This window comes from Diadema antillarum, unplaced genomic scaffold (genome assembly GCF_040938485.1).
Source record: "Diadema antillarum isolate AM-2024a unplaced genomic scaffold, OU_Dant_1.0 scf00000131, whole genome shotgun sequence".
NCBI lineage: Eukaryota > Metazoa > Echinodermata > Echinoidea > Diadematoida > Diadematidae > Diadema > Diadema antillarum.
In genome coordinates this window covers 2,162,813-2,298,043 of record NW_027271020.1, presented here as the reverse complement: position 1 = coordinate 2,298,043, position 135,231 = coordinate 2,162,813, and the positions used below count along the sequence as shown (strand labels likewise).

The following is a 135,231-nucleotide window of genomic DNA, read 5'->3' as shown; positions in this document are numbered from 1 at the left end:
ATCTCAGATATTATGATTTTTTTTTAATAAATTGAATGGTCTAAAGATTTGCGAGTACGATTCAAGATAATCGTGTAGACTTTAAAATTGTTCAGTTTCGTCTATGGCGCGTCTCACATGATGTTTTAAGATGGCGTATGTATAGAGATTGTGGCTTACTTCTGCCACAACGTATTTATGTCAATAAAACCGAATTATTATTTCCCCTGTTATCTTGGTAACTCCAATTATCGCAGCTCACAATAATTGATAAACTTCTTGATGAAACAGGACTCCAGCCTAGACGACACTCTTTATGTGTGCTTAATTCTCTACACTATTTTCTGACCATGATGTATTATAATCTCCCGCGCAATGTTGTCTGACGATGTTAGATTTTCCAGTTCTTCTCAAATTTTGCTGTCTCCGCCTTATCAACATACTTGATCCTTGACCTTTCATCAAACCGTTGAAGGATGGTACAGGATGGGATGCATAATGAATATGACGTATTATGCAAAAGACTTGCGGTGATAATAATGCCCATGTTGTCATTCATCAATAAGTCGGGGTGAAGTAATTTATCTTATAAAAAATATATATATATGATCTACATTGCTTACAAATTGTTAAAAATATAATGACTTTTTAATGTACACTTTGTTGTATTACTTTTCTGTTGGATGAAAAATAAAAGCTCAATTGAATTGAATTGAATTGAATTGAATTGAATTGAACTGAATTGAATTGTACCTTTTCCGTCTACTGAGTATTAACCCAGTTCTTTTCCCCGCTTGTAACTGCCATCACGTTATGACGAATTGTGATTTTAGGCACGATGAAAGTAATGTTTGTCAGCAGAAGTCATTATTTAGCACGCCTCCCTGTGATGCAGACCTATCATAGTCTCACCCATTTTTAGGCGAGAAGTTCAGGGGTCTTTCACATGACACTAATCCGCCTAACAAACAAAAAACAAAACAAAACAAAACCAACGAACAACAACAACAACAACAGCAACAACAACAACAGAAACCCGCTACGGGTGGATTTCCAACTATCAAAATGCCACCAAAAAAAGTTACATGATTGTGGGACCAAGGACCATGGTGGGACAATTTTTTTTTTCTAAATTCTATATTCAGTGTGAACCAGATCTTATTAAAGGCTGAAGCTCCTTATTTTGAAAGGAGGGACAATCCCTCCCCAACTCCGGTACCCCTGCACCGGGTCCCCTTCGCTCCAATACTGAGTCCAGCGGCGCCTATAGCTCACATTCGCACACAGCAGCTCTTCGATCTCTGACCTTGGTATTTCTGATGACATGCATGGATGATGCGTTAGTGCTGGAGATTTGTAATTACCATTAACATAGATAACATAGATAATTCATCATCATGACGTCATGAATCTCCACAGTCAAAGAGATTAGTGCACAATCAATACCTAATTTAGATGCTTTCATTTTTTTCATCATTTGATTTTCATAGTGTCGGGTTTCTCATGCATGCCTATATTCATGCGATTCAACTGCGCGAAAATGGCCATAGTGATACCAAATTGGTAAATTTAATTGACTTTAAAAAAAAGGTGAATACTACCATGCTAAACGAACGTTGCATTTCTAAAAAACAGCAGCAACAACAACAACTAAGCTAATAATACTTGGCCCTATACTAGTACTCTCTTCTATATGAAAAGTTTGTTTGCAAAAACCGATAAGTCCATACTTGTCAAATGGAGATATTTGCGATTAAAGGTCAAGAAAAATAAAGAGAATAATAAGAAAATTTTTGCTTCTTTTGACCATAACTTCAAAAATATACCTTTATATGTAGTGAACAATATATCATTTAAAAGGTATTATTTTGTACTTTATGACAGAGACCGTACTTCAAAATCTTCAAAAATGGACTTATCGGTTTTTGCAAACAAACTCTTCATATACTGTCGTATACAATATTGAAATTATGACACCCTGATATCGAGGAGTCCGACAAGAAGAAGCGCTCCCTCTGCGACGAAATTTGAGACTCTATTCTTGGTGGCACAAGGGCTGAAGGCATGCAGCAGTCTTGTTTGGAAATGGAATTCAGCGGGATATTCATAGCTGGTACAATCTCTTTGAAACGTAAACTTGGCACTGTGATAAAGTTGAAGAGGCAAATGACAAATTTCCTGAATAAAGATTAACGATAATTAGCTTTTCGTAGAAATTGACATCGTCTGTTATATCGGTCAAATTGAAAAGTAATTGTACGATTACCCTGTCGAGACGCGGCGTCTCTATAGTCTTCAATCTGTAAAACCCTTCTTTCAGGCAACGCTTCAAGAGTCTTCTTTTGCACAATCGCATGCTGTACCAATATAATTTTTGGTTCGAATATCATCACAAGGAGATTCGTCATGACCTCAAAAACAGCAAAACAAATTTAAGCATAACAAGAGAATGTTAAAACAAAGAAACAAAAATCGCACATTATCATTCATGTTGACACGCATGCACTCACAGACGCAACACGTTGATAAAAGAGAAAGATCTGAGACACATCCATGTTTATGAATGATTAGTCGATGTCTTATGTGTCATATCACCCTAGAGTGGTCTTGATTCTTTTTCCTGATTTCTAACAATCTCGTTTCTTTTCACGGCCGCAACGATCGTTCTTACGTCACAATGCAGTGTTAAACCCGTCAAGTTCCAGAATTCACTGCATTTCTGTGTTTTGATGCTGTCATCTTTGGCATTCAGTATTTCACGCATTAGATTTTTATGATCCTGATAAAGGTAATAGCATTTCATAATGACACATCGTATATTAATGAAAGCTTCTCTTTCTCTTGTATAAAGAATGATGGAAAACGTCTTAAACTGCTGTATATTGCGGATTCTTAGATTGCTAACATTATCTCAATATATTAATGTTTAGATTTTTCTTTCTTAATTTGTCTCTTTTTCTCTCAATGAAGAAATCCACTCCCAAACTGCATCAATTAAATAAGAAAGCGAAAAAAATCCCTGCATAATGATGCAAAATGATCGGACAAGAAATAAGGAAGTTTTTGAAATTTCAAAATTTTGCGGAAAACATTCATTTTTTTACAAGTCGTTATGAATATTCAAATCAGCAAATTGATGACGTCATGCTCTCACAATTTCTTATTCATTAATTGCATATACAATCTATGACCCCAAAAAATCTTATATTTCAGCGGTATGAATATAAACATTGCCTTATAACAACATAAAATAAAAAACAAAACAAAACAAATGTTATGTAACTCTGATACTATTATTTTGGTATGGGAATATGCTTGTACATATTATAAGCTGAAAATAGCAAATTTTCCGAATTTCATATGTTTACATACAATTGTTAGGGCATGCTATCATCAACTCGCTCGTTTCATAAAGACTGGTCAAGATTAATGTTTCCGCAGAAATGTGAAATTTGAAAATGTCTTACTTAACATTTATCCGATTTTTGTCATTTTTTGAACATTCTGCAGGAACATTTTTTGGAACGTTTTTTTTTTCTTCTCTTTCTGTGTTATAGACTATTTATTTTTTGGGTGGATTTCATCTTTAATAAGTTTCCCCTATTATACCAGTGCCGGCGGAGCGTTTTCAAAAGTGATGGGGGGGGGGGGGCACTTCCTGGTTTCATGAGCTAACAAGCAAAAAACAAAACAAAACAAAACAAATAAAAAAGGCCTTCAGTGCAACTCTTGGTGCCACTTCCGGGTTTCTTCAGCTGTCAAGCAAAAAAAAAAAAAAAAAAGAAGGTCTTCAGCGCAAAAACATAACCTTACCGCGCTCAAACTTCAAAGTCTCTATCTATTTCTTTCTAGTGCCACTTTACATACGCACTTCCGGGGTAAAAAAAAAAAAAAAAGTGGGGGTGGGGGCGAGCCCCCTCCGGTTCCGCCAGCCATGTATACAATCATGTGGATTGAATGAATGCAGCAATATCAGTATAGAACGCATCAGTGGCAATTTGAGGAAAATCGGACAATTCGTTCAAAAGTTATGAAGTTTCATTTTTCTAACATAATGAGCAATTATCAGCTTACCTCTTTTAGAAGAAACCGTTGATATATCTTAACAACAGTTCAAAGGAATGCACGGTAGTTTTCTTTTTTTTTTAAATCAAATTTTGTAAAACTCTCTTTATATCTTCTTTTTATCATTGTTCTGCAGTGATGTCACAAACTGTAGCCATCTCATCCAACGGTAGCGCCACTCAAAATTAAAAAAAAAAAGATCGAACTTTGAACGGGTTATCCAGTTTCCCTTAAACTTTCTCTGCTGCATGAGATCTACTATGTATACATTGCTGCACGATTCACTCAATCCGCATTTATATTTGGGGAAACTTCCCTTTTAAATTTCGTGATTGAATGAATGCACATAGTAGCTCTATCTAATCTTTCTCAGTACAGAAGGCCAAGACGAAATGATAATTTCTGCAACGAAATTCCCTCCTTTTTTTTTTGTTACAAGGATGAGTTCATCGTATCAGATGAGTCGTGTAAAATGAAAACACCGAAACCAATATGGTGTGAGAGGTAAGATATGGCGTCAGTGTTGCTCACGTAAAGTGGCAAAGTGGATGGCTATAATCACAGTTCCATGCTGATACATGTACTTCCACATGGAATACGATATACTACATGCAGAAAAAGAAAGTAATTATGTTATTATTGACACATGAGATGACTCTATTTCCTATCATATGACTCAGATAACATTGTTTTTTATCACGTGTACTTATGATAATGTATTGGTGATGGCAAGGAGTCTACATTTCATTGATAGGCTCATCAGGGCGATGAAATAAAGAAAACGGTACAGGCATACCACCTCTGACGTTATCTTTTTTCTTCCCTTCTCATTCCCCTTTTTAATTGTGCTTCCTCCTCCTCCTCCTCCTCCTCCTCCTCCTCTTCCTCCTCCTCCTCCAGTTCTCCATGGCTTCCTATCTGGTTCTCCCCTCTGTTTTCTCCTCTTCCACCAAGTGATCCCCTTCCCTTCGTCTCCCCTCTTTAATTTCACGTCGTCTTCTTCATTCTTTGCCTGCCATTAAAATTTCTGCCTATCCTTTCATTCATTATATGCTCATCCTTTTATCCTTTTCATTCCTTGATTCACTTCCTTTTTTTTTCTTCTGTTGGCAGGTCACGATTAAAAAATTACATTGCGTTCTTATCAAATCATAAGGGTTTTTGTCAGCCTGATGTTCAAAGAAAATTATAGTGAAAAGATTTTCATTTTTTTAATTGATTTGGTTGAGGTCTGCATTCTTAATATACAAACTCAGGATATTAATTTCTTGATATATCATGCTTTGGAATCAAAGTACGATTCTGTTTATAAAGGCCTAATGACTTAAAAATTCCGAGTCATATAACATGGCCTAATCTAAAACAACAAACAAATAAAGATTAAGTTCTTATCTTGGCCCATTATAAACTTACGTGTGAGCATGGTTTCATCCCTAAAACCGTTAGGTATTAATCTGAATTTCTTTGCATATAAAGTCAATGGATTGGACAATAATTGTGGTTCATTGTCTGAAGTAATATTTAATTTTCGTACTATTATTAGCAAAATAATGTTTACAAAATCACCAGGTATTGCTATCCTTGGTGAAAATAGAAAATCAACTTTAGTAAGTGACAAAGTCCACATTTTTATTTTGCCGAGAGTTATCTATATAGTGAAAGTGGAGCATGTAAATCATTTCACAAATTTAATGGCTATGCGTTTCACATAACCAACTCGTCTACGATTCTGAGGCAATTTTGCCCTGCCTTTAAAGCTATCTCTATAGGTCCAGAGGTGAAAACTTCTGTAGTATATGATATGCGGTCTGTAACATGAGACTATTGATGAGGGGAATAGAGAGAAAAAGGAGTGTCAAGACAAGTGTGAGTGTTGCTCAGCAACAGCCGCGCAACAGCCGTGACTGCTCAGACGACTTGTGCGAAAAGTTTATTCATCACCTTATCTCCACAGGAAGGTATAATTACAGGAAAGTCAGGCCCCACACCTTGTTCACAGCAAACTCTCTTATTGATTTCATGCTTACAAAAAACAAACAAACAAAGAAAGAGATACAACCACATTATTTAAAAAACACAAACAAACAAAGACCACAAAAACCGTGTCAGCTGTGTGCTTCTGATAACCATCATTGCGCCTGAATTTGTAAAATGCACCGGCATAGATCTCATTTTGCTAGACATCCAGTAAAAATAGGCTAGCTGTTGGACCAAAATGGCAACCGGTACCAAAAATACACAGCGACATCATCATGTACATTCACAACATGGCATTTTGGCTCGGTAAATACACAGTCACTATTAGCTGTTGTTCTGCAATTTGTATCAGGTGACTGAAGAAGGAGGGGAAGGTTCACGAGTAATGAACACAGAAGTGCTCCGTTTTCTTCATTTTGACTCCATGCATGCTATTCCAAAACCTTCTCAAGATAAACTTGAATGACAACAGCGTGGTAGAAAAGGACTTTAACCTTTCGCATGAGAAAAGGCGCAGAAACCTATATGATCGATTATGATATTGGCTATGCATGCCTATAGAGCTGCTATATGGAAACATGAAATTGTCTCTTTCTTGAAGAGTTACGCGGCTTCTCGCTGTCGGGAATTTAACTGACCTAGCAATCAGGGGCGTCGTCGATCGGGGGGGGGGGGGGGGATAAACATATGATTTGCTTTCCCCTCCCTTTTTGCTATGTTAGCTTCCCCTCCATACAATATATTCATTATGGTTATACACTTTGGGGATTGACAATTTTCCCAATATTCCACCAAAAGTGTCCACCAGATCGTTGAATTGCAGTCATAAAAAATGCAAAAGTCCCCTCATAATATGGGAGGGGGATACCTCCTCTCCCATCCCTCCCGCTTGGTCTCCCTCCTTAGCTAGATGACAGACTTACTACATGCACTTCTCTGATACAATTTCTCCACCAAAACTGTGCGCCAGATCGTTGAATTTCAATTCTAAAAATGCAAAAGCTCCGTCGAACGGGAGGGGATGCCCACCTCCCATCAGACCCTCCCGCTCCCCACTTATGGGTTCCTCATCTCCTAGCTTCGCACATTATATATCTTCCAAATTTCGCCCCCCCCCCTTTCCCATCGTGAAAACGGATTGACGTCTGCCAATAATTTTTGCACATTTACTCAATACCTACTACATGCAGTAACAATGACATTTGATTTGAACAATCCGCCGTTAAAACGATAGCCTCGATCAATGTCTTTATGTACAATGTATTATGCATGAAGACATTATGCACTCGTCATGCGCCTTCTTGAGAAGCGTGCAATGACTATTCAGTGACGTCATCAGCCAGTTTCCGCGTAGTTCGGTCTTTTTGATGCACGGCGTGGGGAATACCCCTGGGAATAGCAGTGACGTGTAAGCAAGAATAGTGAATGTTTTGAGCAATGGAGAAATGTGATTTGTTGTATAGTCTGGTAGCGAAGAAGAAATCAATAGGCCCTAATGGCCAAATCACTAATGTCGCATTGTGGAAGTTACAAAATGGTTTAGGGGCACACATAAACACACGCACACAAACACACACACATCACTTGTATACATACATTATACTTGGGCATCTGTGCAAGTGGGGGGGGGGGGGGGGGGGGGAGTGTAGGCCTATCATATCATAATGTAACCTACTTTGAACTCTACTCCCAAATGGCAGTGGGCAATTTGCTGCTTACTTCAGTAAAGAGAGGTTGACATTTTAACAAAGTTAATGTACCTCTTCATCACAAACATCAACAAGTTAGTAATAATTACACGTGTATATAAACTGTACAACTCATACTGTAGCCTAGGTAAAGTTCAAACTTGTGAAAATCTCTAGCCTGCAAAATTCTGGAGCTTAATTTATTTATAAAGGCCATTTTGATGTCCCTCTCCTGTGGAGCCAATTTTTATTTTGTTTTATTTTTCAATTTTTTGACAATGACACTTGACATGACACAGCTTCACCCCCACTCCCCCCCCCCCCCTCTAAAAGTCTTTATTCACTGTATGGCATACCACACATGACTGCCCGCATTGTTGCAATGTGTTCATAGCATGAGTCATAATTTTACGCCACAATGGCCACCTGCACAGGTCTGCGCAGACCACATCCGATTGCCTTTTGTGAATGCACGCTATACAAATCTTAACCCATTCACAGCCAACTGTGAGACTGTCGTGCATAATATTGGTCACGGTGTTGAGAGAGAATGGGACTTGGAAGCTTAATTGAGCTTCATAGCTTCACTGCATTGATGTCTGCGTGACCGTAGAAATTATTACAAAATCACGTCTGATGCTTATAGCACACGTATTCTGGAGACTAAGCACCCAGACAACCAAGCTTTGCATCTTTTACAACAGAGCAGGTTATCCCTTATTTGAAAGAAAATTTAACCCATATGTAATGTGGATTCACATTCAGTGACTGCAGGAATAGTACAGTAGAACACATCAGCAAAGTTTGTGAAAAACTGGACGATCCATTTATCTTGGGGAAGTTTCAAACTTTTGATTCAATCTACGTGCCATCATCGCTGGAAGAGGGCTAAAACTCCTGATGTTATATATTTGTGGAGTGATATAAAGAAAATATGAAAAGAATGAACAAACTAGAAATGTCGCTATGGCGACTCATGCCTCCGCCATAATGCATGATTCTCCCAATAGGCCTATAGTACAATGTCTTTACAATGTGTGATCCATGACAGTTTCACATAAAACTGGCAAAATATTGATATGACAGGTTTGTCAGAAATGACTTGAATGTTCACTTTCCTTGAACTGGGTTTGCTATAATTGTCGAAGAGTGCAGGTACACATATTTGGGGAATTGAGAATTTTTACTTGAATTCTGACGGACCCTTTTATAAGTTTATGCATTGAGTAATTTCCAAGGTATGAAAAAAGAGTGTAATCACAGTACAAAATAGATTTTTTTTTTTTTTATTTTTTATTTTTTTTTTGGGGGGGGGGGCATTGAAACCTGGCCTTTGACCCTTAACCTTTGACCTTTGACATTCTGGCTGGAAATTTCCTGGAGAATCTCCATTAGGTAATGCATGTATATATCAAGTTTGAAAACTAATAATGCAAGCATTTCATATACTAGTGTATGAGGGAAATAGTAAAATATTGAGGAGTTGACCTTGACCTTTGACCCCATGACTGTCGACCTATGACCCCTAAATTCCCAAGATAATCTCTGCTAGTCAGTACATGCATATGTACCAAGTTCCATGAAGATACATTGAACCATTTGAGAAAAGTGATATTACATTTCCACCTAACCTTTAACCTTTTGACCTTTGACCTTATGACATGAGACTCTCTCTGGAGAATCTTTATGCAGTAGTTCATGTCTACACCAAGTTTCAAGAAAATACCTTAGGGCATTGCATAGATATTGAGGAAATAGCAACATCTTTAGCATTTGACCTTGACCTTTTGACCTTTGACCTCTTGCCAATGTCACTAAAATCTACTCAACTAATTGTCCCATCATACATCATTCTTGGACCAAGTTTGGTGAAAGCTGCTTCATCCAGTTTTGAGTTATCACGTAAACAGATAAATTTCAGGATTTGACCTTGATCTTTGACCTTTGACCTCAGTCCGATTTCATTAAAAAACTATTCAAGTAATTATCCCATCATACATCATCCTCCGACAAAGTTTGGTGAAATTTGCTCTATCCAGTCTTGAGTTATCGCGTAAACGGATACAATTTCATGATTTGACCTTGACCTTTGACCTTTGACCTTTGGCAGATTTCACCCAAAATCTAATCAACTAATTGCCCCATCATAATTTATACTTGGACCAAGTTTGGTAGAATTGAAGTCAATATTACTCAAGTTATCGCGTAAACGAAAGCGGACGGACGGACGGACGGACAGACAACCCGAAAACATAATGCCTCCGGCACCACTTCGTGGCGGAGGCATAAAAATAGTCTGTAATGAAAAGTATACATATTACTGTTACTGTATATGTTAGAATGTACATTGGCTCCACATCATAAATACAATGATTATTGACTTTATGGTGGAATATTACAAACCTTCTCTTGAAAAGAGATATGAAGAATACAAAATCTATGATCAGCAATTGCCTCCTGCCCCCTACCCCCCCCCCCCACAAAAAAAAAAAACCCCACCAGATATAAATATACACTTATGTATACAAAAAAAGGACAATCGATCAAACTTAAACAGCTGTACATGGTGATCCCTCAATTTTGTCACGGCAAGTTACTTTTGATTTCACTCTTAGCATCTTCCGGATTTATTTGCCTGATCGGGCATTTACAGACTATGATTTTTGATAGATACATTTTCAATCAAGTAGAATCCATTAAAAACAAAACATGACTCATTCACACGGTTAACAGCAGAAAACAAAAGACTGATGAGCAAATTTACACAAGTCAATATCAATATGTTCATTATTTATTCAGATCAGTGCAAGGTCCAGTGATAGGATCTGGTATTAAACATACACTCACAAGTTTGCCAACGTCGAGTTCATTAAATATATAATATTCATGCAATCAAATTAAGCAAGCTGGCAATATTGATAAAATGGCAGATCGCTCTAAAAAAAAGTACATTGTACAAGGAGCTTCACCATTAAAGTTCCTTGGTAAGTAGAACTACAAACATATCATGAGCGACACCAAGTTGCAAGTACTCTGAACAAAGATAAGAGGCCTTGTTCTACAGCTTGCAAAAGAGAAATTCAGCCTGGATATTAAACTTTACATGTCCGACACACATCTTGCACATATATCTTTGTTGTTATACATACACCACCCTTTTGAAAGGCTCATCAGCAGATGTGAACAAGAACAGCTACTTGTACTGATTAGAAAAAAAAGGGAGGTTAGACCACAATAATGGATACTACAGTGGACTCCCATTATAACGAAGTCCTTGGGGCCAGCAGATTTCTTTTCTTATATCGAAATTTCGTTATAGCTAAAAAAAAGTAAAAAATAAAAGAACATAGAGCCGATAATTTTGCGACCTGGATTTTAATTTCATTGTAACCGTGTTTATTATAACGGGAGTGCACTGTGTACAAAATATACTGTAAGTATTGAACTGTTCAACTAGTAATTCTTTAATAATTTGACAGAAGAATTGCACAATCATGTGTGTTCAGATAAGTACCAAAAAACAGTAAATAAGTCAGAAAAAGAAGTCCCAATTACCAGAGGCTCAACATTCTGACAGTACTCTCAAATCACACATTCAAAGCTGGCTTTCACTGACTACAATTCTGTCGGGGTGGGGGTGGGGGGGTGGGGATGGTAACTTTTTTTAAAGTTCCCTGCTGGATCTGGCAACTTCACCTTCTGTTTAACAGTGTAAACTGGCCTTCAAAGTAGTCTGAAGCATGTTCTTTCTTACGTACATTTCTATTACCGACACTCTGAATGCTTTGAAGCACTTCTTTGGCTTGAGAAAGATGTACTGGAAATGTTTGCAGATGTCGATAAAGACTCAACGGAAACAGCCAGGATGTGGGGACTTTGTAAACGTGCAATCAAAATATGATTTCAAAACGGTTGCGTTCCAGACAGACCCTTCCACTGTCGTCAACACATTCCTTCTCTCCCCTCAGTAATAAAAAGGAACAAATAAAAAAGCTTCTAGAACATACATGCATGTACGCAATTCTACTGCAGCTTGAAATGTCACCTACGGTTAACAAAGGGTTATTTCAGTCACAATGCAGCCAAATCAACGCGACAAAGGTCGTGCATTTTTTAAAGTCACAGAGTACCGTGGACGTTTTCACTGACTGGATGCTGGAGAGGGTTAGGGAATGATACTACCAGTGAAACAAGTCCCTCAAACTGTAAACAAACCTACTGTACAGCCTGTAGTTTCATACCTGTTTTTAAATAGTGCTATGAACAAATGCCACACAGTGTGAACAACTTTGCACTGTATGAGTTCTTTCCTACAGTGATTTTCCTCAATTAATGTTATGCCCCCCCCAAAAAAAGAATATACATGTATATGTATAATTGTCAACTGAACTGGATGGCTACCATGGTATACATTACATATGAGAAATTAAAGGCCACCTAAATCTGATAAAAGGCATCTTGCATGTGAACTTTTGCAGCTTATGTGTCTATCTTCTACAGATTTCATATTAAAAAGAGTCTTTGCGTCATGAACTATGACTGAACTTTTCCTTTCACACATTAGTTCCATGGTTTATTTTCAATTCGTACCTGTTATTACAGCATATTTAATACCATTCATGGAGTTTGGGTTATTATCAAGTTAAAAAAACTAAAGATGGCATCTGTGGTGTCATAAAAAGCACGTGTCAGTATACACCACAAGAACTCCAGAAACAATCCTTTCGTTTTGTTGTTGTTTTGAAGAGTGTCACACCAGCCGTTTATCGGCAAAAATCTGCAACTCTTGACATAAGGTGCTTGACTAAAAATCTTTCATGTGCCTGTCCGGTTGTGAAAACATTACACACAGAAGTGATCCACATATGGGTAGCTACTTACATTTGAAAATGAATTAGGGTACACAATAAATCGATTCAGCCGACGAGATTCCTTTTTAACTGGCTGTGCATGCTCTCAACACATGATGACTAGCATGCATTAAGCCAATATAATGTATGAATGAATTAGTAGTAAAACAGAACCTGGGTCTTAATTCACCAGAACTTACGTCTATTACCAGGGGCAGATCCAGGAATTCTGTAAGGGGGGGGGGGGGGGGGGGGGGCAAAACTAATATTTCTGAAGCCACTTCCAGGTTTCATTTCATTTTTTTTTTAATTTCTTTTGTTCTTACCAAAAAATAAAGGGGGGCGTGCGCCGGGTGTGCCCCCCTCTGGATCCGGCACTGATTACTGGCACTGATTACCATCACTGTGGACCCATCATACACAATGTCACCAACATTATGAAATGATGGTCTTGAAAGGGTTACAGGGACTTAAAGGGACTGTACTAATCCATCTAAATTTCATTTAATTCCACAGAGTACCAAAGTGATGATGTCACAGTCCCTATCGACAAATCACTGCTGGTCCAAAACGAGATATCCTTGCACAAGGCTTCAGGCAGTGGGTTGGAACTGGCTACGAGCATTGTCAGCAACAGCTGTGCCCACAGATATCTGGGCCACTACTGTACGCGAGGTTGTTTAGAACCAAGCTCCATGGTGTTGAATGACCATGACATCACACGATGGCACCCTATGTCATTCATGTACAATAGTATTTGCATTCACATTCTCTTATTTTCCTACAATGTGATTCTGAAATGAAAACAAAGTGACAACAACATACCATCCCTATTGCCATTTTGATATTACATTGATTTACACTGTACTTCATCTAATTTCCATACATGACTGCAACCAATATCGTGGCTCTGTGAACACCAGGGAAACTTGAGAATGCCATAACAATCAATTGCATTTACCTCGGATGCCACTGAAACTGGCACCATCTCCTTCCTGTGAGTTCACTGTAAGGATCTATAAAGTCAATTTCATTATGGCATTGACTTTCATTTCCTTCGGACATGTGCTGCACAAAACACTCCTCTGCACTCGGAACAATCTCTGCTACAAATTCATTCCTGGTGTACTAAGCAGTGTTGCTATACAAGATAAGGGACAAAAGAATAATTTCAATCACCATTACATGTACTTTGTTTGTTAGGTTTTACTATTCCCACTGTGTTCTTTATCAACGAATAATTTTCTTGCAGTTGCTTGCACTTTGTTCACAAGGACTTAAAAATTGTGAATGGTACTTCTTCTTTTTTATGTGTGGTAAAAGTACAAACAAACAAACAAGCAATTACGAGTTTTATGTATGCTGACAAACAATATGTGAAATAAATTATATGTCAGGGACAAAGTCAAACAAAAATAGCTGGCAACGTAAAATTCAGATATGAAAACCTGCTGTCTGTAGATACACTGATCCTCAAAATTACTTTTCTAAAGCTTGCAGAGTGAAGACATCTGAATGCAGACTTTAAATCCAGAAATAAATTGTAATCAGTACAAACTTTGACAGCAGTAACAGCACATCAATGATAACTATGAATGCGCTACAGTATTTTGACTTGAAACACATTGAAAATTAAAGGAGACTATGCTGTATATATGGATTTATATCAAGTGACCAATTAGTCGTACATGTCTCCAGCAAAAGGGCTGCAGGGAGGTACCTTCAAGGTGTATCAAAGACTTGTGAATCACGCGAGTCTTTTCGTTGTTTTCTTTCATTTTTTTGATGACTGCATGCAGTACATAACCTTCCATAGCAATACAGGAAACAACTTCCACAGGCTGACATTATGCTACATGGATGTACTGATCTACAGATTTCTCAGTAACACGACACATGCGAATAGCAGAATCAAGATACTGGTTTGTAGAACATCTTCTAAAAACTAAGATCACTATCAAACTCCTCTCTAGTATATTTCACGCACATGAAAGTCGATGAGAATGCATGACTGGACCCGTCTTTATCTCAAGAAAATTGCAGAATTTCTTTCAGGTGAAATGTTAATAGTGGACTCATATTGACAATGTACACTAATATAACGGACCATCATTATAGCAAAGCATTTTTTCAAACTTTCTTCAAATTTCATAGTTTTTTCAAGTCTTGACGAACAGCTTTTGATACCATAACAAAGTGATTTCACTGGTCGAAAGGTTTTCTCGTTCTCTTTCAAATCTATTTTTGCAAGTCTAGTATATCGATGAATCTGCTTCTGAAATATTATGCGTCAAAGTAGCCAATGGAGAGTGTGGTGTAATATTACATCGTTGCTCTATATTCAAATCAGGATTTCATAAACTAGCATGACACACCACAGTGCATACATGGATAAAACACCTGTGTGCATGCATGGGACTGTAGCATGTTGTATAGACACATTAACTTTAATATCCAATCACAATACCCTATTGCAGGGATACCAACCTTGTACACAGCTTTGTACAATTTTATAGTACAATGTACTGAGGGTCCACTGAAATGTATATTTTTGGTGAAAAACAGTTTTGTTTACCTTTCTTGCAATATTTGTAGCAATACATTTTGGGAAAAATAGTATTTTTCATGAAACCTGCAATATTTCTGCCACCCCCTCCCCCAATAAAATACTGAAAAAAAAACACCTTAAAAAAACCAAACAAACCAAACAAAACTATCAGTTGGCATCTGTGCTGTTGGAACCGATTAAGAGATGTGACCTCAGTCACGATCAGCAAAAATTCTTTCGGGCGAATCACTGCTCATCTGCATGAATTTTTGAGTATTCTTCCTAAGAGACTGTCAGTGGTTATAAAAAGCAACTAAGACAACACATCAGCATCATGTGCATGTAAGACATCATTATTGATATTATTATACGACTCATTCTAGATGGATGGATGGATGGATGGATGGATGGATGGATGAAACAAAGGAGGAAGAAACAAGATGCTAGATGTTGTATGCACCACAATTTCATATCAACATCATACCGGTACTTTTCTCCAAAAATCAGTTGAATTCTTTGTTCCCTTCTCTGGAAGCCCACACAAGCTCCATACAATGGAGGGCAAGGGGGTAAGTGGAGGGAAAATAATGATCAGTTAAATGACATTTCACGAAATATTCATTTTAAGATCTAACTAGAAGCGCATTTAGAGAGCACAGACATCCACCAAGTAGCTCATTTCCACCCATACAAACATGCTTAAAATCGCCCAATTCCCAAGATTTGTACCTCATCAGCTGCCTGCTGCGCGGTGCCTTGAGCAGAGCACGCACCTTAGTGCAAACCTCAAATATGCGCAGCTTAAACTCCCAAGTACTTTGACCCCATTCGCCAAAAGATTAAAAAATTCTTCAAAAATTCATACAATTCCCAGATCACTACCAAAATTGATTTGTCTGTTCCTTGTGTCATTATCAACTTTTCCTGGAAGTTTCATTCAAATCTGTTCACAACTTTCTGAGTTATTTTGCAAACAGACAAACAAACAAACAAACCAACGCTGATAAAAACTTATCCGCCTTGGCGGAGGTAATAACTAGCATGCTTGGCAGTGAGAGCGTGAAGCACAGGGTGACATATCTCCATAAGCCCTGTATGTATTACGTTACCATAAGTAGAAATGCCGCTCATCTGTGAATAAGACATAAGACTGTAGGCAGAAGGGGGACAACAGTTTTTCAGCTACAATTGTGTACAACACCATGAAGTTCTACCAGTGTCTCTTATGTATTCTCCAAGTGCCCTTTATCGCTTGTAGGCTTGCCGTCAGGAGCGAGAGAACATCAAATTTCACTGTAAGAGATCTACAGCTGCAGTATCAAGCAGGCGCTGGAATGCTGTTGTGGACTTTCTACACAAGCCTTTATACCAAGCTAAAATGGCCCATTCCTGTTTGAGATTCCTTCCATAGGCAGTGGTCCACGTCCATACATCAAGGGGGGGGGGGGGGGGGGGGGCTTTCTAGAAGCTATATATAATACCATTTTATAATACATTCAACCCAACAAGGATAAGTGCATTCCATTGAAAATGTGCCTCATTTCAAGAGAAAGTTGAATTTCACTGCTTTTGCGGTGCTGTTATGTATACCTTCACTTCCAGTATTCCAAGTAATTGTATTCAGTTATCCCAGAGGTATTACTTCATTTCTAGCCATGTCTCTGGGTGGTAACTGGATCCCACTTTCATGAGTCACGCACCATCTCTCCTTGGAAATTTATGAATAGTTAAGAGAGTCTAAAAAAAGATGCATCACCTAAAATGAAAGTACCTGCAGGTTTTCCTTATAATGTGTAACACAGTAATTATTCATTGTTCATATGAGGTTCTAAGTCAGATCAACACGGGCTAACTTTACAATCTGTGAGCACCTTCTCATCATTCTTTCTGGAAAGGGTAGTCTGCGATTTCAGAATTTGTTATTTCATTGCACTTTCAAAACAAAACCTATGACAAGTATGAAAAAAAGGTCAAAATTTCTTGTCAATATGCCACTGCCAAAAGAGTGAAAACAAAGACTGCTAGAAGATATAATCAGAACTTTTGATCCTCCATATCAGTCAAAAAGTACTTATAATGTTATATCTGACTCAATTTGCAATTATTTTGGAGTGCAGTAAACTCTGTCACTACTTTGAGAATACTAAATGTGCATTCAGTTAGAAACCTTTGTGCATGATTCAATAATGCCTCTGGCATCTTTCAGGGCAATGTATGTATTATTATAATTCATTTCACTCACAAATATTACTGAGGAAATACAAAATACAAATTCCATTTATGCTGTTAAAAATTCCAACATCATTTAAACAGCTCAACATTGCACAGGCGCATACAAGACAAAACAAAAATAAAATAGATTCAATATCTCTTTGAAATCCTGTTCAAAGCTAAACCATGGTAGTAGCTGCTTGCAGTTGTAAGACACTTCTGTTTTAAGTATCACAAATATTTGGTTTGGAGTCTAGGACGCATCTGCTTCTGAATACCAATATCCATTCAACCCGTTTAGCGTGCAACTTTGGAAGATGACATATTAGCGTGTACCGTACCCAACACTGATGCCAGACACTGACACCTGAATAACACAAACATTTTTTTCAAAAAGACAATTCACAGATCCAGTTTTAAGTTCTTTCTTTGGGTTTGCAGCCGACTCTTCAAGAAACCTGCAAGTTGCTGATGAGCTTTGACGCTAACTCAACGTCACTGCGATGCCTGCTGAGTCCGTCATCGATTCGTAGCCTGTCCAAGTGGAGGTCATCAAGTGACTTGGAGCGGGGTAGAGAGATGGTCGGCACACTTAGTGAGGGAGCCTTCTCGGCTGCCTCCGTACTGGGACTTCGGTATTTCCGCCCGTTCCCATTGTAATCTGTCTGTGGATCGTCAAAAAAGACGTCATCCTCTAAACTGGTTGAAAGGTACGACTTCATCTTGCGTGAATGGGAGACCTTCGGTCTGTAGGGGACCGAGTAGGGCTTCCTCTGGTATCGACACCGCGGCCGATGAGTCCTCACAACGCGGTGTTCACTTACAAGGGCCGACGACGAAGGATAACCGTGGGAGGCACTCAAGCTCTTTTCTGCTTCCATGACGCCGTTCATCTGGCTGCCACCCTTGCTGCTCCGTCGGGTGATCGGGTGACTGCTACTGGAGAGGACGGAGCCCACACACGTCACAAACTGCGGGTTCATCTTCACAACGTGAAAGCTTGATGACGGGGACGCCGAGGCAGCTGCAGCGCTGGCAGTGGCAGACTTCTCACGAAGGAAATCCCTCCTACTCTCAGTCACAATGCTGAGCATTCCCAGTTCATTCAAGGCCGAGTCCAACTCCATTCTCACTTCTTGTCAAATGTCCTAAAAACAAAAATATCAAACATTACTTTGGCACTGGCTAATGATAGTAACTCTTACACCATGCATGTACAAGAACCCACTTTACTTCTCTTGTAAAGTAGAATCTATAGTAGAGGGTGAAATTCCATAATATGATGAAACCCACCAGTGAAGTGGCCACACATGAAAACCGGCTGATAATCTGCACGAATCTTCAGGACCAAAGATTCAGGACTGAAGATTACCTGGATGCATGGCCCCAGAAAGAAAAACTCCCATTCAATGTGCTTATCTCAATCACAACTGTGGAGACACAAGTTGACATAATTAAATTTATGCATGTATTTTAATGGTTATGTTAGAATTGTCTACAAAGTTCATGATAACAATCTCAACCCTATAAACAGTAGGGGGTCTATTTATAAAATCTTTTGTACGATGACAATGTACCAAGTTTCTGACGCTACCTACATTGGTTTTTGTTTCATTGACGATTGTGTTGAGTGTTTCTTCATGCAATATGCAATTTAGATGTGTGCTTATATGCCTTCGATAGTCATTGAAAATGTTGTGATTACCCGAGAGTCCAATCGATTCAACTATTACATAGTAAATGGGTGTGTTCATGTGGATGGTCGGGTACATTTTTTTTTTTTTTTTTTTTTTTTTTTTTTGGTACTCAACTGTATCTGTGGGTAGTTAGCTAACCACTGCTGAACCAGTGCAGCACAGCAGCAGTATCAAAGTGGCAGTATGACCAGCAACAGCGCAAAGAACAATGCGATTGCATGATTTGATGAACAGACTCACAGTAAATTATATCATATATTTCAACCAAAATAAAATTGATCATAACTTCTTACCTCGATGGAAGAAAACGAACACGAATTTCTTGACAAATATCGCTCTTCCAACACCATCTCAGTTGTCCCTCAGCCACACAAGGTCCAATCGGTTTCACATGATGACTTGCCTTGCCTTGCTTGCTCACTGTAGATATATACCCTTGCTGATGAAACACGCTGCGGCTAGCTCCTATCACATGTGCACTTTCTACCGCACCTGTATGCACAGGGCAAGATTGTCATAGCTGTGTTGATATTCGACAGTCAAAGCCACAAGGCACTGGTTTGATTACTTAGTACGTGCATATCGCGGTATTCCCACGGAGAATCGCGCACCAACGCGAAAACATAAACAACAGTGCACCCTCTACGCCCCAACCCATAGCTTTCGCGGGCAATTGGATTGTACCAAAATATGTAGGGGGTGATGCACAAAAAGCTATATATATTTCTTTCAAGTACCCTTTTTAAAATCAACATGAATATGAAAACTGACTTAAATAAATAAGATATTTTTGATAAAAATCTCTTGTCTTTAACTCTTATGATATCGATTCCAACGTATTGCAAAATAATGACAATTTTTTAGCCACAAAATATTGAGGTATTCCAATCCATTGCATAGCACGCAATCCTACTACACAGACTGCACAGTACACTGCGCGGCTGCCCGTGCAAGAACTCGGCGACATATGCCGCGTTGTTTGTGTTGACGCTCCGAAACTGAACGCTGGAGCACTACGATCAATCTACGTGTAACTTGATTGCGTGCTATGCATGCATCCGTGTGTTACCCATGCTGTATGCAGAAGTGCAGTCACATGTGTATCATCAGCAAATGCGCAAACAGGTCCATGACCCATTCTTTGTATACATGCAGTAGTGGCAGTGTTACGGCTTGATCTAAACAAATCTATGCGATATGGAACTTGAACTTTCCCAAATCAAAGAACGATGCATTTCCCGTGAGAAGATATGAGTCCTGTGAAGTCTTACGAAATTTGTAAGGTAAGACTCATGATCGTGCAGTTCTTCGTAACATGTTCAGGGTTTCAGTCTTCAGAGAATGAGCTTTCGTTCGCTGGACCGCTGGACGCTGCGCGCTGATTGTGATATTGCGTCAGCATCATCAACATGGCATGGTCCATGGTATGGACCATGGATAGACCTAGTCGCCAGTCGGTGTTGAACTTAAAAATGGTGCTAATTATTCAGTTCGAGATCATTTATTGTTCTATGGTCTACTACCATGTAGAATCTACAGTACTGTAGTAAAACAAAATGGATACGGAAATACATTTTTTTATTTCAGTCCGGGAAACCCGCTCATGAGGACCGCTCCCCCGTAAGAGGACTGCCCTCGCCTCATGTGATGATATGAGGACCCCGGGGCTCCTCATACTGACCCCGGGGGGAAGTCCTCACGAGGACCCCTATTCACTTCTTTTTCATCTCACATCTGACGTATAAATTGTTGCAACTTTGCACGGTGATTTTTTGTTACACACACATGTCCACTATCCATGATGAAAAGAAGAAAAAAATCCTGTCTGTTTTTGTCTTCAAAAATTGAGTTTTAATCAACCGATGCAGAGCGCCCATCAAAACACGAGCGCCAACGTGTTCGCACAATGCCAGACTGCCGCACCTAGCGGCCTGATCCGTCTAAATATTTTCGGTGCTTTTTCTGCGGCTCGCACATCTCCGCGCGTGAATCAGCTTCGTGAAGCTGAAGTCTGACATCTTTTCACACAAATTCGTAATGAGAAAAATTAAATCAGTACTAACCTGATCTTGTACATATATTCCAAATTACTATTCCACACTGATAGAGTAGGTGGGTACTCCAGTTTGTTAGCAAACTAATCACTTTGTAGTTATGACGAGTTCACTTCCTTTGTCAATTCTGCGCCGTCCGCTAATTTTTGCCAGTTTTGGCGTTTTCTTGGAATCATCCCGCGGTGCGACGTCACATCACATCACACATCCAGCACATCCAGACAGCGCGCAAGCTGAGAGATTTTCAGAGCGAACTTGCGCGCTGTCTGTATGTGCTAATGGGGATGCGTGATGTGATGTGACGTCTCGTCGCGGGATTCCAGAAAAAGCGCCCAAAGTTTAGCGGACGGCGGAATTGACAAAGAAAGTGAACCCATCATACCTACAAAGTGATTAGTTTGCTAACAAACTGGAGTACTCGCCTACCTTATCAGTGTGGAATAGTAATTTGGAATATATGCACAAGATCAGGTTAGTACTGATTTCATTTTTCTCGTTACGAATTTGTGTAAAAAGTTGTCAGACTTCAGCTTCACGAGGCTGATTCACGCGTGGAGATGTGCGAGCCGCAGAAAAAAGCACCAAAAATATTTAGATGGATCAGGCCGCTAGGTGCGGCAGTCTGGCATTGTGCGAACACGCCGGCGCCCGTGTTTTGATGGGCGCTCTGCATTGGTTGATTAAAACTCAATTTTTGAAGAAAAAAACAGACAGGATTTTTCTTCTTTTCATCATGGATAGTGGACATGTGTGTGTAACAAAAAATCACCGTGCAAAGTTGCGACAATTTATACGTCAGATGTGAGATGAAAAAGAAGTGAATAGGGGTCCTCGTGAGGACTTCCCCCCGGGGTCAGTATGAGGAGCCCTGGGGTCCTCATGAGGCGGGGGCAGTCCTCTTACGGGGGAGCGGTCCTCATGAGCGGGTTTCCCGGACTGATTTACGCTTCAAGTAGCTAGTAGGGGCTGTATAGTCTAGGCCAAGGGTGTGTAAATGTACAATATAAATTATTAGTCTATTACTATTTATTGCATATTGCTGATGCTGGTCTTGCAAATAAACATTAGTTTGCAAAGATATGTAACAATTACATGGTCATGCATTATTACTCAACTTTATTTACATATTACAGGATACACAACTTGTAACGTGTTAGTACATGTATACACGATGTACCATCATGACCATATTTTAAAGAAGACTCGTGATATACATTTATTTTGTACAATCAGTGCTGAAATGAAAGTTTACCACGAGATATGATGTCAACATTATTAGTGAGTAACTTTGTCATGTTGAGCGCGTGTGGTTGTATACATTTCCTTGATATGAATATATAATGCATCACAAGTCACAAACTTTGTTTGTTTTTTCAGTGATCTGATTGAGGGCACATGCCCTTCCCCCCCCCCCCCCATTTTTATGCCACTTTTGTCCCATTTTTAAAATATTTTTATTTTTTTTCTAAATGCAATTCAATCCGGGACACACTCCTCCCCCTTCTTCAAACATTACCAACAATTTCCCTAAAAGTAGAACATCAGGGAAAAACACAAACAGTAACAAGAAGGTAGGTCTGCAATTATTTTATAAATATACTTTTGTATCAGTTGAATTGTTCACTGAAATCTAGATAAAGTTAATCCTACAGTGGCTATACACTTGATCGTTACAGTAACCAAAATGATGGCTGTGATATTCCTTTAAAAAAAGTTAATTCATAAATAATTTAAAATCTACAACATTTTGTAGTTTAAAATTCAAAAAGATGGATGATTCATTATTGCATTTCAAGAACTAAATAAACCAGGAAAAGATAAATAGTACCCCTCTTCAATCAGTTCATACACTCTCGCGACCATCTCACATATTTCCCATTGACTAATGGACACTTTCCTCCCATATCGCTGGTTCAGGCAGTGGACATGCTCCAGGATTTCCCGTCGGCGGTTTTTTGCGATACGATGATAGGTAGCAAGTTTGATATCATTGGAAAGCAGACATTTCAGTCAGTCAGAATATGTATGAAAACTGCTGAAAACTTAAGTGTAGGGTTATGAAAACAACCTTCAAAGTTGTTGTTTTTTAACACCCAACTCAGAAAAGCTCGAAAAAATCCTGTTAAATTTGATATACATACTCAAAATTATTCGGATTTTTTTCATAAATTCGTAGCAGTAGTGTTCACCGATCGATCCACGCAAGTGAGCTCACGAACAGATACCGAAATTTCGTATATCACGATACCGGTACTTTCTAATATGATGCTTACCTCAGTTTGCAGTGACGCGATTCAAAATGGTGGCCTCCATGACTCGTTCGGACTGTTTTCACGGTGCATTTCAAGTGCAAAATCCGTAAACAATTTATTGTTCAGTGCTATCGCAGCATATATTTTAACCATTTACAAACATCAGATCGTAAATATACAATGTATGAAGTTTCGAGTGAGATTGAAGGTAAATTGATAGCAAAAATCAACGAAATTTGTAACCTTGTTTAACACGTAAACAGATATTCATACATGGGAAAACGCGCGCCCGATTTGGCATCGCTACCAGTAAATCTATTTTAGATCTAAGCCTAACTACCCAACACTAACAGTGTTAGGCCCTAATATTAGAACTCTATAGAGTCTAGTGTTTTTACGAGTAGTAGATCTAGTCTAGACACGGTCTAGGCCAAGACCATGTAACGTCCACTAACGATAGCGTTAGTAGAATGCCTTCTCGAACCCTACTGTAGTACCTTAGTAGGCAAGATGTCTAATCTATTGACTAATGTTCAATCATGTATTAGGGTGTCTGGAGCATTTTTGTAACTTTTGAAATTCTTTGAAAAATAAATTATGAACTATTTTATATGAAAGAGAATTACATCATTAAGACATATTTCAAATTTCATGGTGAAATGATGTTTCTATCTCGAGAAATTTAACTTTCAAATCACAGCAATATTACCCCCTTTTTTGACGAGCACGCATGAAAATGTGTCCAAATCATTACGCCAAAAAGTTGCATTCGCGTGTGGATCTCCAGAGATCGGATAATGAGCGTACAGCAGTCAGAAAATACGCGTAACAAGCGCAGAAGCCATTCCCCCAGTGTCGTCACACCGCATGTGCTGTGTGTGTGTGTAGTGTGTGTACGTGCTCGCTCGGTACCCCTTACATACCACACGGCAGTTGTTTGCATTGCAGACCCACGCAACCCCATAGAATCATCGCAAGCTAGCGAGCACGAAAGCGTGCGTGCTGAAACTTGTCAGTTCTGCCAGCATACGAGCGAGGATGATATGCACTAGCCGACCATGTGCGCCCATGCCTTTACCAGCGCAGTGGTGACAGTCTGCGTCTTCTTAATGTCCCTCAACTAATTTAACCATAGATACAACCCTACTCTAACCCTAACCCTAAACCTGACCTAACCTTGCTTGCTAATGCACGGATGCATGCATATTTTACAATTTTGTCAGGATAATTTCTCTAGTAGATTTAGAGTTGTTCTGGTCAGATTCAACTGAGGTCACACCTGCCAAGACACTTCCTAGAGCTAACTTACCCATACAAGGCCATTGTTGTGGGTACTGTCACTTGTGACTGCCACTTTTGACTATGGACATGTTTTTAGAAAGCGTGTTAAGGGCAATATTTGGGCTAATCTAGAATCTGAATTCTATTGGTCAGTATCCATATCCTATCTTTATTCTTGTTAAAAGTCAGTCAAAATGTGATGTTTGTGTGGGAAATGCTACCATTGATGTATAAAGATGCTAGTTCTGGTTCATCCATCCTCCATTCACCATCCAAATTAAGGCACAAGATTAAACTAGTGCTACATCTGGATTGGATGAGCTGACGAAACGCCCAGGATTGGACAAGAAGCCGTTCTCACAATTCAACAGTAGTCCAGATGCAGTGATTCAATTCTGTGCCTTAAACGCTAACATTCTTCAGATATTGGATATTTTGTTCTGTATTTACTATTTTAACATTCTCTGGTCATACTTGTATTTTTACATGCCCCAGAATGGCCGATCAGCAGCAACCAGTGCAGGATAAAACTGACTCGGACACGCAAGAAACGATCGATAAAGTGGAAAATGATGGTGAAGTCAGTGAGAAAGATAATGGACTCGACCACAAACAAAAGGAAGCAACACAGGAAAATTACATGCAGGGGTCCTCAGAAGGCGAGACTAAGTCAGCACAGCCAGAACCAGGTGGAGGCTCCGATGTGGAGATGCTAGAAGGAGATGATGATGCGGACTCGAGTGACGACGATGACATCTACCACATGCTGATCGCTCAGGATTCCGACTCTGAAGACGATGAGGCAGAGGATGTAACGGAAATGGCTGAGAGTGTTGATGCGCCCCAACAGGCCCCACAGGCACAAGATAACAGCGAAAGCACCACTGCTGATGCTGCTGCTAATGCCAATAAGGGGTCAAAGGCCAGGGAGGACAGGGGTGATGAGTTTGAAGTGAAGGTGACTCAGTTTGTAGAAGAGCACTCCACGGGGCTGGAAATCACTCACGAACCAGTCACTGAGCCCTCACTTGGTGAAGAGAAAATTTCGTGTGCGGAGGGCAGAGATGCAGTTGGAAAAGCAGGAGACAAAAGCGATGTTACCGAGGAGGATGGCTGTAACACCACTGAGGGCGCTTTGTCACGAGATGCCCTCACATCTGGGACAGACCACAAGGAAGCAATATCGGGCAGTACTGGCCAGGCAATGCCTCCAACCTCAGAGGAGAGAGAGACCCTGGCATCACCGTCTGTTACAGAGTCGAGCGACTCCAGCACAAAGCTTTCACCCTCCCTGCCCTCCTCCGGCGGTCAGAAACTCGGAGGGCTTCCGTCCTCGCCCAGCTCGAGCGACCTGAAGCCGTCGACACCCAGCACCCTCTCCAGCCGAAGCAGTACAGCGGAGAGCAACGACGAGAGCAGCGGAAGGACAGACAAGGAGCCCGGGTCCAGCATCATCATTCGCTTCATGAGGACCTCCACCCGCGAGAGGCGGGAGAGTCGAGAGCAACGGGAGAGGCAGGAAAAACTACTGAAGAGCGAGCAGAGCCGTCAGCAGAGCAGAAATAAGGCAAGAGAATTGTTTTGTTGTAGTACCTTTAGTTTCAAAATAGTGATGATTGTCCTTGGCAACCAGCAGTTAGTGCCAGGCTAGGAATATTCAGTTTTGAACTTCTCAAGTGGCGGAGTTTGGTTGCCCAACCTTGTAGCTTCTGTAAAAGTGAGTATTTCACATGTGGCGTTATTAGATAATGTTCATAATTCTTAATTCATTGACTGTCAGCGTGCTAACTATTGATAGAAATCAAACACAAGCTAACGATCTACAGTAAATAAACTATTTGCGCATTTCCATGTTAAGACTGACATCACATGGTGTAACATGTGTATTTTTTTTTCTATTTGTCATTTTAATATTTATGAAGTAGATCCCATTCAATTGGAGTAGAGTGATTCAGTGTAAGATAAACCGTGCCCTCTGTTGACAACTCGAGCACAAAGAGTATACATTTCCTCTTGACTTCAATTTGTTTATTTGCTCTACAGTCCCAACAAGATATAGCTCAGAAGCGTCGAGGGAGCCAGCGCACGCCACACACCGAAGAGAAGGTGACACCGCCCAAAACTCGGGGCAAGATGGTCCGAGCTGGCTTCGAGTTTGTACCGGGGTTCAAGCTAGAGGCCATGGACTATCTTAACAAATGGTAAACCATCCCGTGTTAGAAACGCCATTGACACTGCTATGATTTTGAGTCGATATTGCAGTCCCATTGCTTTCTTTATATTTTCATATGCATCCTTCAATATGCAGCAGATTGTGTGAAAATTGGAGTGAGTATTTACTTTTTTTCATTTTCATTTCATTTTACTGTTTCTGCATGGTACAAGTAATCAACTGTAATCACTTTAGAAAATATATACATGGTTCATCATTATTCATGGCTGAATTTGCACATGAAAGGTAAGCAAATCATTGTGATAGAGAACTGAGATTCATTATATATCTCTGTTCTCTGTACCGGGAAAGGAAAAAATAATCAAAGCACCATACGGGAGGATCCCCAGTAAGCCGAGCTTAATATTGGGGCCTCATTAAATGCACAAAGAAAGAAATAAACCGTTTTAACACACTATTGACTTACTTAAACTACAACAAAAACTATTTCACACAACAAAACATACATGGTCATGTACACAGGTGATTCTGCATTTATAGGCTGAGAAATAAATGTTTTGTCTCATATTGGCAACTACAATGTACCGTATGTATTTTGATTGTTTTAACTCTGAATTGCTCTTAGAATCGTATGCTCTTTAATATTGCATTTGGTTTCTGATTATCTCACAAAAAGTTAAAATCCGAATCCCCATCTCAAACAAAACCATACCATTCCTTTAATAATGGACACCTGTGCTGCTTCCTTGCATGTCTGTGTCCAGGTATCTGGCCAAGATAGTCCAGGTAAACGAGGAGACCAGCCAGATCCTGATCCACTTTGAGGGCTGGAATTCGAGATACGACGAGTGGGTCCACTACAGCACCCCCAAGATTCGCTCCGTGGTCCGGACGTCCCACAGAAAGGATGGCTTCAAAGAGGAGCCAGCAGGGGTAAGGCCTTATCCATCCAATTTTTAAAAAGTGGGGGGGGGGGGGGGGGGGGGGGGGAGAGGAGCTAGCTGGGATAGGACCTAATCCATCCAATAAAAAGAGAAAAAAAGATGATTCATATCAGAGATTTACTGTATAAGCTGTTATTTTCGCGAGGGTTTAATTTTCTCGAATTTTGCGAATCACTGTTGGACCGCAAATTTAACAGCACGCGAAAATGTCGCCCATGCGCTGGTATAATGGTGCACTTACGACAGCTTCATGTCATTTCGTGAAAACAACATCTTGCAAAAATGTCCATGACCTCCTCATTCGCGAAAATAACAGCATATGCAGTACAACAATTCTCGTGATTGTTTTCATGCCTCCGCCAACGAAGTGGCCGGAGGCATTATGTTTTCGGGTCGTCCGTCTGTCCGTACGTACGTACGTCTGTCCTGTTTTGTTTTTGTCGATATCTCAAGAATCGTGTGGTGGTTTTACATCAAACTTGGTATGAGGGTATATCCTGGGGGGATAATACTTTGTTTGGATTTTAGGGTCACGGGGTCAAAGTTCAAAGGTCACAGGTTATTTTTGAAAAAAAGGTTGAAAATTCATGTTTTTCTCCATATCTCGCAAATGGTTCAAGGTATCTTCATGGAACTTAGTGTATATGCTTGTTCCAATGGGCAGTGATAATCTAGGAAAGTTGGGGGTCATGGTTCAAAGGTCAAGGTCAACTCCTCAAAATATCACTACTTTCCTTATATTTATGCAATGCCTGAAGGTTTTTTTTTTTCAACTTGATGTATGCATGTAATACCCGATATTTATTCTGTGGGAAGTTTCTTGCCAAAAGGTCAAAAGGTCAAAGGTCAAGTGAAAGTGTTGAATTGCACTTTTTCCTCCATATCTCAAAAGTAACTTGAGGTATCATCATGAAGCTTACATATTTATGCATGTTTAACCTAACAGTGATTCTCTTTGGAACTGTTAGGTCAAAGGTCAAAGGCCAGGTTTAGATAATGCTATTTTCCCATTTGATACTGAAATTATACTTTTTCTCAATACCTTGAAAATTACTCAATGCATAAACTTATAAAAGGGTCAAAAGTCAAGTAAAAATCATCAGTTCCCCAAATACCTGCACTCTTGACATTTTAATCATTCATCCAATTGAACCTAGTTCTAGGAAAGTGAACATTCAGCACATTTGTGACAAACCTGCTATTTTGATATTTTGCCAATTGTGTGAAACTGTCATCACACATTGTCAAGACATTGTACTATAGACCTATTAGGAGAACCATGCATTATGGCTGAGGCATATCAGTCGCCGTAGCGATATATCTAGTTTTCTCAATGTATTTTCACTTTAGTTCCAAAGTGTTACACTAGCAGTACCAGCAGTAATCCTTCACATTGCTTGACCTTGCTTCTTGTAGACCCCCCTATAAACTAATTCGCATTGTGAATACATTATTCCTTTTTGTCACCCACCTCCTGTATGTGAATGAATACATACCTTGGAAATTTGCAACAGTTTAGACACCATGCTGTGATTTCCTATCAGTGCAGTGTGTGACTTTACTGGTAGTTACTGAACACACTTTAGGGGATAGTCCTGTGCTCGATGGTGCAGAATCTACACTACATGTGATGTACATTTAAAATCCATTGATGACTAATCCTGAGCATATTTGGGCAGGTATCTATGGGAAGTGCATGTTATGATAAAGTCTGCTCGTCCTCAATGGGTTAAGAACGATGACTCTGGCTTGACCAAGACTATTGCATCGGCTCCACACCTGTGTAGTAGCTGTTATGGTGGTTTGAAAACTGAGATGTACAACAATATTGGCACAAAACGTCTTTGTTGCTGTAATAATAATTTTTATAGCAACAGATTGACAAATTGCCCTACATTGACATAAATAAGCATTGAAATGATCAGTGTTTATACAATAGTAGTAGCCATGATAAAAGAAATCATGGGCAAACATACTTGAGCAGGATGCGAACCGACGACCTCCTGATTACCGGACAGGTGTTTTGTCCACCAGACCACCAAGCTTCCGCCCGACCGCCAGTGCTGGCTCTAATCCCTATAGCATGCAGTGGGTACAGGATAATTATTCCACTTGCTTGGTAGTCTAGTGGATAAGACGCCTGTCCAGTGATCAGGAGTTCGTAGGTTCAAATCCTGCTTGAGTATGTATGCCCATGATTTCTTTTGTCATGGCTGCTAATAATGTAGCGTGGCACATTGTCCTCACAGATTATCTCAAAGATATGTGTGCTTTTGCATCACAACTCAAGATATGTATTGTTCTTGATCCCTATTCCTGCTATACATCAGAGGGAAGCTGTGTCACCGGCTTGCGCAGAAAGTAGCGATGCAGAGATTCCTTTGATATTAGGTTCTAGAATCCATGTCATCTGTCCCTTTGTGTCAAAGGAAATTGAGGATCTGCACAAAACTCTGTATACCCCTTCATCAGCAAAGTAGTAATTTGCCACAAATACCTTAATCCTTAAACATCATCATCCAGAAAAGATGGACAATAAACAAATCAACAGCAAACGAAATTTGGAATATTTTCTTAAAAATCATAGTACAAAATCATATACAAAATCACAATAAACAAAACAATAAACAAAATTTGAAACATTTTCTTTAAAAATTGTTGAATACAGAATTACAAGTCTGGAGACGAGGTGCTGGCGAGATGGTCTGACTGCCGCTACTATCCGGGCAAGATCGTGGGCATCAACCAGAACGGGTCGTACCGCATCATCTTCTACGACGGTATCGAGAAGAACGTCCAGGGGATGAACGTCAGAGAGATGCCGGAGCAGCTAAAGCAGCAGGTGAGAAGGATGATCCACAGCTTGACATTCTAGCACGGGTGTTTGAAGTCTTATGCATGCAGCACACAGTCCCTTGTGGCCAGGGATCTGGCTTTAGGGCATATTAAAGATGCTCTCTGATTCTATTGTAGCCTTGTTTTTTGAACATTTGATCAAACACACCGAATTGTTAGCCAAGAGTATCAGTCTTCAGCAAGATTTTCAGTAAGTTTGTGGAAACATTTTATTTACATGCAAGCTACTACATAGATTTCTGTTATATGTCATCAGTTTATGACATGGTGTGCAGAATGCCTCCCAGTTTATGGGATGTTATGCAAAATTTCAGCATGTCGCCTCAACCTCCTATAATCCCTGGGAGACCGTCTTTGGTATGCTTTGTTTCAGAATACACTGTACTCAGAAACTGACATCAACGAGTTTGCCAGATTGAAGTTGTATGTGGTGTCAACATTTCTGTGAAATGATAGTGCGGAAGGGTGTGTGTGTGAGGGTGGGGGGGGGGGGGGGGAGGAGGGCAAGGGAAGAGACCATAATTACCCTCTTCATCGATGGAGGAGGCGTTAGTCAAACTTGTGTTTTATCGTTTGACCCCCCTCTGAAGGATTTCTTCAGCAACCTGCAAGCGCAGATTGAGCGAGCCCAACAGAATGCAGCCAGGCGGAGCCAGAACCGGCAGCGGTTGGCTGAGAGAAATGCAGCTCAAAAACAGGGTGAGTGATTGGCATTCCCTGGGTAGGGGTGGTGAAGGAAAGTAGGGAATCAAGTGAATAACAAATGCCAGAGTTTTCGAACTCGGTGCAAACAAAGTGCTCCATTTGCGCTGTTGTTCATGCACATGGAAGTGGATGGCTTCTGTGGAGAGTGGCCAAACCTTCTTATGCAGGAGTCTATGAATTGATTAGTGTTGGAATTGTAAAACTTCTTACTAGCTTTATGATCTTTCTGTACGGAGGAATTGTGCAGTATCAAGGATTTGAAATTTTAGGCAGATTTCTGTGTGTATGTTTCAATTTCTGGGAATTCTCCGGAGAGGAAAAAAACAAGGAATAGCTACTGACTCCTATCCGCACATTCCTATAGTTTTTGTGACACACTGTTTTCCTATGTTTGCATGTAGGAGTGTTGATTTATGTCTTTCAGTAGTGCAGTATGTCTTGAGAGGTCCTTCCTCATAACCTTTTTCTTTGACCTCTGACACTTGACCTTTGACTGGACTCTCAACAGCTGCTGGTAGTGCCAACACCAGTCCACCAGAAGACCGAAAACGCCGTCTCTCATCGACATCCTCATCCCCAGCCCCAGGGGATAGGCCAAAGCGAGCCAGGGGGAGCACAGAGGAGGTCAAACCTGGTCACGAAGGGGTCAAGAGGTCACGTGGCAGCAGCACCGGCAGCCGCGACGACGTCAAGAAGTCGCAGGGGCAGGAGGAGAGCAAGCAGCCGGTGACGAGCGCAGAAGTGGTCTCGCAGTGGCAAGACGGTGCCGGCAAGGAGAAGAAGCCCCACGTGAGTCTTCGTGGGGGGGTTGCCAAGCCGACGGAGGTCAGGCGGGGTCACTTTCTCATGGGAGGCGGAGGAGGAATAAAGAAGAAGGAGGAAAGGACCAGTGTGCGGGTGAGCTGCTCCTCCAGCTAGCTCTTCTTTGGTCAATTTCCCCTCCCCCATCCCCAAACACACAAACAGACAACAAAAATACAGATCAAAGCAAACAAAAATGAGAAAGCCCCCTACCCCCCCCCCCCAAAAAAAAAAAAAAAAAAAAATGAGAAAGCCAAAAAATGACTAACAACTTGCAGCAAATATCACAAAAAGATAACTTTGATGCAGCTAACCCATGAGCCCGAGTTGGTTTTGTAATGTACAGAATTATTGGTGTGTTTCTGATTTTAAATGTCTTTAAATTTGATTTCCAGCATGAATTGCTTTGCTGGCTTGAGTGAACCCCATGTCGAACTTAGAATTGGTCTGAATGAACAGTAATGTCGCAAGAAATTAAACAAAAAAAAAACCCTCAAAATTTGCTGTTTGCAAGGGAAAATAATGTATGTCTACTGATTGAAACCACTACTCTTATAACATAAAACCATTTATGTATTTGATGCCAATTTGCTCTTGTAATGACACATGTCTGAAATTATAGGGCAAAGTATTCTGCATACCATGTATCTCCATTTTAAGACCCCCCCCCCAAAAAAAAAAAAAAAAAAAAAAAAAAAAAAAAAAAAAACGTCGCACATAAGCCAGCTTATCGCTGAAATTGTAGCTCAGTGCTTGAACTTGGATTGTAAATGGACATTTATTGACCAAAATGAGATCCACTCGGGACAAGGGGACAGTGCCGATGACAACTTAACTGAACCCAGGTTTAGATACAGAATACATAGAAGATGGTGAATTCTAGAACATAATGATATGCTACTGAAGCAACTTCTTCAAACTTGTAGTCTTTATAACATTTTCTATCCTCTTGAAATAAAGGTTTAGTGAATAGCAATGCTGTGTGTGATGTTGGTAGACATGCAATATGCCAAACTTCACAGGGAAGTCTTTAGTCACATGTGTGCTGAGCAGATGGTCAGTACTTAAATTTTGGTAAATCCCGATGTCATGACATGGACCAATTTTGCCCCTACCCTCCCTCCCCCCTCCTTCCCTCACGGCAGATTGGGGTGAGCAAACCAACGCCTCCAGCACCCACTGCACCACCTATTCAGCCAAAGGAAACCAGATCAGCTACAGCAGCAGCTGCTGCCACAACAAAACCAGGTATATATAGCAGAGAGTATGTTTTTCTTTCTTTCTTTTTTTTTTGAATATTTTCCCCATCTTCTTTTTCTCTCTACTTGATTATTATGCAGCAAAAATTTACGGATGCCAGCAGCCATGCACTGAATGGTCTTTGTTAGCGTTATTTTATTTTTTATTTTTTTATTTGTGTACAGTAAGCACAGCACTCTGTATGGGCATCCATGATGCAGAACACTTTCATTCATTTGTGTACATGTGTGTATTATATCTCTGTACTTTGTTATTGCATGTACTCGATATTGTTGCATTACATTCCTTCCTATATAAGAGTGCATCTTGCAAATTTTGAAGCTTTGTAAATGACAGGTGCTGAAGTCAAAGTAAGAAAAAAAAAAGAACAGTAAAAAGAACAAATATTGTTTGTAGGAGCAATTGTCTAGATTCTGTTGTGCTTTATGTAGCTTTACAAAACATGAATGACATAAGTATTGGCTGTGACTGGTAGGCTAAAAATTTTTACAGAAGGCTTTTGCACTTGCTTTCCTGTACTGATAATTCTAGATTTTACGAGACCACACATTCACTGACATTATTTATTTCCCCTTCAAACAAATATTTCCTGTATTCAATATGACTGCAGAAGTATTGAAAGTAGTGTTTCTTTATCTTTAATTGTTTAAAAAATTGTGTACATATGTTGCCCTGAAATATTGATGTTTAATTATTAGCGACTGAATGGGTAACTAACAGGGATTATGATGAGATAGTTTTGCTGTATGTAATTCATTCGGGGAAAGCACTACTGTGGCTGAATGGTATGGAAAAGGGATATCGTACACAGATTTCAATCATTTTCACTCTGAAACAAACGAAAGAAAAATAGTTAAAGACATTTGAAATGTTAACTTGGTTTGAGTGGCAACCCAGGCAAACAGTTAAAGAGAGAAATTAGCATGAGCTTTATCATTTTCATTTTTGTTGTAATTATATAAAGACAGGGTTTGTGCTGAATTATGAGTGCACTACTTCCATTGGAAACCTCACATGTAATGGAATTCAGAAAGGACAAGGATGTACTGTCTTCAAGAATTGTTCTTTTATCATGTGCTTTTACATTCCTTTTGCTTTTCTTATTTTTGGGTATGTTCAGTCAAGAGCACTTTTGGATATATATGTGAATTCATCATTCATGGAACATTTGTTTTCACACATCATTTGGTATTCCTTGACACCAAAATTGTACCATATTCCCACAGTATTTAAAGTGGCATCAGATTCATCCCCCGATACAAACAAACATCCTATGTCTACATACACTCCTCTCTCTGTATCCCTAGCGCCCACGGTACCAGAGAGAACGGACATTACCCCTCCAGCTGCCAAAGAGGGCAGTGTTGACACATCAGACCCAAGTACGTTTCCCTACAAGGAACAGCGCCCCTCCCTCCTGCCCTCGTGTGATGGTTTTTGTTTTTGTTTTTATTCTGGTTCAGTTTCCAATTTGCGAATCAGATTGTATGAACCTTTTTCAGTTCACAAACTCATAATGCATCACTGGTCATACCCCATTGTTTTTGTTTGTTGTTTTTTTTTGTGCGTAGTTTGCTAGTGTCCGGAAGGTTTTACATTTTAGTCGATACTTCAGTTTGCTTCATTTTATTTGTTTGTTTATTTGCACCTTTGATCCATATCACATCACATCCAAATTGTAACATTTTGTTTTACTAAGACCACAGAATTATTTACAAGCATTTCTCTTTGTGTGTATCCCAGAAGGATGGAGTCAGATCATTGGCCAGCCACCCTTCTCATATCTATGAACAGTTTCTCACTCCGTTTCAAATTTCCGTATACTACTTTTCGCCATTCCATACCATCCTGTATATCTGGGCACTTGCGTTGTGTCATAATTAGATGCGCTTCCATCATCACTGGCTTTCTATGTATAAAAAAAAGTCACATCATCAAAGGTTTTATAAACCACAAATACTTGTTGCAGGAGAGTAGGCTGTGTTACTCAATAGGTGTTATACCCAGATAAAAACACTCAATGGACACATAAAGGCAAACCTGTCCTTGTGGCCACCTGTCTATAACAGTCAACTGTCTTCCACCCCTCCCCCACCTTTTATTTGACTGTGTTGGGGGGGGGGGGGGGGGGGGGTCCTGAAGTGTAAGACGTCACTTTACCTCACTCAAGCATGTTTGCCCCTTGGATTTGTTTCTTCAGTTCATATCCTAATATGACATTTTTAGATGTTTTATCTAACTTGATTCCCAGTTTCTGATAACACTGTTTTACAAGTACAGTATATCTTGAGTCACTTAATTTTGCATTGGCAAAGGGTGGGGTGTGATAGAAAATGTCACCGGTGTCTGTAAATGCAAATCACACATCTAGTAGAAGTCGGCTGCATGCATCATATGGCACTAAAATCAGAGGGAGTAGCAAAGCAGTCGTGGAATCATCAATTTTTCTCTCACAAGTTTCTGCTAACCATTAAGCACTACTAATGACTGCAACTAATAGCTTTGATGTCAGCCCATGGATTGGATGTTCTATGTCCATATGTTGTTTTCTGCTGATGGTAAACTTTGTTACCATATAAGAAGCAGGAGACGCATTGTCCCCTCGCCATGACTTGATTGAAGACTAATCTGTCGTAATAATCGACTGCCCAATCTTAAAGTTGGAATGATAAACCGATTTGTACAGCATCCAATCTAAGTTTTGATTAAATGGAAACCCTAGACATCATATCAAGTATGTGGGACTAGGTATAATTCTATAGACAGAGTTGCAGTGTACTCTGTGAAATTGTACATGGTTGTGATGCCAATAGATAATTGACAATTTGTGACAGATGTATTCCACTGATACTTATGAACATGAAATTCCCTCTCTCCATTTGTAAGTGTCTATCAAGAGGTTGAATGTGTTTGTGTGTGTGTGTATGGGTTTGTTTGTTTTTTTGTGAGGGTTGTTCTTTTTGGGGATAGGGATGGGGTATGGGAGGAGAATGGGATGGGGTTGTGAGATTGTTGTTTTCTTTCAGTGTTTATGTGGTCTTTATTTGCGTACTTCACTAACCACATCATACCCACATTAGTTCCCTTTGAAGCTAGTTGTCATACAAGTTAGGACAAGATGGTGAGGAGCAACTGATGAGCTGTGCCATTGCTCCATCCAGAAGTTGCATGCCATGTTTGGAAGTGCTAGACCTAAATAGTCGTTGTTGGGTTGATGTTTGTCTCTCTAGAGCCTGTTCTTGTGTCAATATAGTGAAGTCATGGATGTGAAGAAAAACAAGAAAACTAAACACAAAACTAGAAATTTGTTGTTAACCATTTTCTAAGTGTGTTTTATAGGAGTGTTGACTCTTTTGGATCTACCCTGCACTTTTGTAGTTCTTCAAGAGTATTCCTCTGTGTATTGTTCAGTGCACTAAGTTGTTGTCCTGTGATAGTGTTACATAAATAGATTGTAATTTCATTTGCTCTAGAATAATTGAAGTAATTTTGGACATGCAGTTTAGTGCCGTATAGATGTGGACGATTTCTGCTGTTTTCATTCCACATTTTTCTTTAATTTCGAGTATATACCAATGCACCAGCTACATTCACAATAGAGGATCACCCCCCTTCAAAAAAAAAAAAGTAATTAGACAGACAGAAATAGAAATTTATGTATTGAAATTCAGTGATCATATTTCTACCCCACCATTTTAACCTGTACACATACATTGTACTATTGACTGTGAAATGTATTCAGGCCGGATTGTGTTCATAGTACAGATTATGGAATGATGTGGTGTTCAACTCCTTGCAAGAAAGGGTTTAGGAATTGTGCGTTTCCTGCACTTCATTTGTGATTGACATCAGTGGTTATAATTTGGTTTCCATTTGGTGCCCTTTCAGGTAAGACGACCACACCTACGGCATCTACAGCTCCACAGGCCCCTCCCCAGCAGCCAAAAGCAAGACCAGGTTAGTTGATCTCTGAACTTGGGACATCAGGAGTGTACAAGTCGAGATAGAACAATGATTATTAATATTACCTCCACCACAGAGGTTATGCTTTTGCTGGCATTTGGTTGGGGTTTTTTGTGTGTGTGTGTGTGCAAAATAACTCAAAAGGTTGTGAATGGATTAGGATAAAACTTGCACGAAAAGTGGATAATGACACAAGGAACAGATGATTAATTTTTGTTAGTGAGCCAGGAATTTTTATGAATTTTTGAAGGATTTTTTTTTTTTCTTTTGGCAGGTAGGTTCAATGAACGTTGGCGTTCAAGCTGCGCGTATTTGAGGTTTGCATGAGCGCACTTAAGTGTGTGCTCTGCTTGGGCACGGTGCTGCGCAGCTGGAAGTTAATGACATAAACAAAAAGCTTCTATATGAGGAATTTAGGCGTTTTTTTGCATGCATATACGTATGAGTGAAAATCACTGATCTCTATGGAAAAATAAGATCAATGTTGGAAATGAGCTGCTTGGCGGAGGTCTGCGCTTTCAGAGTGCTTTTCTAGTTGTTATATCATCATAAATATTTTCATTATTGTCATCACCACCACCACCGTCATCATCATCAGTGATCATACTACTACCCCACCATCTTAACATGTACACATACACTTGTGCATTTAATATTGATTGTGAATTGTATTCAGGCGTGAGTGTATTCATAGTACAGATTATGGAATGATGTGATGTTCAACCCTATGCAAGAAAGCATTTTAACATTGTATGTTTCCTACACTGCTTTTCTGAATGACATCATTGGTTAAATTTTGGTCTCCATTTGATACCGTTTCAGGCAAGACGGCCACACCTACAGCATCTACAGCTCCACAGGCCCCTCCCCAGCAGTCAAAAGCAAGACCAGGTTAGTCGACCTCTGAACTTAGGATCTTGGGAGTTTACAAGTAGAGATAGAACAGTGATTATTATTACTGTAAAAGTGGAAATTTTGCGCGACTAATGTTCTGCGCTTGGCCACGTAAGAAGAGTTACGCGTGTTTTTAATTTCGCAGAATCAAGACATCAACAACTGGAACATATGGCACGCAAAAATATTCGTGTGCTTTTATTTTCGTGCTAGCTTGCGGTTACGCGAAATGCGCGAAAATTTCCACTTTTATAGTATTATTATTATCGTTATATCATCATCAACAAAACAGTCATTGAATCATCAGTTTTCTCTCACAAGTTTCTGCTAAACACCGAACACCACTAATGAACTTCAACTAACAGCTTTGGTGTTAGTCCAGGGATTGGTTTGTATGTGTGTGCATTTCTGCTGGTAGATGTTCTATGTCCATACATTGTTTCGTGCTGATGGTAAAATTTGTTACCATAGTAGAAGCAGGAGATGCATTTCCCCCTCGCCATGACTTGATTGAAGACTAATCTGCTAGAAACAGTCAACTGCCCAATCTTACTTCAAGTTCAATTGACATACCGATTTGTTCATCATCCAATCTGAGATATGATAATGGAAACCCAAAACATCACATCAGGTATGTGGGACTGAGTATAGTTATGCTTTTCTGAGTGACATTAAGTAGTTAAATTTTGATCTCCGTTTGGTGCTGTTTCAGGTAAGACGGCCACACCCACAGCATCTACAGCTCCACAGGCCCCTACCCAGCAGCCAAGAGCAAGACCAGGTTAGTTGACCTCTAAACTTTAGGACCTTGGGAGTGTACAAGTCGAGATTGAACATTATCATCATTGTTGTTATCATCATCAGTCGTGTCATCATCGTCGGTATCATCAATATCATCATCATCATCATCACCATCATCATGATAATGATTGTGATTATCATTAGCAGCATTAAAAGAATCGCATAATCCAATGTGGCTGCACCATACCAGATATTTGCAGGCATGACAGATTCTCTAAAAGAGAAAAATAAAACTGAGGAACAAATGTAAACGCAGTATCAATTTTTGAGATTGTAGTGTATCTTGTATGTTCCAAAAGACAACTCGATGAATGCTGTTAAAATAAGGTGGGCATTGCCATTCAACATAGGAGTTAATGCTTCAATTGATTTTAACTTCAAGATGTTAATTAATCTTTAGCTGCATTCACACACAGTAATTAACCCATATCGAGCCAACACACTTGTCTAAACAAACACCGCAGTGGCCCAGCACCGTTTGCGCACACATGCCGACAGGCAGACAACTCTTTAAACAATCGCTCTTCATTAGCAAGCAATGAACAAAACATAGTCAAGTTATATGTCATTTGACAGTAAACCTGCGAGGGTGTTGAATTAGTATTAATTAAAAATAAGAAAACGTAATCGTCTATTAAGGTAGCGTAAGGGATTCGGAAAAAAATTAGATGCATCCATGAAAACAGCTATTGTATTTCACGAAAAAATGTACTGTTTGGAGGAGAATAACACAAGCCACAAATTGAGGTGAATCCCTGCGATATAAAACGTTTTAATCAGTAGCATTACATCATAGTTACAGAGAAAATTACAAATAGATCTTACTACAAAACTTCAAAGCGGGTGGGTAGAATATCTAAAATAGAATAAGTAACTAGTGAATCGGGAAAGAGAAGCGGTAAAAATTATATCATGTCCATCTCCTAGCTAAATTGGTAAAACTGGGAAAGCCTATTAAAATAGCTCGATGGCATTATCAAAGCTCTAAAATTAATCCATACATCGTTCTTGCCCTCTTTTTAATTCATTTGTGGGTTCTTTGTCTCTTAAGTTAGGGGGGGGGTGAAGAATACTAATTCTTCTATTCTTTTTTTTTTTGGGGGGGCATGAAGAATACAATTCTATTTTTCTACTTGATAATAATGTCGCTCCCTGACACACTTGCCCCCCCCCATGTAGAAATACATGTTTGATGTCGTTCATAATTATGTAGATGATCGCCAACTTTCAATTGATAGCGTGGTGAAATTACAACCGCCAGTATGTTATTTCTCCGTTCATGGAACACCCTGTACAGGTGATTGACATGTAGATGGCGCTGTTTATCCTGTCAGTCTCGTGGGCCTTCTTTGCCTACTGTCGGTCTCGTGGGCTTTCTTTGCTTAGTGTCGGTCTCGTGAGCCTTTTCAGCTTAGTGTTGGTCTCGTGGGTCTTCTTTGCCTACTGTCGGTCTCGTGGGCTTTCTTTGATAGTGTCAGTCTCATGAGCCTTTATTGCTTTGTGTCGGTCTCGTGGGCTATGTTTGCTTAGTGTCGGTCTCATGAGCCTTTTGTGCGCAGTGTCGAACACATGGGCTGTATGACTCCTGAGCCGTAAAACTCGTGGACTGTATGACTCATGGACCTATTATTGATGTCGGTCTCGTGGACCGTATGACTCGTGGGTGTAGGTCTCGTGGGATGCCGCAGGAATATGATTTCACTCCACTTTGCCGTGCAGGTCCAGTCTGCACTGGCAGTGGTAACTGTACTGTTGTCCAACCCCCGGCCGGCTGCAGGCCGCCCCACCGTAAATGAAACATAGCTAGCCACTTTCCTTAGCAGCAAAGAAAGCCCACGAGACCGACACTATACTCAATTAAGACTCACGAGACCGAGAGTATGCAAAAGAGGCTCACTAGACCGACACTGGGCAAAGAAAGCCCACGAGACCGACACTAGGCAAAGAAGGCTCACGAGACCGCCATTTAAATATCAATTCAAATATGTAACTGTACAGGGTGTTCCAATAAGGGGAAATTACATACTGGCGGGTGCAATTTTGTTACGGTGTCGAGCGACATATTGTAACTAATAACAGCACCATCGTGTTTGTACATGTGTGGCTTTGAGGGGGCAGTTCTGTCATGCTACGGGGAGCGACATTGTTACCATTTTTTTTAAACAATATTGCCCTCTCCATGGGACCACCCCCCCCCCCCAAAAAAAAAGAAATGTTCGACAAAGTGATAGAGGCCAAGAACGATGAATGGTCTAATTTCAAATGCCATCTTGCTGTATTTAATCGGCTTTCCTAATTTCTAATTAGACGGCGGACAGGATCTAAGGTTTTTTCACCCTTTTCTTTCTCGCTTCACAAGTTGAGTAGGCCTTATTAGACATCCTATCTGCTTACTTATACCCCCTACTTAGAGTTTAATTTGTAATTTTCTCTTTAAGTATGATGTATCAAATTCAACAGATGAAAACATTTTTTATAGCAGCGATACACCTCGATTTCAGTGGCTTGTATTTGTAAAATTATTTTTTTCAAAGCGGTACCTTTTCCATGAAATAGAGAAGTTGTTTTCATGGATGCCTCTTTTTTCCAAATTGTTAATGCAGCCTTAATAGACGATTACATTATTTTCTGTGAATTTATACCATTTCAACGCCTTTGCAGATGACTACCCCCCCCCCCCCATATCATGTAAAGTAGATGTGCACTATAACGCTGACAATTTTGTGAATAATTTTCTTGCAGTGAACTTCATTTCATACCCGGGTATATTTCTAGTTGGTTGATCTGAATGTCCACACGATTTTGTTATTTTTAATTATTTCTAAGTAGGTGTATACCGGTATGGGCTTTTCAGATAGGGAAACCAAGGTGTTTTGGCATTTTCGAAAGTAAGGTTGAAACATCTCATGCACTTTAACTGACCTTTGTTTATTTTTTTCCACAAACACTCACATACGCAAACACAATTAAAGATCTCGAACCGTTCAGGGGGTGAGGGAAGGCAATTGACGGGGTAATACCCTAGCAACTCTCCTTTTCCATCTCTTACACCTTCTTTATGGCATTATCTGGACATCCTATTAAAACAGTTAATTGGTCTATAGATGGCGCTGTTCATTTTGTCGGCCTTCTGGGCCTTCTTTGCCTAGTGTCGGTCTCGTGAGCCTCTTTTGCCTAGTGTCGGTCTCGTGGGCCTCTTTTGCCTAGAGTCGGTCTCGTGAGCCTTTTTAAGCGTAATGTCGGTCTCGTGGGCTTTCTTTGCTGTGTCGGTCTAGTGAGCTTTTTGTGCATAGTGTCGAATTCGTGGGCTGTATAACTAGTGGGCTGTATGACTTGTGAGCTGTATGACTCGTGGGCTGCATGACTTGTGAGCTGTATGACTTGTGGGCTGTATGACTCGTGGGTATCGTGGTCGGTCTCATGACGTGCACCCTTGCCAGATGGTGATTTCGGTAACCAAAAAGGGCGAATTTTGGTGATTTTTTTTTAACACGTTCATTTCTTTTTAGCACGAGATTTCACACGCCAAGTGTCATGCATGGTCTGCGGTGCTCGTTTCAGATTCATTTGTACGTGAAATCTCTCGCGAAGCAAAGACTCCGCAATACCCATTCCTTTGCACGTGAAAACCCAGCCAATCTGTATAGTTCTCGCACGTCGATGGAAACCCGCACTGTATTCGTTTTTAAAGCAAGTCAAGGCGCAGGGACCCAGAAAAAATAACTTCGTTCAACCCACCCCGCAGAAAAGTTTTGACTGCATGGGGTGGTCGGTTGGACCATCTGGAACACCCCTGGGTAGTATGTGATTCCAAATTGTGGTATCAATAAAATTTTACAGGCAACTTTATTTGCGACAAGACCATATTTTTCGAAAAAAAAAGAGTCTGCGCACGCTAAGACTACTACACGCAGCACTTGCACTGGTACAGGCGCCAGTGCCAGTGGTGCGTGTAGTAGTCTTAGCATACGCAGACTTTTTCTTCTACGAACAAGGGTTTTTGCCTGCAAACTAACTATTCATGCCAAGCTGGGGTCGGTGTAATGTAGTAACTAGCCGTTTTTATTTTGTCTTTATATCTCCGAGTTGAAGCGAGCTGAGTGAGAGCGCATACCCAGTGATTGCGACGCCCGAACCGTTTTTTGTCGCAATCACTGGGTATTCGCCCTCATTTGGTTTAGCGCAATACAGCGGGCTTCTGCACAATACACCAGCTGCAACTCAGAGAAATAAAGACGAAATAAAAACGGCTAGAAATTAGATTAGGGTTGGTAACGCTTGTCGCTATCGGGGCACTGAAAATGACAAAATTATCGCGGTTTTTGCATTTACTTCATGAAGAATTCATCAAAACTCCATAAAACTATTATGTACATGTTGCTAGAGATGTCAGCAATACAGTGGGATACATTGTAAGGTATAATATTGTGCATGGTTGCCATGGTAACCGGATGCCTACAGGTGATTGGTACCCCCCAAAAAAAATAATAAAAATAATAATAATATCTGGAATCTAGACAGGTTTGTTTCTTTTGCCTTTCGTGCACATCACACATTGTAGATCGGATCTTAAAGTACCCGTTTACCTGAACACTATAAAGTTAGCCTGGATAAAAGGGAAAGGACGCCCAAGATTTTTCCCTCGTTCTCTCCTTAGCGTTATCATTACTGCACGTTTTGATACAAGTTTACATATCATGTTTTTTTTTTCATTTTATTCTATTATTTTTTTCCTACAATAATTAACGAACACAAAAGTACGCTTAATTCTTTGATGGATAATACAACGTACGTGTATATGCCTTCTTTAGAAAGGAATTTATCTGCATTTTGAATATCCTTCCTTAGTATGAACATGAACAATCAATTGCTTTCCTCTGCTCTTTTCCAGGATTGCTTCGAATAGCCATCGTTCTGTAAATAGTCAAAAGAGCTAACATTAGAATATGATTGGCTTTGCTCTCTGTATTCACCTATATTTTTAAGGGAAATTTGTGTCCATACATTACTAAAAGCTACATTTGCCTATGAAGTCAAATTTGTGTTGAAAGTACGACGGATGCAACTTTTTCATGCATTTTACTATTCGAAAATGATATCTTTCTTTCAATGGCCGTTTATTGTGCCTTTGTTGACAAATTTTGCTGTAACTTGAGAATGCTTCAATATATTCTTCACATATGTGGTACACTTATGTAGAAGGAAGGGCATCCTTATTGAGCTTTTTGAAATTTTGGGCTTTAGTTTTTAAGTTATTGACAGCTGAATCCTGATTGGATAATACCGGTTGCCATGGCAGCAGGAGAAAACTTTTTTAACGATAGTCAATAAAAATGTTTTTTTTTTAATTGCAGCTTCAAAATTAAAGAAATTATCGAAGTTTGCAGCAGTAGAATGCATTTTAGGGGTAACCAATCACATGTAGGCATCCGGTCACCATGGTAACCATGCACAATATTATACCTTACAATGTATCCCACTGTATTGCTGACATCTCTAGCAACATACTTAGTACATACGATTTTATGGAGTTTTGATGAATTCTTCATGAAATAAATGTAAAACTGTGAAAATTTTGTCATTTTCAGTGCCCCATTAGCGAAAAGCGTCACCGATCCTTGTCTAATTTCCAGCCGTTTTTAGGTCGTCTTTATTCCTCTGAGTTGCAGCTTGTGTATTGTGCAGAAGCCCGATGTATTGCGCTAAGCCGAGTGAGGACACATACCCGGTGATTGCGACAAAAAAACGGTTCGGGCGTCGCAATCACTGGGTATGCGCTCTCACTCAGCTTGCTTCAACTAGGAGAAATAAAGACGAAATAAAAACGGTTAGAAACTACACTACACCGACCCCAGCTTGGCGTGAAAAGTTAGTTTGCAGGCAAAAACCCTTGTTAGTCTAAGAAAAAGTCTGTGTGCGCTAAGACTACTATATGCACCACTGGCACTGGCGCCTGTAGCAGCGCTTATGGTGCGTGTAGTAGTCTAAGCTTGGGCAGACTCTTTTACGTTTGTTCCAACAAATAATGATGAAAAGTGGCCTGTAAAATTCTACTGATACCACAATTAGGAATCACATACTACCTGGGGATGTTCATGGAGGTCCAATCTACCACCCTGTCTGGTCAAACCATTTCTGCGGGGTGGGTTGAACGAACTCCTTAATTAAGCCCCTTACAGGAATTAGCGCCTTGACTAAAAGGGCAACTGGATCACATAATCAACATCGAGTGTTGTGTATGTTGCGACACAAATTGTCGGCCCGTAAAAAGTTAAACAAAAAAAAAAAATGCCCCCTGAAACAGGTGACAATTTATGATGAAGTCTGGCGGCAAAAATTGTCGCCCGCCCTCGAAGCACATTTTGCTGGATACTATCATTCTTGACATAGTCGTTGAAGTATCAAAACAATTTACATGGCTGCATCCATGCAAACAAGCTATGTAAAAAGTCACGGTGAGGTTTCAAGGAAGTGTGTATGTGCGCGCGCACATGATAATTGTGTGTCCGTTTGTGTGTGTGTGTGTGTGTGTGTGCGTGTGATGGAGCGCTGTGCGTGTTGTGGGAATTGTGTAAAAGTTTCGTTCCTTTTATCTCCTGCGTGCATACGTAGACACACGAACGCTAGCACACAACACACATACGTACGTACTACTGTGGTAGCCCACACGTGTACACCAAACCCCTCAGATATACACTCATGCGGGCACAAAAGTGCGCCCACAAACACGCATGACCACACACTCTATACACATACGCCACGTATACACACGTACGCATACAGGCTCACGAATACATACAGACAAAGACCCCGTTTAATACAGTGCGGGGCTGGGCCGAGCCGCGGCCGACCCCAGCCTCAATTGCGAGGCCGGGCCCAGCAATTTTGTCCGTTTACACTGCCGGGCTCGGCCGCGCTTTTGATTCAAACCTGTCAATATTTTGTCGTAGTGGCGCTCTGCTTGTAAACAAACGCAATTTGGTATTGCCTGGTTTCCAGACCCTTTGCCAAATGAATTCCATGGCGACGAAGTCGCCGTTCGGGCAAAGGCCTTTGCTGAAGGAAAAAAAAATCCTTCGCAGGACAAAACCACCTTAAACTATATTAGTTTTCGACGTTGAGGGGGTTAATATCCTGAAAAGCGAAATAGTACATGTAGAGGGTTTGGAAGCCAGACTAAAGTTGGCTGCGCATTTGGCCCAGTTTGCGTTTACACTGAGAAAAGGCTGGCCGGAGACCACCTCCAGAGCGTGGCCAAATGCGAGGCCAATTTTGGCCTCGCATTTGGCCTTTTGTGCGTTTACACCAACATGAAGGTGGGCTCGGCCGCGGCCGAGCCTCGCACTGTAAACAGGGTCAAACAAACCACTACCACTATACAACCATCACACATGCACAGTTTCGACATATTGTATTATTATAATCCTAGCACACACACACCTATATATATTAAATGGGTTAGTCAAATACTGGTTAGTGATTGGTTTAACAGAGTCACGTGATGGAGGTACATTCGTTATGTTCTCCCATGGGCGAGCATTCTTGGTAATGTTCTCCCATGGGAAAACATTTCCACGTAACAAATCGTCGGCGTTTTCACGAACCGACGCTATTTCGTTTTTGAGCGAAAATGCAGTTCTGAGAAAATCGCGTTTAAAGATCTCACAAGTTTTAGACAACGTTATCAATGACTTTTCCTGTCTTGTGTGTGAAAATTTTGACAGGGTGATGAGAGTGGAAGTTGTTCTTCCTATCCATAGTGTAATTTTAGTGTGAATTCAAAAAAAATTACGATATTTCTGTCTTCAAACTCACTGCGTCGGTTCGTAAATCCATCGTTTCTTGCGCGCACCATAGGTTATGTACTTAAGCGCGGGTCTCACGAACCGACGTAAGTTGTATTACGCCGGTTCGTGAGACCCGCGCTGTAGGGCCTGTACAATAGGTAACGTGCAATACGCGTGTATTTACGAACCGTCGCTATTTCATTTTCGTATGTGTTTACATACAAATACTATTAGGGCTATACCTGCTTATCAACAATAACCTTATTAATTAAAATTAATTGTCATGTAATGATTGTTGTGATGATTACAATACATTTAGTGATAATTAAGATGATAATACAAGCCAGTTTCTCTTAATTGTTCTAAAAAGAGTGTTGTCATTGTTTTCATCTTCATTTAGTACACGCATGTATTGTTATTATAGCTGTGGTTGATCGTTCCAAAGATTTCTTTGCCCCCCCCCCCCCTTTTTTGTGGATATTTTTTTATTATTATTTAACACTTTTGCATTTGGACATCTATCATTTGGTAATACATGTATTCGGTATACTGTGTTTCATATTTTTTACTTTTGACTGTTTTTTTTATACTTAATTAACTTACTTTTTCATTTTTTCACATTATTTTTAATTCAAATTCAGTTCACTTCTTTCATAATAATTATGAATGTTTGTTCTAAGATGAAGGATACCGCTAAATCTTGGGAAAAAGACGTGCCAGTCAATAATAATTACTTGCATTTACTCATCTTTCATACTCATGCATGCACTCTGTTATTTCTTTCTCTGAAATAATATATTAATTTCTTTATTTCTTATTATTCCACATATTTGTGACATTTACTTTGTCACAATTTTCATCAGTGTCATTATTGTCATTTGGCTCGCATGCGAATTCACTCATAATTCCTCATTTTCCATCTTTCTCTTTCCTGCTCAACAGATTCTATGATAGCTGCACCTGATCATATAAAAACATAAACTCATCCTGCATGCACTCTTCGAAACTGATAAACTCCTAAAAATACATGAATATCGACACTATCAGAATTTCAAGCTTCATTTTAAATATATAATAATGGTCATGTTTTATTATGCCTTTTGCAGCAATATATTGAAGAGGTACATTATGTAATCGAAGAAACATAGGTCCTCAATAGAATATCAAATTTGAATTATTCAGAGATGAGTAATGACAATGGGAAGGATAACAATTGTGGAAGAGCTCCATAAATCAATACATATCTAATGGCAAATGGAGATGGAATCAAGATTCAAGAATATGTGTAATTCAAGTTCATTATTATATCAGTTCTTGTGTGTTCACAAAAAGAGGAACACAGTTCGAACATGCACACCAAATCTTACATCGTACATTTACATCTATAGAGTGCGGACGGAACATAATATACAAGAGAAAGAATAACATTCTCAAATTAATATATCAAGCATAACTATGTATATGAACACACAAAGATGTTGCTGCATATGCATGAAGCTTGAGAGTGCTGCAACACCCATATGCTCAGATAAAAACTTGATGTATATCATACAAAAGAGAAGAGGTACTGCATGTACATGTAGTTACACTATTCACAGGACAGTAGAGAAAAAGCACGAGAGAGAGAGGGAAATGGGTGTCTAAAATAGGTCGATGTAAGGAGTGCCAAGCCAATTAAGTCTCTAATAGAAGTCATACATATATAAGGAAACAAATTAATCACAACATAAATGATCATGCTCATGTTAACCAATAATTAGCATCTAAAAATGTGTGTAGAAAGCCCATAATATCAGCCTTTCGCCCCGAAGGCTTGTTACATATGAGAAAAGAGAAATTTTGGCCGACCCCCCCTCCCTGTGAATCCTTAATCCACCAGTACTATAAACACATTCTGAGAATGTGTTTTAGTACATGTACTAGCAAATTCACAAGAGGGCTGGGGAAATTCAGCCAAAATTGTGTGTGGCTAAAATAATTAAAAAGAAAGGTCATCAGCAAAACTACGGGGTGGATGCAAACGAATTTTCATGTGATGACTAAAAAATATGCAGCTAAAGGAAAAAAAAAGACGGCGGAGAGGGGCCAAGGCTAATTTGACTCCCCTCCCCCCCCCCCCACCAAAAAACAAACAAACAAACAAACACCACTGATTTACAGCACCTTTAAAGGACTCTTAATTTTTTGCTTGTTAAAAACAAACGTCTCGAAGTAAAGAATTCCATATTGTAGGCGAAATGTAGACCGATACAGTGTATAAAGTGTACATCCCAAGCTATTAAAGAAAAAAAAAACAGATTATGAATATCATTTAAAGTAAGAATTTCAGTGTGTTTAATCATCTTTAGTTGAGTTGCAAATGACATGTACATATGTGACTCTGCACCTCAAAACAAACAAAAAGTCGCCAGACATGAATTTTTAGTTAAGACCATATTCTGAAAGAACAGATTTGAAGCTTTAAAATGATGTATAACTCAAATCAAATGGACTCTCCTAACCTATCTAAATATTGGAAAGAAAGCACAAACTCAGTAAAAGTGTGAACTGAGAAAAGAGGCTCTGAAGTACAATGTCTATTTAAGCGCTTCATCTTTACCAAACCGTGCTGGCTGTGCGATGAATGGGGCAAAAAACAGGAAGTAAACCACCAGAGTAGCAACAATGAAGGGATTATCAGATTAAACTGAAATTAAGCATGCCTCATTAACACATTCTGTCCATAATTAATGCCAACTTTCAAAGCCGTAGCCCCATCCTTTTAAAAGTTATTAGAGTTGAAAGTGAAGAGTGTTGACAAGGTTTTTTCAGAAATGAAGAAGGGATTCTAAAGACACACATGATCACACTATTCTACCAAAAATGTTCGAGATAAACTGCTAAAAAACAATTTTTTCTGCCCGTTTTATGATACCAAATTTTAGCATAATGTAAAAGAAGATCCGCTCTTTCAGAAAATATGAAAAAGTCAAGTTCGGCTAGGTTGACCCATTTCACTTATTTTCAGTCCTCACGCAAAATCAGTGTGTGCGACTTTATGTTCGTTTTGAGGTGCACTGTCACATATTTAATAAGAGCAGTAAACTTCGAAGCGCCCCCAAGCCCTTCTATACTTAATCATTCATGTGTAAAGGTAGCGCCAGGGCACTCCGGTGGTCTAGTGGTTATGACGCTGGTCTAGTAATCCAGAGGTCGTGGTTCGAATCCTGCTTGGGCTGCCTGTGATTTTTTTTTTTTTTCACAGCAGCCTACAAACTGCACACTGCAGTTGCGTGCGTTACTACGGATGGAGACAAATGAATAATCTATTATTTTAATATACGATGTTTGACATCCTTATTGCAATCACTTTCTTTAATTGTAAATTTAGAGACATAATGAATTATTATTAAAAGAAATCAAATTTCTGTATTTTGTTGTGAGTTTGCATGGGAACATACACGTATCATAATTTACAATTTTAGTTAGATAAAGAACATCTTATAACAGAACTGTCTAGTGATGGTTGAATAATTATGTCAATTTGTTATAAGTCCTATCATTTACATGGAGTGCATGTTCCCATGTTTATAAGAATCATACGTGACACATTCAAAGTGGGTTGAAGACAACAAAATAATAAATAAAAGAATAAAGGAGAATAGAACTTAATCTGATTACAGCATCATCTAAATATTGCCAATGTGCACTTAGAAATCTATCAAGATTTATCACAAGGTTATGATTACCACACAAAACCTTCAAGATTTATTATCATGAAATACATACCAATGAACACTTTAAAAAATCTAACATTCCATATCCACATGAAGCTTTCCTTGATATAAATGTCTCTCTGTAGTGTTATTAAAGTGTAGCAAAATTGTAATTACGACATCACAGAATGGAATGCCTTGTTTTCACCTTCAATCTTAGGATCTCCTTTCATGTTTCCATTTTACAATCACATTTCACTGTAGATATACCGTCCTTATGTTGTCGCCCTTCATCCCAATTTCTCCCTTCTATCCTATCTGTAGATTGTCTTCTTTCCTAAGCCATTGTATTCACATTCCTTGATGATCAGCACGATGCTGTACTTTTTTCTTCTTCTCTGAAACAGTCCAGCTCTTCGCTACTGCATGGCATCAGTCATCTGAAAGAAAAGACAGAAATTAAGAACTTTCAATTAAAATCAAACATCATGATACAAGATACAACTTTCATTTTGAGAAAAAGAAATCAGCCAACTAAACTGTAGTTGAAATTATTTTGCTCTATTTATATTAAACATAAAACAAAACGGTATACAAGATCAAAGAATGTCAAAAAATACTGCTGTTTTTGATGCATATTCAAATTGTCTCGCCTTTTACATATTTTAATGATGCAAAATCTTATGTCTAGCACTTAGTAAGTCTCATGTAGAATTTAAATTATTATTCACATGAATAAATCTGCATGTCCTTGTAAACAAGGCATTGCTTTGAAAAAGCTGAATATTACTAATTGCATTTGGGAAAGAGTCTACGACAATCAAACTTGTTTATTATCAGAGACTTTAACATCTTAATTAGACCTAGACTCTACATTACCATTGTATTCACATCCGTTGGTGATGTACACGACCCTGTACTTTTCCTTTTCTTTTCTGAGACAGTCCAGTTCTTCATGGCACTACTACATGGCACCAGTCATCTGAAAGAAAAGAAAGAAATTAAGAACTTTTGATTAAAATCAAACATCATGGCACAAGATACAACTTTAATTTTGAGAAGAAAAAAAAAATCAGCCAACAAAACTGAAGTTGAAATTATTTTGCTCTATTTATATTAAACATAAAACAAAATGGTAGGCCTATGCAGGATCAAAGAATGTCAAAAAATGCTGCTGTTCGTATTTGATGCATATTCAAATTGTCTCTTCATTTACACATTTTACTGATGCAAGATATTATGTTTAGCACTTGGTATGTCTCATGTAGAAATTGAATTATCATTCACATGAATATAAATCTACATGTATTTGTAAACAAGGCATTGCATTGAAATAGCTGAATATTACTACATGTACCTGCATTTGGGAAACAGTCTATGACAATCAAACCTGTTTCTTATCAGAGACTGTAACATCTTAATTAGACCTAGACTCTACATTATCATTCAGCTTTTAAAGGTATTAACCATTCACCTATAAAACACTGGCATTGTCATGTGCATCATATTTCTTTGATACTGCACATATTTTCATGAAGTCTGCACAAGAATGCAAATGAAACACGTCTGCTGTTTGGTATTTATGAGAAAAAAAATCACTAACCCGGAAGTCCTTGGCCTTAGGAATAACACGTGGCGAGTTAGTAGGAATTGACGTTAAAATAGAATAAGAATAGATCTACTAAATAGGCCTTTGCCTCATGAATGTCTGGTCTAATTATAGACTAAGTGAAGTCTAGACCTTTCACTTTTAAGTTACCAGTGGTTCACAAAATTTATATTATAGATCTAGACTACATCTAGATCTAGACATCTAATACTATTAGATCTTGGCAACTTTTGTCTTTGTGACACGAAATTAACACGTCACGGATGATATTGCGGCGATATCCAACAGGATGACAGTACCACTATTACTGACTCAGTAAGTTGACATAGATAACTAACATCAACTTGTTAACGTACGTTAGAGATGGCACCATATACAATAACCGGTGACACTGACACTGACAGATCTAACGACTACGTTTAGACTAACGTTAAAGAGTTAGACTCGCCATCTCAGTAAGTCGGCCAAAGACAAAGTCAATACAGGGCTAAGTCAGTGTTACTGTTATGTTAGGCCTAACAAATGTTAACGGTTACTCGGTTAGGTTAGGTTTACCAGGACTCAAGAGTCCTGGTTAAATCAGTCGAGGGACATTTCTTAGAAGTCCTTCGATTCCAAGAATAAAAAGGGTGAAAGAACAAAGGGAAAAAAGGAAAGAAGAAAGGACAAAAGATTATGTATGGATGCTGTGGAAATCGACAGCGCTACTGTATCACTATCAATCACGCGTGAATATGTAAACGCCATTTGGTTGGGCCGCATTCACAAGTTTTAGGGAAAAAAAGCCCCACCGCTGTGCTTCAAAGGTACTCCACTCGAACTAACGTTAGACATTAAATGTCACATATCTACACACAGTACGGTACTAGGGCTGAAGTCACAAGTATACTATAACACTGCACTGTACAGGAAAGCCACCTAACCTGTAGAGTACTACTCGTAGTGTTTAGGTAGTAGGCCTATCACTAGACCACATACTGTCATAGATGACATCTACACCAACGCTGCACACTGGCACTGGTCCGACGGTCCCTGACCAGGAAAAATCACTGTTGGACACTGACCAGTAACTTTTTCAGGAATGGACAAGTAAAAATTGGGGGAAAAATGGGTGGACTCTACCTACTATTACCACTAGTCTAGATGTAGATCTAGAGCTAGACTATAGACTCTGTGTTAATTTGACTTGGTCTTAGACTTCAGCTGATCTTAGTTTTAGTAACTGGCATTACAAGTAAAGTCTTAACTTAGACTTAATAGTTAAACTTGAAAGTTAACGTCTAACATGTCTAACTTTATTCTTTACTCTTCCTTTGAGTTTTACTTTTAGACTTTTTACTTCTTTTTTAGTTTAGTAGGCCTACTTTGTCAATCTCATGATTTCATTTTCAACTCAAGTCAAGGCATAGCCATGAGTGTCTTCGAGACTTTGACATCTTGCATGTCTTGCACACAGACGTTACGACTACAGTACTCAGTAGTCTCAGAAGTAACGACATAAGTTGAAAAGAAACTATAAATAATATGATTTGGGATCTAATTTGAAATTGGATGGCGTTTACAGACTAGGCTTCATAAGCATCACGCGATTGAATACATGGGACTACACTCTACCGCAATTAATGGTTATGGTAGTCCAACTGAAACTGTTATTTTGAGCATGATTTTAATAGGATTATAGCTTACCATTCACTTCACTCGTGGACAGTGGGCTGGCTTAGGTCGTCATTCATCTTTCAGATGGTTTGGTTCTCACTCTGAGATCTGGATTAGGGCCAAAACCTAATTCTAGGCCAGTAAGTTGAACAAAGCTCAAAATAATGCAACTGCGACGGTTCGTAAAACCCGCATTGCTCTTCACCCTAGCAATTCGGGTTTCACGAACCGGCGTATCTTTACTGCGTCGGTTCGTGAAACCCCTTTTTCTCAATTTCTCGATATTTCGAGTACCGTCGTTTTTTTCTTTCTTTGATAAAATTAAGAATAATTAATTTTGTGATCTAAAATTTTGGGATTTGGTAGAGTTTTGAAAGCACTTTCATTTGGTACCAATATCTCGATTTTGAAAATTTTGACCAAAATCGAAATAGCGTCGGTTCGTGAAAACGCCGACGAAATAACAGAATGCCTACGCGTAGATCGCGCGCATTTGGCTCTGCGCGAGCGAGTTATATGTAGTGCGTAGTGCGCGCTAGCTGCACATGCACGCTTTGCTGGTACATGGTGGCCGTGGCTGCAAAGTTCGTAGGAGCCTACAGATCTCTACGATCTTTGGTGGTTGACGTTGACGAATTTGACTAACCCATATAATATAACAGATGATGACTTTTGTTGTCGGGAACATGTACCAAACGTTCCCCCCTCAGGGTTTGAAATGCTATTTCGGGAGGCTATAAGTCCCTCGACTTCGTCTCGGGACTTATAGCCTCCCTCAATAGCATTTCAAACCCTTCGGGTGGAACATTCGGTATGTTCCCTCCCCCGCCAGTCATCATCTATATAATATACACACACACACACGCACACACACACACGCAGCTATATGCAAACGCATACACACGTCACATCATACGCACCTACAAATCATACACAGCACATACCATGCAGCCCCCAACACACACACACACACACACACACACACACACACACACACACACACAAACATACGCATACGCATAACTTACCAATCATACCCGCCCCACCAAAGCATAACACCGGAGCAACCACCCCAACCACATAATAATTCACAGGACATGGCCGGCGACAATTTTTGATCGTTTTTGCATTCACAAATTGTCGCCATCGAGGTCAAAAATTGGGAACTGCATAATTATCCAAAATTGTCGCCAGGCGACAATATGTGACGGGGCGACAATTCATGTCGCAACAGATGTATTTTTGGTATGTTTAGCGAATCAACAGCGAGATACAGCTTCTTCTTTATTTAAGCGAGCTCTAGGGAAATAGTAAGACTCTGACGGGACAACAGTTTTCATCGTAGAGATATTTGTGTTTTGTTGGTCTTAATGCTCTCTACCAATCAGAGGACATGTTTGTGAGGGATAGATAATATGTTATTGTACCTCTGTAGCTTTTATAAGTAGACTAATCCACACTGCCGTCTTCTCTGTTTACTTGTTTCCTAGACTGGAGTATCGGGGAACCAAACCACGTCGGCCAGAATTGTGCAACAGTGCAGAGAGTTATTGACTGGATGTGGAACGACGAAACCTGTCTGTGGCGTTTCAGCACAGTCTGCCAAATACATATTGCTACGTAGATATCTTCTTTGGAAATAACCGGGAAAACTTTTTTTCTCTTGTTTTCCATACTTTTAGCCCTCCATGGACTATTTTATTGTCCTAATATAAACATAATACAAACTCATAATTTTCAGTCATAGTCCCGTTCTCCTTATTTACATTTCGCTCGTTACCATTTACACAAACAAATGCCGGAACGACTACCATTTTATCGGGAAAGGCTTGTCTTGTTTGGTTTATGTGCAGAATGAGTGGTTTAACGAGCACTGTGCACTTTCATTTTAACTGTTGTCAACTTCTCAAGAGACGAATGAGTTGTTGCCCTTTTAAACAGAATTTAACATGCTTCAGGGCTTTGCGTTGAGCCACTTTTTTTTGGGGGGGGGGAGAAGAGCTGGAGAGGGCTAATAGGATACTAAATGACACTTCATTTCATTTCATTTCATTTTTCATTTTCGACGAAAGTATACAATAGGACATTTGCATACAAACAGACTAAAGCAGAATGTGACTTGCATATTGGAATGAGATTTTAATGCACATCACCGTTTACGATGTAACAAACATATTTTAAGATAAAGTGATGCATGGGCAACTGTTACTGATTCAAAACACAAAGAAGACAAGTTGGAAATGGAGGGGACTGCTAAAAGCCTATTAAAGCTTGAAGAGTGCAGTCCCTTCTTGAGTAGTAAAAAATTGTCGTAATAATCAAGCGAAACGATAAGACATACTTCTGTGTTACTTTGTGACGACATGAAAGAAAAAATACAACAGAAGAAAAACACCCAGGTCGTGCACATAAGAATAATTACTCTGAATAATTGGTGTATTCCTGTTGTATTGTAGTGCATGTACAATTAACTGATTTTTACATACATTCTTGATTAATGATTCCTCTACAATATTGCACACTGCACAGTTTGTATAACGTGTGGTATGAATACTACATAAGACACATAGTCATCTACGCAAAATATGTTACCAATACGAAAATGGAATACAGTAGCATTAAACACAAGCGATGCGTTTAACTTTGATGGTATTTTTTTTTCATTTATAAGTATGTGATTCATGACTTGTTTCGCTTGGTTTGCTTTCTTCTAATCGGAAGACAAATGGCGGTTCATTAATCTGCAAAATGAAATCACCTTCGTTATGATATATCTCATTACATTGAAAGCTTATACACCTTAATATTGCATTCTTTTTTTGTATGTGTGTGTGTATAAGTGTAAAAACGAATCTTCGATATAATGAGCATCAACCACGTAGGCCTATTTAAACCTGCATTTATGTGCATGTATGTATTGACAAACTGCCCGAAACTATCTATTTGAGATGTGCTCGATAGTGCATGAATATTTTATGGTGAAAAGGTGATTTTTCACCGATGAATAGTGTAGATCAATAGATATTATATCGTATTGATTGACGTAATTGCTATTAATTCTATCGAAAATGACGAGGAAATTAGATCCAGTGGATGAAGATTGTGAGCAGAGTAGTTGCGATGGTGTATCGAGGTACTGTGTCGATCAAGCTAAAACATTATTAAAACATTATTACAATGATGATCTGATGTATGTATAAAAAAATTCATTAGTTGTTACTTTAATTTAATCGGAAACCAATGTAAGGTTGCACATACACATATTTATCATCGTAATAGGCCCTTTAAATATACGTATATGTGCATTGTACGTGACTGTTGGACTCAAAACCCACAAAAAGTATACAGGTGAAAATGTATTTCCTTTATTTTTTGTATGGCTTAACAGAGCAGGTTCTGAGCTTTAAAAAGATACACTACAACTTATCAAAACTGAACCATACTAATCTATTCAAAAGTGATATAGGGTTAAGAGAGAGAGAGGGGGGGATAATGAATTGAGGAAAGAGGATTAAAATATGATGAATATTTAGAAAGCAGCGCTTGTCCCTCCATAATACGAAGAGTTTGTGCTCAAAAGCCGATAAGTCCATTTTGTTCCATTCTTTTAAATCACGATTTTTCGTTACACTCTGTTGGCGTAGAACGCGAATGATGTAGAGATCATTATATGAATGTCGGTTGTTATACCTACGTTATAGGAAATTTGATATTTAGAAATCTACGCGAAGAGGAGAGTGTAAAATTTCGTACTTTTCAATGTGTTTTTGCAGTCCGCTTCACCTTTTGTTGCAAAAGCCAATAATTAGCTACATATTTAACATATAACATATCAAAAAACTGCGTTACCAAGGTGGCTATTATAGGGATCGAAAAAGTGATTCCCGAATCTGCCGCTCCTTACGTGTGTAAGATAGGCAGTTAATATCATAGCCTATCAATCTTCCTACTACACAACCTCTCCCCTTTTTACTTCGTCTTTCCCCTCCCTTCAGCTCTTCATGTCCTCTCTCTCCACTGCGGAGCTTCAGTTTTAGTTATAGTTATTGTTATGGTTATTTCATTCCAATATTCTGTTTATTATTATATATTATGTGTGCGATAATGTTTCATTTGATTTTTTTTTCCGGGGAGTAAGTAATGCAAGGTAACTAATGTAATGTAACTATGCTTATTATTTTGTCCCCCCCCCCCCCCCCCCCCCCACTTTGGTTCTATTGACTGCGATACTATCGTGTTGCAAGTGATGTCATTAGTACAGGTACTATTATTTCAATCATATTTGTACTGAACAAACGGACAAAATATTATTGTTGAGTAATAATTGAAATTATCATTGTAACTTACTCGCCATTGCCTGCGTTATTTTGATTCATATGTTTGTGAATTCAAAGTTGAATTAAGTACAAATCAATCAATCAATCAATCAATCAATTTTCGGGCCTCTAAAATGTCAATTTTAAGTTTCTAAATAGTGGCCTGAAGGAGTTACAAGAGAGAAAAAAAAAGTTAATGTCGAGCCCGTTATGATTATATTCAGGATATACGTGAGAAAGATGGACAGCGTAATCAGTAGAAATGTCAAACTTGTAATTGCTTTAAATCTAGAAATGTGGATATTGCAATACCTGATGAATTCGTTTTCCCCTTGTTATATTTCTTACACGTGCATTCCTGCAAAGTACCCCAACAACATCGCTTAGTACGCAGCTTACATTTTGGCTTATATTGTGCATATCGATACATAGATATGAATAAAAAGAAATCTTTAAAAAACCCATACATGTAAGTATGCAGAATGTCTTGTGTGTATAAAGGTGGAAAAGTAATGAAGTCGTTTGTCTCGAAGAAGGAGGTACATGTATAAGTTCAAACCAATGGTTCCTGTTCTTGTGGCCATGAAAATTTCGAAAGTATTCAATGTCAGAATTCCTACACGCATTCAGTCCGGGTTACCCTCTTTATAGGTTCCTGGCATGCGACAACCGTCACGTCACGCAATTAACTATCAAAAGCGTAATCATATACGGACTTGCTGGCAGTTTACGTCCACTGTGTTCCACCAATTACCTTGAAACATCATGTTGGTATTTCTGCGACATACCTAGGGCGATACATTCTGTGTAACTGACAACCTCGGTGCTAGACGGTATACGTATAGATCAATCGGAAGAGCGGCAGCCGCCATATTCCCGAAATGTAAATATACGTCATACTACACTTTATTGAGATCTCAAGCAACATCAGAGGAGTGATTCGCTGTTGCATTCGGAAGAAGAGTTCAAAGCTTAGTTTTGTTACCGTAGAGAAGAACAGCTTATAGGCAAGTCTCGGTAAGTTGATTTTGTGATACACTTTCACGTTAACTTTCAATGGTGATATAGTTCACGAGTGATTTCTTCATTGGTACATGAGTGGCTTGGTGACATATTGTTATGTTAGCCCTGATTATGATAGTATCAAATGACTTCTCCATCACTATTCATACCTTAGATTGGTTACGAGTTGTCGAAGCTTTGATATGTTTGCTATATGGTGCATTGAAACCAAATTTGAAAAGTGTGTCCTAGCTGACATACATGCAAAATAGAGAAGAACTTGTTCCCCTGAGTTATTACTTGATATTATGTGTCAAAAAGACCTGCAGAATAGCAAATGCAGTCTCCCTCGTCGAGAGTACACTCATATTTAGTATGCATGTATGCATGTAGACCAGATTTTTATTCGTGCTCTCGCTGTGATGTCGTGAGAGTCAGATAAACCAATCATATTAGCTCGGGAAGATAATTACCTGGTGATGAAGTTCATTATTCCGAAGGTTCGTTGATCCGGAATTAGAATATTCCGATATATACAAATTCTTTATACTTACATATTAATTGTTCATCCTAAATTAAAGCAAGGTTCGTCATTTATTTATACATTTATATATTTATGGCTTTACACGAATTTCCTTTAATCCGAAAATTGAATGAGGTTTGCTATTCGGAAGATTCGTGAATCCGTAAATGAAAAGAACATGCGTACAATCGAAACTCATTCCTTCGGAATAACAAACCACATTATGAATAAGGGGTTTACGACCCTTCCAACGAACTGAAATAATTTTCTTTATAAGGGACATGGTTGTAGGTTTTAAACAAACTCTGATAATCAATCAAGAGATGGAAAATGAAATTCACTTATACCCAAATGTGAACACGTAATCGATAAGCCTATGTGTATCTCTTTTTTGTTTATTTATTCATTTGAACATACTGACACACAATTAAAACATTGAGCTAACAAAACCTTGTTCAACGCTCGGTAAGACTGTTTAAGTTATGTATTTCAGTAGTCGACCAAGCATATGTATACATATGTATATATTATATGTAACTTTATTACAAGATAAGAGGAGTTTAAAAACTAGCTAAGCCAATATAATAAAAAAAAATAAGATGCCAGACTGAGACACAATAACACAATTCCTTAAGATTTTGCCATATTCAGGATGCTTCACTCTGATAGACACTGGTACATAGAGAAAAAAAAAAACAATGAAGTGAAAAAGTGTATCCATGGTCGTGTATATGTAGTTGTACATATATATTAATAAATACATAATATGTATATATCAATATATCAATATTATATTATAATCATGTGATTTTAATATCCTGCACTGGAAGCACAGCTCTTATTTTTCATAATCGAAAAAAGAAATATTCCCCGTTAGTATGGGTAATGTTTGAGAAATGTTATTTCATTTGTGTTGCTACAATCAAAATAAAATGTCAAACTTTCCTGAATACTGGAATGTCAAGTGTCTGAAATTGCATTTATTTTTCATAAATTTTGGGTGAAACAGTATGTAGAAGGCTGAAAGGTTCACCACGTATTCTTTCTCTTGTATACATGTGGCTCGGTGCTTGCCGAAACGTCAAAGGGAATGGGCAGGTTCCTTTTAAGGTCACATACCCAAGAAAGAATTCTAGCATGTTGCGCACCATCTATAGCCTTCCATACCACCAAACTTCTACCGACACTAAAGCTTCTAATATTACATTAATGGTCATCAATAAATATTCTATTTTCATTCTTGAATGTTTCTTCGTTGTAAGATGTCGACAATGACTGTCTCTATATTTCTAATTTCTTCGAAGAACCTAAGAAGCAAAAGTTAAAACACATAGCATGAAAGTACTAGCTAAAACAAGACAGACATTTATCTATTGGATTATAATACTTCAATACGGCTAACTAGATTCATCGACAGCCATTCTGCGAAAAAGGTTTGATCAATAAAAAACAGCAACAATTATGCCAACGGAACTATCCAGATACATCCTTCACGAGTGTGACTTGACCTGTTAATGAATTAAAAACAAATAGAAATACAAATACATCTAAATACTAGAGGACGGAAAATGTGCATTTGTTAACCTATAAAGGTGTAAGTTGTGTTGTCATAATGTGTATGGGAAAGATGTGTGTGATAGTGTGTGTTTGTGTAAAGCTGTTTGAGTGGTGGTGATGATGATGATGATGATGATGATGATGTGTGTGTGTGTGTGTGTGTGTGTGTGTGTTTGTGTATGCGTGTATGGTTGCTTGTCACCGAAGTGGGAGAAAGTCTGTATCATTGATAAAAACTGGAATAATTTGAAGATACCTTATTCACTAATTGACCATGATACAAATTGACCACATTAGGATATCATGACAATGAAGTGTTAATATGCATGATTTTCTTCTTGTGCCTAGTTATCATCCATAGAGAAGGGGGAAATTACGAGATTCTAAGAAATCTATCCGGAAGTGGTCTCGAATACTCGGTACTCACAATGCCGATTAAGAAGAGCCTTCTCCGCAACCGGTCCGTGGCTGGCAGCGTCACTGACGAGGAGGCCGAGTTTCTTAACGCCGTCAGCATGGGCAACCTCGCCCACACCAGGTCGGCACTCGAAGTCGAGGAAGCGAAGGCCGAGAAACTGCTCCGGGTCACCGACACCAAAGACCGCACAGCCCTTGAGATCGCCACCGAAAACGAGCATCTAGACATCGTTCGCTTCTTCATCGAGGAGCACGACCACATTCTCGAGAAGCACTCCGTCAACGAGAGTCTCATGCTAGCAATCACCAAGGGCTACCTCAATATCACGGAGGTAACAAAATATTTTGTTAAGCTGACATTTATCACATCCTCAAATTTGACCATTTAAACTGCATCGCTGGGGGAAAATTGTCAATAAACTTGTAATCACAAAATTACCATTATTTTACAATTGAATTAATTGATGCAGCATGTTGTCAGGCACTATCAAATAATCTTGAGGAGTATGAACTCAAAGAGTGTTATGTAGATTACAGATTTAAAAATTGAAATGTGAACTTTTGAAAGTGCTGAAACGGCTATTGTGAATGTAATGGACTGAGGGAAGAGGCGAGGTTCGGAAATACACTAAGGCTTCTTGGAAGCATGAAGCTTGTAAATTGAAGTCCCGACCTGTCTAGTGTTAAAACATAAACATCCGAGCATTCACATAAAACATGTGTTCCATCTAGAGCAGAGCAAAATGTGTCGCATAATAGTTCCATTAACACTATGTAAGTTGTTCTTGTTGAATTGGCAACAAATTTGAGAAGATTCAACAGCTGAAGAGATTAGGGAGCTTTAGATTTCCTGTGCGCACGCTTGAGACTACGCTTGAGCTGGACGTTCTCCTCAGTCTCTCCTGCGTCGTGCTGAAAAAATAGCTTTTAAGATTACGCTGGAACGCAACGTATAAAAAATAATTTGGCACCCCCATATCATCGGTGCATGAATTAGCTCTCTACGTCGTGAACTGAGCAGACGTATAGCCCAGAAAGCGCAGTGAAAAAGTCAGACGACGCAAGCTAAAAATAGATCGACTTGACGCGCGCTTCTGCGCATGCTCAGAATAGGGTTTTTTTTTTTTCCTATGAACGTCCCCGTCGCGAAAATCTAAAGCTTCCTATCAGCAAACTATGCAAACGTTTGATCATTTCATCTAAAAGAGTTTATGAATTAAACCGCTTCATTTTGATTTTTTTTTCTTCACATTATTTGTATATATACAATATCAGTACTGTACAATACAGACGTGCCTTCTGATGAGGTTAGGATAATAATTTCAGAAGCAATCTTTACACTATGGGTTTAAATAAAGACAGGTTACTGCAGGGAATTACTCTGCCACTGTAATAGAAAAGAAAATATCAAAATCAATAATTAGCTGGACGGATTGCTCTTTTTGCTGTTATCATAAACGTAGAAATGTGGGGAAAAGTCTAGATTTGCTTTGAAATCGTTTGCGCGTGTTGGTGTCGCGAAGATTCTACATTATCATTCATATATATATTTTTTTTTCTAAATCAAAGCTCAGTCGGTAGCGCGTCTGTCTCCGCCCCAAGCGACCCAGGTTCGAACCCGAGTCTGGACTGAGCAATGTTGTATGTAATCATACCGTCCCCTCTAGCAAGAGGCAAAACTACTCTGTCCCTCGGACATGACATAAAATGGAGGTCCCGTGTGTGAGAGAGTCACAACTCATGCACGTAAAAGATCCCCCTTCTTTCATTTATTGCAAAGAGTAGGGTGTTCAACCCGGTGAAGTGGTACCGCCTCACGTCCAACTTGACCCCATGGAAGACCAGCTTAGCGTAGCTGAATATGGGCTATCCAGTCATCTTCTCAGATGGAAATAAACAAACAAAAAGCAGGACAAAAAAAGGAGTTTCATCGCAAAACGGGTAAAGCGCTGGTCATCTGTAAATATTTTAAGTAAATCCATTATCAGATGAAACCTTTCCACTGATACCCCACCCCTTGCATAGAGAGGAATTTTCTGTGAATTATTGACAAAGAACACTCCCATATTTTCTATTTTTTGTTTGATTTTAGCAGGTTTAATTGCATGAATCTCAAATTGGCAAGGGAAGAGTTAATTTGTTTTGCCATCAAACTCTTCATACACAAATTACAAAAAAATTGAATATGCATTGACCACAGATCCTCCTTCAGCATTCCGGCTTCAACCATGAGAAAGACCACGTGGCGCAGGTGCTCGGCCAACACACCAGCTTCTACGACCGGAATTTCCGGTCGAAGTTTGAGCGCGACGTCACCCCTATCATGATGGCGGCAAGGTGTAACGAGGTGGAGATACTGCGGCTGTTCTTGGATAGAGGTACATGTATCGCACCCACGTAGGCCTACTTCTACAGGAAGTATCAGGACATGTAATAGGCCGATCGCTTTGAATCCATAGCGCCGCCATCTTACCAGGCAAAACGCCCATTTATAATATGTGAAGAGCTCACGATATCACGTATTCTTGGTCACAGTCTCTGCTGGAAAATGTAGAAATGCATGCTGATTTGTGTTGATTCATGATACCTTCAACATCATTTTTGTGGTGAAATACATCTAGAAACACACCATAATTATATTTTCAAATAATTTCTCTTCTATTTTTCTTCAGATTTCTTGGATACGCCCACGAAAAGAAAAACCTTCCAAACCAAGATTCTGGTTGTGACCTCATCTATTAATCATTGCTAAAGTACAATATGATTAACAAAAGACACTGGAATGCACTTTCCCCTCGACTCAGCATAACTTGCATGTTTCTGTGATATCGATGTGACTAACAAAAGATATGGTGACAGAACATGCAAGTTAAAAGTCCTGTTTACCTTTGGGGCAGTGATTAAAAAAAAAAATGTTCAAGATATCATATTTGATGCATATGTGTAGGTCTGCTCAATCACACAACATATCCTACCATATGAAATGTTTGCAATAAAGCCTAAAATATATGGAGATATTAGTACTTTTCTCATTAAACCGTAACTGTAGACAGTTTAATCTGGAAACATTTTATATTATAACTATTGTTAACATTTTGTGAATTTAACAACACTTAACATCGATTATACGGATTCAACATTTTTACAGTGGTTGTTTCTATCCCTAACTCACATTTTATAACCATTTTAAAGCACTAATGCTGTTTTTTTTTCTTCTGCAAATGGTAAATTCTGCCTTTAAGCTCCGGTGCATTCCAATGTCTTGTGTTTATCATATTAGCACTCCAGCAATGATTGACAGATGAGGTCACAACAGAATCTTGGTTTGGAAGGATTTTTGGGGGGCGTATCCAAGTAATCTGAAGAAAAATAGAAAAAAAATATCTAAAAATATAAATGGATTGTTTCTAGATATTCGTTTTACCACAGAAGTAATGTTCAGGGTATCATGAATCAACACGAACCAACATGCATTTTTATGTCATAAAACCTTTAAGTCCCCGCAGAATGTGCTTGGTAACATGGCGACGCGGGGGGGGGGGGGCTTTACTTTTGTGTAAGCGTAAATGGGCCAATTCAATTCAATTCAATTCAATTCAATTCAATTTTATTTCCATTTCCATTGAATAAACAGAAAAAAAATATATACAATACATTTACAGAACAAATTTATAACAATTTCAAAGAAAACGTACAAGTGGTCACGAGTAACAACAGAATTCTCGCTATCGCCAATGACGTAAAAAGTACCCGGATGTTGATTTAAGCGTCATTTACGGTGCATTATGGGATAGTCCGGTAGCAAAATCACTTCCGTTCGTACGCGCGTGATACGTGACTTATGCGATTTACACACACAACCGACTGTATTCTACGTGTACTTCCGGTTTTCTCGACTTGAATTACAGCTTTAATATGATTTGAAATTTCTCCATTCTTAAGAAATTGCTGTTACTACAACTATTGGTTGTTGCTGCGAAGCTGCCATGTGTTGTTCGCACGACAATAAATGAAAAAAATCTGCAGAAATAGGACCCTTACTGGCATGCGAGACGTGACGTGGCAGCGTGGGTGAAGTTTGCGGGTGACTCCACAGCGCAGTACGTGCACGCGCGACTTACTAGTAGTGGTAGTAGCACTAGGTACTAGTAGTAGACCTAGTACAGTGCCTACGTACATTGTACGTACGTGTACTTACTTGGAAGAAATTGCTTTGGAGACAGGATAAGTTCGAGATCACTGTTCGTTCCCGATTGTGTTCGCGACATTTCGACAGAGAACAAATAAAGAAAAAAGATGGGCATTCCATGACGATATACTGTATATCCAGGTGGGTGAATATTTTCCAGCATATTTTCAGCGTATGCAGAGATGACTGATCTGTGATGTACGCCGTACCGGTATGTGTTAGCTTATGCGCTGCGTGCAGTGAGTGGTGCATGCTAGCAAGAAAGGCCGGCCGCCGGCGGCGGCGGGGACTACAGTGTACGAGTATGCATGACAGGCCTGGCCACTCGCTGGCTCGGGCAGTACAGCGGCCTACTGTACTAGTATCCGTGGTCGGCGCTGCGCTATAGGTAAGGTACACGTACGCGCACGCTAGCGTTGTGCAAATTATGCCCCGCGCCGGAAGTGCCCTTGCTACCAAGTGAACTAAATCTTGACGAGAAAGCCACATCCGGGTACTTTTTACGTCATTGGCGATAGCGAGAATTACGTTTCTAAGGTATATACCTAATACAAAGATTAGAATGAAAATGGAGGGTCCCACTTAAAAAGCAAAGCTTGTAGGGTATGGGACCCTCAAAAAATACGTACACAAAGTCAAAGAAACCAATGTCAACTGACATGAAATTAACTTAGGAAGGGGAAAAAAGAAGAAGAAAAAAAAAGAAAAAGAACAAAAAAGGGGGAAATGAGACTATGGTACAACACACGCCATCGTGGACACAAGCATACTGTACTTCATGATGAAAATGCAATAACAAAACAATACAACGCTCCCTGGTTTGAAATTGCGATTGATTGGGTGCATATGCCGGTATGAATGCATAGGAACGGATATAAAAAAAAGAGAAAGAGAATAGACTCACTGTTACTGGTACAATAAAAGAAATATCTGAGGTAAACTTATGTTAGACAGATTGTTTTCCTTAAAAGATGATTTCTGTGTGATATCTTAATACTTGTAAAAACAAACAAACAAACAAACAAACGACTTGATTGAGAGAATGAAACCGAACCTAATTTGGTTGTATATCATAAGATTTCAACAGAAAGAATTTTAATTTGTTCTTAAAAGAATTCAAAGTTTGTGCTTTTATTATGTCGTTGGGAAGTGAGTTCCAATACTTTGGCCCCTCGAAGATGAAGGTTTGCTGAGCCAGCAAAGTCCTAAAAAATGGCAAATGAAATTCGTTGGATTGCCTTGTAGGATAATTATGAACAGATTGATTTTTTGAAAACCTTGATTCAAATATATATGGAAGATTATTTTTATTGTAACTATACATAAATTGTCCTAAATTAAACAAATACAAATCTTTAATTTTAAATATTTTATTTTCAAAAAATAACGGATCAGTATGAGACAAATATGCAGTGTGACATATAATACGCAGTGACTTCTTTTGTAGCAGAAGTAATTTATCCAAAAGAGTTTGATATGTATTTCCCCATACAAGAATACCGTAATTTAAATAAGGCAATATGAGGGATGAATATAATGTAAGCAGGGACGACAAAGGAAGACAAACTTTAATCTTGTTGATTATACCGATGTTTCGAGAAATAATCTGACATATACTATCAATATGAAATTTCCATGAAAGCTTATTATCAACTGTTATTTCCAGAAATTTGATATAAGAAACATTTTCCAGTGGTGGGCCATCAAAAATGATATCAACAAGTAGTGCCTCAATGGAGTTGCTGAAAAGCATATATTTTGTTTTTTGAAGATTGAGAGATAATTTATTAGCTTTTATCCATTGAGCAACTTTTTCTAATTCAAAATGTAATGTCTTTACTAGGGTAAAAGGATTATTATGCGGAAAAAAAACAAATTTGAATCATCCGCAAAGAGAATGAAAGAAAGAATGTCTGATGATTTACAGAAATCATTTATATAAATAAGAAACAGAAACGGACCTAATAAACTTCCCTGTGGGACCCCACATTTAACATTTAACATTTGTGAATTGCAACCATTTAGAGAGACATATTGCCTCCTGTTCAAGAGGTAGCTCCTGAACCACTCCAAGGCCTTCCCACGGACTCCGTAATGTTGCAATTTATTAAGTAAAATATCATGATTAATGGTGTCGAAGGCCTTGGAGAAGTCCAGGAACAAACCTATGAGATGTGAAGATTTGTCGATAGCATGTGCTACTTTTTCTACAAAACTCAATAATGCATATGAGGTGCTATGTTTTTCTCTAAAACCAAACTGAGTATTTGAGAGTATATTATTGAATCTCAAAAAAGTAAGATTTCTTTTGTAAACAATTTTTTCAAGAATTTTGGACAATGTACATAACAAAGAAATTGGTCTATAATTATTAACATCTAATTTGTCACCTTTTTTAAACAAAGGGATGACTTTTGCTATTTTCATACTTTCAGGAACAATACCATAAAAAAGAGATAAATTGAATATATGAGATAAAGGATCCGCAATTGAAGATATTACCCCCTTCAGCAGAAAATTACTGATGTCATCGTGTCCCGCACCTTTTTTTGAACGAAAATCAGAAGCAATATTGATTATCTCCTGACTATATGTTGGACTGAAAAACATTGAGTTTAAATTTGGTGGACCTAAAAATTCAGAAAAATGTTTATTTGAAGATGGAATTTTGCTTGCAAGATTTTCCCCAATGGAAGAAAAATGATTATTTAGAATATTACAAATATAATGAGGATCTTCATAAATTTTATCATCAGATCTAATTTTAGTAATATTCGACTTGTTATTTGATATATTCATTGCTTGCTTTAAAACTTTCCATGTATTTTGCATATCATGCTTATAAGATTGTAACTGCTTAGTATAATATTTTTTTCTTTTCAATGCGAATAATTTTCGTCAAAGTATTTTTATAACTAGTATATTTCAGTTTTGATTGCTCAGTAGGTTTCATTTTAAATTTGTAATATAAATTATTCTTTCTATTTATTGAACGCAAAAGTGACTTAGAAATCCAAGGTAACCTGGGTACCTTTTTATAGTTGGATGACTTTTCTCTTCGTTTTGGAATATGAATGTCCAAGAGTTGAGTAAAAATATGCATAAAATATTCAAATGACAAATTCACATCATTTGAGTCAAAAATAGACGACCAGCCTGTCCTGTCTAAACTAGCACCCAGACTGGCTACATTTTCATGTGTAATTCTTCGTCTAAATAAAGAACTAGATTTATTATCAATAATATCATTTAATAAAAAGAAACTAGTCGAAATGGGGAAGTGATCTGTAATATCTGAAAGTAATATAAGGGAATCGGGAGAAGGCAGAATATTAGAAAAAATATTATCAATAAGGGAGGCGGATTCATTAACTATACGCGTGGGCTTAGATATCAAAGGTAAGAAAGAAGCAGATAGAAATATTTCCATAAAATCTTGTATTTTGTTTCAATAAATCTATATTAAAATCTCCCATTATGAGACATTTTTTATGAATAAAAACTGGATCCTTCATTAAATTCGCAAAATATTCCAAAAATGATTTCATATACGCACTGGGTGGTCTATACATTACGCCTATGATTATATTTCTACTGCCAGGGACTGTAATTTCAATAAAAAGAGATTCAATAACTTCAGTCATACAGTTGAGCTCATCACGAACTATATAATCATACTTTTGTGAAACATATAAAGCAACGCCCCCACCCGCCCTAATTTGCCTGTTATTAACTACAAAATCATATCCGTCGAGGGTGAAAGGAAGACTTAAATCATTGGAAAGCCAGGTTTCGGTTAAACCTATTATCGAAAATGTTTTCCTGATGGGATCAGATGGGATGAGATATCCTGATAGATCTTGCGGAGATCCATGTATCGCACCCTACTAGTTAACTGCTATCGCGTTAACAGACAGGTTGAGACCTCCGGCAGATTAATCAATATTTCAATTTGTCTTTCATTCCCTCGGCACTCGCACCGTGGAGCTACTAACAAAATGGACTTTCAACGAATCCAACCACTTTGAAATACGAGATCCGCCGCCACCGTAATCCTGACTATGCGCATCTCACTAGGCGTGTTCACATCAGCCCGATAAAAATCCAAGTTAGAGATATTTTTCGCGATTGCGAATTAGCGCGCTATTTCATTTCTTATTCACATCAGCCCGAAAGGCGTTTTCACATCAGCCCGATGGAAAATGAGGTTGCAAATCTTAATCAATTAGCTAAATAGTTAGCTTTCTCTCTAGAAGTATCTACATTTTGCTAATGAAGATAATCTCAGCCGTGATATACTGATACATAACACAACTGCACAAAGGGATATTCCTTGATTTAAGACAGTTATTTTCTTCTGCACATTTGTGTTACAATTTCCAAAGCTGCGTTGTGTTTTGCAGCTCTGGTTTGCCGGTGGTGGAGATCATGCAATCAAAGCAGGGAAGAATGTTTAGAATGTTGTTGTGACACTTCTGACACAGACATAGGAATGTATTGATTAGCGAAATGATGAATGTCCATGTGTAATAGGTCCATGATCGCACCAATCCATGAATGAATGCCAACGTGTTTTGCGACACTGATTGTCGCCCCCGTCACGGATTGTCGTCTGGCGACAATCCGTGACGAGGGCTGGCAGCACGGATTGTCGCCCGCCCTCGAAGCACATTCGGCTGGGTAATATCGTTCTGGACATAGTCATTGAAATACTAACACATAACTAACATAGCTACATCCATGCAAACATGCCATGTAAAAAGTCCTGGTGAGGTTTCAAGGAAGTGTGGATGTGCGCGCGCACATGATAATTCAGTGTCCGTTTGTGCGTATGTGTGTGTGTGTGTGTGTGTGTGTGTGCATGATGGAAGAATGTGTTTATTATGTCAGTTTTTTGCGTATGTGTTTTTTAGCTGCGCGTGGGTAGGGATACCTAGTAAGCTGTTGCTGGCATAAACATTGATATTGATTTTATAAGCAGCTTTGACTTTGATGAGTTGGTTTGGCGGATTTGTTTATGAATTCAGAGTGGTGCTTGCGTGCGGGCGGATGCTGCTTTTCTGCGTACGGTCCTATAGGGCTTTTTACACTTGTAAATTTTTGCTTAGCCCCGGACCAACGGTGGGGCTAAGGGGGGGGGGGGGGGGGGGCTTAGCCCCACCGTTGGTACGGGACTATCCTTAGCCCACTTTCTGTTTACACTCGTTTTTGCCAAAGTGGGCTAGCCCCACCGATAGTACGGTACTATCTGGCCCTGCAAAATAGCAGGGGTTAGCACCGCAATTGCGGTGCCAAGCAAGTGAGTGTAAACAGAACGAAAAAATAATCCTGGGCTAAGCGACGGAGACGAAGTGCGACCCTCACTGACCAATCAGAAACGAGGTAATCAAGTGCTGCCGGTGCGTGCGTGTACGTGTACAGTACACACCGTAATTATGAATATTCATGTGGTTTGGAAAGTCCGGGGCTAAGAAATACGAGTGTAAAAAGGTCAGTTTTCTCCTTAGCCCCGGACAAGAGATAGTACGGGACTAATTGGCGAGTGTAAAAAGCTGAAAAAAATTGGTACGGGACTAACGATAGTCCTGGGTCAGAGAAAGTCCGGGGTTAAGAAACACAAGTGTAAAAAGCCCTTTAGTCTTATTTATCAACATTGGGAAGTCGTTTCATCAGGAAGGAATGTGGTATCGGTTCGGGTGTGTGTGTGTATGTGGGAAGGGGGTTACAATTTCTCATTGCATAAGTTCGTTATTCTGAAGGCTCTTTAGTCCGAAGGTTCTTTATTTGAAGGTTCGTTATTCCGAATTTCATTTTTGGATCAACGGACCTCTAGGTACAGAGAATTGTGTGTTTCGGATAAATGAAGCTTCGGAAAAAACGAACCTTCCGAATAACGAGCCTTCGTGTGTGTGTGTGTGTGTGTGTGTGTGTGTGTGTGTATGTGGGTTGGTGAATGTGGGTGTGGGATGATTAATTCTTTGGTCAATCAGGGGTTGGTGGGTTGGGGATTGGATTTGAAGAAGGATAGTTATAAATGGTATGACAGATTTTGGTAGGATTTAATATTTAGGATAGATGTAGGCCCTAGATTTGTTTCGGGGGGGGGGGGGGGGTGGTCGGGTTTTTTATGACTGATTTAATTCTAGATTGGTATAATGGATTTGTGTGTTTTTTTATGTATATGCCCTTATAAGTAAGGAGGTGTTACATGATCCAAACCAATATATCCAAAGGATATAGGTTTGGTAGGGCCCTACATGTCAAAACTTTCTCGTTAAGAAATTGTTCGTAGGGTTGGTCTATAATCAAGTTATCTATGCTGAAGTGAGATTATTTGTAGTATAAAATGACAAATGGATTTGTTTGTGTTTCGAATTGCCATTTGTAACTTTTTTGTTCATGTTACATCCAGAATGGGTCTATTCATGAATGATTTGAATGAAATTAATGAATAGCAAGGAAAAATACACAAAAAAGTGTTGAGTTGGTTTATTTGCATTATGAGGATTTGGTTGAGTGTTTGTTGGTGTTTGTTTGTATTAGCGGTGTGCATATGGCAGTTCGTTTGTGCTAAAATCAACTAACGATTGACAAATTATTTACGGCGTGTGGAAATTATTCGCTAATGCATAAAGCATGCAAAACTTATTCTGGGACAAAGAATAGTGGTATGGACTTTGTAGTTAAGACTGATGGAAGAAAATGACTGCAGTAAAAAAAAAATAAACAAAGACAGATAACATTTTGGGAGGGTACCTCCCTCGTATGTATTTTCTCTCGGTCTCTCTCTCGTCTAGCCCGCCTCACCGCTGAAATTGACACACCCATACTATTTTAGATCAACGCTGGTGTGAACTCTTTAAACACGTGCTCATACACGCTGAAGGCATTTTCATTGCCACAGTAGCGCCTGCAGCAGAAGATTTATGGTCATTTTAGGTGGCACCCATATGCGCATGGCAACGCTTGACCATTGATGATGAACATTTTTTCCTTGTCTCTTTGAATGTATATTTTTCGAAACTCGGAAGGCAATTTTTGGGTTGGGGATGAGGTGACAGCATTTTTTTTTTTTTTTTGGTCACTTTTTTGGCCGGGAAGGTGTGGGACAGCGATAAACTATATAAAATGAGAACGAATTTAGTATTTCCAAATAGTCTTACCCACTTTACGCTTCATGGATATTACATTTTTTTTTAAATATTGTATTTGGGTGTCGGAGGGGTGTCCGAATGTCTTAATGTTTTGAGTTTTTTTCGGAAATGTAATAGGCATTGCTTTATTATAACACTCTCCTTTAACATAACCCAGGAAGTCATGAATATCGCTGCACAATGACAGCGTAACCACAGTTTGTCTACTTCATGACTGTAAGTAATATTTTCTTACTCTGTTTAACTTATCGATCTTGATAGTATTCTATTTGTGGTATAATTATTTTATGTAGTCTTTACATTTATGATGTTTATCCATATTTGAGCTGCACAAATAAAATTCAAACTTCAATTTTAAAATTTCATACATCTTTCATTACTGTAAAGCAAATTAAAGAAATGCGAAAACATTTCACAACTTGTACGTAAATTCATTTTCAGTTTTCCCCGTGTACAATGTAAGACAGTCCAATATGTGATAAATTTGCTGTCATAATACATTGACTTGGCAGGGATCGTCATATTGTACATAATTATTTATAACAATCTGTAACTATCCGAAAATATCCGCAACTCTCCGTAAATAGTCGCAACTCTCCGCAAGTGTTCCGAACTATTCGGAAGTTTATGCAAGTTGAAAGAACAAAATTACGTGCCAATTCGTAAGAATATCCGCAAGTGGACGTAAGTATTCGCATTTGGTCGCATCTCTCCGTATCGCCCGCATATTTTTTTTCCCGTATGTTTTGTAAAAATGCTCTGGTGACAGCAAGAGATCCCCGGGTGTCCGCAGGAAAAAAAAAAAAAAAAAGATGACTTATTTGGACGTAACGCCGGACGCAGAGCATTATGTGACTGGGGCCTTACGTAGACACACAAACGCTCATACACAACACACATACGTAGGGCCTACGTAGCCCACGAACACCAAACCCCTCAGATACTCGGTTACAGCTCGTTATTCCGAAGGTTCGTTATTCCGAAGGCTCTTTATTCCGAAGATTCGTTATTCCAAAGGTTCATTGTTCCGAATTTCATTTTCGGATTAACGAATCTTCGGAATAAAGAACCTTCGGAATAACGCCACAAATTTTCCGATTAACGAACCCTTTTTCATTTTCGGATTAACGAACCTCTAGGTATAGGGAATTTGTGTGTTTCGGATTAACGACCCTTCGGAATAACGAACCTTCGGAATAGCGAACCTTTCTGAATAACGAACAGCACCCAGATACTCATGCAGGCACAAAACTGCGCCCACAAACACGCACCATCCAAAACCTTTGATATACACATACGCCACTATATACCACATACACACGTACGCATACAGGCACACGTATACACACAGACAAACGAACCACTACCACTATACAACCACCACACATGCACAGTTTCTACATAATTATACTCCAAACACACACACATACACACACACACAACAATACGGAAATTCATATCCAAGTCACTTATTGTACGCACTTATACAAATCATAAACAGCACATATCATGCAGGTCACAACAAACACACACAAACAAACACACACACACACACACACACACACACACATACGCATAACTTACCAGTCATACCCATCCCACCAAAGCTTAACACCGGAGGAACCACCCCGAGCCCGGGGCGACAATCCGTGACGGGGCGACAATCCGTGTCGCAACAATTTTTTTTTGCCATCACGGATTGTCGCCTTCGAGGTCAAAAACTGGGAACTGCACAAGCGTCACGGATTGTCGCCAGACGACAATCCGTGACGGGGGCGACAATCCGTGCCGCCAACTCCGTCACGGATTGTCGCCCCGAGCCGGGGGCGACAATCCGTCTAGGGGCGACAATCCGTGCCGCAACAAACGTGTTTGATAGTTAGCAGAATGCATTTAATAGTGAAGTTTGAGAAAAATCTGACAATCCGTTTAAAATTTATGATGATCATGTTCTTTTTTGCCGTCGTAGTGAAATCAGCTGTCAGATAAGAAGACTACGATAAGAAGATCTACGATAGTTCTTGAAGTCGAAGTCGAAGAAGTGGAATACATGAGTAAAAAAAAAAGTCCACGCATCTACATTTCCCAGTATAACAAGAAGTACTCTCCTTCCACGAGAGGGATGATGTTAGCCGTAACATAATTGTAATGTCACTAAAATACTGTTAGATTTATGAAGGGAATAAGAACCTTTCTAAAAAAAAGATATTCTTAAATTTGAAACTCCGCTTAAAATTATTGTATCTGTGTATGAATTTGGCAAATAAGAATTTTCGACAAGAACGCGTTTTCATCTTTGTCATGACGAAAGAGGATCAATCATTGTGATTAGGAAATATGACGCAATCACTGTGCAAATACAACAAGCCTAAAGAACAACAAACCCTTAGCATTTTCGGAGTGATATTGTGAAGGCTACAGCGTTAGCTAGAGTAAAAGTTACTTCAAGTATAACTTTAGCGTAATCGAATATTGTCTTACATTTTTGTTTCGCTTTATTCGACAGGAGAGGTGATCGTGAAACCGCATCACCCGTATTGCGAGTGCACCTCTTGCCTGAACCGGAAGGAATTCGATCCGCTCATGCACTCACTGACCATCATAAATGCCTACAGGGCGCTGTCCAGTGAGGCCTATATCTGCTTGACCAGCCAGGATCCCATCCTCACGGCATTCCTACTCTGCAAAGAGCTCAATACTCTGTCGCTCACGGAGAAGGAATTTAAGGTCAGTTGTTATTCCTGAAGACGTGCATGTACATGAGCGAAAGCGAGAGTAACAGGTGGACAAACTCACAATGAAACCTGGCTCTGATTGCCTATTCCTTTACACCGATACAAAATAACCAACTTAGACCAAGAATGTTCAAGAGATACAGCAACAAGAGTTTTATTCCCTTGGATCCCTTCTTTGATGCCGCTATTTATTATTTGAAGCATGTCTTAAGCTTAAGCTGTCCCACAGATAGGAAGACAAAGAATTCATGTTTGGGAGCATAATGACCAGTCACTTTCTAAGGAGATACAGTATGTCTTTATGATACAACTGTTACTTTTTGCTGCCCCGCTAAAAGATTAGCGGTACTTACTGGTGCAGATATTTGGATGCGCGATGAAAATTGCGCAATGATTGATGAAAAAGAAACCAAATTTCCCGGCCTTACATGACTTTATATAAACTGGCACATGCATGAATAGATTAAGAACCTACTTGAATACAATTTGATATCGGTTTCATTTGTTGGAAAGGTTCGGAGAAATGATAAAATCTGCTTTCCAGTAAGGGTATTTTCAGAACATACATTTTACATTTTACCCATATTTCTGGACGGGTTTTATTTTCGTTTCATATACTTTATCAGCAGTTAAGATTTGATTTCATTTATTAAATAAAAGGAAAGATATCCGACATTACAATAAATCTCCAAATTGCTCAGAAAGACGCTGATGAAGACGTAACCATATCCATTGCCGGAGGTGAAAAACAACAAGAACAAGAACAACAACAATAAACAAACAAACAAACAAATAAACGCCGATGAAAATATAACCTCCTCCCTTGGCGGAGGTAATAACTGTAAAACAACCACGTGATGTAAATGGAATATTATTGCAGTCATATCAAGTGTTTATGGCAGTACGGGTTATCTGATCCACGTTGATGTGCACTTAGTTCAAATACTTATTACGAGGTAGTAAAAGGAGACCTCCGGATGATTTTCAGGTTTTTACATCAGAACAACGAGAAATTACTTTCACTGAGTAGAGGGTTTCAGAATTTTTAGTGATTTGGATGAGGTATATGAGTGTTTTCACTACAGAGCGTATACAAAAAAGGTAATCCAACTCTGGAGGGCTGCGATTTCTTAATTGCCAGTTATGAAGAGCACAATGTTAATTGGTAGGAAAGAGGAACTCTTCTTCTTTCCATTGATACCTAATTATGTTGACAATTGTCATGCATGACTGAGCACACAGACTTTAAAGACAACAATAGGCGTTTTCACATCAGCCCGATGAAAATCCAAGCTCGACCAAGTTATCGGACAAAAGGCCATGTTTAAGGTTATGGACCATAAAATGTTAGGAGAAAACCTAAACACAAAACCTAAACACAAAACCTAAACACAAACCTGCATTCGTACAGGCTGGCCTCTTTGGCAACGTTCATTGGCAGATCTCATCAATGCAGTGAGACATGCATTGTTCCTTCACAATAACGCGCAAACTTGGAAAAAGTGCAAAAAAAGTGCATTTGTCATTGTTGTCTTTAAAGTCCATGTGCTCAGTCATGCATGACAATTGTCAACATTATTAGGTATCAATGGAAAGAGGAAGAGTTCCCCTTTCCTTACAATTAACATTTTGCTCTTCATAACTGACAATTAAGAAATGGCAGCCCTCCAAAGTTGGATTACCTTTTTTTTATACGCTCTGTATCATAACAAATTGCGATGAACATGGATGATGACATGGCAGGCTCACCATAAGAATGCATGAGTTAGGGCTCAAGGAAACAGAACAAAAGAAGAAGGTATGCATACATTCTTCACAGGTGAACCTGTTAATCAAGCGGTATTGTAATGGAATTACGCTGCTACATTTCTTAAATAAGTGAGGCTCCTATGTCATCAACACTGTTCAGTGTAATTTGTTTAAGATTTTTCAGATTATTGGTTTCTCCGTTCAAAGACCACAATGAATTCCACAAATATGTACATGGAGCTGTCAATTTATGTACTACATGATGTGAAATATTATGAAAATCGTCTGGGATGCCCCTTTAAGCACAGCGTTCATTCTTAGAGTCGATCTCTTAAAATGTATATCAGAATAGATTTTAAAAAGAAAAAAAATGCTTGGTTTAGTCATGGGTGAGAAATTTGAGATTTAAAAAAAAAAGAAATATACACAAAAAACCCACTTTAATGTTCCCTAATAAACAGCTAGATAAGTGATGAGAAATCCATGAATCGGAAATGCTCCTTTTGAGCAACGGCTTTCACGTTAATGCGTTTACGTAATATTGTAGACACTGTCACATTCTTCGGCGCTGTGGCATAGTGGATAAGACTCCCGACTCCCGAACGGAGGACCGCGAGTTCGAATCCCGCCCAGTGCTTACATCCTTGGACAAGATGTTTTTACCCACTTTGTCCCTCTCAACCCAGGTGTACAAATGGGTACCTGGCAACGCTAGGGTAATAATAATAGCAGGGCCCTCTGGTAGAGCAGTGGCAACACTGAAGAGGCTACCCTGGGTAAATAAGACCTTATTATTATTATTATTATTATAAAGACACCACAACCCAATTAATATAAATGTGGAGAGCAAAAGAAGCAATCAAAGTAGAACACATCACTAAAAGTATGAGCAAAATCAGACAATTTAGATTAAACAGTTGTGAATTCTTAAAGTTTCGGTGCTTGTCGTGGCCATCGCTAGATAAAGATACCACTACACTTCATGACGTCATTATGGATACAACACATACAAAATATAAAGAAAATTCAACATTTTTTCATTCATCTACAATAATGAAAGAACTCTTGACTTTCTTCCTTTAGAAAACAGAGAATATATCAATGTCAGTAGCTAGTCAATCAAATGTGTATTTTTCATTAAGACATAAAATCTTGAGAAAGTTTACTTATATTTTCTTTATAATGATGTTGCAGTAGTCTTCTTATCCAGCGATGACGCCACCAAAACATTAAAAAATCATAACTTTTTGATCGATAGTCCTATTTTCCTTAAGTGTTTGGCTAACATTGCTGCTTTCGCTTTAATGTTTGGGTTTGGGTTTACTTTAAAAATCCATGTAGCAATTGATGTTATTTTGCACTTATTTTCAAAGGTACCTATTCAAATGATTCACAGAATATTCATAAAAATAACAATAGGGATATATCAAAAACAGAATGAAGACCCCGGAAGTTCATAATTGTATGCACAACTTTTTAAATCTTAGTTATATCTTCAAGTCTCCCATGCAATTGCAACAACATAACTGATTTTGAAAACATGACAAACATCTTAAAAAGATAATGTCATTTGGGCAAATAAGCGTGGTTTTGTGTTGAATATCATTAGAGGGAGGAGAGCCCATGTGTAGTAAACGGAGAGGTCAATAGACTTGAGGGAATAGAGTTGTTGTAATAATGAGCACTTTCTGTTTCTTTGTGTCCTCCAAAGTATTAACATAGTACACGTTTGATGATAGCATTGGCACGTTCTCTGTAAGTACAGGAGTGCAGGTACAATCTGACAGATAGTTCAAGTACAAAATTCCTCATTTTAATATTGCCGATGTGTTAATTGATATATGGGTAAAAGTGCATTGCACTGTTGATTTTATTACCGTGGACAGGTCAGTATACCAGCAACTAAAAAGAACTAGTTCAGAGGGCTCTGCAGTCCTCCCACCCCTGCACACACACACACACACACACACACACACACACACACACACACTCACTCACTTGACGCACACACACATTCACATCAAAATTCAAGGCTTTGGTATGGTGCCGCCTTGACATTCCGCGGGAAATGAGAAATTGATCCTTAACCTAAACATAAACATGCGCATGAATTTGAATGTTATGGTTGGTCTTTTGATAAAGAGATGACATTGATGTTTTAATAGCGACGAGTATACCCACAACCTTATTTACCTCAGATATCATTTTGAAGATAATTTCAGCAGCATAGGTACCCTACCGATATCCCTTAGTTGGCCGTATCATTCATTACTGTACCATCATTTTTTATCTTTCCTTGAATTTCCTGTTTTTCATATTTTAATAGACATCTCAATCAAGATGCTGGTCTTCATTCAGTCAACGCAAAGTTGTCATTTTTCATAGTACCATCACATTTACTCTTTGTCACGTTCATTTATGAAACATTATCAGGTATTGCCCTTTCATCAACAGACGTCTGGGTTCTTTAAAAAAAGATCTCAGGTTAAAGAACACGTGTGTAAACAAAGAAATAACAACATGTTAAGATGTGTCATAGAGATTATGATTCATTAAGGTAAATGTTATCATATGAAAAACACAGAGAAAGAAAAGATCAGAATGACAAAAAGAAAGTGTCCCCACTCACAAGTGATCGTTTAGTTTGTCGGGATTGTGATCGGGGGCAACTAGCAATGTAATTATTCGATGTTTGATGGAGAACAGATATTCGACATGACATCATGGTTACACACAATCGTGAGTATTGCAAACAATTTCCGTAAAAAATAAGCCAGAGTTTCAAATTTTACCACATTAGACCTATTATAAATGACTGTAAGATTCAACTAACAAATAGTGAACACAGTGCCCTATAGTGTCAAAACACCATGTGAAACGCAGTGTAAACATGCTGTGAACACAGTGTGAAATGTCTTCACACTGTTCATTTTGAGCGTTTTAAACATTGTGAACACAATGTGACTCAATGATATCCAGTGTGAAACAGAACATCACTATATCAACACTGTGTGAAGAGCAACATCGCAAATCGTCCCCTCACTGTTATTGCATGTCACATAGCCGATTATGTAAACACATTATGAACACACCGTGAGATACTGTATTCTCTACAGTACAGAAGTACGTCGTCCCCACTCACATAATAGGGAGCTTTAGATTTTCGCGACGGGGACGTTTAGAGGGAAAAAGTGTTCTGAGCATGCGCAGAAGCCCGCGTCTAGTCGATCTATTTTTAGCTTGCGTCGTCTGAGTTTTTCACTACGCGTTCTGGGCTATTTTTATGTCCGCACAATTTGCGACGTAGGGAGCTACTTCCTGCACCGATCATCATTATGGGGGCGCCATTTCATTTTCTTTTTTTAATACGTTCCAGCGGGACAAATGGAAGGTTATACAGTTGCGACGTCGCATTGTTATTGGTTACGGCAGGAGACCAACACAAGAAAAATGGGCGAATGATGCCGTTCCCTCATGGTTATCCCCAAGTGACTAGCGAGTCAGCAAACGTATAGGTCAACCAGGAACATTGTGTCATACTCTTGTTTGTTTGTTTGTTTGTTTTTATATCCGCAACAATAAAATCATATACAAAATAAACAGTGTTGAACATGACATAACTGAAACATGAATCAAGGTTGAAGTATCAAAACACAATGAAAACAAATTGACATGTGACAATGATGAGAACATGTAACGGTGGATATCCAATTTCATATCTATCAACATGATAGATCAGAAATGGGCTATGGGATCCAAGATTTATAAACTTTATAATAACTAGCATGTCTTTAATTCATACCAATCATAATATCTACAATCATTTCTCAAAACAATCCCTTCAACAACCCCTCCCCCTCCCCCCCCCCCCCCCCCACCGTACTCATCTTGGATGAACGACCCCTCTATTCAGATAATGATAACATCATGAGAATTGATTCTGCCCATCCCAGAACCAATACCGAGATCTGGAGGAGAAGTGCAAGGAGTTCGCCTCCAACCTGATTGATATGTGTCAGAACACGAGCGAAGTCAAGACGATCCTCCAGCAGGAGGCGACGACGGAGGAAGAGATTGCGAAAGCAAAGCCGAACCCCAGGCTGGACACACGAGGTGACGACAACCAACTCCCAAGGCTTGAACTGGCCATCAAATATCGACAGAAGCAGGTGCGGCCGTAGGTGGCAGCATTTCATTGAAATGGAACACTTCATTTCATTCTACTTCATTTTCGACAAAATCATAAGATATTATAATTATATGAATGTATGATAAACCAATACCATGAAAATTTTTAAACAAATTACACTGAACAGTGTTGATGACATAGCAGCCTCCCCTATATCAGAAATGTAGCAGTGTAATTCTATTACAATACCGCTTGATTGACAGGTTCACCTGCGTAGAATGTATGCCTACCTTCTTCTTTTTTTCTGTTTCTTTGAGCCCCAACTCTTTTCTCTAATCTTTTATGACATTTGCATATACTCCTCCCTTCCCCCCCCCCCAAAAAAAAAATAGTACAATGAAACTTTTGCATATACAAGCGACATTAATGCAGATCATTTTTCTTTTCTTTTTTTTTACAATAAAACCAAATTTGAAGTTCAAGGACATGCATGAGCAAACTGTAGCTGAATTGTATGAAGGAAAAGATGTCGGAAATATTATTATTGTGTCTTTGTGTGTTTGCGCAAGTATTCAGTCAGGTTCCAATATAAAAAAATATGTAAAACGTATAACACCTGACCAAGGGTGATGTGATGAAATAAAAAGAAATGAATTTAAGAGAAGAAAATGAAGACAACAATGAATAAAAACTATTTGTCTATATATATTTTTGTCTTCATCTACACTCCGTGATCACATGGGGTAAATTCAAAGAGTTTTTGTCGTTTGTAGCTTTGAAGAAAAAAAAATCCATTTCGTATGATATCAGGGATAAATACTCTTGCAAACTTCCGTGGCTTCAACCAATGATCTCCTAATTTCACTTCTTGTCACTTTTGCCGCTTTCTCTCTCCCTCTCTCTATGAGTGTGTCTGTTTGTCTATCATATATTCTTTTTTCGATGCCTATTCAAAGCCAGCTTGAATTTGGTTCTATAACATTTCTTGTTCCGCACAGTTTGTGGCCCATCCTAACTGCCAGCACCATCTGTCGACCCTGTGGTATAACGGATTCCCCGGGTGGCGCCAAACCAGTAAATTGCGAAGATTTCTCCTCGCTCCACTGATATTGCTGATGCTTCCTTTCTCCGTTATTGGCTATCTCGTCTACCCTTACGGAAGGGTAAGGCCTATCTCGTTGTTCGTTTTGCATCATGCGCAATGTCTTATAAATGTTGTGCATCTACAGTGCATTCCCGTTATAACGAACATAGTTATGACAAAAATATCGTTGCAGCAAAGGAAATATTTAGGTCAAAAGAAATATCTTTAATCAATGAAAAATTGTTTGTCCCAAGGACTTCATTTTAACAAGTCTTGTCAACATGAATACAATAAGACATTGTTAACAGAGAAAGAAAAAGACTGGTATAAAATAATTTTGACCGAAAGATCGGTCTGTATCTGGTCGTCGGCGATAACAAAATGTTCTGCGGAGACTGCGTCTGGCTTCATGGATCCCCTCCTATACAGACCGAAGGCTACGCTGACTCCTGTAGGGATGCTCTGCCAGCGGTCGCGTATCGCACATAGACCAATCGTTACGATAAACCAAATTTCAGACAGCTTTTTAACATTCAAACAAGTTTAACATGACATGACACATTATGCAGCAATATTTAGGGTAACTTTCTCACATTTTGCCATCGAAATACTCACAGCAACTAGGTTAGATCGCAGAAATTTGTATCCATACCGCAACATCACCGTTCGCTAGCAGTAAGTTGCCATTTTGAATCCGTTAGCCAATCACATGCGAGGTACGTGTTTTATTGAAAAAAAGAACACGTAGAAATCTACCGTGCATGTGATTGGCTAACAGATTCATATGTCAAAGAGCTGTTACGACCGTACCGATGGGCTGAGAGTTGCATCTCTTTTTCATGAAAATTCTACCAAAATATATTGTTGGATATATCGTCAATATGGTGAGTGCAATGCATTCTTGAAATGTTGATTTTACTATACAAGTTACTATAAAACTTGCCTATCTAGGGCTGTGAATTTTAATAGACGCAATTGAGGTGAGGTACCTCACCCAATTTTCCATACAGACAGTGGTTAGAGCTTCCCCACAGTAATGTACAGTACAAGCTTCCGCCTGTCTCCGGAGGAGAGCGATAACTTACCTAAAAAAAAAAAAAAAAAAAAAAAAAAAAAAGATAAATAAATAAATAAAAGACTCCTCCGGACAGACGGATCTTTCTGTCTAGATATGATTATGCCATCTTTGCAACTGTTTTATCGTAACGTGAACTACTCTCTGTGCCCTCATAACATATTTTTCTTTCATAACATTTTCATGACTGTTTAGCATCTGACAGGAGGTAAAAATGCCACGCACAGGCCGTTTGAATATACAATGTAACTTTGTATTTCAAGGTACATTTTGTATTTTTGCGTTATTCTGATAACCGTATTGATGCAATGTGTGGGTGTGTGTGTGCGTGCGTGCGTTTGTGTGGGTGTGTGTGTGTGTGCGCGCGCGGATGGCTGTGTATGTGACTGTATATGAATTTCAGAGAAGATCAGAAGAGTCTGTAGGTATGTCCATCTCATATGACTACATTGTAGGTCTGTGGGCGCACACATGTATGAATGTTGAATTAACATGGTAACACATCATGGGAACTATTACAACTCAACAGTGATATACCTCGATACGAAGTCGAGGGGCATAGCACTTGAGAAATCACCAGTAGCAAATAAGAGGCACTCGATATTTATCTTTAATACCGCGTCTCACCTAATCCAATATATCTTTACGCGAAATCAAGCCATTAAAATGGAGTGGTCGTATTACCCGTCAGAGAAATATCAAACAAAAAGGGTTCAATTTCACAATGCGGAAACGTTAATACAAAGTATAGAGTATAAGCACAAAGTATACTTACGCACATTTACAAAGAAAAAACGGTTACAGCTGACTGCCGGGCGACATGACGAAAACTAGTGTCTGCACCTTTGATCAATGAAAATCGAGGATTTTCACGTTCAAACGAGATAATTATATACATCACGCACTAACGTTCAATTTTCCTTGTCTTACACCATTTCAGTTCGGCGACTTCATGCGGAGTCCGATCGTGAAGTTCTTCACCCAGTCGTCGATGTACATGTGCTTTCTAGTTCTCATGTTCCTCGAGTCCGTCACCGCCGAGACCTTCAAAGTCGACAAACAGTCCTTGAATGAATTCGTAGAGACCCACTCGAGGTGCGAGCCTCTAATGGAGGCTCTAACCGTCGATAACACAAAGACATCCGTCATCAGGCCATCAAGTTTGAGCATCATCGAAATATTGCTCTTGATATTTGTCATCGGTAAAGAGTTTGAGGCAACTCTGTTGTTTGAATTCGGTCATTTGCGTGTACATCATTTTACGTTGAAATATTTGGGAAATTCATCTTCTTCGTATTTTGCAATAGTGATAGAAAATATAATTTTTTCTTACCGTTTCTCATTTTAGATCTCATAATTACCATGGAAACCTAAAATTCGCATCAAACATAATACTTATCTAAAGATGTCATCTTTGCATTTGAAAATGTAATCATGATAAAAACATAAACAATTGCTCAATATTTTAAAATTTGTATACTTTTTTCTGTCATGTTAATGGTTTTTAGATCGCGATTTCTCATGTTATTGTCTAATTACAGTAAAAAGAAAAATATTTTAATATACAAAGATATATGATATTTCATACGCATATACAAAGTTTTCTGTTTGTTAAAGCGTTATGGGATTTATTGTGTGGACGAGATACCTTAGTCATCAATGAAGGTTATTGAATCCAGTAGCTGTATGTCAATCAAAGCACAAGTTAATTATGTTGATCTTTTTAGATTATAATTAATAACCCATACAGAGATCCATATGCTTGGAATATCTTGTGTATTGAATGTATTATCCGAGCTGCAGCAGGATTTAGTGGACGAAAATCTTCATTACTTCAGTGTATGATCGGTGTAAAGGTTTCGCACGTTTTAAACTGATAATGAGAAGGTTGCTATCAAATAGAAAATTAAGTGAAAAACATTGAAATTGAATTTATATTTTATGAGTACTGGGAGGTTAGAGAATTCAACCGTTGGCTGCGCATTAGCCATTGGCTGAATTTGCGTATATATTGAGAGGCCGTTTCGCGCGCAATTGCCATCGAGATAAAATAGTTTTGTATAATCCACATTTAAAGCTGTTCAGAATAGTGGAGGGAGTGGAGGGTGCTGAATTCTCTACCCTCCCATTACTCATAAAATATGCATTAAATTTCATGCTTTTCATTGAATTTTCTATTTCATCTCGTAATGTACGGTAGAGAATTCAGCCATTGGCTGCGCATTAACCATTGGCTAAATTTGCGTAGTATGAGACTTCAAAGATTTTGACAGTATAATCATTGCTCACAGAGGACATGTGAAAGAGATAATGTTAATGCTTTGGGCAACTTTACCTATTATGTTTGAAGAACTGTATCTTGTCCCCTCCTAGGGGTCTGTTGTCCCATAACTGCTTGTACAAGAAAGGTTGCCTGGGCTGTGGGTTTCAGGTAAAAATTCCTGAACGTGGATTCACTTTTCCATCCAGCATGTTTGAGAATGTCTGCTAATGGAAAATGATGCCTCTTGGCAGACGAGGTTGCCGCTGATCTTGTTGAATGTGCTTTGAAGAGATCAGTGTTGATGCCTGATGCTTTCAACACAGTTTTAATCCATCGAGCGATGGTTTGCTCTGATGCCCTCCCATGAGGTTGCTTGTAGGTGACAAATAGTGCGTTCACATCCTTCGTCAATGTGCTTGTTCTGTACACGTATTCTTTGATGTAGTGTACAACGCAGAGTTTCTTGTCCTCGGGAAAGGCTTTCAGTGTTACGTTCTCTCTTACATTCCCAGGTTGACTCTGTTTTATGAAATCAGCAACTGCTATCTCCACACAATCTTCACATTGTCAAGGGTTAAGTATGACATTGTTTGCACTCTTTGGGCAGAAGTCAACGCGAGTAAAAACATACTTTGTGTGTCAGTTGACACATTGAAATCTTGTGAGCTAGAGTTACTTGTCTGAGGTAGTTCAACACCTTCCCTACATCCCATGTGAAGCTGTATCGCGGAGTGCGTGGTCTGAGATTGAAGATGCCCTTGAAGTACCGGCATATCCAAGGATGTGTAGAAATGGTGTGTTTATCGTCCAGTAGAAGAACAACTGATGCGATTGCACTCTTCGATGTATTTAAGGTGCTGTAGCTTGCTCCATTTTTGTAAAGGAAATTAAAGAAGGCAGACAAATTTTCCACTTTTGTATAGGTCCAAAATAAATGACGTTCGCCGCAAAACCTATGCCACTTCCTGATATACACAAATTACTGATCCTTTGTAGACTTTTCCTCCAAGACGCTGCCATTATATCAACGGTCTCTTCTGTTATCCCTTGAGCTACGAAATGTTTGCTCCAATTCTGCGACATAAGAGGGACAGATGTGTAAGTGAATGGGGCCTACCTGTAATGGGTTGAGTTAACAATTGGCGTTTTCGCAATTCCCATGGTTCCTCCTGTAGCATGTTACGCAGTATGGTATACCAGGGCTGTGTCGGCCAATTGGGCACTATCAAAATTCCCCTAGTATAATCTTGTTTTGTGTGTGTGTGTGTGTGTGTGGTTTTTTTTTTAGACACATTTGCAACAAGGCTAAAGGGGGGAAATGCATAAAATTATAGGGGTCCCCAATCAATGGTGAATGGGTCTACTGCCCATGCCCCTGGATCTGGTCTCCAGGAATATAATAACCAATATTTATATAACGCTTTTTCTAAACAGACACAAAGCGCTTCAACAATTGTAACAAAATACAAAAAAAAAATCAACAGTATTTACAAAACACAGAAAGTACAAAGCAAAACAAATAAACACTGACTTTACACTTGTCAGATCACTAGCAGTGGAGGCCTTACTTCCGGAACAAATAAGTTTTCAACAGTTATTTAAATTGATCTGTGTTAACTGCTGATTGGACATTTGTAGGGAGACTGTTCCAGGATTGAGGTGCTGCCATATTGAAGGCGCGACGTCCGGCTGTTCGGCGGTGTTCGTGTTCTTGGGGTAGTTAGCACAATACGTGTGGTGGACCTGAGGTTATAAGTTGACTGGCGAATGTGGAGGAGCTCAGAAAGATACACTGGTACTTCATTATGGAGGGCTTTGTATGCAAGTGTAGCAGTCTTGAATTCAATTCTCTTAGAGATAGAAAGCCAATATAGATCATTCCTGAGGGGTGTCACACGGGTGAACTTGAACTTATTGTACACACACAGGAACTGTATGTTGGGAGCTGGGCATTCAGTCTGGTAGCAAAAAGGTCTACACTTGGTAACCCATACCTCTGCACCATCTCGGTGAATATTGTCCTGTCTAGCATCCATTCTATATTATCGTTGAAATTCCTTGACGTTGCATCTGCTTCTGTGTTCGTGGAACCTGCTAGTTGAGATGCTGTTATCCAAATTTGTCTTCCACTATACACCAATCCCAAATTTGCAACGCCATTTCATCACATGCTTCAGACTTGACGCCGCCAGCTGCCAGATGTTCTCCCAGATTGTACTATTAACTTTAGGGGTTTCCAGACATGCCCAGTTTTATGGGCAGGGGTAGTGAGTTGCTGCTTCATCGAGAGATGTTTTGATCAAGTTTCTGTCCCATCATATACATAATGTGTCGGCGACATCCTCGTCGAGTGGTTCCCCTATCCCGGACGGAGCCACGAATTTCTGAGCCATTTGTAGTATGTTGAATTCTGACCGTTTGTCTTTATCTGCCTCCTGTACGTCCGAAAACAAGCTGACCGCGTCATCGCGGTTCGCCGATAGGAAATCAGCCACGCTGCGATTATCCGCCAATTCTATGATGAGTGGTGAGCTGCTTCCCCTTTGCGTGTCGCACTCGCCAAAGTCGCTAAATCAATCCCGCGGCGTGTTTGCATGTTGTTCTCAATGATGAGCTATGCTCAAGGTCTCCGTCATCTTGAACATTGACTCGAGTTTCCCAATGCGGGACTAACCTCCGTGCTATTCTCCGCTGTAGTCACTGTCGGGTTCGGAGCTGTAGTAGCTGGTGCGGGCGGGTTCGGCGGTGCCTTCCCCGAAGCCGCGGGGCGGAATGCCTTATTAGGCCTACCGCCGCTAGACAGTGTTTTGCCAGCAGCCTTCTTCTTCGCTGCCGGAGCTGGGCTGGTCTTAGGCTCACACAGCTTGGTATCTTTTTTGGCTTTTGCATTTTCCGTTTTGTCAGCTGGTTCATCCATGCTGAGTACGAAGCAAACCAACGATATTCACGCTTTTAAGAGAGCACGACATCAGTTCCGTATTTCCACGGATTTCGATGATATTGTCCATTTTTTTTTTTCGGTCAGATAGTTAGTGTCGCGTCGCGATCAAACATTGCGCCGGAACGAAGATGGCGTTTGCGCGCGGAACGACCTCTCATATTACGCAAATTCAGCCAATAGTTAATGCGCAGCCAATGGCTGAGTTCTCTACCGTACATTCTCGTATAGTTTGAATGCCTGGAATTTTTTCCCAGTCACTTTCACCTCTCCTTTTCTTTATTCAGTTGTCCGTTTTCGGCCTCTTTGTATATTTTTGACATGCAGGCATGGCATGGCAAGAGATCAAGCAGATTTGGAGTGAAGGGGGATACGACTACCTCAGGTCCATCTGGAACTGGATCGACCTGGCCATGTTGAATCTCCTCATCGGTGCACTCTTACTCATTACCATCAGTTCCATGTACGTCGTGGGAGCCAAAAGCTACTTCAGAGGCAAGGAACAGTGCGATCTCTTGAAAGCGGGAAACCCAATTGCATTAACACACTTGTACTACCTCTCGGGCGGTGAGTGTTCATGATTGATAAATTCAAGTCAATTATCAGTATACTGCTGATAGGACTACATAAAATGGAAATATTAGGGCAGCCAGCTAGATTCCATGAGGACATTATTGCATAGTGTGGGCGTCAATACGACGTATGTATGATGGATGAAACATATTGCCCCTCGATGAAAACACTAGATAGAATTTCAGCACACGACTTACCGTTCAAGAGGGCTGCCCTCGATCCATCCACCCAGTTCACGTTTTGATCTTTAATTGTCACCTGATCTTTTTTTGGCCCCAACCAGATCGGAAAAATTGGCGTAACGACGATCCAATTCTTGTGGCGGAGGCGCTCTTCGCCATGGCAAATGTCCTGAGTTTCTCCCGTCTCTCTTTCATCCTGCCCGTTAGCGAGTTCTTGGGCCCCCTCCAGATCTCCCTAGGCCGGATGATGACAGATATAACGCGGTTCGCTGCCGTGTTCGGCGTCGTGTTCTTAGCCTTCTTCTGCGCCATGTGTAACTTGTTCTGGTAATTACCCGGACGACAGCAGTTTTGGCACGTGAGTGATTTGACAACATTATCATACACCTCACACTTGCTCTGACCCTAAATTTACAGCTTTCTTGAGTTTTTCCAGTACCAGGGACAGAGCGGGCGGGAGGCGAGGTGACTCAGCCTGTAGCGTACGTGTCTGCCTTGCAAGCGAGTGGCTCAGGTTGTGTATTACCATGCCGCTCTAGTATTTCAAGAGTAAAAACTTTTTGTTCCTCGTATCGGACAATAGCGAGCTTTACGTCTGCGACGCGAACGCTAAGACAACGCTAATGAGGCAAAAAAAAAAATATGGAGATTGGACCAAAGTCTTGAAAGGACAAGGCGGTGATGGTCACCACGTTTGGTGAAGTTTTGGACGTACAATGATATACATGACGTCAATATTGGCAAAACATTCAAGGAAGGTTCGTCAAGGAAATCAAAGTGCATGTATTTGCCAAGAAGCATTACTCTTTACAAACTGCCTACACAGTAATATTGTGGAATAGATTTAACCCTTGGTATGCTTCGAGTTCCGACTGGCGCTGAAAATCCTCAAGCGTTGTACACCTTGTCCAAAGTTCCGGACACAGAAGGATTAAGGAAAATCTCATATTTGTAAAGGTGTACGCATTCCTGGAAGCTTAAAATCTTACCATAAGGAGTTGCATTATTCCTTCCAGACATGGGTCTGGATGATTTATCGTCTGACCTTACCTGGTCACGATGTAGACTTTAGACTTGTTTAGGCAGCTCTAGAAGAAGAAGAAGAAGAACAGGAAAGAGTAAGAAATACAATGTTGCTTGCAAAAAGGTACTATAATTTCAAAGGCCACATCTTCTTCTTGCTTGCCCACGTACAATTCCCTTCTTTTTTTTACTAAACGAAAACTTTCAAGCAGTTTTTTCACTTGTTCTCATTGCTAGATAGTGACCTCAATGCATCATCCATCCAATTTTCGTATATCATGATAACAGCTAGTTACCTTTTAGCACTTTCATCTTGTTTTCGATGTTATTGCTTCGTAAATAAATTTCATTTCATTACAATTTCAATTTCAATTATATATATATATATATATATATGTCTTGCGTTCTAAAAGTGATATATTTTTTGACATTATTAGAAAGAGCATTGTCCGCAGAAGACCATGATACCAAAATCATTAAATTTGGTTCAGTACTTTTTATTCTACGCCAATTTCTGTAAATGCAGTCATTTTCAATTTTTTGCGACTTATTTGATAATAATTTGGGTGCGACACGCGTTCCATACGGTGAATTGTGTAAGCTCGTTGATCCATGTCAACAAAAGATAACGCTTTCATACTGGGCGAGCGCACACACACACAAACACACACACACACACACACACACACACTGTTTTTTTTTTTTATTCCTGGCCCGTGCCCAATGTGAAAGCTGTATGTTTTTGTTGACATGGATCACCGAGCTTACACAATATTCACCGTATGGATCGCGTGTCGCACTCAAATTATTATCTCATTAGTCGCAAAAATCCGGAGAAATTTGAAAATGACTGCATTTTCAGAAATTGGCGTAGAATAAAAGGTACTAAACCAAATTTAATGATTTTGGTATCATTGTCTTCTGCGGAAAATGCTCTTTTTAATGATGTCAAAAAATATACCACTTTTAGAACGCAAGGTACTGAAAATCCACCGTTCCGCTTATTTTGGGGCACCCGGTATTTTTTCTTTTTAACGGGAGGTTAAAATGAAAGCATTTCAAACTTTCGTAAATTCTTTCGTGCTTACAATCAAGGTTGGGGAATTCGTTCCGCACGCTGGTGTGGGCACTGTTTGGAATGGGGGACACCTCGGATACGGAGTGCCCGGAAGGCCAGCCCAATTGCGGACACCTGTTGACTCAGGTCTTTGGCACCATCCTCTACGCCACCTACCAGGCCGTCATGGTCATCGTCATGCTCAACATGCTCATTGCCATGATGTCGACGTCTTTTGACGAGATAAACGTAAAGTCCGAAGCTTTGTCGATATCATTGCCGATACTGTGAAGGGACAGTGAAGACATTAAAAAAATGAACGTTTTCGGCCCATAATTATGATATAAAAATCGTATCATAGATGTAGTTTGAATTAGTTGTGACGGTTGCGAGGAAGCACTATTAGTTTCATTACAATTAGAGGAATTAAAATGAACGCTACTAACTGAGGCAATAAATGTATATAGACACAACTTGTAGCAGTAAAATTCTTCTTGCTGACACAACTGGGACTCCCAGGTCATGGGTAAAAATAGTAAAGACAATGTTTGTGTTACAAATAGCAGAATCCAAGTTGAAAGAGAGGAAGCTATAGGGATACAACCGACAGTAACACTAAGTGGTTAAAACTAGAATTATATCAAGTAATAATCATTTTAGCAAACTTTCTGAGTTAAATTGCAAAGCTGATTATTAAAGCGTAATTTTCAACATTTTGATGTAAGTCCCTATATAAGATAGATCAAGATTACAACCCTTCCAATAATACATGACTTGTTTCATAACAGGAACATTTCTTAACGAGCATGGAACATTTTTGAACGTTTATCATTAAAAGTATCTCATACTTTCTTACTATTTTCTTCGTGTTTTATCGGGTCTAATCGAAAATAATCTCGAATTGACCAGAATGGAATTAATTCGTTTTGCGTTTTGCGATCAAACTCTTCAAATTGTTAGCATGCTGTTTCTAACTTACGTTTTCCTTAAAACAGAACGACGAAGACGTCGAGTGGAAATTTGCAAGAGCCAAGCTGTGGCTGTCGTATTTCGGCAAGGGCGCCACCTTGCCCGCACCGTTCAACATTGTACCGTCATTAAAAACCATCATACACGCCTGCCGCTGGCTGAAAGCGAAGCTGTTCAGAAGGTCCAGGAAACGCCTCATGCACAGGCCTGGCCAAGTTCATGATGATCAGGTAACTGCCCCACTAAAGGAGTTTTTTGCCCGTTTTTCGTAAATATGCTAGCATTCATCTATTTTCCAGAAAGGAAATTTTGATGAAGACATTAACCTCCTTTCAGCATTAAAATCAAGACCTTTGAAGTTCACTGCCTATATCAGAATAACCATTCAGTCTTCGAAGTGTGAACTAAACTTAGATTGTACGATCCAGAAGTCTCCCAGAAGGGAAGAAAAGAGGGAAAAATACAAGTCAAGGGAGGGATTGAAACGGACATGTCGGATTTGAGTGCAAATTTCTTATCTTCAAATATAATTATGCAGTTGTCCTATTCGAAATTCCATTCGTGCCCAGTGTTTTACCTTGAAAGACATAAGTAAGGCTGAAAGCAATGACGAATTGACGATACATCTCACAGTTCGAAAAGCTCGCTTGGCCGTTAGCGGGCTACCTATCATCTGAGACCGATTGTTATATGGTTTCTTCTCCCTTCATTTCTTGCCAGCACACTGCGCTGAATGCAGCTTTGAGACGAGTGACCAGTCACGAAGATCTCATGAAGGTGGTGATCAAGAGGTTCCTCTTCCAGCTCCAGAGAACCAAAGATTCCGATGAGGTCGATGAAGGTAAAACTTGTCTTTGCAACGAGATACCGCGACACTATTTGGGCCCAAACAACTTCTCATGTAGGCACACGCGACAATGAACGGGTCCAAATAAGCAATTCATAGATCGAGTCATTAGTTGCAATGTTCGACAATGTAGGTGTAAGTTGCATTTTGCACCACTTAGATTGAACACCGCAGTCGTCTTCTTTTTGTCTTGAGTCTTACGGTCACATTAGTCACATTGTCCTGAAATTAACACTTGAGATGGCGATATATTAGATTGTCAAATTCGAGGTTTGTTTTTTTTTCAAGTTTGTCCCGAATATGGTCAAAAGCCGATCAACAGCCGAAGCAAGTACAATGTCTCCAGAATGTCACATGATACCCCCGCCCCCCCCCCCCCCCCCCCCCAAAAAAAAGGAACTTTACACGAAGTCATCGAAGGTGTGAATTTTTATCTACGATGTGGATGACACATCATAAAGCCGACTACCCGAATATTTTGCTATACTTTATTTGATCACGAAGTTGCAGCTGTGGCTTGAACCCTAGAAACTCAACCGGTGGCCATACAATAGTTCAAAAAGCCCCTCCGAAAATGACCCATTGATTATACGATCAGAGCTGAATTTAAACATTTTCTTTATCGTGTGTCCATCTTTGCTCAATCTCTCGACAGTGCAGCGCTTACGTTGACGTTAGCTTCAAGGAGATAATTGGGGAGACTATTTTGATACACAAGAATCTTAAAAATGCCTCAATAAATGTTGTTCCCAACCATTCCATTCGCCAAAGAAAAGAAAAGAAAAACATATTCTTTTATCTGCATTTCTGTCATGCACGCCTTTTACAAGTTGATCCTGTAGGTGTATCTGTAGGACCACCAATGGCAAGTACGTTTGGGTAAAAGTGTTCATTAATAGGAAAACAACGTAAACGGTGCACGTGTTGCACCACAAAGGAGGTCTGATCTTTATGTTTCAAACTCAATGTCATATAGGGGACATCCGACATTATGGTCCATAAGATTCGAGCAAAGTGTATAATAGTGAGTTCGGGAATTTGGTCGAGAGATAGGGACCATAAAGATAAAAAGAGAATGCTGCAACTTTACTTTTTTATTTTTGAAAGGGCGCGATCAACGCTGAATTCATACTTATTATCTTATGAGTTTGATTGCTGTTAAGAATGCGTTAACGCCACAACTAAGTCTGATGTTCTGCTTCTGCAGGAGAATTGGATGAGATTAAGAACGACATCTCGAGTTTCCGCTTTGACGTGCTGGAAATTCTGGAGAAGTTATCGGACAAGGTGAATGGGAGTAAATCGTCAGCCAACACGAGTGCGACACGACAGCGAGACGACAGCGGCAACGACAAGGACAACGACGAGGCGGAGGCGAGTGTCGTCCTGAAGGCTACCGACGAGCTCCGGCAGAAGAGTGACGAATTGTCGTCGCAAATGAAATCGTTTCGGGAGGAATTTTCGAAAATCATGGAGAAGCTGAATGAGCAGCAGGAGAAATGATTTCAGACCCTTTAATATCATTGTTTGTATATACAAGAATCTGCATCATCGTATGTATTTAAAGGAAATAGTGATATTTAGATTGATCATCAGCAATAATCAAAAGACAACACAGAGGAAAACACAGAGGAAGTTTGACTTGAGGTCATAGATGATGAACTCTGAGGGAGAATGTATTGTGTGTTCTTGAATCCTGACTGCGTTTAAAATCTGGACGAGGTTCTTTAGCTATTACTGATTGGAAAAATTAAGAAGAAGAAATAATTATATGTTGTATAGATTCAGTAAACTAGATCCTGGTGATATGTCCCGCTTGATTGTTCTTTAATGGATTTCGATATTGTTTCCCCGTAAGGTGCATGTCTCAGTTTTAGTATGTTATAATTATAATAGTATTTGTATCTAAGCTCGTTCCGGTTATAATCCAGTCATCCTTTTCTTCTTCTTTTTTAAGAGGAAGTTAAATGATTATAAATTATCTACTGCAGTTTCCATTTCATCCAATTAATACATGTTGACTTCAACAGGAAGATTCTTACTCTTATTGATGTAAATAGGTCTACAATCCTGAATATATTGTTCGATAAAAGATGTCATTATTGTTCATTTTGTTTTGTACCAACCAAACTCTATCCGAGAAAAGAAAAAAAATACCTTTCATGAAGGCATCAACCATATCAACTGCAAAGTCAAATAGATACCACTATGCCAAATTAAATGTCGGTGACCCTATACTGAGGCACAAGCTAACAATAGCAATTATAAATCTCCCGGGATAACATCTCAGAATCCGTTATGGATTATCTGAAAAAGAAATGTTCCCCAATTGAGTCTATCATTGTCTATGGCAGGGAAGACCTGCTGAATTGTTTTGAAAAAATTTTGTCTTGCCATGTCAGCCGGTGCATCTGGTTATAACAAGATGGCGACCATATCCATTAATATTGTTATGCTATACTTATTCAATCTACTTGTCACGTGAGTGACTTTTTTTTCTCTGCTACTCTGACACCGAAATAATGGAAATTCAAACTGTTCGTATACAGTTATGTTCGAGTTTAATCTTTCAAGTCTTTGTAGCTTTCTCGTTCATAACAATACATTGAGCATAAAAGATAGTATGAAACAAATCACAAATACATAACTTAGGTTATCTTGGATGACCTGAACTGGTGATCCCCTCAGCTTGGCTCAGTCGCCATCAATGCCGGATACACTCGTCGTCGACCTCGGCACAGTCGCTTGACTTATCTCTCGGAAGCACCCCTTGACTTGGCCACTCAGCTAGACGCTACCCTATCGGCGGGCCTATCAGCTCCTCGGCCTTCACTAGTCCCTGCTACCACGCAGACTCCTGCCTTGACCTGCGATGCCCGAGCTCAAACGACGGCGAGCAGGCAAATGGAGATTGAGCTCCGTTCCAAAGTTCGGATAATGATTGTCCGAGTTCAGTTTTATCGGCAGCTGGAGCTCGCATCTCACCGACGTAGAAAACCCCCAGAAGAACGACTGCTGCCTAAGCGGAGATCTATGCTGGATGTCTATTAAAGTGTTTCTCCTCGATCCCCTACATTCATCAGCTTTTTATTAACTCTCCTAGCCATAGAGATTAACACTAAAGTCCCTTACACTCCCATACATTTGCTTTTTCATGCCTTTCCTACACTAAAGAAATCATCCAATCATCATGCTTAAATATAGCCCTATTGAAACTATACACAATATGTCTAGCCATCATCTAGACTGCTGTTACATAACATTTTTACTCTTGAACTTGTGAACAATAAACTACAACCAACACCCTAGTGACACTGACATAGCTGAGTCTCGACTGAGCTAGAGAACATTCCTAGCCACCACCTGGATGGGAGCCATTACATAACACCTCTATTCACTCAATTTCTGTAGTCTGAATTCATACATAATATTGCAAGCCAGGGATGCTGTACCATGCTATTTCTTTAACTTTTGCTTTGTCTCATTTCATGTGACTGCCCTGTCTAAATTTAACTGATCTAGACATGCTGTTACTATGCCAGTTTATTCTTTAACTTTTACTTTGTCTCATTTAATGTAAATTTCCAGACAGTCAGTCTCTTGTAGTTTGACCTAGTGGCTTTCTAGGACAACTTTAAAGTTCTAAATCTTTACAAATTCAAACAAATTCGATTTCACTTCACTGGCAAAATCAAAGATAAATTTCTCTCCTGACACTACTATACTATTAATGGTGTAATTTTTTTTTTCCGTAGCCTATTTTTCGGGCGATGGACCTCTAATAAGCAGGCGTCTCATTGGTTTGGAGACTCCATGGCTACCTGTGGCGACTCGAGTGTAGATGGTTGCGAAAATGTCTCCGCAACGTATTCTGGAGACCAGGCAGGTGTCAGAGGGTAGCGGGGGAATCGAACATGTTTTTTCTTCTTTTTTTCGAAGACCTTTTCTAGTCTCCAGTTAGTCTCAGCGATGTCTCCGCGACCTCTTTCGAGGAGAGAAAAAAAAAGCCCTTGCGTCTTCTCCGCGACTTTGCTGAGACCTATGGCAAACTGTCGTGGAGACGTCGATAGGACGTTTCAGAAATTAACAGGACGTCTTGGAGAAGTCCCGCAACGACGTCCAAGTGCCTTCCGCAAGTTGTCACCATGTTTGGAGACGTCTCAGACGTCACCTTGGAGGCTCCCTGAAATCGTCTTCTTGCTGAAGGTGGAAACCATTTTTTCGGTCTTTTGAGTGGCAAGAGTCTCCTTTTGAGAGATAGGCCATTTAGTGGACGCAGAAAAGATAATTCCCCAGTTTGTGACGTCAGACGTAATTATAATCTTCAGGGGTTGTCATAGGACCTGTTTTTACAAGACCGGAATCTTATATCATTATTTCCTTGTGCAATAGCTTACGCATCTTGGGTCAAATGATGATATTCATCTTCTGCTCGTGACTCACTTACCACACTTAACACACTTACAGATTAATACAGAATGTGGCAATCCGATATCATCCGATATTGTAATGAGGTTATAATCATGATTCGCTTGACTATGATACATATCTGAATCGTATTACTCACGAGCAAACTGTGTAAAATAGCGTGAGAAGAAATATGGTGGATTTGTTATAACTACGTGTGCTACATTGTATAATAATACAGTATACAACAGAAGTGAGTACAACCCATGTGAACATTTAAGAATTTGAATGTAATTCTTTAAATTGTTTGTTTTATCTCACAAGTCTCGCAGAGATTGTAAAAATGACATCAAATATTATGACTTGAGACAGAAAACTAGTATTTATAACCTTAATTTTGAAATACTATGCATACTTGAGAAAATAATGGCAACAACAATTAGTACACCCTGTGTAATATTTGTGTGGAAACATGGTTAAATCTGGAGTTTTATGGTCAACATTTTCCTTAGCACAAAAAAAAAAAATGTTGATATGACGTGGCACTGCCTTATAATGCCCCTCTGCATTCTTTTATCTGTGTTTGACTCCTGTTTGGTGACTTCTTGGAGTGGTCAGGGTTTGACTCACTTTAATTCCTGTATTCCTGTATGAATTAGTTACTGGTGTGACTAGTGTTGTCAGGAGAAATCATTGAACATGCCACTGACTCCCTTGCTAACTTTTCAGAAAAGCAATTACATGCATGGAGCTCAAACTCAAGGTCACTTCCATGTAATATCAACATGTTTTTCATGCTAAAGAATGCTGGGACCATAAAACTCCAGATTTGATCATATTTCAATGCAAATATTCAGGGGCGTCACCTGATTTTTCAAGGGGGTTGCGTTTTGACATTAAATGTAACGAGATCTTTTGGACAGACATTGGGAATTCAGAAAGCTCTCAATCCCCAGACTTTTTTTTTTAAAAGGAAACCAAGCGGGGAAAGGGCAACGGCGTAGCTAGGATTATCCTTTTTTTTGGGGGGGGGGGGGGGCGCTGTTGGTATGCGAGGGAACGGAGCGAGCAAGGGGGGGGGTGGGAGGGGGTTGTCCCCCCTCCCGCGGTGAAAACTTTTTGCGTTTTAATTTTGTAAATGGTGCCATTTTAGGCATGTTTTTGTTTGTTTTATCGACTTGAAACAGTCCCACTTGTTTAAGGTAGCAATATATTTTGATGTAGATTATTGTTGAACAATTTGCCTATAATGTAGTATCATCAAAATGAACTTCCTGTTTTAATATTTACACTGGATATCATGAACGCGACCAAGCAAGACCAAGCGGAGCGAGCGAGGGTTTAGCTTGTGGGAGGGGATTTTCCCTTTCCATGGTGATAACTTTTGTTCATTTTGATGTTGTAAATTGTGCAATTTAATGCAGGCGTTTGCGTGTTTTATCGACTTGCAACAGTCTCACTTATTTAAGGTAGCAGTACATTTTGATGTAAATTGTTAATGAACAATTTGCCTATAGAATGGTATCATTTAAATAAACTTCTTGTATTAATTCGTACACTGGTGTCATGGACGCGACCGAGCCCGAGCAAGCGGAGCGAGCGAGGGTTTAGGGTGTGGGAGGGGGTTGTCCTTCTCCCACGGTGAGAAATTTTTGCATTTTGATGTTGTAAATGGTGCAATTTGATGCAGGTTTTGCATGTTTTATCGACTTGAAACAGTCCCACTAAGGTAGCAGTACATTTTGATGAAAATCATTATTGACCAATTTGCCTATAAAGTGGTGTAATTTGAATAAACTTCTTGTATTAATTCTTACACTGAATATTATGAATGTTGTCTGTTAAGCAATCAAACAGAAAAAGCAAGCACACGAGGGTGTACACAAGGGTCATTTCTCGTCCCAAATGAAGATGATTTTGTATTTTTAGACCTGAATCCAGCGATCTGGTGCAAACTTTTGATGCAATACAACTGTACTTGAATTTTTGCAGCCCCCTTCCAAAAGAAAAATAATAGTAATTTAAACAAATAATTTTCAACATTTATTTCTATTGAAGTGTTAATGGCTCTTATTCCGAGTGTGCATCATCTCTGTGTTTGTACAAAGTATAGTGAGATAGAGCTTACGGGGAGGATCTGGGAGGGGGTAATCCCCCTCCCCCTCGACGGAGCTTTTGAGTTTTTAGAATTGAAATAAAGCGATCTGAAGCCCCATTTTTGTAGAAAATTCGGAAATTGTCATTCCCCCTGGTGTCATGAGTGTACTAAGTCTATAGAAGGGACAAGGCAATGGGAGGGGGTAAGATACCTCTCCCGTATTCGATTATATATTTTTTCCGCCTTCCAAATCCCCTGTCAAAATCTTAGGGGGGGGGGGCGACTGCCCCATCGCCCCCTCCCTTTGCTACGCCATTGGGAAAGGGTTAATTGTTAATTGAAAGGAGGTATAATATCCCCTCCCCCGCGACGGAACTTTTGCATTTTTTTAACTAAGTAAAGTGACAGATCTGGTGCACACTTTCGATGAAACATTTGTAAATCTGCCAATTTATAGGTGTATTAAGTCCATTGAAAATAGACCGAACGGGGGAGGGTGTGGGAAGAGCTATCTCCCTCACACAAGAGAGAGACTTTGCTTTTTTAGAATTGAAATTCACCAACCTGCCATCTGGTGCACACTTTGGGTGAAATAATTGGACAGATTTTTAACCAAAAAAAAAAAAAAAATCTTTTCATCTCGGGAATTATAATTATGTAGGGTGGGGCAGATATGGTGCACTTGCCTCCTCTAATATAGATGCAACTTTTTTTTCCGTCAAAAAGCAAGAAAATCTTCTCATCTCACTAATCATCAATATGATGGAGTGGGGGCAAAATTAAAATATGCTTGCCCTTCCAATGTTTTTATGGGACAATTTTCTTTTGTCAAAAAAGGAAGAAAATCTTCTCGTCTCGGAAACCTTTCTTTTTTTTTGGGGGGGGGGAGGGGGGTGTGGGCAAAATTATATACTTACCCCTCCATTTTTTTTTCTATGAGGCTAAGGTTTGCACTTCGGCTCGCATTATCAATGAGGATTGGTCAGAAGTAACGCGCTGTATAATAGTCCCTGTATACTTGTAAGTAACACATGTACATGCAATCATGTACCTGCTCCATACCGTATGGATGTACAGTATGGTCGATAAATAGTAAACACTGTAGAATACTCGTAGATATGTATAAAATCAGTGCTGACAGAGCCTAGGATGAGAATCGTTGTTGCCCACGATTTTGTTGTCCCTGCTGCTGCAAAAAAAAAAGAAAAACAAGATTGTTTAGCGTCCGGCTTTGAGGTCGCTCGCAGACTGAAGAGGTGATTTTTTTTTTTTTTTTTTTTGCCTGAAGGGGGGTGCGTCCGCACCCAACGCACCCCCCCCCCCGTAACGCCCATGAAATATTACACATGGTTTACCACTTTGTTGCCACTATTTACATGAAATATGCATAATATTTAATTCATAATTAAGTTCATGAATACTAGTTTTTGCCCCAATTCTTATCACGCCAGGTCCTTTTTACAATCTCTGTGAGACTTGTATTAAAATCAACAACTTGAAGAATTACATTCGAATTTTCGAATGCTCAAGTGGGTGTACTCACTTCTGTTGGATACTTATGAAGAGTTTTGTCGCAAAACTAGCTAACTCCATTCTTGTTAAGTGAAAATATTTGTGATTTAAGTTACTAAAAACAAAGAAAATAATAAGAAAACACTGGATGTTTGTAATCATAACTTTTAGAATATTCCTTGTTATGTCGCAAGTGAGTTACACTATTACCTGAGAGGTTTAATTTTGCTCTATCATCTGATGATGGACTTACTCTGAAATGTTTAAAATGGCACTTAGCTCATTTTGCAATGATACTTTTCATAAGGTTTAGCCGTGATTTCTCCCTTTTTTAGTTGTATACCAATGAATATCTTTCTATTGAATGCATCTGGTAACATTAACTGCATGATTTTGAAATATTTTGTATACCCAGTCGGGATCAGATTTGTTTAATTTACACAGATAATCATTGATTATGTAATATTATGTGATATTAATGTATAGAAAGAAATTCAAGAGTTGAGTATGTCCATGTTTTTTTATTTCAACATATGAACTGTAAAAAAAACACACAAAAAAACATATTTATAATTTGAAAATGCTTTGCTCAAAACGAAGCACAAATGCCCAGCTCGGAGTAGAATAATTCTATTAAAAAAGTAGTATTTCAGTGCATGTGTGTGTTTGTGTATGTGGCTTCTATTGTTTGTTTGTGTGTAAAGTGGGTGTGATTGGGTGTATCTGTGGGGTTGGTACTTTAATCTGTATACTCAGTATGTGTAAATCGGCTGGGGCGGAAGGTGGGGTGCGTGGTGTTTGACTGCTGATTTCATTCCTTAGAAGTAATTCGTCTATCTTGAGATATTCGAATTTGTTTTCAAAATGAACGATTAACATTATACTGGTGATCACATTTGTCTATTGTTTTATTCCAACATTAAATTTCCATGCAATTACATTGCTATGGCCTATTGAATCATACCAAATAAATTTAATGAAAATGTGTGTGTTTGTTTTTGTGTGTCATAATAGATCTGTGTTCTCAGTTCACAAATGATTCAAATTAACAAGTCGATAGAAAATTTCTTCCAATCATGCACAATGATCAAGTATACAGGAAAATAACGTTATCAGATTGTATACTTGAAGAAATACATTTCTTTTTTTTTTATTCGTTGATGGTTAAATCTGTCTAATAAACCTGTTTGTCAGTTTCCTCATTCTCATATATTATTTTCAAAGAAAAACAAAATCATTCCTCAAAAGAGTCGCACTCACACGTGATATGATCCGAACAATCATGAGAGTGGGATGAAATGAGGATATTTTTGGTTAATTTGTGGGTGGAGGCCCTGTCCATATTATTCGGTTCAGCAAGTAAACGGGGAGTACAGAAAATATGGAAAAGCTCAGCAATGGAATAATGGCAAATAGATTTATAAATAGGACAATTAGTGTTCAATGTCGGGAGGGTAGATGCGTGACTGTAACTTAGTCACGATGGTCATAGATATAGAGGAGAAAAGTCAGATCATATACCCCCCAACACAACTGTGACGACGACAAGACATTTTCACGATCTCAACTTAAATTGTTATGAGTGAAACCCGAACTCTGTTTAAAATCATCGGGGTGTTTTTATTTTTTATCATATCAGAGGGAGGGAGTGGGAGAGGGGGGAGAGAGGGAGAGAGAAAGAGAGGGAGAGAGAGCGAAAGCACCCTAATGTTCTCACCCGTTCATAATTACCTCCGCCAAAGGGAGGAGGTTATGTGTTCGTCACCGTTGATTAGTTAATTAATTTGTCCGTGTGCAAAATAACTCAAAAGATTGTTAACGGATTTGGATGAAACATGCAGGAAAGACTAAGAATAATTTAAGTAACAGATGATTAAATTTTGGTAGTGATCCGAGAATTTTTGGTGGGATTTATGAAGGATTTTTTCTATTTCTGCATTTAAGGTCAATGAATTTGGGATTTCAGGCTGCGCGGCGTATTTGAGGTTTGCATGCGAGCACTAAAGTGTGTCTTTAACTTTCTGCTAGGGTGAGGCGCGCCGCGCAGCTGAGGGTTTATGAAGTAACAAAGGCTTCTTTATTGGGAAATCGGGCGATTTTTCAGCATGCATGTATGCCTATGGGTGGAAATCACTGATCTCTATGGAAGAGAATAGAGCTTTCATTTTCAACAAGGAGTGACAATGTACAAACATAGCACGAGAGAAGAACAAATTATATGATAATATAAAGAATTGTTTTCAATACGATGAAATAGCTTATATTCACAGCATGAATGTAAACGATCATAGCGAACACAAAAAACTGTATCAATTACGGAAAACCAAGGAGATACTATTATGCAATATAACTGTGAAGAAAAATAAAATCATTCAAGTGCAAAATATTATGGGTGACTGTGGATCACGAAACCAATAAAAACATTCACGACCAGATTTTCCGTGTGGATTAAAAAAAAAAAAGGTGAAATGGAAAACATATAGTCAACTCGTCGTTGTCTCTTTGTTTTCTTAAAGAGCAATTCCTCTAATACCAACATACAGTTGTGTTTCCAGAGTTTGAGATCATAAAACAAATGGGAAATTGCCCTTTTCGCGGTCCGCCCCCCCCCCAAAAAAAAAAAAAACAACAACAAAACCAAACAACGCAAAAAAAAAACAACAACAACAAAAACACGTTGTTTCTGGTCTGAAGTAGGCTTCAGGCACTTTTCAGGCACTTTTCAGGCACTTTTCTATTTTTAGCTATAATAACTTTTGGAAATTAGTATCGATCATAAATACTTCATAAAGTGCAGACATTCAGATCAGTTTATGAATCATTCATTTGCTATGGTTGCCATTGGGTTTTTCATCATCACCTTTGTTCCTTTTATTGGCAACGAGCACATGCAGATGGATGAAAGTATGACCTTGAGCGGACTCTATCATTTCGAAGGCTCTTTTCTAAGTACACACTTTTCCAGAGTGTGCATATTCTTGCCATTATTTAAATGAGTAAGAAAGTGCATTTGTATTGATTTCATATGTCATTTTAAAACGTAGAGTCTGTTCTTTCAGAATCCGCTCTTAAATGAAAATACCAGTTAGGCGACTTTTTTGGGTGGTTTTGTGAATCAAGGCCACATTTAACATGCTGTCAAAGCAACAGTATATTTCGAGGATGATGTGTAGTAATTTCCCCACAATTTCATGAAAAAAAAAAATGAATATGTTATCATTATTTTAACAATCTAGGATACAAACTCATTGGCTTGACATGGCTAGAATATTACCAACTCTTGGTAAAGCTTGAATTTCATTTTAAGAGAAAACAAAAGCTATTGGATGTAGAGAATTTCCCCTTTTCTTCCAGTTCAAGATCTACTGCCTTTAGAGGGATTGACTTCTTCTGAAGTTCCGCATAAAATGTCGGTATATATAATACGCAAAACATCACATCAGACAGCTTCGAGCTGTTGCTGGTATATGTAGGAAGCTTTGTAAGATATTCACGTCTTTCACATGCAGCCGAGCATCGTGTCCTAAACTTTGCTCGTGAAACATGATACTGCACAGTACCTTCATCCGAATATTCGGTTTCATGCGATAAGTTCGTTTCCCTTCGCTGTATCAACGTTGAAGAGACGAGCGTTCGACTATTATTGCAAACAATTATCCAGGAATCAGACAAAGGCAGCCTTATCAGTCATTCGTAGCGCATTTTTACGCTGATTCGACGTCGTTTCTCAAACAGCAGATGTCTTGAAACATTGCCCACTGGAGGAATCATTCTGTGAGCTCATATGGTTACCAATGAATCTCGTAGTTGGGAATGTTTCGTGAACAGTTGTTCTACACTAGAACTTACTTAAGGATCGAGAAGGCGTGATATCCAGTTTTCAGTCCAAGGTAGGTTTTAATACGACTAAATGACCTTTACATTTAATACACGAGTTGCTGTTTGTCACTTCTATAGATGTATCGACTTGTCTGAAGTAAATGAAGGAAAATAATGAACGCGAATGAGATCGTTGTTTGTTTTTTTTTTTTGGTTCCCTAGCGTATTGAGTTATAAAGTAACAGAAAACCATTTGAAAAAGGAATTGAAATACTCTCCTGTTGCATACAATCATTAATTTGATTTACCCAAAAGAGAGAGAGAAAGAGATGAGCTTTTGTGGACTATAGAAAAAAAAAGGATTTGATTTACTTGATCGAAGTTCGTTTTGAATTGAATAACTGAAGCACGGGATTGCTGGAAAATCATTGCGTGCAATAATACAAATTTATGACAACGCTAAATCTTGCATTTCATATGGTGGTAAGGGTCCCTTTTCACATCTTGAAATCCTTACGCACTCTTCACTTTCAAGTCTAATAACTTTTGAATGGATAATGCTACTGCCCTGAAAGTTGTCATTAATCATGAACAAAATGTGTCGATAGAGCACGCTCAATTTCAGCTTAATCTGATAATTCCATCGTTGTTGTTGCACCAGTGGTTTACATCCTGTGTTTTGTCCCTTTCATCACACAGCTAGCACGGCTTGGTAAATATTAAGCACTTGAATAGTCCCTGTACTTCACAGCATCTTTTCTCAGTTCACATTTTTCCAGAGTGTTAGAGGAGGTTAAAGGAGTCCATTTGACTTGAGCTACACATCATTTAAATGCTTAGAGTCTGCTCTTTCAGAATCTGCCCTTTTAACTAAAAAAAAAAAATCAATATTCTGGTGACTTTTTGTTGGTTTTGTGCTGCAGGCTCACATATGAAAGTTAATTAAACTGGCTCTCAACCAGGAGATCAATAAAAAGTGAAACTTTACACATGAGTGAACTCCTTTGTATTTTTCTTCCAAGGTACAAAAATGAAAATACTCCAATGAAAAACATCAATTAAGTTGGGAAAATAAAACAATGATCTCTATAATATTCCTTGACGCCCGAAAAATCAATAAAGGTTTAAATGAATGGAGGAAAATTAAGAATCTTTTGTCAAATCCAAATTCAAATGAAATGAAGACAAGAAGCAAAATTAACAAAAATGGTAAGAATATGAACTGATTTTTCAAAGTAGGAAAATTGGAAAATATTTTTTGGTTCTTTGATTGTCTCACGAATTCTTAAATTAAAAAGTAAAGAATGTAATTAAGATAAACTGTTTATTGAACCATATTTGTTCTCTTACTACCTTTTTCATTCCAGATATGAGTTGACAGAAAAATTCTCATTCTTCCCCTTTCGTTTCCCTCTTGATTTTGTTCGAGGTTATAAAGAGATACAGAGAACGAAATCTTATTTTTACTATTTCATTCATGTCTCATGACTTTTGATTAATTGTGTTCACTCATGAGTAAAGGTTTGCATTTATATTTACCTAATAGGTCATAGCCAATTAGATTACCTTCGAAATGGTATACTTTGTATTGCTTTCTGTATATCAACAGAGATATATTTGTGTTATCCATGTATATGTCTAGAATTCGTTGGAAATTATCCTATTTTGTACGTATTAATTTGAAATTGATATCATATTCCAACACCCTACAAGGGTTGTTGATTCAGTCAAATTCTCTTTACTTTTCTCGGGCCAGGCGCCACGCGGCTGAAAGCTGATGGCGGAAATAAAAAATAGATATGGTTTTATATTGGGGAATTGGGCCATTTGCAGCATGCTTGTATGGGTGGAAATAATTACCTGTTTGGCGGAGGTCTGCGATCTCACAGTGCTTTTCTCATTTACATTAATATTCTCATTGGTAATATTTCTGCAACCCTGGGAAGACCTTTTAGCCTGCTTTGAAGCACCATGGATTTTTTTTTTTCTGATAATCAGCCTTGAGCTCAATTCTCATAGTCAAGCCTATACATGAATTCATTGCACGGTGGACAGCAGTCGTCATTCATGTTCGATCTAAAAATATAATGTTCTGAATGGGGATTTGAACTCGAGAGCATGTAGTCACCGAGTGTTAGCAAAATTCTGATTTGAGTAGCGTAAGTTACGGCAATTGAACTGGCAGTAAGTTATCGAAGAATAGCATTCAATCTTCACTGGGATTCGGATTGACCCTTATCATGTAGATATAATTATGTGGATCTTCTGTTTTATGAAGACATAAAATTTTGTTTTCCCAGAAGACGGTAATCATGTAAGTACACAACACACAACCATCATTTATTCTACACTGGAAGAAAAACAAGATTACGTCATGTGAGAAAGTGGCAAGTAAAAGTGAAGTGTCGCCCACACAACTTGTAGGCTCAATATTACCAAAGTAGCGACACATTCGCTCAAACAAGGAAAATCTGTCGATGACATCATCACGTTGATTATCTTGTGCTATTGTGACGAATATAACAATTTTTGAATAGATTCTGAATTAAAGTTTTCGTAACTTTTTTTTACATTTGAAATGAAAAACAAGTAAAAATGACCAGAAAATATACATATGATAATGAATAAAAGAAATAATAGGTAAGAAAATGGGTTCAAATCGGGAGGTGAACCCAACACATTGATTTCTAAAACGGTGCTTTACCGACTGAATATAGGTATGAATAGAAAACCGGGAGGAATGAAACCAACGTGGAATAAAAGGGAAAAAATCCAATGGGAGACCGTGAGAACACCAATGGAAACTCATATTCTTTGCTCATTTTCCATCTATATCAAATATATTGGTGATTTTTCCTTTGTTTTCATTTATTATGTTCAAAAATATGTGTCACTTCGATGATCCTTATTATTTATGCCCAAGTTGATTTCTTTCCTTCTGGCGTGTGTCAAGTTAATGTAAACTTTTGGCCACAACCCAGCAAACACAGAACGTTTTCAAAACGTTTCCTAAACATTTTTTCAGGTTCTGTACGTCTTCATATAAAATGGACGTTTTTAAAACAAGCATATACGACGTCAAAGTGGGGACTTACCATTTTAACTGCAAAGCACAGGTGCTCTTATGAAAACGTTTTAAAAACGTTTTTATTATGTCCGCAAAGTCTTTGTCCTTTATAAACGTCCACAAAACGTTCTTATTAGGACCCTAGGTCAGCTACGTTGTCTGCTACTTTAATGAACGTTGAAAAAAACGTTTTTATTCGGTTCGCCGCGTGTTTGTCATTGGTTTCTTCATCATGAATAGTCATGCCTAATTATGAATATTAAGGTGTGTGTGTGTGTGTGTGTGTGTGTGTGTGTGTGATCTGATTTTAGTAACCATGTCTTCATGCATTACAACATTTTCGTGATATGTAAATGAATGTGATACAGATTCGTCAATAGGGAATAGGGTGTCATAGGTGGTAGGACATTAGGAACAGGTTAGGATAGGATAATGATTAAACATTAAAAACATAAAAACATAAAAACATTAATCTCAGATTGTGTCTACATAATCTCATAACTGTAATTCTTTTTCTTAAATACCTTATAAGAATAAAAACTTGACGGATGAAAGGTTAATAGCGTTCTGGAACGGATCGTAAGAAAAAAAGTTCTTACAACGTTTTTTGAACTTTCTAGGTTTTCAAAGGTTGTTTGGACGTCCGCAGAACGTCCACAGAACATTTTGAATATTCTTAAAAGGTTTTACTGACGTCTATAACGTACAAAAGGTTTTCTGCAGGTCCTTAAAAATTCCGGTTTTTTATTGGTTTTCTAAACGTTTAAAAAAAGTTTCTATAACGTCCATGTGAAACGTTTTAAATACATCGAAAACCTTCCACAAAAAGATGTTCTGAAAACGTTTTGATAAAGAGTCCGAATAATTAACTTGGAACGTTTCAAGAACGTTAAGAAAACGTCCTTGTGTTAGCTGCGAAGAGCAATGAAAACTCAAGGTTTCACGGACGGGCATCGTACACTAGGGCTCTCCCTATATCTCAGTCGGTAAACAGGCAACCCAGATGTATCCGGTTCGGATGCCAATAGCCAATGTCATTCTCTTTGCTAATGTTTTCATTAACATTTTTATATTCTGTCCAATATTGCTCCGAATTTGAGAATTTCTATCACATTCTGCTGGTCTTTTGTAACTCTTTTCATTCGACTCAACATGCAGATGGTGTATAGAATAGTCCTTTAAGGGCACTACTGCTGTAGGCATTGAACTGTATCTGGAAGAGTTGGAGCATGTCAGTATATCCATTGAACAAGAACTCAACTCATCTAGTGATGTTTGTGCAAGAAAATATCTATATCAAAAATAGGGAAACAGTTTTTTTGTTCCAAAGGTCCATCTCATTATTCGGAAGATTCGTCAGTAAAAACATGTTTGGTTGGATATTCCAAAGGCTTGGTAATCCGAAAACAGAATAAGTCTCTTAGGTGTAATTCGGAAAGTTTGTTAGGAGGCAGCTTTATTTTGTATTTAAGAACCGTGTACTGAGTATCTTACTCGTATAAATGACTTTTCGAAATGACGGACATTACCTAAAAAACATAACATAAAACGCAAGAGTAAACTTACCATTTGCCACCTGCAGGTGAGTTAGAATCGAGCAGTCCTTTCGCAGACGACTAGCAAGTTTACTAACCTCATTAATGAGAAGGACATAGAGACAATGCCGAAAGGGAGGCAGCTCCGCGGACGCACGCTGACCTTCAGCGCAGGCCATGTCCTCGAAGAAGAAGATCTGTCCTTCTTCCAAGCCGTCTCCATTGGCAACCTGCCGAAGGTTCGGGAGGTCATGGAGGGGTACAGCGAGAGCGAGCAGCGACATCTGATGCAGATGACGGACTTCAAGGACCGCACCGCCCTGGAGATCGCCACGGAGGTTGAGCACGGCGAGATCGTCGAGTATCTCGTCAACAACTACGGCGTCATGATGGATCCGGTGCACGTACACGAATGTCTGATGGTCGCCATCAGCAAAGGCTACTTCCGGATCACAATGGTACTCCTTGACCATCCCCTGATGAATGAAAAAGGTGATTTCTAGATACCAGAAAGTAACGCCATAAAGCATTAGCACAATTTAGGGAGCGTCTTTTCATTTCCAATTACAATTACATTACACAAACACAACACACCATAACGTCAATATGCATTTCATTCAACACATGTCAGTTAATCCAAGGCGTTCCTGAGCTTTTTACTGCTAGGCGTGTCTGCATTGAACAACTCTGTAGGGGAGATGAATGCAGAGTTTGGTGACTCAAGTAGAAAATAATTCATCAATCAAAAAACGGGAAGGGTTGAATATCCACTGTTCCGTTTTCTCACCAAGAAAATGCAGCTCATGTTTTGATTAGAGGGCAGTTAATCATGAACACGTGTGTCAGTTAATGTACCGAAGTGCGAGATACTCTAGATGCGTAATAAACCAAACAATAATAGTAGTAATGGTGTGAGCTGATACATCAGATCTAGCAGCAACGGTCGTGAATGACTATTATAATACGTTATTTACACCTGGTTGCCCCTCCAGTTTTTCGATTGGAGTAATGACGAAAATTTGCGCTTTGAATAATTCAAAGTAATACTTAACTGTAAATATTGTTCTTAAAAAGTATTACAGTCATGAATATCGCCGGCACTGCATGTCAGGTGCTAGCATAATTGCGGCGCCTGATGGGTCAAGAGGGCGTCGGTAGGTAAATTTAACATCCAAGGATGGTCAGGACCTAAAAGATAAGGATCTGTAGGATTTCTATGTTGTGTAAGTCTCACGTATCAATCATAATGATGGAGGTGATTACGATGATGATGATAATGGTAATTTAATAGTTACATAATATTGATAACATATTATAACTAATGGTAATGATAATGTAATATAACTTACACCACAATTGTTTGTAATAATAATGATTATGATAATTATGGCTTTCTTTATGCAGGCTGACCTCATCAGTATTGCCATTGCTCTGAGAGGGCTTTGGCATTGTGATTACCCTAGCATTGCCAAACACAGTACCCATTTTATACACCTGGTTCGAAAGGGGTATGGCGGGTAGAAACATCTAGGCCGTCTATTCATTTGACTTGATTCGAACTCGACTCCTCTCTCCGATAGAAAGTCAAGAATCGAATCCACAGTGCCCCCATGCATGTCACAAAAAGTGCCGATATGAATTTCATGTATTATTTTAAAAAGGATTGTGTTTGTACCACCACAGAGGAGAGAAAGAGGAAGGGTGCTGGCACTCACTTCGATATAAAGAGCAACTCGAAATTCGACCGTGATGTCACACCTCTCATGCTGGCTGCCCACTGCAACGAGGTTGACATTATCCGCATGCTCCTCAGTCGTGGACACCGCATCGCAGACCCCCACGCCATCCTCTGCAATTGCACTGAATGTACATGTGCAAGAGGTAACACGAACTTCTTCCCCATTCTATTCCCACGTAATTATACGCAACCACACTCATATAAAAATGGATGTAACTTTTATGCCAAACCTGCATTGATGTTCTGAAATAACGAGGAATAGATATTTCTTCGTTCGGAGCCGCTGCTTTTACTCCAACTAAATGTAGATTCGTTTATAATATAGGACTGTTCCTCCTGTCACGCAGTGTTGCAAAAAATAGCGTTGCATAGGGCCTACCACTGTTATCAAAACTGTTTAATGAAATCATATCCCGATCCTAATCTCCCTTCCCCTCCCCCTCTCTCTTCCCCTCAAACCTCCCCCTCCCCTCCCCTTCTCTCTTCCCCTCAAACTTCCCGTTTTGTTTCAGTCCGCTAAAAATGTCACTGAAATTAGGTTTACTATAGCAATAATTTCATGCTCAATACATCTGTCGTCAAAATTCATTGCTATCAGTTCCCAAGCAGTCTCGCCGTCATTGTCTGCGTTCTCACTTCCACCAGACACTGACCCTTTGATGCACTCCTTGACCAATCTCCACACGAATCGCGCACTGGCCAGCGAGGCGTACATCTGCCTTACCAGCCCCGATCCTATTCTCACCGCCTTCCTGCTCAGCCATAATCTCATGAGGCTCGCCGCTCGCGAGAAGGAATTCAAGGTAACTCTGCTTTCACTTTAGAAAGAAAAAATTGTATCCCGACAAGTTTTACTGCTAAAGCGTCATGGGTACCGAAATTTCATACCACAGAATGTATCGTTAATGTTATGTAAATATTGTCAATGTGGTGGCAGTAAAACACTGACATGAGTCAACAAGCGACCAATATGTCCTGTAAAAAAAAAGAGGGACCCACTGAAAAGACGATGTTTGAAATATGTTTGGCCCGGCTCTCTTTACGCAAATCCACATCAACCTACTAATTGTAATTCATCTTATCTAACAATATATGTACTCGTATTTTGGTAGGATTTTTGCAACATTAGACATGATTAAAGGAGAGAACATTCGTCAGAAAGTTAGAAAGAAAGCCTGGATCAAAATATCAACCTCTAGTGATTGGTTGTAAGAGCTTCACGTGATCATAGTTATTTTCAACTATGCCAGAATTTTGGCATGTTTGACACTCCACGTAGTACTATTTGAAACGTGACGTCACTTCTATGACGACACTTTGTAAATAGTATACTGTTCTCAAAATGATGTCACAAAGCGATCCTAAACATGTGCGCAGCTTTGTTCCGTCACTGTTTGAAATGTTATAATTTCTATCAAAAACAATTGTGACGTCATAAAACAATAGTTGCATTGCGTAAAGCTTTGTACCGTCACTCTTTGAAATGTAACATTTTCGAACAAAACAAATTTTCACATCACAAAGCAGTTTTGACATCGCCGCGTAGGATCAATAAAGGGTCCCTTTTAACACAACGTCGCATCCAAGATACGATCAAAGAGGTTCTATATGTAATAGAGCGCGCGCTCGCATATAGAAGCGGGGCCAATTGAACGACCCGCCGGTATATGGACAAATATTGATTTTCCTTAAAATTAGAATGATTTTTCCTACCCAACCCCATCTTCAAAGCTGTACTTTACGTGTATTACTATAGGCACTTCTGGGTTAAGGCTTCTGGTAGGCGACCTCTTTCGTGCGCGAGCGCCACTGTTTTCTTTGTACGCACTGAATGGTGAGCGCTTACTCTATCACATATAAAACCTCTTTGAATACGATCTTCTTACCTCACATTTTTATGCCTCCGCCACGAAGTGGTGCCGGAGGCATAATGTTTTTGGGTTGTCAGTCCGTCCGTAATGAATTTTGTGGACAGCATAACTAAAAAACCTTTTGAGCTATCCTAATGAAACTTCGCATGTATGTTTATTAGGGGGAAGTTGTGCCTATCAACTTTTGGATGCACATGCTCAAGGTCAAAGGTCAAGAGGTCAAGGTCAAATACGTAAAATTTCACTATTTCCATCATATCTGTGCGGTGCCTGAAGATATTTTCTTGAAACTTAGTGTATACATGTATTACCCAATTACGATTCTCTGGTGAACGTTTCAGGTCATGAGGTCAAAGTTCAAAGGTCAAAAGGTCAAGTAAAATATTAAAACTTCACTTTTTTTCTCCATAACTTGGAAATTGTTCAAGGTATCTTCATGGAACATGGTATACATGTGCTGACTGGCAGTGATTACGTAGAGCATTTAGGGTTCATGTGGTCAAAGGTCAGGGGTCAAAGGTTTAAGGGCAACACTTCAAAATTTTACTATTTCCCTCATATTTATGCAATGCCAGCAGGATTATTTTTTAAACACTTGGCGTATGCATGTATAACCTCATAGAGATTCTTTGGAAATGTCTTTTTTTTCTTTTTTCTTTTTGCCTCAAAGGTCAAAAGGTCAAAGATCAAGGGAAAGTGTTGAACTAACTTTTTCCTCCATATCTCGGAAGTGGCTCAAGTTATTTTGACTCTTTCTACATATTTCTAGACATGTTCTGCCTGACAGTGATTATCCTATGAATTTTAGGGTCAAAAGCCAAATTAAAATGTTAACAATGTACTTTTCAGTACAGAAATTGCACTTTTTCTCCATACCTTGAAAATTACTCAATGAATGAAATTATTCATGGGTCAAATTCAAGTTAAAGTCCTTAAATCCCCAAATACATGCTCTCCTATTCATCCAAGTAGACCTAGGTCAAGGAAGGTGAACATTCAACACATTTGTGACAAACTTGTCCTTTTAATATTTTTTTTCCAATCATTTTGGGAAATGTAATCACACATTGTCCACATGTACTATAGACATACAGTGTATTAGGAGAATCATGCATTATGGCTGAGGCATACCAGTCGCCATAGCGACATTTCTAGTTTTTCTTTTTCTTGTGTTTATCTTTTTTAATCCAAACTATAAAACCGAAATGCCATGCCTAATTTCTAGTTTCTGGATAGGCCTCGGTGACTCCAAAAGAACTATTCTCTGTGGGGCATATGCAGCCCCTAAGTAGCCCCGGTGACTCCAAAAGAACTATTCTCTGTGGGGCACATGCAGCCCCTATAAGTAGCCCCGGTGACTCCAAAAGAACTAAAATATAGTTCTTTTGGAATTAACTCTGCCTATGCAATATAGTTTTAACCAGAAGCTCTTAAGGCAAAGTATATTTGTACACTAAAACATATTCAACCACTCCATACTTCCACGAATCACGCAAAGTATTTCTCATAGGGCTTCTGTGGCTGGAATAAATGCAGTCATAAAGTTGAAACCAAACATCACAATCTTGGCCATCATAATAACTCTGTAACTCGCTATTTGCAATTCGTTAACATTCCAATTCATACACATACGATTGTTACACAAATCATTTGATTTGATGTTGTCATTTTATTTTTCAAAATAAAATCATAATTGTTTTTTAATTGTCTTAACTTTAGTATCGTGGTATGTTCTCTGTGACGTGTTGACTACATGTAGTCACAATATTCTACTCTTAACAAGAAAAGGAAGTGCAAGAACAGCCTGGTTTTTATACCAAGTTGTATTTCAGCAGGAGTAGAAATAAAATCCCTTTCTTGCCACGTTCAAATCAAGGACAGCGATCCGGATATGATATTCCATCACATATGTTTCACAAGTAAATCCCTGCGATAGCTCCAATCCCTACCATGAACACGCTCTCAAATTACTCTTCAGAAAAAAAAATATGGGGAACTACCTTCATGAGTCAATCGGGTTGAAGTGTAGGTATATAAATGTATTAGTGCCTTCAATTCATTGATGACAGTAGAGGATGACGAATTGATTCGAAATGCATTAAAGATGCGCAGCATCAATTAATAATGATCTGATTAAAGGAAACCAGAACCCAAAGAAAAATGTGGATGAATTGACAACAATATTATAAAGAAAATATAAGGGGAATTCCACAAAAAAAATACTTTTCTAGCATAATAAAAGAGCACTTGACTCTAACCGCTTTCAGAAAGCAGGGGGAATAATTGCTACCCTTAAAATATGTCAATATCAAGTTGATGGAATGTGTGATTTTCATGAAAAACGAATTTTTGTGGAATTCCCTTTATATTTTCTTTATAATTATTGTTGTCCACACAAGACGTCATAACCTCTAGTAGTCTCCTCATCCAATGGTTCCAACATCAAATCTTTAAAAATTCAGAACTTTTGCATCGATTATCTGATTTTCCTCAAACTTTTACTGATGTGTTCTACTACATAATGTTGCCGCTTTCACTCAATCCACATTTCCCTTTGGGTTTTGGTTTGCTTTAAGAGGAAATTTAGTGCATGCAACCCCTTTTTTTTTGTAAGAAAACAATAGGCCTACTCCTATCTAAGAAGAAAAAGACCTTTGATTAAGAATTAGATCTCGTCGTCTCTTATTACTCTATTTGACACGACTCTGTCACCAGCAGATGAAGAACAATTAATTAACGGTCACCTATACAAAATAATTCATGAACAAAGGGTGAAAGTAAGGGTGATTTAAGATTCATCAATCAAATTACGAACGACAAACGGAAAATGCTGTACTTTTGCAGATATAGTTTGATGCAAAAATTTATAAAAAGATAAAAGTTAGTATTTATCAGCTTTAATACTGTAGAATTGTGATGGAGTTTGCTGTGTTTATGAATATTGCCATTTTAGAATGAATATCGCGAACTCGCCAAGCAGTGCAAAGAGTTTGCGTCAGACCTTCTCGACATGTGCCAGACGACGGATGAGGTAAAGACTATTCTGACGCAAGAGGCCACCACCGCCATCGAGAGTCAGGCGGCAGAGGGCGCAAACACACTCCGTAAACACAAGGCACCCGGTAAACCCACGACGGAGGGGAAGGACAAAGATTTCTCCCTCCCACGACTCGATCTGGCCATCAAATACAAACAAAAGCAGGTATTTCTCATTCTGTTTCATCTCTCCGATTCATGTCATTTAGTCGACCTTCTCAATTTTGTTTTGTTTGTTCATTTTCCATCTGAGAAGATGGCTGGATAGCCCATATTCAGCTACACTAAGCTGGTCTTCCATGGGGTCCATTTGAGTGTGAGGCGGGACCACTTCACCGGGTTAAACACCCTGCTCTTTGCGATGAATGAATGAATTTGATGAATGAATGAATGAATGAATGAATTTGAATGAATTTGAATTTTGAGCTTTCAGCCTCACACGTTTAAAAAAGAAATCCACTCCAAAATTTATTAAATTTCACAAATGATAGATAAACGGGGCGATCGTTAGCGGGGCCGTTAACGATCACCCCGTTACTGTACAGGCATGCTAACCTGGAAACATTAAACTGCACATTACTTGAATATGAGACCATTCTGAAGCAAATAATTTTCACACAACAATAGATACATAATGTACTTTTAAATGAATCCCACAAGGATTGGAACAATCATCCCCCAGCATTCCCACTGATCAGTTACTAGCCATCCAGTTTAAGACCTTATTAGCATTAAAGTCTTATCATGTTATGATGTTTGAGTGTTTGATTTCAGAACCTGACATTGGGAGTGACGAGAAGTAATAATTTTCAGTATTATTGTTTATAAACATGCATAAACGCGCACACACAGTCTTCATGCATATTTGATATACATATTACGCATAAAGACATACCTTATGTATGTATATTATGTGTGATTTATGTACGTGTAAAACTTCATGTCTTTATGTGTTTATGACTTTGTTATAAACAGGTGAAGACATGAACTTTACCACCTGTCTGCAGGGGATAAAAGAGTCACACTACATTACTCTAATGCTAAAAAAGAATGACTTTGAGAACTGTAAAGATGTGTAAAGAGAAAAGATGGTGATGGTGATATATTAATGATTATAATGTATCATTGCAGAGCCGTTTGGAATATTCTTTAATAGTTTTTGTTATCGTAATGATCTGAAGATTCCAACCCAATCTGTTTCTTCATGTTCCTTTCATAACAATAAACAACTGTACAAGACAAGCCTATACACAGTGAAGAATTAAAATCGAAACGTAAGAATAGCATAGTTCGTACAGACTCCAAAAGATATAATCAATGATAATAAAATGACTCTAACTTTGTGTGTGTGTATCTATATCTATACTTCAGTTCGTCGCCCACCCTCACTGTCAACATCACTTAGCCACCCTTTGGTATAAGGGAACGCCCAGCCTTGCTCGCCAGTGGCATCCACTCATCAAATGTGTCATCACACTCGGCCTCATGGCCCTGCTGCCAGTCTTAACCCTCATCTATTGGACGTATCCCTTCGGAAAGGTAAATGATTGGTTTCACCCTTTGATTGCTTTGAGCGCTATTGTGGCAAGAAGGAATCCCCCATACCATCCTACACACTGTCCAAAGTCCCTGGCACATAAACGGTTAATTGGAATTTGCTGGTGGTATTCTGACTATTTGGCAATGTAAACCTATAGATCTAGTCAAGGTTCTAGTCAGTATCAATATCTGGATCCGTAAACTTGGATGTAACCCTATATTGTTCTCGGTTTCATTTGAGATTTGCTCCTGCAACAATTGCTAGCATGAAACATCTGCAAGGTACACCAAACATAAAGTTCACCCAAAAACATATAACTAACTCTAATCCTAATCCTCACATCAAACTATTAAGATCTAAAATCCTATCACAACCCTAACCCTAACCCTAAGTCCTTCGAGAAAAGAAGACCGGAGCATGTCGCAGGATCAAATATCGTGTCGCCATTGTTCTTACCCCCAGGCTAGATAAGAATACCCCCAGGCTAGATAAGAATATGTATCAGTGGTTCCATCCCATGGGTCAGGATAAATGACTGCCGAGATAGTTACTCATACATACGGAGAGATACGACTTTGTACATCACATGAAGAAGGCACCTGACCGACCCGTTTAAATCCAAAAGGCTCTAAAGACGAAAAGAATACCCTTTGAGGCCAGGCTAGCCAAAAATCACTGTGATGCATAATGTTGGATGTTGGTCCTATTCCCTCAGAAAAGAAAAAAGGGAAAAAAAAACTACATGATTGTTATCATCCCTTTGGTCTTGAGGTGAATAATAAATTTTCCTTGTGCCGACACTGCCCTTTAGCGAGATAAAATCAAATGTATTGCCGTTCTATGATATCCCTTGGTAAGATCTATAATAAATCGATCACAGTTATAGTCCCATTTGTTGTACCCCTACTTCCATCTTATGTCAAGTTAAAACTGCACATTTGCCCTTTCTCTGTGAGAATTTCATATACATATTCAGAACATATCAAAACTAGGCAACTCATATCAACCCCTACCCCCCCCCCCCCCCCCCCCCAAAAAAAAAAAATGAAAAATCAAATTTCAACAGGTCACGTTGGTTCTGATGGACTATATTGCTTACTGTTATATGTGAACCATTAATATTTCCAGTCACATTACAGTTGCTGATATTATGTTAGTGTTTCTTAAATTCATTCTCTTACACTGTTGCTGTAATGTATGTCCCAATGAAAATACTTCAAAAAGACTGCCGACATTGCATACCCATCAGCAAGATGTCGAAACACACGAATGCAATGAACTTCATCTGCCGAGTATCCGCTGTGAATAATTTCTAGGCTGCGAATTCCCTCTAGATTGCGGAGTACATGAGGAGCCCGAGAACGAAGTTCATGACGCATGCGTCGATGTACGTGTGCTTCCTGCTCATCCTCTTCCTCGAGTCCGTGATCTCCCAGGACCTCATGGGACCTCGTCACGGGCCCCAGACCATCGAGGACGACGGACGCTGTCCTCTCCTTTGCGAAAGTCTGCAAGCACTCGAAGGGTCGCCGGGAAAGTTTCTCGTGAGACAAACTAACCTCTCCTTCTTGCAATGGATTATGGCGATATTTGTATTAGGTTCGTTGTTCCTCACGAGAGAATACAAATCCATTGTTAATCATAATAGAAAGGCAGGTATGAACAAATCTGCACACACACGCTTATATACACACACGCGGGCGCGCGCTCGCATACACATGCATGCACATACACAAACACATACTTTAGTCAAGAATTGTTTTCACTCAATTTAATTTAGGTGATTATGTGAAACGTCTGCTTGATTTGTAGCCGAAAGCCTAGTTTTTCTTGTGGCAGGATGTTCAAAGATCACTTTTTGAAAAGTACTGAGAGGATACATGTATCTTTACTCAACACGTTGTCATGAAACTTGACTTCAGTCACAAAGCAATCCATCAATAATGGTTGAAATTTTCAGTTTACATTAATTTGCGGGAGAACGTATCGTAGTGCAGCTAATCACGCTAACAGCCTAAATACTAATGCGTTTCCATATTGAGGAATCAATGTGACGGATAAGGTAAACGGGATATGGTTCGCCGCAGTTAATACAGCTGAAGTCAAAGGATAATGGAATGACGGGAGTTCTTTTTTTTTCTACCACTTCTCCACTTTGAATGATCAACTCTCTTGTTTACCCTCACGTCCCCTCTTCTGCGCATATTATAGGGCTCTTGTGGGGAGAAATCAAGCAGATCTTCCAAGAAGGGTACAGGAACTACCTGAGCTCGGTGTGGAACTGGATCGATATCGCCATGCTGAATCTCCTGATATCTTCGCTCCTCCTCCGCGGAGCAGTGTCCGCGAAGGCGACCGCTGCCATGGGCTACTTCAACACCAACGGTACCTGCGAGGCGCTGGAGAGAAATAAAACTCAGGCTGTCAATTTTCTCTACTGGCTCAACACTGGTACGTGTCACGTAAGGCATATTTGTATTAGTTTGATTTTTTTCCCTGGATGATAGTAATAACTATGCATAACATATATGAAGCGCTTAATATCATATTTGTAAGCGCTGGAGGAAAAACAAAGATAAAGAACAAGTGAAGAGGAAAACAATGAGTAAGGACATCCACATAATAAAGTAACTACAGTAAACAATCATATATAACAATTATTACAAATACAACTACTACTACTAACACAAATGACACTGCCTAAAGAGATATGGTTTGAGGAGTGACTTAAATGAATCTAGTGTGTTGGCTTGTCGGATGCTGATGTGGAGATTGTTCCATAGTTTAGGGGCAAGAAAAGGAAAGGCACGGTAAGCATAACGTGTGTTGGTACGAGGTCGGGAGGATAACTGAAGATTGGCAGTGGTGGCGGAACGAAGACGTCTGGTGTGGAGGATGTGGATGCAGAGCGGAGAGAAACAAGATCTTGAAGGTAGGGTGGTGCAAGGTTGGGGTTGATTTTGAAGATGAGAAGGAGAACTTTGAAGATGATTCTGTCTTGGATCTGTAGCCAGTGAAGGGACTGTAAGATTGGCTTTATATGATCTGACTTTTTAGTTCGAATGGCAAGTCTTGCTGCAGTATTTTGTATACGTTGAAAGGGTGCAATGTGGGAGTGCGGGAGACCAGCAAGGAGACAATTGCAGTAATCCAAACGTGATGAGACGAAGGCATGGACTAATCGTTCCGTGGATGACTTATCGAGATAACGCCTTATCTTTCCGATTTTGCAGACACCCCGTGAGGCAGATCGACAGATACTTTTAATTTGATGATTGAGAGTCAGGTTCTTGTCGAGAGTGACCCCGAGTTCTGGAATACTCTCTGACGAAGAAATGCTTCCAGATTCAAAGTTAAGAGATACCAGGCGGTCTGTATTACGGAACTTGGATGACAGATGAAGCATTTCAGCTTTGAGCTCATTAAGCTTCGGTCTATGCTCAAATGACATTCTCTTTATATCATTGATACAGGCGGAGAGTCTCAGCATCGCCCCCCCCCCCCATGATCTGATGAGCTCATGATGAGGTATATTTGAGTCTCATCAGCGTAGGTTGCATGTTGCATTCCATGATGAGAGTTGATAAGTCTTCCCAAAGGACCGGTGTACAGGATATACATCAGGGGTCTCACAAGTTACTGATCCTTGAGGGACCCCATAAGGAAAGGAAAATGGTCTGAAGTGCCATTATGTACAAGACTCTCCTGATTGCGTCCTTCCAGATTAGATTCTATCCAATGGAGAACAGTTCCTTTGATACAATAATCAGACTCAAGGAGATGAAGGAGACTGTGATGATCTAGCGTATCAAACGCAGCGAAGTAGTCTAGAATAATGAGGACAGCTTCCTGACCCTTGTCCAGAGCAAGCAGAAGATCATTGAAGACTCCTTCCAGAGTGGTTTCAGTAGAATGAAAATGACGATAAGCCGATTGATGAGGTGGAAACAAGCCGTTTTCATTCAGATAAGTCCTTAGTTGAGCTGCAACAAGTTTCTCAAGGATCTTCCTTGCTAAGAAATGGTAAGTTAGCGATAGGCCTGTAGTTTTTTTAATCATTCCGTTCAAGACCAGGTTTCTTTAGTAAAGGTACCACATGCGCTGTCTTGAACTGCTCAGGAACCACTCCTGAGGAAAGAGAGAGGCTGATGATTTGTGTCATAAGAGGCAGAAGTTCATCAAGGCATGCCTTTACCAGCCATGTGGGGATTATATCTAAGCTGGAAGACTTTGAGGATAGTGATTTGATGAGAGATTTCACTCGGCTTTCAGAAACAGGATCAAACTCTGACAGATTGCAGTCAGGTGAAATCCCAGGTTGTGCAGGCAAACAGGAGAACTCATGAGAAGAATCATCAAAGGAAGAAACAATTGAGCTGATCTTGATCTCAAAGAACTCCCCAAAGTTATTGGCTAGGTCCTCATCAGAAGAGTGATCAGGAAGTGCTGGGGAACGATTGGGGGTCGAAAACCTTTTCACTACCTAAATAAAAACTGCTTGGTATTTGATCCCTTGATCTCACACTTGAATTACTTTGATTTGGCTTCAAACAGTATATTGAAGTAAGCTTCACATTCCTTCTTATACAATTGTTTATGGATGCAAAATCCGGATTTAACCATTCGACCCTCTTCCCGCCGCCTGACCTCTTAGCCTCGATCCCTAACCTCTTCGTTATACCATGGTGCATGCGGCTTAATGGTAATGACCTTGCTTTCAGCGGGAGCATGCTTGTCAAGTAGTTGAATCAACGTCTCATTATACACGTCGACAGCCGTGGAAAGATGAGATGAAAGTGAAGTGGTATAAACCCTCAGAACAGATGCGGGTGAGAATCTGATGTTGAAGTCCATGAGCTCAAACGATGAGTAGGTCTTTGCATCATCCAAAGAGATGGAAGCAGAAGAACGGTGGATGACACAGATTCCCCCTCATTTGGAACCGTTGCGGGGACAATGTGAGATGCTACAATTTGGAAGTGTAAGCTTTAAGATCGGCTAAAACATGGTTATCCCTGTGATCACCAGTAAGCCAAGACTCTGTAATAACTAGAGCATCAAGATTGCATTCCTGTATCAGATCACTGATACACGTTGACTTGTTACTGATAGAAAGGCATTCCACAGACCGATTGGGCTTGGGTGTTATTTGTCACTTTCTGACGGTTAATTTGTGTTTTTTCCCTCGATTCTGACACTCTCAAAATATTACCCTTACGAAAAAGTCTTGTGGTACTCCTGTGGTAATTACCACAGGACGGTACCACAGGACAGTACCACAGGAAAGTACCACAGGACAGTACCACAGGACAGTACCACAGGAATTGTCCTGTGGTATTTTGGGACATACCACAGGACAGTACCACAGGAATTCCTGTGGTATTTTGGGACGTACCACAGGGCAGTACCACAGGAAAGTACCACAGGACCGGTACCACAGAACAGTACCACAGGACAGTACCACAGGAATTCCTGTGGTATTTTGGGACGTACCACAGGGCAGTACCACAGGACTAGTACCACAGAACAGTACCACAGGAACTGTCCTGTGGTATTTTGGGACAGTACCACAGGACAGTACCACAGGTCGATCATTACCACACAGCATTACCACGGGGCAGTACCACACAGCATTTCCATGGTACCACAGGAGAGTACCACACAGGACAGATCGAAAAAAAAAATCTGGGAGACTTTTAGCCACATTTCACGGAATATTCCTGATAGGTGAGAGATGGATTTCAGGACAAACATGGCCCTACTTAATAACCTGTCCTACTCCTAACATATAACCACAAACGAGAGTCTAATGGCCAAGTGCCAATCTAGTCCTATAATAGATCTATATAGTCATATTCTATTCCTAGGTAGCCATCGACCCTATCAGTACATATATATATGGCCGTCTATCCGTAAAGCATTAAGGCATGGTTACTAACTCGATTATACTTTATTATCAAGATATGAAATTACACTTTCATAACAATATCTATGATACTGGGAATAACATAACATAATTAGACAATCTTTCATAAAGTTCAAAGTAACTTCCATCATTAATACTTTGATTTTTTAAGACATATATGTATTTTCTAAAATCTAGAGTGCTTTTTATGAATATTCATGAGCTATGTAAAAATTTGTACCACAGGAGTACCACAGGAGTACCACAGGAGTACCACAGAAGTCCTTATGAAATTTCTCATGCTTTACATCAGCACTTTCACTAAATAGGTAATACTGTAGGAGTATAGGACAGGATAAGTAATGGCAAATCAATTGTTATAATTCACAGCATAACTCATCTATCAATTAATTGAGGAATATTAATATGTGCTTTTTTGTTTGTATTTTTATTATAAATTTCAGTTGATTCTGCCTTACAATTTTCCTGTGTGGTACTCCTGTGTGGTACTGCTGTTTGATATTCTCCTGATGTGATAGTCCTCTGGTATAAAATGTTAAGAAAAAAAAAAGAATATGCTGTAGCATTTTTCTGTGGTACTTACGAATTTAATTTGCTGTGTGGTACTTCTGTGTGGAATAGCACCATATTATGATTTTCCTGTGGGATTTTGGACAGTTCCTGTGGTACTCTCCTGTGGTATACATCGAAAATTACCACAGGAATTCCTGTCGTACTGTCCTGTGGTACGTTCCAAAATTCCACAGGACAATTCGTGTGGTACTGTCCTGTGGTACGTCCCAAAATACCACAGGACAAGTCATGTGGTACTGTCCTGTGGTACTATCCTGTGGTACTTTCCTGTGGTATTGTCCTGTGGTACTGCCCTGTGGTACTGTCCTGTGGTACGTCCCAAAATACCACAGGACAAGTCGTGTGGTACTGTCCTGTGGTACTATTCTGTGGTACTGTCCTGTGGTACGTCCCAAAATACCACAGGACAAGTCGTGTGGTACTGTCCTGTGGTACTATCCTGTGGTACTGTCCTGTGGTACTGCCCTGTAGTACGTCCCAAAATACCACAGGACAAGTCGTGTGGTACTGTCCTGTGGTACTATCCTGTGGTACTTTCCTGTGGTACTGTCCTGTGGTACTGCCCTGTGGTACTGTCCTGTGGTACGTCCCAAAATACCACAGGACAAGTCGTGAGGTACTGTCCTGTGGTATGTCCCAAAATACCACAGGACAATTCCTGTGGTACTGTCCTGTGGTATGTCCCAAAATACCACAGGACAATTCCTGTGGTACTGTCCTGTGGTATGTCCCAAAATACCACAGGACAAGTCGTGTGGTACTGTCCTGTGGTACTTTCCTGTGGTACTGCCCTGTGGTACTGTCCTGTGGTACGTCCCAAAATACCACAGGACAAGTCGTGAGGTACTGTCCTGTGGTAATATCATGTGGTACTGTCCTGTGGTATGTCCCAAAATACCACAGGACGAGTCGTGTGGTACTCTCCTGTGGTACTATCCTTTGGTACTTTCCTGTGGTACTGTCCTGTGGTACTGCCCTGTGGTACTGCCCTGTGGTACTGTCCTGTGGTACGTCCCAAAATACCACAGGACGAGTCGTGTGGTACTCTCCTGTGGTACTATCCTTTGGTACTTTCCTGTGGTACTGTCCTGTGGTACTGCCCTGTGGTACTATCCTGTGGTACTTTTCTGTGGTACTGTCCTGTGGTACTGTCCTGTGGTACTGTCCTGTGGTACTGTCCTGTGGTACTGTCCTGTGGTACTGCCCTGTGGTACTGTCCTGTGGTACGTCCCAAAATACCACAGGACAAGTCGTGTGGTACTGTCCTGTGGTACTATCCTGTGGTACTTTTCTGTGGTACTGTCCTGTGGTACTGTCCTGTGGTACGTCCCAAAATACCACAGGACAAGTCGTGAGGTACTGTCCTGTGGTACTATCCTGTGGTACTGTCCTGTGGTACATCCCAAAATACCACAGGACAATTCCTGTGGTACTGTCCTGTGGTACTTTCCTGTGGTACTGTCCTGTGGTACTTTCCTGTGGTACTGTCCTGTGGAACTGCCCTGTGGTACTGTCCTGTGGTACGTCCTAAAATACCACAAAACAAGTCGTGTGGAACTGTCCTGTGGTACTATCCTGTGGAATTCCTGTTGTACTCTCCTGTGGTACGTCCCAAATGACAATTCATGTGGTACTGTTGTGTGGTATACGTCCCAAAATACCACAGGACAATTTGTGTGTATACTGTCTTGTGGTACTGTCATGTGGTACTTTCCTGTGGTAATGTCCTGTGGTACTGCCCTGTGGTACATCCCAGAGTACCACACGAGCCTGTGACACAGTACCACACAGTTCCTGTGTTAACATATATTTGTGTGGTACATTGTGTGGTACCAACCAGTACCACAGGGAGTACCACATGAGCCTGTAAAACAGTACCACACAGTTCCTGTGGTAACATTTATTTATGTGGTACATTGTGTGGTACTGACAAGTACTACAGGGAGTACCCTACAAGCCTGTGGTACAGTACCACACAATTCCTGTGGTAACATTACAAGTGTGTGGTACATTGTGTGGTACCGACAAGTACCACAGGGAGTACCACAGGACTTTTTTGTTAGGGTAACCTGGTTGCTTAATGTGCTTTTCTTCTGGCTGATGCTTCCTTTTTCCATCCATACGTGTAGGGGCTTGTGTAGAGCTCCAGGTGTAAGAGAAAGTTGGTTCCTCCGTCCCACCCCTGCTCTTCTACGACGTCGTGTTGACTTTCGGTGGGAGATCCCCAGGAAAGTTAGCTTCTTCCATAAGATAGGAGACAGCCTCTGATGGCAAGTGTCATGAAGGCTAACATCAAACAATTGTTCACGTGTATAGGATATGCTTTCTCTGACAGGTTGTGTGTGTTCAGATCTGACTTCAACACCAGGATTGGGAATAATGTCACCATCCTTTAGAAGCAAACTGTGGTGAGACGCATCAGAGTTGGGGTAATAGCTGATTCGGTTGCCATAAAATATCCAAACAGGTCTGGAAAATGAGAGTCCAATCCACATGCAGTAAAAACAGGCTTGTACACACATAAAGCAGCTTGCTGTCCATTGAAATTGGAGATATCCAACAGACTCACCCCCACCAGGAGCACTATAGAATAACACGTAGTTGCCTCCATTGTCACCAAGGGTTCTCCTTGTCCTTCACATTGTAGTCAGGCTTGAGTGAATATCAATGCCACTGTGTTGCATGGAGGAGCTGTAACATGGCTGCACTTGACCAGTGTACACATGAAGCAGTATGACCAGGTGCAGGGCTAAATCTTCTCAAGATGTAGTTGAATCACTCTTACAAGTCCAGAAGAACCCTGAGATGACTACAAAAACACTGGTACAGTTTTTGATCAGCAAAACACATGAAACCCAACAAATATTAGGTGAAAAAAAGGAGAGCGGTCAGGAGAGCTGCCCGCAGGATGGGCGCTCCATGGGAATGAACCACTACATCTGTAATGTATGAGATTCTATGCATGCATTGTTCGCAAAGGTCATTCAATACCTAGTCACAGTAGCCGGTAGCCTGGGGAAACGTGAGTGGCTACATCAATCTGCATTTATAATACATTTGTAGTTGCCCACTTGGGTACATCAGGGAGTTTTCGCAAGCACGGTGCGGCCGGGAATTGAGCATGCCGTGTGCACAATTTGCTTCTGCGCATGATCAAAGCCGAGAAACGTCCCGTCCTGGGGAAAACGAGTACACGGTACTCGGCCGAAATAGCGTTCGGTGGGCAGCGAGTGAGCCAGCCAGCCAGCCAGCCAGCCAATTTGTGATCTTGTCCATACGCCGGGGTACGGGGACTGTCACAGCTGATTGCTTCCGCGTATTCTCAGTCTTCCCGTCGTGTAGCGAAAACTCTCTATTTAAAAAAAAAAAATCGTGAAAAAACACGTGACGTTGAATAGTACATTAAATCTTATGCTCATCGGTAACCGTAAGCTCCAGTCGAGATTTTTCGCCTGTATCTGTGGTTACTTTCTGACACACAGAGATTAGTGATAAGAATCTTTCCACAATTCGTTCCCGGGATTCACGATTATATCCGAGCCGGACCAACCTTCCCGCTCCAAGTTATCTAGTCTTTTAACGTCACAGAGCTTTACAGAGTGTTGTCGTACTTGGCAACAACTTTGTTAATGCCTTCCTGTGAATCTTAATTTGAGGAAGCGGGTGAATGAAGTGGTTCTCTACTATGCTGTATTAAATAACGTTTAATGTTAATCAATTTTAATGCATTTCCGAAACGGTCCATTTTCAAAGCAGCAGTTTCTTTTTTAACTATCCATGATTTTATTTCTGGCAATTACTACACGTCACGGAATATTATAACGTAACGCGATATATTGTGCGTATCTTTTAGCCTTACTGCGTATGACGCGCAATTCCGCAGAAGAAGAAGAAGGAAGAGAAAATATTATGAAGTGTGAGACTATTTCACCTTGTTTTATCTTCTTCGTTTTATGGACATTCAATAATTTGCTAAACTCTAACCCTATTTTTGCGTTCGTCTCCCAAGATCGTAAAGACTGGCACGACTACGACCCACAGCTGATCGCTGAGTCGCTCTTCGCGATGGCAAACATCCTCAGCTTTTCTCGCATCACCTACATTCTTCCGGTCAACCAGTTCCTGGGCCCGCTCCAGATCTCCCTCATGAGGATGATTGGTCAAATCATGCGCTTCGGAGCCGTCTTCATCGTTGTGTTTCTGGCCTTCTTCTGCGCGCTGACCAACCTCTACTGGAACTACCCGGACGACACCAAGTTTGGCAGGTCTGCTACTTTGGTCCTTTCTTTGCGTCTTAAATACCATAGGGTGGGAAAAATAAATGGCCCGTTTCGGATGTATTCGAGATTTCCCATAACGAATCGTGTGCAACTTTACCACTGATCTCTTAGTATTAAAGTGCACACACAACCGAACGATCTCGACTTGTTGACTGGAGTAGAGCGTTACCGATGACGTTCGACTCTGGACAGTCGACATATTTCGGCTGCTTGTGTTCCGCCGTAAAGCTGCACAAAGTTCTTAATACTTAGTACATCCGAGTCGCTGGCCATCCTGGCCAGGGCCATCTTGGCCAGCCTTTTCACGCTACCACGCTACCAGGTTTTCAACTCATCAAGTTCTGGCAGAATTTGCTCGTGAAAGAATTATTGACTTGAATTTTACTGGAAAACTTGTATTAGTACAGGATAAGACAGAACTGGTTAAACTCATTTCATCTAAGCAAAGTCAGAATTTAATGGGCCAATTTTAAGAAAGAAACTAATTTGATAAAATTCCTTGCCAATTTTAGAATTATTGATTAGTTTAAGATATAACGGGATCTTAAAAATTCTGCAACGGATATGACAGTTTTATGTGAACAGCAAAAGGCCCACTAAAAAATGTTTACTGTTACCTTTCGAGACACTTACAATAGTAACAGTCATAATTATAGAAATACAAGGCCAAAACGCAATAACGTGATGTCAGGGATCTGATAGGACTCCACTCAGTCATCATGCATTCAGTCCGATTGTTTCTCGTTGCTAGGGCCGATCGCACCTTGACGACGCTGTTGTGGGCTCTCTTCGGGCTCGCCGAGCAAGAAGACGTCAAGTGCAGTTCGGGGACGACGGAGTGCGGACACACGACCACCGAGATCGTCGGCACCGCTCTCTACATCATGTACCACCTCATCATGGCACTTGTGATGTTGAATATGCTGATCGCGATGATGACGACTTCCTTCCAAGAGATATACGTGAGTTAAACAAACCCATGCTGCTATAAACCCACTGAACTCTATACCTCCTCCAGAGATCAGTATAGCCCATAAAATTTTGATACATTTTTCAGTTGATACTACCCTTATATTGAAAGTTCGTCTTGACAAATCAAGTATGTCGCTTTGTAAGGAAACAGAAAATGAGAAGTATAAAAACCAGTGGGAAGTTTTGTTGAATAATCGAACTCATATAAAAAATATGATAATTCTATGTAAAAGTTTACAGCGTAGAGTAAAATTTTTGATGAGCAATTCGCTATTTGTTTTGTACACAAAGTTTCACTAATTTTCATTTTCTCATATATTTTGATATAGGCAGAAGATGTCGGCCGGGAATGATATGCAGAAACATAATGTTTCTGCATGTCATTTTTATATTTAAAAAAATATTATGACCAAAAACTGGTCTGAATTCTTGTGTATAATCCGTATGGAGAGCTGCTCAATACGTGTACCTATATCACACAGATTTTCCAATAGTCCTTACTCCACTGTACTCTCTAAAACTTTTACAGTTCATGGCTTTTTGTGTGTGTCCATTTTCCCACAATTTTCACTTATATATACTTATTTCACTGTTATGTGGTCATACAAAGCTACACAGTATCAGGATTGCTTTCTCTTTAAAGTCGTTCCTCCCCTAATCCTAAGCAACATCAGACTACATCTCTTCATAGTCCATCCCTTGACAATATAATGATGGCATGAGAGTTTGATGCGTTGAATATTTTAAACGTGCCGACCGAATTACAGGACGATCAAGATGTCGAATGGAAGTTCGCTCGCTCCAAACTTTGGATGGTGTATTTCGAACGAGGAGCCACTCTCCCGCCGCCTTTCAATATCATTCCCAGTCCCAAGACAGTGGTGCACTTTATCAAATTTGTGAAGAAACAGTTCTCCCGCTCGATTAGAAGGTCGTCAATGGAGTTGAGACTAGAGGTAAGACGATTGTTTTGAGACGGGCACGTCACGAGACCGACACCCACGAGTTACAGCCCACGAGTCGTACAGCTCACAAATCATACAACCCATGAGTTATACAGCTCACGAGTCATACAGCCCATTAGTTCGTAACTAAACTTACAAGGCCCACAAGACCGACACATTAAGCACCGGGTTATATCTGTCGAACTCTTGGGCTGTTTCTACCTAGGGTCAAACTAATGGGCTTTATTTGCCTAGTGTCGAACTCATGGGCTGTATGACTCGTGAGTTGTATGATTCATGAACCTGTTTTCAATGTCGAACTCGTCGGCTGTATGACTCGTGGGTGTCGGTCTGATGGGACAACCCCTTTGAGACACAGCCATAATAATCCAATTCACAGTAAGCAATAGTCTGCAATGACCTGTTGAACCACAGACGTTTTAAAGCATGGATCAATCTTTAAGAAGAGCTGTTGAAAAAAGTCAAGCAAGGCGTGATAATTTACATACAAGCGATGCCATTGATAAATGCCTTTTGTTATTTTGGTTGAAAAGAATGCACATTCACCTGTAATTTCCAAAATGCCCCTTGTTCATCAAATATGAATATTCATAACATGATTTTCATGAAGACCTACCGAGATTTCTTTAAAAAAATGAAATCTCAGTTACAAGTCACTTTCCAAGATTTGTACATGTGAACTGGCTTATTGAGATACGAACACACACGTACACACAAATTGACATTTTTGCCAGACGTTTAACGGTAATATATTGCAACTTATCTGCATTCTAATTACGAATGAAGTAGAGTCAGCAATTCGACAGTTAAGAAAGGCGATGATATCGGTCTTTTACGAATAAAAGGTGACCAATTTTATATCATATATACATTAGGGGCAAAAACTACTGATGAACTTAAAGGGGAAGGCTAGTAACTGATCAGTGGGAATCAGTGGAAATGCTGGGAGATAATTGTTCCAATCCTTATGGGATTCATTCAAGAGTTCATTGTATATCTATTGTTGTGTGAAAATGATTTGCTTCAGAATGGTCTCATATTTAAGTAATGTGCAGTTTAATGCTTCCAGGTTAACGTCCCTGGTCAGTGACGGAGCATTAATCTGCACATTACTTGAATATGAGACCGTTCTGAAGCAAATCATTTTCACACAACAATAGATATACAATGAACTCTTGAATGAATCCCATAAGGATTGGAACAATCATCTCCCAGCATTTCCACTGATTCCCACTGATCGGTTACTAGCCTTCCCCTTTAAACAATAGAGAACGGCTATTAAAATATATATTATGATAATGATATGTGTTCTAAGTCTCAGAGTGAATGGTGCTACACCAGGTGTTTTCTACAGATTAGGGTTTGCGCATGCAAATGTTCAGTCTCCTGTTGCTTTTTTTTTCATGTTTTGATGTGTACAAGTCGTAGAAGCTTATGTCATGACTGTGTTTGTGAGATTTGAACAGTAATCCCTCAGGATAGTGTAGATAGTGATAGTTGATAGTCAATGAGCAAACGTCTGATGATATTCTGAAAAGTGTGCCGCCAAAGAACGCTGACTAAATTTCCAATGTAAACTACGATAGATCTTTCTCTGTGCAGATATTATTTCCAATGTTGTACATTCAATTTATCACAGGGAAACCTGAACCTAAATCGACGGGCTGGTATGCGAAAACAAGTAGCGTCTCATGAGGTATTTGTATACAAAACTACTCTCAAAATTATTGCTCCAAACTTCCACATCCTCTTTCTTTATTCTTCTTCATCTACTCCTCCTTCTTCATCATCGTCGTCGTTATCATCTGCTTCTTCTTCTTCTTCTTTTTTTCATCACCATCATCATCTTCTTCCTCAGTGCGATTCAACGCAATACAGTCGCTGATTATTTTCATTCATAAAAAGGGTAAAACACTATCATGACTTGGCAAAGCATACCTTTCACAAGTCATAATGTTTGAACAATCAAGAAATTAGTACAATGATATATTATTTAATATATATATATATATATATATATATATATGTGTGTGTGTGTGTGTGATTGAATGACAAGAAAACAATGCATTCTTTGCGACGTCGATAAAAAGTAAATCATGATCTGATGGTGATGTGCGTTAAAAGCAGGACCTGTAACATGTGGATCACTCAAAATCTCTGAATTCATACTGATATTTTCTGTGAAGGTACTAGCTTTTAACTCCTGTCGACGATACACTTTCATTACTGTATAATTATCCTACTATTTCTGCTGGTACGAATAATCTCTTTTTATTCGATGTACAAGCCATATAAAAATAAATTCTGTATTCATCATTTTATTGTCTCGGAGCTCTTATTGGGTAATTTGTACTGATTGGTATAAGTTCAAGTTCAAGTTCAAGTTCAACTTTATTTTAATTTCCATTAGATAAACAGGAGAAATTATATTCAATGCATAAACAAAACAAATTTGTAGTAATTTCGATAAACGTACATTAACAAGATACATGTGATGATAGTATCAATATTTATTGTCATCTTTATTTCATTTTGCATATCATGTCCTTTTTTTGTGAATGATGGAAATAAATGAAATAAAATGAAGTGAAATTAAATAATATTGATAATAATAATAATAATGATAATAACAATAATTATAATTATTATTATTATAATTATAATTATAAAATAAAACATATAAACAATAATACATAATACAATAGTGTCTTCTTTATCCAGTTTAGCCTCTTCAGTGTTGCCACTGCTCTACCAGAGGGCCCTGCATTATCCATTGTAATTACCCTAGCTTTCTAAAGGTACTGGGTGGGAATCGAACTCGGGTCCTCCGATTGGGAGTCGGGAGTCTTATCCACTATGCCACATCGCCCCCATGAAATACGCATGTGTAATGCACTTATTATGTTCCATTTTTCTCCCCAATTCCGACAGAGTCTAATGAAAAAGGTGATCAAACGTTACCTCTTCAAACTACAGAACGAAAAGGAGGGAGAGGATGGTGGTGAAGGTACGGATGAGAGAAAAAAACAACAACAAATGTAGGCCTACTTGTTTAACACTCAATCTCATGAAGATTAACTTTGGTCAAATTTCTTTGTTTGCTTGTTTTTTTAACGGAGGCCAATTTGTATTTTCGTGTTGCTAACTAAATGTCTTTTTTTTGTTGTTACTTGTTCTTTCTTTTGCACATGTGACGATACATTTTTGTTCGAACCTGTTGAACTTGTTTATTTGTTGATGGGTTGTGTTTATGTTTATTTGTTTGTTTGTTTGTTTGTTTTTTGATAATGATAATAATAATGATAATAACTTAGTGCGTAATACTGACATTTCTAAGCGCATTAATACGGAAAAAACTGAATTAGAATACAGCATGATATATATACATAATATGACAACAACCACAACAATTACGATTGAGTAAAGATAAGTTTTCAGCAATGATCTAAACTTATCAACACTTCCAGTATTTCGAATACAAGTAGTTGTTCTCTCTTGTGGTCATTGTTACGCTGTGGAAAGGGGTAGTAAAAAGAAAATGACGAGTCCGTCTTGTTGTTTAACGTGTAGGAGAAATTGAAGAACTGAAGAACGACATTTCGAGCTTCAGATGCGAGGTGATGGAGCGCCTCAAACAGGTGGCACCGGGTGCCTTCTCCGATGGTTCCCTCTCGGCCAATCGCCTGCAGACTTTCCCCAGTGTTTTCGCCAGCACCGAGTCACTCGCGGGCCCCAAGGCACAGCGACAAATGAGCGAAGTCAACGCGCGGTTGGACGTACTGGAGAGGAACGTGCAACAGATCACGGACTCCTTCGCCGAGTTCTTCGTGCATGCCAACCAGCTCTTGCGCGCCAAATCAGACGCCGGCTCGGGGGATAGCCTGCAGCAGATGTGTAACACGCAATGAGTTTGCGCTACAGGATCAGAATAGCAGAATAGCAAAGGCTCCATCTGAAGTAACCTACGTCGGAAATCGGTATTTTCCAGGAGTTTTTTTTTTTTCTCCGAGAAAACCGAAGAACAGAAACTGTGTAAAATCTTCTTGTGTAGTGTGTATATTTTCTTGAGAGAGAGGTGTATCATTAGGCAGGATATGTTGCCTTTCAGAAAGCCATTGTGAGATGAAAGCGTGACTATTGCAGTTTTTCTGATGAATGATTATCAAGTTTATTCAAATCTAATGATGAATCTCTCCTTGTAATCGCGTCTTTAAAAACAGGAAATATTGCATAGAATTTTGCTTCTTTTTGGCACTTTTGCCGAGCCATATGATTGAATATCTGATATATGCATAATGGTGTATTTAGCACATATCTTTAAGATCTATCTATAATTTATGACACGTTTCTTCTATAGGAACGAA

General features: G+C 39.3%; 3 protein-coding genes and 1 pseudogene across 3 annotated transcripts; 3 read left to right on the top strand and 1 right to left on the bottom strand.

Moving 5' to 3' along the window:
• Positions 1–17,454: 17,454 nt before the first annotated feature.
• On the bottom strand, positions 17,455–19,441 carry LOC139720688 (uncharacterized). Its single transcript, XM_071632044.1, has 2 exons — positions 19,309–19,441; positions 17,455–18,466 (listed from the first exon to the last, which is right to left on the bottom strand). Exon 2 carries the CDS (start codon positions 18,443–18,445, stop codon positions 17,768–17,770), a length of 678 nt encoding a protein of 225 aa, XP_071488145.1. The 5' UTR covers positions 18,446–18,466; positions 19,309–19,441; the 3' UTR covers positions 17,455–17,767.
• A 716-nt stretch (positions 19,442–20,157) lies between these two features.
• LOC139720659 (uncharacterized) lies at positions 20,158–40,795 on the top strand. Its single transcript, XM_071632015.1, has 12 exons — positions 20,158–20,298; positions 25,098–26,169; positions 26,646–26,803; positions 27,540–27,708; positions 30,388–30,561; positions 31,166–31,274; positions 31,789–32,177; positions 33,227–33,329; positions 37,230–37,298; positions 38,127–38,195; positions 38,911–38,979; positions 40,719–40,795. Exons 2-12 carry the CDS (start codon positions 25,099–25,101, stop codon positions 40,793–40,795), a joined length of 2,457 nt encoding a protein of 818 aa, XP_071488116.1. The 5' UTR covers positions 20,158–20,298; position 25,098.
• Positions 40,796–61,572: 20,777 nt separating this feature from the next.
• On the top strand, positions 61,573–95,031 carry LOC139720658 (short transient receptor potential channel 7-like; annotated as a pseudogene).
• Positions 95,032–110,091: 15,060 nt separating this feature from the next.
• On the top strand, positions 110,092–134,775 carry LOC139720657 (short transient receptor potential channel 7-like). The gene is made up of 13 exons (XM_071632014.1): positions 110,092–110,458; positions 111,650–111,847; positions 112,350–112,507; positions 116,529–116,777; positions 117,983–118,150; positions 119,486–119,750; positions 120,363–120,602; positions 128,660–128,915; positions 129,682–129,892; positions 130,670–130,858; positions 132,507–132,563; positions 133,799–133,874; positions 134,438–134,775. The coding sequence occupies exons 1-13, from the start codon at positions 110,092–110,094 to the stop codon at positions 134,773–134,775; spliced, it is 2,772 nt and encodes a 923-aa protein (XP_071488115.1).
• The last annotated feature ends 456 nt before the right edge of the window (positions 134,776–135,231 follow it).

Coding starts and splice junctions, on each gene's coding strand:
- LOC139720688 (XM_071632044.1), bottom strand. CDS start 18,445: ATGGAGTTGGACTCGGCCTTGAATGAACTGGGAATGCTCAGCATTGTG.
- LOC139720659 (XM_071632015.1), top strand. CDS start 25,099: ATGGCCGATCAGCAGCAACCAGTGCAGGATAAAACTGACTCGGACACG. Junction 26,804..27,539: donor ATGGACTATCTTAACAAATG/GTAAACCATCCC, acceptor GTCTGTGTCCAG/GTATCTGGCCAAGATAGTCC. Junction 38,196..38,910: donor GCAGTCAAAAGCAAGACCAG/GTTAGTCGACCT, acceptor GTGCTGTTTCAG/GTAAGACGGCCACACCCACA.
- LOC139720657 (XM_071632014.1), top strand. CDS start 110,092: ATGCCGAAAGGGAGGCAGCTCCGCGGACGCACGCTGACCTTCAGCGCA. Junction 118,151..119,485: donor GGACGTATCCCTTCGGAAAG/GTAAATGATTGG, acceptor AATTCCCTCTAG/ATTGCGGAGTACATGAGGAG. Junction 120,603..128,659: donor TCTCTACTGGCTCAACACTG/GTACGTGTCACG, acceptor TCGTCTCCCAAG/ATCGTAAAGACTGGCACGAC.